The 142,639-nt window shown below is 39.1% G+C and overlaps 10 protein-coding genes and 1 long non-coding RNA gene across 13 annotated transcripts; 4 read left to right on the top strand and 7 right to left on the bottom strand.

Annotated features, from left to right (window-relative positions):
• Positions 1-4,965: 4,965 nt before the first annotated feature.
• Positions 4,966-7,895, bottom strand: LOC147316129 (polymeric immunoglobulin receptor-like). The gene is made up of 8 exons (XM_086259332.1): positions 7,432-7,895; positions 6,915-7,232; positions 6,430-6,723; positions 6,189-6,300; positions 5,951-6,045; positions 5,791-5,825; positions 5,595-5,651; positions 4,966-5,097 (listed from the first exon to the last, which is right to left on the bottom strand). The coding sequence occupies exons 1-8, from the start codon at positions 7,475-7,477 to the stop codon at positions 4,966-4,968; spliced, it is 1,089 nt and encodes a 362-aa protein (XP_086115458.1). The 5' UTR covers positions 7,478-7,895.
• A 9,978-nt stretch (positions 7,896-17,873) lies between these two features.
• Positions 17,874-19,675, bottom strand: LOC147316128 (polymeric immunoglobulin receptor-like). Its single transcript, XM_086260184.1, has 5 exons — positions 19,594-19,675; positions 19,090-19,410; positions 18,635-18,934; positions 18,439-18,499; positions 17,874-17,889 (listed from the first exon to the last, which is right to left on the bottom strand). Exons 1-5 carry the CDS (start codon positions 19,637-19,639, stop codon positions 17,874-17,876), a joined length of 744 nt encoding a protein of 247 aa, XP_086116310.1. The 5' UTR covers positions 19,640-19,675.
• A 6,996-nt stretch (positions 19,676-26,671) lies between these two features.
• LOC147316127 (polymeric immunoglobulin receptor-like) lies at positions 26,672-31,477 on the bottom strand. Of its 2 annotated transcripts, XM_086258101.1 has the most exons (10): positions 31,279-31,477; positions 30,770-31,090; positions 30,316-30,615; positions 30,087-30,147; positions 29,885-29,979; positions 29,730-29,764; positions 29,540-29,596; positions 29,206-29,262; positions 28,981-29,082; positions 26,672-27,404 (listed from the first exon to the last, which is right to left on the bottom strand). In XM_086258101.1, the coding sequence occupies exons 1-9, from the start codon at positions 31,322-31,324 to the stop codon at positions 29,017-29,019; spliced, it is 1,038 nt and encodes a 345-aa protein (XP_086114227.1). In that variant the 5' UTR covers positions 31,325-31,477; the 3' UTR covers positions 26,672-27,404; positions 28,981-29,016. The 2 variants fall into 2 exon arrangements, with proteins under 2 accessions (XP_086114227.1, XP_086114226.1); XM_086258100.1 differs by having other exon boundaries at positions 26,672-29,082; positions 31,279-31,476.
• Positions 31,478-34,224: 2,747 nt separating this feature from the next.
• LOC147316126 (polymeric immunoglobulin receptor-like) lies at positions 34,225-37,977 on the bottom strand. Its single transcript, XM_086260183.1, has 9 exons — positions 37,952-37,977; positions 36,098-36,456; positions 35,579-35,878; positions 35,375-35,444; positions 35,159-35,253; positions 35,025-35,059; positions 34,864-34,920; positions 34,685-34,750; positions 34,225-34,501 (listed from the first exon to the last, which is right to left on the bottom strand). Exons 1-9 carry the CDS (start codon positions 37,975-37,977, stop codon positions 34,448-34,450), a joined length of 1,062 nt encoding a protein of 353 aa, XP_086116309.1. The 3' UTR covers positions 34,225-34,447.
• Positions 37,978-40,717: 2,740 nt separating this feature from the next.
• Positions 40,718-46,310, top strand: polh (polymerase (DNA directed), eta). The gene is made up of 10 exons (XM_086259329.1): positions 40,718-41,039; positions 42,162-42,296; positions 42,481-42,713; positions 42,843-43,021; positions 43,102-43,205; positions 43,299-43,418; positions 43,662-43,785; positions 43,856-43,921; positions 44,057-44,229; positions 44,350-46,310. Exons 1-10 carry the CDS (start codon positions 40,903-40,905, stop codon positions 45,296-45,298), a joined length of 2,220 nt encoding a protein of 739 aa, XP_086115455.1. The 5' UTR covers positions 40,718-40,902; the 3' UTR covers positions 45,299-46,310.
• Positions 46,311-47,005: 695 nt separating this feature from the next.
• On the bottom strand, positions 47,006-58,274 carry gtpbp2a (GTP binding protein 2a). The gene is made up of 12 exons (XM_086259331.1): positions 57,924-58,274; positions 56,923-56,949; positions 56,394-56,578; positions 56,174-56,282; positions 55,886-56,083; positions 55,487-55,661; positions 50,940-51,159; positions 50,677-50,812; positions 50,373-50,431; positions 50,103-50,274; positions 49,762-49,926; positions 47,006-48,977 (listed from the first exon to the last, which is right to left on the bottom strand). The coding sequence occupies exons 1-12, from the start codon at positions 58,116-58,118 to the stop codon at positions 48,816-48,818; spliced, it is 1,803 nt and encodes a 600-aa protein (XP_086115457.1). The 5' UTR covers positions 58,119-58,274; the 3' UTR covers positions 47,006-48,815.
• A 2,457-nt stretch (positions 58,275-60,731) lies between these two features.
• On the top strand, positions 60,732-62,598 carry LOC147316123 (otoraplin-like). The gene is made up of 4 exons (XM_086258098.1): positions 60,732-61,223; positions 61,346-61,485; positions 61,748-61,858; positions 61,968-62,598. The coding sequence occupies exons 1-4, from the start codon at positions 61,055-61,057 to the stop codon at positions 61,989-61,991; spliced, it is 444 nt and encodes a 147-aa protein (XP_086114224.1). The 5' UTR covers positions 60,732-61,054; the 3' UTR covers positions 61,992-62,598.
• Positions 61,394-66,701, bottom strand: LOC147316122 (uncharacterized). Its single transcript, XR_015124328.1, has 4 exons — positions 66,612-66,701; positions 61,754-61,802; positions 61,580-61,635; positions 61,394-61,477 (listed from the first exon to the last, which is right to left on the bottom strand). It is a non-coding gene; the product is annotated as an uncharacterized LOC147316122 (long non-coding RNA).
• An 11,749-nt stretch (positions 66,702-78,450) lies between these two features.
• Positions 78,451-109,483, top strand: pcsk2 (proprotein convertase subtilisin/kexin type 2). Its single transcript, XM_086259328.1, has 12 exons — positions 78,451-79,021; positions 80,851-80,955; positions 85,060-85,173; positions 85,606-85,714; positions 86,409-86,446; positions 94,308-94,384; positions 95,326-95,414; positions 95,977-96,152; positions 100,824-101,039; positions 102,610-102,710; positions 104,044-104,271; positions 108,193-109,483. Exons 1-12 carry the CDS (start codon positions 78,839-78,841, stop codon positions 108,680-108,682), a joined length of 1,926 nt encoding a protein of 641 aa, XP_086115454.1. The 5' UTR covers positions 78,451-78,838; the 3' UTR covers positions 108,683-109,483.
• Positions 109,484-110,434: 951 nt separating this feature from the next.
• bfsp1 (beaded filament structural protein 1) lies at positions 110,435-121,780 on the bottom strand. Of its 2 annotated transcripts, none has more exons than XM_086259326.1 (8): positions 121,268-121,780; positions 120,343-120,403; positions 119,793-119,888; positions 118,053-118,145; positions 114,665-114,832; positions 113,244-113,464; positions 112,200-112,291; positions 110,435-111,987 (listed from the first exon to the last, which is right to left on the bottom strand). In XM_086259326.1, exons 1-8 carry the CDS (start codon positions 121,630-121,632, stop codon positions 110,990-110,992), a joined length of 2,094 nt encoding a protein of 697 aa, XP_086115452.1. In that variant the 5' UTR covers positions 121,633-121,780; the 3' UTR covers positions 110,435-110,989. The 2 variants fall into 2 exon arrangements, with proteins under 2 accessions (XP_086115452.1, XP_086115453.1); XM_086259327.1 differs by having other exon boundaries at positions 114,665-114,778; positions 121,268-121,779.
• A 10,928-nt stretch (positions 121,781-132,708) lies between these two features.
• prokr1b (prokineticin receptor 1b) lies at positions 132,709-140,145 on the top strand. The gene is made up of 2 exons (XM_086258097.1): positions 132,709-133,200; positions 138,680-140,145. The coding sequence occupies exons 1-2, from the start codon at positions 132,734-132,736 to the stop codon at positions 139,383-139,385; spliced, it is 1,173 nt and encodes a 390-aa protein (XP_086114223.1). The 5' UTR covers positions 132,709-132,733; the 3' UTR covers positions 139,386-140,145.
• Positions 140,146-142,639: the final 2,494 nt, after the last annotated feature.

Genomic DNA, 142,639 nt, shown 5'->3' with positions numbered 1-142,639 from the left:
GCGGGCACGCTCTGTTTTGCGTAACTATTTTTAAATCCCGGTAGCTCTGCAACCAAGTAAGCTAGCGCAATAATTTTTTTTGCATATGAAACTGGAGGAGTTGTACTTACATCTTATGCCATCAGCTTGTCCTCGGTCACAGTTTCCTTCCACATATAGCTTTGCAAAAACTGCATAAAAATCACTTGCAGCAACAAAAACATGATATTCCAGAAACACGCTTCGCCGATCCATCAGCTGTTTGTAACACTTCCTACGTCCATCAGCGCGAACTATCACATGACCGCATGACCTGCCCGAAACCGGAAGTGACGTCATTTTGCGGAAATGTAGTTTTTTACGATCGAGGCCTTATGAGCTTGTGTTTTACTTGTTATGTGTTTTAAAAAGTTATGTTTGACTTTATGACTTTCTGTGTCGTTTCTGGGATGCTTAAGACTCATATTGCACTGCTGGAAATAGTTTATTTTGATGCATATGCTGTTATTTTGCAAATTTGCACTATAATATTTATTTTTGTTTTTCCTGCAGTATATAAAAATTGGTGTATTTCAAAAATAAAACTATGAAGACACTCAAAATAAATTTCCTGTGGTGGGAAACTAGTTTGTGTAACTTTTTTGTATTTACAGTTTTGAGGGATAAGCCTCTTAAATTTCTCTAACTAGAAATATATGTTAAAAAAACAAAAACGATTTTCAATTTTTTTGTAGTTTATTGCACTTTTTTGCAATTTATGTAATTACTATGCACCTAATGCAGACATATTATTAAAGTTTGGGCTATAATGGTTGTATTGATGTATAGCAACTTGAAATGCTCCCAAAAATGGCTCCACAGCATGTAAAAATATAATATAAGCTCTGGCGAACTTGGTTCTATGGTAGGTCTTAAAGGGTTAAATGGGTCATTTTAGTCGATATCATAAAAATTGCCCCCCCTGAGATTTTTTTCAGGAGCCGCCACTGCATTCTACCCTGTATCAGATCGATGATTGACAAAAATGGTACAGGCCACAGTAATCACCTATGTTGGACTGCCACAAGAAGGTGAACCGGACGAAGAAGATTTAGTATAGGAACACACACACTCACACATACTGAATGATGCTACAATTGAAAATGTTATAAGCAAGTGATTGTTAGCTGATAATAAAGTAGGATTGAAGTGGTGAAATACGGTAAAAACAGGGAGGAATGTTAGGGAGTTTTTATTGTTTTATTTGCTTATGCTTCAAAAGTTATGTTATACATATTTCACCAGACACAGTTTTCTGTTAAAACAGGAAGCTGACCCTGTGACACTGACAAGAGACCAGCACAGAAATACATATCCGCAGAAGTTGACTTGCATTATATTATTCTTAGAAATTGACCTGCAACACACATACTTTGTGACACACACACACACACAGCTTACACACACAGCTTGCACACCGACAGCATCAGGACCTGCGTAACAGGAAATGTGATTATATTTGCATATTGACGATGTAACCTATAAAAATAAACGAATACTGCAGTTCGGTGTGATTTGCTCTGAGCTTTTCACCCGTGCAGCACGTTAACCTACACAAGTGTCTCATTGTTGTTTATTCACCTGACTGTTTGTTAACTGTAAATCTCTGACATAAGGTCATCTGCTATAAAATCCCAGACCAGGAAAACTGCCTTCACGTTTTTCTGTGTTTTATCCTCAGTTACTTTGACACAAAGGAATCTGCTGTGATGCTTACACCTTTGATAAAGTCTCACAAGTGTCAGTTTTCTTTTTATAGATATAAAAATATCGACATGTACTGATAAGTGATCAGAGTTATAATATTTCTGACTGTCTGAGGCAATATTTCCCCGATTTGAATCGAATCGTGGATCGAATCGATTTGGGACCTTGTGAACCAGAATTGAATCAATTTTTTAAATCAGTGACGATACCCAGCCCTACCTACCCTACCCTACCTACCCTACTTAGAAGCTCCTATCAGCCCCTGCAATCAGTTTATATCTGGGCAAAAAGTGTCATTGACATCAAAAATGTGTTTTTTAAGAGAAATTTAGCCAAGAGGACAGCAGTAATTCTAAGAAATTTAACATCACAGTCCTGTAAACTCGCTTGAAGTGACTAAAAAGGACTGGATTGATGACCATATGGATACAAATAGGCGGAGCCATAAAGATACATTTGTTTAATTTAAACATAACCCCTTCATAAATCTCAACTGCATAGAATAATGCGCTATTTTTTTTTTTTGAAATCAAATACTTTCCTGAAATGTATGGCTTGTTTGTTTTACTGCATTATAGCACATGTACCAGTGACATGTGTCTCAAAAGTACAGGTTTTTATATTGGGAATCATGGAGACATAGATTTTTATTCTGTTACTGAGACTTTGCTGACTGTAGTTATGCTGTAACCCCTGCAACAAGAACAAATAACTTTTTAATGTATGTAATTTATTTTAATGATTATGTTTACTTCAAAAATTCACCATTACATTACTGGATTTACTGACAAATTTATTATAATCTGCTGATGTTAGCCTTTGAAACAGGATGTATTTAAACAACTCATGTGACAGACCTTCAAGTACATTAAAGAGAAAAAGAAAAACAATAAGTAGCCATGCCTGTGTGTGGAAAACTACATGAACCGCTGTCAAGTCTGGCTCTATTTTGAAATGTATGCAAAATCCAACACTTCAAACGTGCCTTGCTACTAGTTCCTTGTGGTCTTATTTTTAGTTACATCAATTTTATAAATTGTTGTAAGTTAGAACCAAGCATCTACATCATTTAGAAGCTAGATAAACAAAGTACAACAAATACAAATGTTGATGTTGATGCTTAGAGCAAAAGGACAGGTCTATGCTTCTTGTTTTAGTTTAACAGACCAAAGAGCAGACACAAAGGGACAAAGAACTTGACTTGAGTGTTAAAGTGAAAACAAGCCTTTATTACAGCTGATTACAAGAAACAAAACAAGGCAACATGAGCCGTAGCGAAAACTAGGGATGGGTATTGATAAGATTTTCACAATCCCGATTCCATTTTCGATTCTGTTTAACGATTTGATTCTTTATCGATTCTTTTTTTTAAAAAAAGGAGAACACTAAGGTCGATTAGCTTAGAACTTTGCTTTATATCTTCTCTTTGAACAAGATAGAAATTTAGGAGTAACATGGCCTTACAAACCCAGCAGTGAGATCTTAAGAGATCCAGCCTATGGCTCTTCAATGGGGTGTCACAGGGTCCCCAGGAAAAAAAACTGTAAATGTAAAGCAATAAAATAAATATTCTTCTGTAGCAATAACAAAGGGTAACATAAATTATTCAGTAGCAATTACACAAGAATATCCAGTAATGTCCCTGCCTACAATTAAACACATTCACTTACTGAAAATCGGGGCATCTGCTGTGGCAAATGGGTGCAAGCCTTTGACCACAAACTTAGACACTGCTCGGTGACATTCGTCTATCCTTGCCTGAAAGGAAACGCTAACGGTAGACTGCAGCGACAACTGCTAGCATCTGAGCCAGCCAGACTCTGTCTCTCTCATCATGGTCACCTAAATGCACAGTAATGGCAGGTTTTGTAATAAGGCAGATCGCGCTAACATAATATGCACTGTTAGTATTATTTACCTGCTGCATTAACGGGAGAGGACGTGCAAACGTTACCGCTGCTGTTGGGTTGAGATTCACGAGTCCGGAGCGGAATTAAAAACACGACATTCATTTAAGGTTATCGTGTGTTTCGTGAGCAAATGCTTTTGCATATTCGTAGTGTTTCCTCCCTTAAATGAAGTATCTACTTTGCAAGTATTGCAAGTTGCCCTGTTGTCATCCGTTCTCGTAAAGCATAACCAAACTTTTGAGCGTTTGAGCCGCCATGTTTCCTGCCAGGTAAATGACGCTCTGCAACGTGGTGACGTCATTCAGGGCGACTGGAATCGATAAAAATGGCAAACAATTCCAAGGAACTGAAACAGTGAGAACCGGTTCTCAACAAGAACCGGGTTTCGATACCCATCCCTAATGAAAACTAAACTAAATCCTAAACTGGGAACACTAGAACAGACTATGAACAACTATGAACATGATTTTGCACTGGGGCATGAGAGGAACTATGACATCAATAAACATGAACTAGAAACGTGAACATGCCCAGAACAAAAAAATCATGAAAAAAACTTGACAAGACGAGATGGGTGGTAACACAGACGATCTGACGAAGACTGAAAGAACACACACAGACTAAAATACACATAGGGAAGTTTAGGGGAAGTGAAAACTGACACAATAGACCATAATAACACCACAGGAGAAGTGTAAACTGAGCACACAGAACATTGAAGCAAGATTTTAAAAAATAAAAAGGAAACATGATGTGATGCAGACATGATACTAACTTGACAGCATGAACCAACAAGGGAGACTAAAACACAAGGGGCGATGACACAAAGAAGGACCTGATGAACAAAGGACTAAACACTGTGCAATTTAGGAGCTTTAAGATAACTAGATGAACTTAACATAAAGGAATGTCAACTCAAATCCTAACTAATAATACCAACAATAAGTACTAAATAAGAAGTAGAATATAAAAAAATCCACTAAACAAAATGAACACAAAATGCAGGGTCAAAGACCCAGCCTGTGACAACAACTTTGATTTTTGAACAACTCAATAGATTTTTTACAAAATCTTTGAAAAGATGAAGAAAATATTTGCTACATAACATGTTGATGGCATCAGATAACACATTACATCATTTGTCTCACAAGGACTCCAGTAACATAGGTACAGAGAAAGTTAAGATTGCATAAATGTTTGAATGTCAAAGCATTTCAGTAGAGATTAGCTAATGTGCTGTATGTAACTTCTGTTTCTTTTCCTTCAGCCTGTTGGGGAATAGAAACAAATCTGACAATTAGGAATAAAAGCAAAGAAAAATGTGACCAAATTAAAAGGAAACAAAGGAAGTGAGAAACGGTGTGTGGTTGGTTTCAGGTCTTTTAATATTTACCCTTTTATTACGCTGTTTCTCAACAACAGAACTATACACGAGTTCCATGTCACTTTCAGCAAATGAACTCTGAAAAATGAAAAGTAGAAACTGAGCACTTTACACTTCTGCTGTGCTTTAAGTAAAAAAAAGAAGAAGCCTACTTGTATTCCTAAGATAAACGTGTATTTGTACCATGTTAGGATTACCTCAGGTGATTTTTCCCACATTTCCATGACTGGAGCAGACTTTTCTGCTACTGTAGCACTCTCACTTTTGTAAGTGCAGGGTGTCAGTGTTGTTGACAAAATATCAGTATTCAAAAAAATTAAAAGAGATAAAGGTTTGACTTATCAGAAGCAAAATACAGCTTTTTTACTCATGATCTAATTTCTTCTGATAGCTGCCGTTGTATTTTTCAAGTTATAAAAACACACAAGAACAGTTTACCCTATGAGGATTGATTTTTCTCAGACATATTAGAAATGAATCTGTAATAGTTTACACATCTAATGTACTGTCAGATGACCGAAATATTTAATGAAAATTCTTAAATTTAATTGCTTGATACTGCTGTAGTTGGTTACCTTGGGTAAACGTTTTTTCTTGGTTCTAACTTCAGAGTATGTTACTTCCTCTCCAACCTGCATTGAAGAACATAACACAAGTAAAACATCAGTAAACTGTCATTATGAAAGTTTGCCCTGTGATGTACTTTTCCTATTTTTTTTTTAGTATCATGTACCAATACCCAGAAGGGGAAAAACAGTCAGTATAACTTACCATTGCTGTGGCTGATGATTCTGCTTTGCTCTGTTCTAGTAAAATAAAACTGCTGTTATTAACTCTGTGTATGATGCAGAATAACTTAAATATTCATTTCATTTTAAAGATTTCCTAGTAAATTTTCCACAGATCTAAATCAAAGTTCAGTGAGACTTACTGTGTCTGAGTATAAACCAGATGAACAGCACCACAATTACGATCACGATCAAAACACTTAGAGGGATGATGAGGATCTTTGGAGGAAATGAAGCTCTGCAACATGCAGTTCAAAAAAAGATAATTTGCTTTATTTAGTCCGTAAAAAAACAAAACAAAATAAAAAATCATTATACAGACTCCCTTAAAAAGTATAGTATTACTAAATGCTGCATATAAAAAAAATAACAAAATCTGACCTGTGTTGTCTATTTTGTACTATTGTAAAATTATTCCATTGCTCCATTGTAGTAAATTTTCCATTTCCATCAACAGTGTGAATAGTAATACCAGTAGTAGTAGGGGTGGTGGCTATAATTCAAAAAAGAACATCATCAGCAGAGTACTGTAACAATGACTGTCTTAATATCTCTTAGAGTACTAACATTTACAATGGATGTGATTCACATACATGTAGAATTTATAATTTGCAGTACTTACTAGTGTTCTCAGTAACAGTTAAATATACTGGTATCTGAATGTCGCCTTCAGCACACCAATACCAGCCACTGTCCTTCGTCCCTAGTCCACTCATGGTCACTGTGAAAACATTTGGTTCGCTAATATGAGCGGTCACTGTTGTTCCATCTATAGATCCAGATGATCCTGTCACACAGTTCCTGCCCAGCCTGCACCACTTCATTTCTCCAGAGTTACTGTGGTGACATCTGATGGTTATGTTTTCTCCAATATATCCTGTAATCCTCTGATGATCCACATAGAGACTGGGAGTACCTTAAGGTAAAATGAATACAAAAATGGAAACAATGGATTAATGATAAAATAATGGGTAATTCTGACTTCATATCGATTCTCATTAGGTTTAAATGACAAATAAAAACACATTCAGTCACTGTTAAAAATATTCTAAGAAAAACTCAAATTTTTTAAGAAAAAAAATTTGGACTATAAAAATAGGCACTTACCATTGGTAACTAACAGCTGAAAATACACTCCATTATCTAGTGCTGTATTCTTCAGTCCACACCAGTAATCAGTGTTTTGATTTGTCAGATGGTTTATAGTCACAGTGAAAATTTGCTCTTTTTTGTCATCAGAGATTAAATATTTTCCTAAAGGGTCTGCTTCATTTGTTTTCACTGCATATTTGCAGGATCTCCAAAAATATCCTTTACACAAGTACTTCACATGGTCTCTGTATTGGTAGTGATAGAAACATGGGATGGAGATAGATTTTCCAGCTTTTACTGAAACTTTACTGACTACAGTTGTGCTGTGAACTCCTGCAAAAAGAACAAAGTGTTTTGATGGTTATGTTTACTTAATACATTCTTTGTTTACTTATCTTGCACAACTATGTTGCACATGTAGAAACATTACAGTATTGTCAAGTATAAAACTGAATAATACAAAACAAAATAAATAACAGTCATTAATTTTTTCATCTGCTGACATTAACCTTTGAAAAATGAGGTCACCAACCTGTTTTCACACTGAAGAGGAAAAGAACGATGAGATGAGCAGCCATGGCTGTGAGTGAGTGGAATTAGACACGGTCAAGTCTGCATCTATTTTTGAATTAATGCAACATGCAAATGCAACAGTCCTTCCTTCCTCCTAATCCCTCTGCTATCAGGTGTTATTTTTTATTTTTTATCTTTTGCTGTAGAGTAGGTATAGAAATTACCATCCACAACATTTAAAAGCTTTTGTCAGTACGGGGACGCACGGATTCGCCCGTGTTGCGTGCTGACTAGACGCGGCAAAGACCTGGCGATGGGTTGGAAAATGCACACAGTTTAATTTAGTAACACCAAGAGCGCAAACCGCGGATTCGGACAGAAATCGGTGTTATCAACGGAGCGGGAACATGACCGGGATGGCAGAATGCAAAGAGACACAGTACTTACGGAACCTACGGTGAAGGAAGGCTGACGATCAGAAGGTATCCGAGCTCCTGACACGAAAGTAACGACGTCTGAGCGAAGAACAGGTGGGTGGATCTTACTTTTAAAGCCAATCTCCGCGGTCTCTCGACCACTACTTGACAACTTTATGGACTGATTTACTTATTGCTACAAGAAAACATTAATATGCATTCCCATAATATTGAATAACACTGACAGTACATGAGTGAAATTTAAAAACAAAAAAAGGTAAACAAGTGCTGTGAGTTCTCATAAATCCTGAAACTAGAGGTCAGGATTATGCATTGATGTTGATGCTTTTGATGCTTCTTTATTTCATTTAAACCAGGCATCGTGTCAATGATGTTAAAGGCAGCCAAACGTAACAAAGAACTGTGCAATAAAGCTGTATGTTTTTAAGAATAAAGCACAAGGGTTTTATAATGTTGTTATATACAGGCGATTAAAATAGGCTACAAGATGATGTGAGCACACAACATGCTGCAGCAGTGAGTGACAAAGAGTCCAATAACATAGATATGGATAAAAAAGCAAATATAGGTTTAGTATTAAAAAAAAAGGTGTGTTGATTAGCTAAAGTGTGTTTCTGTGACCGTTTTTCACCCTGTTGTAGAACATAACAAATATGACAATTGAGAAGGAAAAGCAACAAAAAGGTGATTAAATCACAATGGAAACATGACATACTAGGACAACAAGCAAATGAAGGAAACACAGGACGGAAGAAACAGTTTGATTTGTTTTTACTTCTTTTACTATTTGCCAATTTCATATCTTTTATGATTAAAATATAACTGCACATGCTGTCCACATCACTGACTAAATGACCTGTATGTCAGAATAGAAATTGAATGCTTTACACTTTGAGGCATTTAAAATAGTTTTATTATTCTGCACTTTGGGGGGAAAGTGTGCTGATATTTTTAAATACAAAGACATAGTTGTATTATATTGGGGATAACTGAGAATACTTTAAACCAGTTTATGTTATGTTACTTCCTCTTCCTGTCTCGAATGTGAAAATGTAAATTACAGAAAGCCTGATCTCATCACAACACATCACTAATGACTGTCCTAATATGTCAAATTTTTAATAGTCACACTGAAGGTTTTTTGGTGTTTGTCATCACACATTTTTATAATCATTAGTTTTGTCATCTGCTGGCAGTAGCTTGTGAAACATGAAGTATTTAAATGATTCCTGTGATGACCTTTGAGTACACTGGACCATGTCTATTCAAACATCAAGCATGCTTTCAGAGCGACACCCCTCCCCCACCTGGCTGGATCTGACCACCTCTGCATGTCCCTCACCCCCACCTACACCCCCCCTGCTGAGAAAAACAAAGCCCCAGACAAAGACAATAAAAACCTGGCCTGAAGGAGCCCTTTCTCAACTGCATCTCAACAACTGTATGGGATTTATTCTCCAGCCACAACCTCCAGGAGTACACGGACACTGTACTCTCGTACATCAGGAACTGTGTTGACAATGTCACCGTCAACAAAAGGGTCAGGGTGTTTCCAAATCAAAAACCCTGGATGAATAGCGAAGTGCAATCCCTCCTAAAAAGCCGCAACACTGCCTTCAAGTCAGGGGACAGGGCTGCGTATAGGGTGGCCAGGGCAGACCTGAGTAGAGGCATCAGGAAAGCTAAGGCTGCCTATAGGAGGAGGATTGAAGATCACTTTGCTGACAACGACCCCAGAAAAATGTGGCAGGGGATCAATCACATTACCAACTACAGAAGCAATAACCAGGCAACATCTAGGACTGATGCCTCACTGGCTGAGGATCTAAACCGTTTCTTCGCCCGCTTTGAGACAACGAGGCCCTCAGCTGCCACACCACTTCCACCCGCCCCCAGCACTGGCACACTAACGCTTAGGGAGCACCAAGTGAGGTGTGTTCTAAGGTCAGTGAATCCCAGGAAGGCGGCAGGTCCTGATGGAATACATGGAAAGGTTCTCAGAGCATGTGCTGACGAACTGACCGGAGTCTTCACTAAAATCTTCAACCTTTCCTTGTCATCAAACACCGTCCCGCCCTGCCTCAAAACCTCCACCATCATCCCCATCGCCAAGAAGACAGCTGTGGCCAGCCCAAATGACTACAGGCCTGTTGCACTTACGCCTGTAGTGATGAAGTGCTTTGAGAGACTGGTCTGTCAGCACATCAGGGCCGGTCTGCCTCCCACTCTGGACCCCCACCAATTTGCCTACAGGACAAATCGTTCCACCGAGGACGCTATCACCATAGCGCTCCACACTGCGCTGAGTCACCTGGAGCACCGAGGAAGCTATGTGAGAATGCTCTTTCTGGACTTCAGCTCAGCATTCAATCATATCATCCCGGAGATCCTGGTCCAGAAACTGTCTCACCTGGGACTCTCCAACCCCATCTGCCTCTGGATCAAGGACTTCCTGACAAATAGACCACAGTCTGTCAGACTCGGCCCCCACCGGTCCAGCACCATCACACTCAGCACCGGGTCTCCACAAGGATGTGTTTTGAGTCCCCTCCTGTTTACGCTCTACACATCCGACTGCTCCCCTACCCATCTCTCAAACACCATCATAAAGTTCGCGGATGACACCACAGTGGTTGGACTCATCTCAAGGGGGGATGAGTCGGACTACAGAGATGAGGTCAACAGACTGACTGAGTGGTGTTCAGTTAACAACCTCCAACTGAACACCACGAAAACTAAAGAACTTATCTTGGACTTCAGGAAGGGCAGAGCAGACCCGGCCCCACTTTACATTCACGGGAGCTGTGTGGAGAGGGTACACTCCATAAGGTTTCTGGGCGTGCAGATCTCTGATGACCTCTCCTGGACTGCAAATACTACAGCGGTGGTTAAAAAGGCCCAGCAGCGTCTCCACTTTCTGAGAGTGCTCAGGAGGAACAACCTGGAGGAGAGGCTGCTGGTGACATTTTACAGAGCCACCATAGAGAGCATCCTAACGTACGGCATAACAACATGGTATGCAGGGTGCTCAGCTGCAGACAGGAAAGTACTGCAGAGGGTCATCAACACAGCCCAGAAGATCACTGGCTGCTCTCTGCCCAGCCTGGAGGTCACTGCAAACTCTCGGTACCTCAGCAGAGCTGGCAATATCATCAAGGACCACTCTCACCCCAGCAACCAACTGTTTGAACTATTACCGTCAGGCCGACGGTACAGGTCACATAAAACCAGGACAAACAGATTCAGGGATAGCTTCTTTCCCAGAGCTATCACCGTAGTAAATAAGCACAAAAACAATTGAACCTATTCCATACCGTCACTGTCATTATATTATGCTGCTATTCATACTGTCATTATATTAATGCTGCTATTCTGTATATATTGTACATACTATTGTTTGAGTACTTACGATTGTTTTTTTGTATTTTTTATATTTTACATTTATATTTATTATTGAAACTTGCACCAAGGGAGTGGCACTCCAATTTCGTTGTACTCTGTACAATGACAATAAAGGCTATTCTATTCTATTCTAAAGATGAGCAGAACAGTGAGGTGGGCAGGCATGTTTGTGAGTGAACAGAGAAACACTTGATTCTATTTCCTAATTTAAGTAAAGATGCAACACTTCCGCTTGAGAGCTCTGTTCTCATCTCCTTTTATAGATGTGTGTGGAGAGTAGTGATGGTAAATTTGATTCTTTTTACTGAATCGAGTTTTAATGAGTCACTCACCAAAATGAATCGGGTTTTTTGAGTCATTTGATTCACTGAGTCAGTTGACCAGAGGGTGCAAAAATTTTACATTTTCACTCAAACTTAATTTGTTTCTCTTTTCATGTAAATCCCACTGCTAAGATGAATGATTCAAAAAAAAAAAAACAACAACTATTTTATAGAGCGAAAAAGAGCAAAAACATTTCTAAAATTAAGCAATTTCCTATCAAAATTGCTTAATAAACATTTATTTTGTTTATTTGTATTTTATTAGTATTTTCCTTAAGTGTGTCAAATATATATTTTCTCATCTAAATGTCCACTGAACTGTGAGCCAGGGGGCGGCAATGCGCCTTAACATTGGTTTCCAACCAAGAAGAAGAAGAAGCTGTGAGCCAGGAGGGAGGGGGTGAGTGAGTGATTCGTTCGCTCGCTCTATGATACAGCACAGGAGGGAGGGGGTGAGTGAGTGATTCGTTCGCTCGCTCTATGATACAGCACAGGAGGGAGGGGGTGAGTGAGTGATTCGCTCGCTCGCTCTATGATACAGCACAGGAGGGAGGGGGTGAGTGAGTGAGTGATTCGCTCGCTCGCTCTATGATTCAGCACAGGAGGGAGGGGGTTAGTGAGTGCTGAGTGATTCGCTTACGCTTACGATTCAGCACAGGAGGGAGGGGGTTAGTGAGTGAGTGAGTGATTCGTTCGCTCTATGATTCAGCACAGGAAGGGAGGGGGTGAGTAGATCAAATGTATTGTTAGCATGTTAGCAGAGCGATGCTACTCTGAACCGAGGAGCTATTTTCTTGATGTGAGCTTCTACTCAGGGTTTTTTCTTCCAGTTCAGAGTAGAAATGCTTTTGTCCCCCCCCACAATTGTAATTATAAGCTAGATATATTTCTACTAATGGAATTAGTTTGCTAACAACAACAGGGATGAGTCAGTGAGTCAGTTGGGCTTGTGAATCATGATTCACGAGTCAGTAAAGTGATTCTCGAGTATTGAACGATTCGTTCACGAATCGAACATCACTAGTGGAGAGTGTTCTATGCTCTATGCAAATGCAGGAAGAGGGCCACCTGTATCATGAAGGAGCCCACTCACCCAGCACGCTCACTCTGTGTCCCGCTCCTCTCAGGCAGGAGGCTGAGGAGCTTTAAATGCAAAACTACCAGACTGAGAAACAGCTTTATTTCAGAAGCTGTGAGACTTCTTAATGCATAATGGACAAGAACTGTTATTATAGCTCCTTAATCACTACTGACACTTACTGACATCGTCACCTTATCAATGCTGGTCATTATTCCCTTTTGCTGCTAAAGTATTTATTGCACTCTATTTATTTGTATTACTTTATTACTTGTTATTCGGTTTTATATTGTTATTGTTATTTTATTGTTATTCATTGTTTTCTGTTATTATTTTTGTTTTAATCTGGTTTTTTTAAAATTCTGTTTCTTTTCGCTCAGGAACCGTGTGTACGTAGTTTCGTTCTACCTCATGTAAACATGTGATGCGAATGACAATACAGCTTCCTTGAATCATTGAATCCTTGAACAAATATGGTTATGAAATAATTCAAGCATTTAAAGTGGATCATACAGGTGAGGTATCATCAAAATATACAGCAGACTTACAGTAAAACAGCCACTGTAGGCTTCAAAAATAATAACACAACTCAAAAATATTTCATACATAAGATAGATGGATAATAACACGTATATATAAAATGTTTCTCAGATGTATTATTATTTTTAATAAGTCACATTTGTTTTGAGTTATTGTTAACTGAATATTTTAAAATGTAGGTATTGACTTTTCAAATTTTTGTAATTCTTTTATGATAATTCTTCTTAATAAAAAGAACAAGTAGTCTGACTCACACTAAAATGGATTAATACTCGGGTTTTTCCCCTTACTGTTTCACAAAGTGTTAAAAAGGGAATGTCCACAACTTAGACTTCTTTAATGGAGGATATTTTATTAAAGCAATTTAGCCAGAGAAAAACAAGAACAGAATCAAATAATAATCACCTATTGTGACATCAAATTTACCTTACTGACAACAACCGATCCCCAGCTACACCTTATCATCTTTTCTCTATCTGACTTTTCCACATACATAGTTTAAAACAATAAAATCACTTATTTACATTTTGTTCTCTTCTATGTCATTCTTAACATAAAAAATTCTGTTCCATATGAACAATCCGTCACAGATGAATACTGTATACTTCACATTAGCTCATTCTCACATGAACATCTATTTTCACATAATCTCTCGTTAATTCAAATACAGAGGAATATCATCATTTAAATGATATCGTCTTATTCGATATATATGAAAAACTTATACCTGATGATATTCTGATCAGTATGAAGCAATTAAGCAGAATTAACTGTCAGCAAAATCACATATGAATAATGTTTCTTTGGTGAACGAGTACATCATACTTAATACCATTTCTCTTATTAGGAATCATATATAATATTGAATTGGTGACACATTTCTCTGCTACGGTCGAAGCTGGATCATGTCTATGCACAGAAAATCTAGACATTAACATAATTTTCATTAGTCAACCCTCATTTCTCATTCACCATATCAATTAAACATAACTTAATTATATTTATGATTAAGAAAAAAGATGATTTACTATCACCAAATGCACATACTCAAAAGCTCACAAAACGCTGGATGTTAAGACCTTTTACCGTCTCACAGATGTGATGACAGGTAATCCAGGGAAACATCAATGTCTCTCCATGCCACTTCTCTTGACAATGTTTGTGTTTATGATGTTCATTTATTACACTAAAGCCACTGAACAGAGTTACTGTGGTGGCATCTAATAGTTATGCTTTCTCCAAAATATCCTGTAATTGTCTGATGATCCACATAGAGACTGGTGGTACCTTTAATGAAAATAAACAAATAAATACAAATTAAATCAATTAAGAATAAATAAATACATAAATAAAATCAAAATAAATAGAGTAATAAGTGGAAAATGTATTGAAAAGTCAGTCTTCGCATTTATTCCATATTCTGAAGAAAACGAGCATATTCAGCCTTTAAAAAATAAAAGAAAACTTTGTTTTGTGCTTTGTCATTAAAAAAAATTATAGTTATTTAAAATATTTACAAAAATGAGCACTAACCAGTGGTATTCTTGAAATTAACAATCCTGGGTTAGGGTGAAGCAACAGTCCAAGTAAGTTGAACGCTGTAACACTGAATTAGATGTCAGAGCTTGCAAGGTTTGTCAATAAGTTGAGCATGGACACACACACACATACACACCCTGCCCTTCTTTGCACTGGATAAAGCCTGCCCCCTTGTGTGTGAATCAACATTGAACATTGAATGAGTAGCCAAGCAACATATTAAAAAAAATTCTTTTTATCATTTTCTTTTTATGATATGCATAAATGTACCTATCAGCTAGTGAGTGTGATATTCAATAAAAGTATTAGATTTGTTGAAGTGGATACTGGTTAAAGAAACTGTAACTGTGGAAAAATTCGAGACAACTGTTGTTCTGAGGGTTTGGAGAGATTCTCCCTATGTGGCATAAATATTAGCTCGAGGTCTAAATATTAGTTTTACATACTTGTGTGCAAAAGTTTTGAGTCACTGCTTATTTCTTTGTATTTTGCTTCCAGACTTTTTTTTTTTAAATGATCTTGAGTACTTCAGGCCTTTTGAAGGTCGTTTTAATATTTTCTTTGGATATTGGCTGCTTTTCTTTTTTTTTTTCAAACCAGATGTATCCATAAATCTTTAATGATAAAGAAGACAACATAAATATGAGATTATACATGTGTAAAAATGACAAAAAATCAATTATATAGCCTTCCAGTTTTGTATGCTTTAACAGGTAGTGAGAATAAATTAAGTCTAATTACACATCCATAAAAACAGCTTAGCAATGAATGTCTTATCAATGAATATCATCCCATGTTAGCTTATCTGTAATTATAATACCAGAACTGGTAAATAGTAAATGCTCCATCAGCCACAAATGAAAATTTGAGTTCTTGTTTAAAAACCAAAATTTTAGAGGCGACAGAGAGAACATTCATCATTCTAAAGGAATGAAAAAAGAATGAAACAATCAACTATTTCCCTGCTCATCTATATATTCACATTTTTTCCCTTAAGCATCATCTGTTTACATTAGGTAATGATTTGTTTTCTGAAAAAGCAATGTGACCAATGTACACGAGGACATAAAGACAGTCCATATGATAAAAAAAGAAAAAAAAACTTTAACATAATAAAAGCAGTAAGTTATCAAACGCAAACATGTCAACAAGACGGGACAAAATATTGCAACTATGCACTGGTTTTTGCTGGTGTTCCAACGTTTTTTTTCCACAAAGTTTAGGAATGTGTTTATGGCACACACACAAAACAAACTGAATGGCAGAAAACAATGTCCATAAATCTAAACACACACACAATTACAAGGAAAACAGGAAGTAAATAAAATGGGACAGAGACTTAGCAAGACATGGAAACACAGGAAGGGCTTGGATGAACAGGAAGAAAGGAATTAATCAAGACTAGTTTATCAAAGATAAACTAGTCTTACAACATAATGAACTAAATTAAAGCAAAAACTCTAAACAAGGCAAACAAGACACAAAAAACATGATCCATGAGAAATAAGAAACAAAAATTATACTTAAACCCAAGAAAACTCAGAACCCTGGTCAGAAAAATAGAAACCCATGCCTTGAAGCTCCTGCAAAAGGTTTTTGGTGATGTCAGAGCAGGCTTGGAGTTTTAAGTCAACAAAACATTGATAATACCCTATATCCCTCAGCACTCAGCAATCTTCCTCTGTAACTTTACATGTACTACCAATGCATTGCTGAGATGCTGTGGTTCCAAAATCTTTCCATGTTGCAATAACATAACTTAGAGTTGATTGTGGAAGATTGAGGCGAGAAGAAATTTCACAAACTGACTTGTTGCAACAGTCAGTTACAGTCCTGTTACAATGCCATTACTGGACCAGTTCAGTGAGCTCTTTGGAGAATGCAAATCTTTCGAAAATGGAGGAAAACTGAATGGCTCGGTGATTGATCTGCTGACAGTAAAAGAAAACATTGCAGCATATATCCTGCAAAAACACCAGTAAAAGGTAGATATAAAAATGATAGAAAGGCCAAAAGTTCTAATATTTAAAGATTTCAGTAGTGATTGGCTAATGTGCTGCATGTAACTTCTGTGTCTTTTGCCTCACCCTGAGAACAGAAACAAATATGACGATTAGAAAGAAAAAGCAAAGACCAAGGTGACCAAATTTAAAGCGAATCATGTCTTATGAGGACAATGAGCTAAATTATTTGAAAAGAGAGAAACAGTATGTGGGAAATCGTGTGTGTTTGGTTTCAGGTCTTTTAATATTTACCCTCTTGTTTCTTTATGGTAACAACTGAACAAACAAAAGGAGTGGAAACAGAACACTTTACAGTCGTGTCATTCTTTAAGAAAAAAAAAGTTAAAGTCTGCTCATACTCAAATACAAATGTATAGTTGTAGTATGTTAGGGTTACCTCAGGTGATTTTCTTCTAATCAGAATCAGAATCAGAATACTTTATTGATCCCTGGGGGAAGGCCACAGGCAGGAAAGATTTCCTGTGTCGTTCAGTGGTGCTTTTCGGTAATCTCAGTCTCTCACTGAACGTGCTCCTGTGACTGACCAACATGTCATGGAGTGGGTGGGAGGTGTTATCCAACATTGTCTTTATTTTGGACAACATCCGCCTCTCCGACACCACCTTGAGGGAGTCCAGCTCCATCCCCACAACATCACTGGCCTTACAGATTAGTTTATTGAGTCTGTTGGCATCTGCTACCCTCAGCCTGCTCCCCCAGCATGCAACAGCATAGAGGATCGCACTGGCCACAACAGACTCGTAGAAAATCCTGAGCATTTTCTGGCAGATGTTGAAGGACCTCAGTCGCCTCAAAAAATAGAGACGACTCTGGCCCTTCCTGTAAAGTGCTGTGGTGTTTTTAGCCCAGTCCAGTTTATTGTCAATGTGTACTCCAAGGTATTTATAGTCCTCCACAATGTCAACACTGACCCCCTGGATTGAAACAGGGGTCAAGTGTTTCCTGGTCTTCCTGAAGTCCACGATCAGTTCCTTGGTCTTTGCCACGTTGAGTTGCAGATGATTCTGCTCACAACACGTGACAAAGGAGTCGACCACAGTCCGGTACTCTGTCTCATCATCCCTGCTGATGCATCCAACCACCGCAGAGTCATCTAATGTTTCCCACATTGGCGTATATTACTTCCTGGTCCACCTGTGTAGGATAAACAAAATGTAATTTAGTGAAAGATTGAAAGGTGTCAGCCTGGTTACTCCAAACTCTTTTCATACAGAGCCTTTATAATATGTTTATAATATGGAGATTATCCCAGAGAGTTGAATCTGGACGCTGTGTCCAGATGAACACAAATCAATATAACTTACCATTGCTGTGGCTGATGAGTCTGCTTTTCTCTGCTCTACAAAAAAACAAAGCACCTGTTACAGACTCTATGTTAACAATGCAGAATAAATCCTAATGCAGTTTCAAGATTTTGAAGTAAATATTGTTTGGATTTCAATCAAAGTTTAACAAGACTTACTGTGTCTCAGTATTAACCAGATGAACAACACCACAATTACAATAAAGATCAACACACTCAGACGGATGATGAGGGTCTTGAGGTGAAATGAAGCTCTGCAACATGCAGTTTGAAAACACATAATTTAGTTTAGCATAATAATTATATTCAGCTGTAAAAGATTTTTAGACAAAAGAACAGTTCTGTCGCTAAATCTACTGCAAATATAAAACATATCTGACCTTTGTTGTTTATTTTTTAATGTGGTAACTGTTCCATCTCCAGTACAAGTATGGGCAGTAGCTATAATTCAACAAAACAACAGTCAGTACTAGAGTACTGTAACAATGATTGACCTAATATCTCTGAGAGTACTAACATTTATAAATGGCTGGAATTGATACATGTGCCAAGTTCATAATTACTTGCAGTACTCACTGGTGATTGGTTTCTCAGTAACAGTTAAATATACTGGTATCTGAATGTCCTCTTTTGCACACCAATACCAGCCACTGTCCTCTGACTGTAGTCCACTCATTGTCACTGTGAAAACATTTGGTTCGCTCATATAGGCGGTCACTGTTGTTCCATCTATGGATCCAGATGATCCTGTCACACAGTTCCTGCCCAGCCTGCACCACTTCATTTCTCCAGAGTTACTGTGGTGACATCTGATGGTTATGCTTTCTCCAATGTATCCTGTAATCATCTGATGATCCACATAGAGACTGGGGGTCCCTTCAAGGACAAACATTAAAATAAATAAAGTAATGAGTGGATAGAAGGAAAAAAATTACAGATGTGAAAAACCATTGGCAATTTAGACTTCACGTCTATTTCTATTAACTTTTAATAACAACAACTTTAAAATGTTAACAAAGATGGAACCTCACCACTGGTAACTGACAGTTGAAAATGCTCTCCATAATCCGGTCCATTATTAATCTCCACCACACACCAGTAATCAGTGTTTTTATTTGTCAGATTGTTTATAGTTACAGTAAAAAAAAATTGGTTTTTATCATCAGAGATTGAATATTTTCCTGAAGGGTCTGCTGTGTTTGTTTTTAATACATCGCTGCAGGATCTCCATTTAGATCCTTCACACAAGTACTTCACATGGTTTTTGTATTTGGACTCATAGAGACATGGGATGGAGATAGATTTCCCAGTTTTCACTGATACTTTACTGACTGTAGTTATGCTGTGAACTCCTGCAAAGAAACAAATGCACATTTTAATAGAATAGTTCTGTTGATTTTGTACATGTTTTCAGAATTAAATGTTTTGCTAATAAAATAAAATCTCTATTGCTAGGCTATTACAAATATTTATGCTATTGGAAATTGAAAATCAACAGAGATGCTAAGCAATTTTTAAAAGCCCCTGCCACATACCTGTTAGTCCAGTGATGATATAAATAATCCTGAGACAGAGAGCCATATTGATAAGTGAGCAGACAAAACCGTATAAACTTCCTATTTTTCAACCCTAAGTATGTCACTGCCACTGCAGTTGCAATCACTCTTCCTCCTATGTAAAACACTTCACAAAAGTGAGCTGACAAAGGACCAGCCCCTCCCCTATCTTCACTGTGCGCTTATGCACGTTGTAGGAAAACTTTAGTTTGGAAGAAGTGGCGAAAAGGTGGAGCTTGAAAACTGAGAGAAAACAACAAAAAGTAAGCTAATAATAGTGTGTCAAATTTACTGACTTGTTAGCTGTGGGGCTGTTACCGCATGGTGAACAGTAGTACCAGTAACACCTCGTAACCAGGTCTCATAATGTGGTGGATTTTTGTATGACATGTATACCTATATACACTATATATCTGCATTGAACATATACTGTAACTTTGTATGTAGAGTCTTAGGCACGAGATGTTTTTCCTTGACACGCACCCGCGCACAATAAACGTTTTTCATGCAGCACATTCAAAAACATGTCTCTTAGAAAATAGTAACATGGTAACAGAGATACTGAAAACAACATCATGAAATCACTGTAAAGATTATGTGATCAAGTACACACACACACGAACACACAATATATATTAACCCACACTGGAGTGTTTATCACTATATAAAGCATTTAACCCATATATTTGATGTAGTTAGGTGAAGTATTATACACATGTATATCGTAAGATTATCACAAGAAACTATGCTATTTGCTGTACTAATGTGTGACCTTTGACTATTGTTGTGGAAAATTTAACAATAACCTGCAACACAACCAGTGAGCTTGATTTGAATTGGGTTTAATAAACACATTGCAGTGTGGAGAGAACATCCCAGTGAAACACCAGGACCATCTCTGAATTGTGGCCACCGCCTGTTAGGTATTTTAGTACCATGGTAGCATTTACTGGATATTGTTTTATAGTGACATTATACAGGAAAACTCTGTCATTCAATAAGGCCCCTTTGTTTTAGTTATTTTTCTCTTTGACCCAAGAATTGATGTGTGAGAATCACAGGCTGGTACAAGGTTGAAATACCACAGAGATCACTCCCTCAGCTACATTAGTTTCTTAATCTCTTAGGAGACGCCTGTTGAAGGCCAGATGGTTTGTTTCAGAATTCACTAATGAAAGAACTCTTTATTTTGTGCCTTGAAAATATGTCGCTGAGATAATCACAATTGTAGCTGAACTGATAAACTACACAAAGGATGCTTCTTCACCCAAGGGCAGGAAGACGCTCCCTTATCTTGGTCTGTACTGGTTTAAACTGATAATCTGCTGTCTCATGAATTTTACCCTCTATATAAACTGTTGTACTTGTGAATAAAGTTGAGTCAATTTGGGAAGACAACCTGAAGCAGTCTCTGTTTTCTTGTTCTCCCAAGCTGCTCCCGAGCTCGTACTAACACACTGAATGGCATGCTTGACTGTTGCTTGAGAATATATTTGACTGTGTTACAGACTAAGGGACATTCTCTGCTGATAGGTGAAGGGACATTCTCTGCTGATAGACGTCCACGCCTCGGAGGAAGTCGATCCACGGATTAGGCCCTGGAAACCGTTTCCTTCAATTTTGGTGTCAGAAGTGGGATCCTGACGAAGGTAGACACGTGTCTTTTATTTTATAAGACTGTGTTATGCCTTTCTCAGTGATCCACATAGAAACGGGATACGCTGACGAGGCCTTCTTCAGTGGCCCACATAGTAACAAGTGGGATACACTGAGGAGCCTTCTTTAGTGGCCCACATAGAAACACAGGAAGTTGCCTGTTGTTTTGTAAATTAAAGCAGAAAGGACACAGGAAGTTGCCTGTGGTCATAAAACGAGAAGTTGCTCGTTAAAAAGTGAGAAGTTGCTTACTAAAAAGATAAAATTGCTAGCAAAAAATCAAGTAACCTCAGGTGTGCCACAGCAAAATAAAACTAACTTAAATCCTTCAAGCGTCTAAACCCCTCTGGAAATCACTGACCATGGGTCAGAATAATTCAAAGACCTTAGACGGGTCCGATAAAAAATCAAAATTAACTGTAAAACCAAAAAAAATAAAATATAAAATCACAAATAGCGGACCACCACTTGGGTGGGCCTGATTATAGATATATATTATGTCAACGAATCCCAGGTGTGACTGAATCTCAGCTTATTGAAGAAGTAGAGGAACTAGACCCTAAAAATGACCAAGCAGCCAACACCACCTCGTTTTTGTGGATAAACGATGACAAAATCACAGCCTTTTTTCAAAATCTAAAGAAATTTCTGCTCACAATGTCTAGAGATAAAATCGATTTAAATGCAGTAACCATGTGCAAGCAAAAGCCAGATGAATTTATTCTAGTGTTTATGAAACGTTTCATGCACTGCTGGACTAATGAGGCATGCATGCCTGAAGGTGGAAATGATCAGATTTTCATAACAACATTCTTAAACAATATTCATCCAGAATGTTCACAACTATTGAAGCTGACTGCCACTGATAATCTCTATGACATGAAGATAAAGAACTTTATCACACTTGTCAAAACGAAAGCCGGTGCAGATCTTTTTCCCAACAGCACGAAGGCTAAAAATGTTAGAATGATGTTAAATTTTGATGTTGAAGGCTCAGAGGAAAGTGAGAAAATGATGTATGCAGGGGCCCCGCCCCCTCAACAAGCGCAGCAGGGAGATCTCAGAAGGAGAGATAGGAGTGGAGACGTATGTTTTTACTGTGGAAAAATAGGGCACTGGAGGAGGGAATGCAAATCAGCAGCACGTGGGTCTCAACCACAAAACACAGGACCAGCTCCTGCCACTAGGCGTCAGCAGAGCTCTTCCAGACAAGTTAACTGGCAACGCAGACAGGAATCACATCAAAATAATGGCCCCTTTGCACTTCGGCAGCAACCTTATAATCCACATTTTAATCCCCACCCATATGATAACGAAAGGCTGGACCGACAATAGGGAGGCCCAGGTGAGGATGAGGGACAGTGTGAAGCACTACACACGATGCTGCATTTGCAATTGTCCCGTAACACAGAAAGCTTGCCCATGTTAGATATAGAAATAGGTGAAAAGATTTATTCTTTTTTAGTTGACAGTGGAGCCACTAAAAGTTCACTGTCTGGAAAATTCTATAGTGGGCCTGTTTCCTCTGTGTGCATCAACACCATGGGAATAAACGGAACTCTAGTGCAATGCCCCAAAACTCATTCTCTAAAGACACGCTGGGGCCCAAAACCAGATGAAATTACATATCATCCATTCATAATTATTCCAAACTCGCCTGTGAATCTATTAGGCAGAGATTTAATGGCAAAAATGAACTTGTGTATTTCATTTAACACAAAGGGTGAAATGTTTGCAGATACTGATAACAGCTATGTTTTCTCTGCCCTTTGCACCGACACCATGGAGAAGGAACAGCCTCTGTGTCAGCTGGACGCCTCAGCAGAGAATGAACTCAACATCCTTTTGTCCGGTATTCCACGTCACACACTGTGCCAAAAACGTGTACAAATACCACTACCAGGTAATCCCACATCTGGGAGCCACACTTTTGTTTCTCTCACACTGTTTAACAACATGATAACTGCTCACAGCAGTGAAGATAAAACAGTGGTTTTGTCACATAACTCAGACATAGGTTATGACATTACTGCACCATGTCGACACATAGATCTAACCTACCCCATACACTGTACTATCTCTGCTGTCACATTGCCAGCTGAATATCAGAACATGACATTATGGTCAAGAGGTGAGAATGATGTAGGATTTATTGACTGTACACCTTATCATGCTCAGCTGAAAAACAACAAGCCAGTATATGTCAAGCAATATCCCATTTCCGCTGAAAAAGCCACAGCCTTAGACATCATCATAGGAGATTTATTGACAGCTGGAGTAATAAAGCCCACAGTATCTCCATATAACACTCCTGTCAATCCTGTGCCAAAGCCTAACAAACCTGGCGTATGGCGTTTCACACAAGACTTAAGGCAAATTAATGCAGTCATTATGCCTCTACCTCCTCTTGTCCCAGATGTCCCCAGCATACTGACAGGTATTCCAGCAACAGCCACACATTTTACTGTGGTGGATCGACTTCCTCCGAGGCGTGGACGTCTATCAGCAGAGAATGTACCTTCACCTATCAGCAGAGAATGTCCCTTAGTCTGTAACACAGTCAAATATATTCTCAAGCAACATTCAAGCATGCCATTCAGCGTGTTAGTACGAGCTCGGGAGCAGCTTGGGAGAACAAGAAAACAGAGACTGCTTCAGGTTGTCTTCCCAAATTGACTCAACTTTATTCACAAGTACAACAGTTTATATAGAGGGTAAAATTCATGAGACAGCAGATTATCAGTTTAAACCAGTACAGACCAAGATAAGGGAGCGTCTTCCTGCCCTTGGGTGAAGAAGCATCCTTTGTGTAGTTTATCAGTTCAGCTACAATTGTGATTATCTCAGCGACATATTTTCAAGGCACAAAATAAAGAGTTCTTTCATTAGTGAATTCTGAAACAAACCATCTGGCCTTCAACAGGCGTCTCCTAAGAGATTAAGAAACTAATGTAGCTGAGGGAGTGATCTCTGTGGTATTTCAACCTTGTACCAGCCTGTGATTCTCACACATCAATTCTTGGGTCAAAGAGAAAAATAACTAAAACAAAGGGGCCTTATTGAATGACAGAGTTTTCCTGTATAATGTCACTATAAAACAATATCCAGTAAATGCTACCATGGTACTAAAATACCTAACACCGCCCTTACATCTTATATACGCAGACACAGACACTCTTAAACAAAGAACATTCCACAGCAGATCAATTATTAGCAGATCCTTAACTGTTCAGTGTAAGAAAAGCTCCGACCAACCGTCACCTCATCTGCAACAGGATGTCCAGAGTCCTCAAGAGGAAAATGAGTCTGCTGTGAAGGTGCAATAAAACTTGGGCCCCACTTATGATCACATTCCACATGCAAACAAACTGGTGACAGGAGTACTCTTACTATACTAAAGTGATATAGTTGAAATATGTGATTAATACATGAGAAAAGAAATCTGCCACCACACTATGTTTTGACCTACTGTCAGAAGACAAAGCAAATGGTTAAACTTGGGCTATGTTCACACTGCAGGCGAAAGCGCATCAAATCCGATTTTTTTGACCCTATGCGACCCATATCCGATCATGGTATGACAGTGTGAACGGCACAAATCCGATATTTTCAAATCCGATCTGGGTCACTTTCGTATGTGGTACATATCCGATGTTTCAGAAAGCGACTGCTGTGTGAATGGTCATGTCGCATTAAATCCGTCTTTTACGTCACCGACACAAGACAGACGCCAATTATCAGCGACCGAGACAACATCGCGAACGCTTCCTAGCCATCCGGTGAAACTGCTGGGAAGACAACGTTGGAGAAACGTTAACATTTTATTTGTACATAATCTGCAGATTCTGACAGAAATCTGCAGCTATCCTTTGAAGCACCGCTCCTCTCTAAAACAGCAATAAGGATAATTATTAGGTTATTTACATTATTATGTAAATAACAAAATAACTTAAAGCAAAAATTGGGAAACGTAAAGTCCGAAGTCTTTATATTAAGGGCCATCAGTCAAACAATATTGTTTGCTCTGGGTCTAAACAGAGCGCGTTGTGTGTGACGTCTTCTTTTGCGCATGCGGGCCGCTCTGAGCGTTCACACTAGAGCGCGTTTGCTGTCGCATTTTATTTGTAGTGTGAACGAGCAGACAAAAAAAATCGGATTTGATCAAAAAATCGGAATTGAGCATTAAGACCTGCAGTGTGAACGTAGCCTAAGGGTGCCCCTCTGGGAAATGGCCCTGGCCCATACTTGACCCTGCACCTACTGTTTTTGGCCGCATGGGAAACTTACTCAGCAGCAGGAGGTGGGACTACTGGCACCTTTAAAAGAGGACCTGGGAAAACCCTCTGAGCTTTTTTTACTGCTATCTGTCTGGTGGGGTTGGGTCCAAATCGCTGGTGAAGATAAGGTTATCATGATGGCTTCAAAATTTGCGACCACAACAGTCACAGAAGGCTGCTGCTGGAGCACCAGCTGTAGAGAAGTGAGAAAGAGATGAAGGAAGATGAAATCAAAGAGTAAGAGTATAGATGGAGGAACATAAATAGGATATGAGAGATTCAAGGATTTGGGTTAAATGAATGGCTACTTTGAGCTTGAGCCACTGCTAACAGCTAAAGTGTAATTTTTAATTGTCACATGCTGCAATGCAACTAAGAAATAAATAACAGCAACTGTACCAACCTGATTAAAACCTGTCAAACAAAATGAAATGCATAGATATATGTATCTTCTCCCAAAGTCAAAAACCAACAGACTTAAAAACTCCTTTGTCCCACACGCCATCAGACTGTTTAACTCCTCACTGGAGGGGAGAGGGAGGAGAAACAGGGGGACAAGGGAGGGCGGGAACAACTGAGTTGTAGGTGCTTTTCTACACTGTGCAATATTTGCAATATTTGTTTTTTGTTTTGTCTTTTTTCTTATATTTGACTGTGCAATAATCACTGTGCAATATACTTACTCAAATGAGCAATCCTATATATCCATATTGTATTTTCCGTATCTATATATGTGTATATATGGTGTATTTATGCTTATATCCTTACTCTCATTCCCCTTAATGTATCTGTAACATGCAACTTCTTTCGGTGCTTTGCTACTGGATTTCCCAGAGGAACCCACCCGAGGGATTAATAAAGTTTCATCTAATCTAATCTAATCTAATATGTAGATATATGGCCCACTAGCCATATTGAATTTTTGTCCCCGTCCAGCCCTGAGTCATACGGTAACAAACTGAGGGGACTGCACTTCCAGAAGGGAACATTGCAGACATTGAGGTTAGCTAGGTGGAATCTCACAGGCAAATGGGAACCATGAAGAAGTTACTAGGAAAGCCACAACCACCAAATACCTCCAGAGGGTAAGGCAAGTCTTGAGGACTCAGCTGAATGGGAAGAACAAAATCCTGGGCTATCAACACCTGCACCCTGCCAGTCATCAAATAGCCTGCTGGGTTAATAAGCTGGCCAAAGGAGAAGTTAGATGCCACTGACTCTGTCCTATGCACGGAGGGTTTTAGTCCAAGATGTAGCACCCTGAGACTGTAGGCTAAGTGGAAGGAAGGAGGCTGAGGATTAGTGTGTGTCAGAATCGTGTCCAGGATGAAACAAAGATGCAGTACCAATTTAGTGAGGTCTTTAGAATGACTCATTACACACATATTTATGTTTAAAAAAATTTACATAAAGGCAGACTGCATGCTTAATCTTTCCAAATAGTATATAATTCCACTCTCATTCAACAAAGACAAAATGTTTGATATACACTGAGAGTTCTCACACAACCTGATGATAGAGGTCAGGATTACCCATTATTGTTGATGCTTGCAATGCTTCTTTATTACAAAAAATAACAAAAAAACAAGATTAATGTCAACGATCTTGATAAAAGAGCAAACAGATCAACACTTCTTTGACTCACTTTGCAAATATGCAGGAATATAGTTCTTAAACAGCAGTTAAAAACAAAAAATCATATAACAAGCTGATGAGAGCAGATAACACATTGCAGCACTTATCTGACAAAGACTCCAGTAATACAGGTACACAAAATGCAAAAGGTTATAACATTTAAATATTTCAGTGGAGAGTAGCTAATGTGCTATATGTAACTTCTGTGCCTTTTCCTTCACCCTGTTGAGAAACAAAATTGACAGTTAAGCAACTATAAGAGCTTCGACTCTTCTGGGATGTTCTTTCAACAAGGTTTAAGAGTGTGTTTATAGCAGACAGAAAACTAACTGAATAGCAGGAAACAATCTCCATAAATCTAAACATACAACATACACAACACACACACACACACACACACACACACACACACACACACACACACACACACACACACACACACACACACACACACACACACACAAAGGAACAGGTTATACAAAGCAAAACAGGAAGTGACAAGACAAGACACCCTATACGCCTCAGTTCTCAGCAATCTTGCTCTGTAACTTTACATGTACTGCCAATACATTGTTGAGATTCTGTGGTTCCAAAATGTTTCCAGGTTGCAATAACATAACTTAGAGTTGACTGTGGAAGAAATTTCACAAACTGACTTGTTGCAACAGTCCCATCCTATTACTATACCATTACTGGACCAGTTCAGTGAGCTCTTTGGAGAATGCAAATCTGTAGCCATACTGCATGGCTAGGTGACTGATCTGCTGACAGTAAAAAAAAAAAAACACTGTATCCTGCAAAAACACCAGTAAAAGGTAGATATAAAGAGACAGAAAGGCCAAAAGTTCTAATATTTAAAGATTTCAGTAGTGATTGGCTAATGTGCTGCATGTAACTTCTGTGTCTTTTGCCTCACCCTGAGAACAGAGAACAGAAACAAATATGACAATTAGAAAGAAAAAGCAAAGACCAAGGTGACCAAATTTAAAGCGAATCATGTCTTATGAGGATAATGAGCTAAATTATTTGAAAAGAGAGAAACAGTATGTGAGAAATCGTGTGTGTTGGTTTCAGGTCTTTTAATATTTACCCTCTTGTTTCTTTATGGTAACAACTGAACAAACAAAAGGAGTGGAAACAGAACACTTTACAGTCGTGTCATTCTTTAAGAAAAAAAAGTTAAAGTCTGCTTATACTCAAATACAAATGTATAGTTGTAGTATGTTAGGGTTAGTCAAAGGAGCTTGCAAAGAAAAGCGTCTGGACTTCTTTAAGTTGCTTGAAGACATTTCACCTCTCATCCGAGAAGCTTCTTCAGTTCTAAGGTCAAATGGTGGAGAGTTCCAGTGGGAGTAACCCCCCACAGAGGGACAAAAGAACCCCCTGATGATCCTCTAATCGCCTGAGCCAAGGTGTGAAACTGGGTGTGGGTTCCAATCAGCCAGAGTTTCGGGTGTGTTCATTGTGAAACCTGGCCCCACCTTATCATGCGAATTCCTGAGGTCAGATGGCCCAGGATGTGAGTGGGCGTTAAGGCGTCTGGGAAGGGATCTCAAAACTGGATTATAGATGGCAGAGAGTTGGTGTCGTAAACCCCCGCCTCTGTTCACAGATGATCGCTCACAGTGGACATAGATGGACTCTCCACCATTTGACCTTAGAACTGAAGAAGCTTCTCGGATGAGAGGTGAAACGTCTTCAAGCAACTTAAAGAAGTCCAGACGCTTTTCTTTGCAAGCTCCTTTGACTACGATGACCTGGATGACTGAGAACCTTCACAGACACATGTTAGGGTTACCTCGGGTGATTTTCTTCTAATCAGAATCAGAATACTTTATTGATCCCTGGGGGTAACAACTGAACTGTACATGACTTCCCCATCACTTTCAGGAAGTGACATCTGGGGGAAAACAAAAGGAGTGGAAACAGAACACTTTACAGTCGTGTCATTCTTTAAGAAAAAAAAAGTTAAAGTCTGCTTATACTCAAATACAAATGTATAGTTGTAGTATGTTAGGGTTACCTCGGGTGATTTTCTTCTAATGTTTCCCACATTGGTGTATATTACTTCCTGGTCCACCTGTGTAGGATAAACAAAATGTAATTTAGAGAAAGACTGAAAGGTGTCAGCCTGGTTACTCCAAACTCTTTCCATACAGAGCTTTAAAGGAGAGTTGAATCTGTTCTTCTGGACGTAGAACAGATTAACTTTTTGGATTTCGTTCTATGGATGATTGAGCATGCATGAAGACAATACTGGAAGATTAATTTGATCAATTAGACATTTTACTTTCCAATGTCAGTATATTCACTGAAAATCCTAGACTTGATTTCTTGATAGGACAGCTGTTGTTTACCTTGCCTAAGTGTTTTTTCTTGGGTCTAACTTCAGCGTATGCTACCTCCACTCCGGCCTGCATTGGAAAACAGAAAATAATTAGAACATCTGCAAAACTGTACTTATAAAAGTTTTCCCTATCAATTAATTTAGCTATTCTTGTAGAATCATGTACCAAGCTCACAGAGAAATAAATCAATATAACTCACCATTGCTGTGGCTGATGAGTCTGCTTTTCTCTGCTCTAGAGAAAAAACAAAGCACCTGTTACAGACTCTGTGTTAACAATGCAAAATAGCCAACAATAATGCATAAATTCAAGTAAATACTGTTTGGATTTAAATCAAAGTTTAACAAGACTTACTGTTTCTCAGTATCAACCAGATGAACAACACCACAATTACAATAAAGATCAACACACTCAGAGGGATGATGAGGATCTTGAGGTCAAATGAAGCTCTGCAACATGCAGTTTGAGAACACATAATTAAGTTTAGCATAAAAAGTTTTTAGTCAAAATAACAGTTTTGTCGCTAAATCTACTGCAAATACAAAAGATATCTGACCTTTGTTGTCCATTTTTAAATGTGGTAATTGTTCTATCTCCAGTACAAGTATGGGCAGTAGCTATAATTCAACAAAACAACAGTCAGTACTAGAGTACTGTAACAATGATTGTCCTAATATCTCTGAGAGTACTAAAATTTATAAATGGATGGATTTCATACACGTAACAATGATTGTGCTAATATCTCTTGTGCACATGTCAAGTTCATAATTACTTGCAGTACTCACTGGTGATTGGTTTCTCAGTAACAGTTAAATATACTGGTATCTGAATGTCCTCTTTTGCACACCAATACCAGCCACTGTCCTCTGACTGTAGTCCACTCATTGTCACTGTGAAAACATTTGGTTCGCTCATATAAGCGGTCACTGTTGTTCCATCTATGGATCCAGATGATCCTGTCACACAGTTCCTGCCCAGCCTGCACCACTTCATTTCTCCAGAGTTACTGTGGTGACATCTGATAGTTGTGCTTTCTCCAATGTATCCTGTAATCATCTGATGATCCACATAGAGACTGGGGGTCCCTTCAAGGACAAACATTAAAATAAATAAAGTAATGAGTGGATAGAAGGACAAAAATACAGATTTGAAAAACCATTGGCAATTTAGATTTCACGTCTATTTCTATTAACTTTTAATAACAACCACTTTAAAATGTTAACAAAGATGGAACCTCACCACTGGTAACTGACAGTTGAAAATGCTCTCCATAATCCGGTCCATTATTAATCTCCACCACACACCAGTAATCAGTGTTTTCATTTGTCAGATTGTTTATAGTTACAGTAAAAAAAAATTGGTTTTTATCATCAGAGATTGAATATTTTCCTGAAGGGTCTGCTGTGTTTGTTTTTACTACATCGTTGCAGGATCTCCATTTAGCTCCTTCACACAAGTACTTCACATGGTTTCTGTATTTGGACTCATAGAGACATGGGATGGAGATAGATTTCCCAGTTTTCACTGATACTTCACTGACTGTAGTTATGCTGTGAACTCCTGCAAAGAAACAAATGCACATTTTAATAGAATAGTTCTGTTGATTATCTACATGTTTTCAGAATTAAATGTTTTGCTAATAAAATAAAATCTCTTTTGGTAAGTTATTACAAATTACAAATTAATACTATTGGAAATTGAAAATCAACAGAGATGCTAAGCAATTTTTAAAAGCCCCTGCCACATACCTGTTAGTCCAGTGATGATATAAATAATCCTGAGACAGAGAGCCATATTGATAAGTGAGCAGACAAAATCGTATGAACTGTTGCACTTGAAAACTCCAAGTGCAACACTTCCTATTTTTCAACTCTAAGTATGCCACTGCCACTGCAGTTGCAATCACTCTTCCTCCTATGTAAAACACACGAAAGTGAGCTGACAAAGGACCAGCCCCTCCCCTATCTTCACTGTGCGCTTATGCACGTTGTAGGAAAACTTTAGTTTGGAAGAAGTGGTGAAAAGGTGGAGCTTGAAAACTGAGAGAAAACAACAAAAAGCAAGCTAGTAATAGTGTGTCAAATTTACCGACTTGTTAGCTGTGGGGCTTTAGTACCAGTAACAACTCGTAACCAGGCCTCACAGTCTCAGGAGGCTACTGGTGGAGCACCAGCTGTAGATAAGTGAGGAAGAGACAAAGTAAAATTATAGAGTATAGATGGAGGAACATAAATAGGATATGAGAGATTCAAGGATTTGGGTTAAATAATTGGCTACTTTAACCATGAGCCACTGCTAACAGCTAAAGTGTAGCTTTAAATTTTGACGTTCTGCAATGCAACAAAGAAATAAATAACAGCAATTGTACCAAACTGATTAAAAACTGTCAAACAAAATGAAATGCATAGATATATGTATAATATATAGATATATGGCACACCGGCCATATTGACTTTTTGTCCCCGTCCAGCCCTGAGGGGACTGCACTACCAGAAGGCAACACTGCAGACCTTGAGAATAACTAAGGCTACGTTCACACTGCAGATGAAAGTGCATCATATCTGACTTTTTTGACCCTTTGTGACACATATCCGATCATGGTATGACAGTGTGAACAGTACAAATCCAATATTTTCAAATCCAACCTGGGCCACTTTCGTATGTGGTACTGAATCCGATACATATCTGATGTTTTAGACAGCGACTGCTGTTTGAATGGTCAAGTCGGATTAAATCCGTCTTTTACGTCACTGACACAAGACAGACGCCAATTATCAGCACCGAAGAAGCGCTGGAGAAGCGTCCGAGAAGACATCGTGAACGCTTCCTAGCCATCCCGTGTAGATGTTAGTGAAACTGTTGGGAAGACGCTGGAGAAACGTGAAGATTTTATTTGTACTGTATAATCTGCTGATTCTGACAGAAATCTGCAACTAGCCTTTGAAGCACCGCTCCTCTCTAAAACAGCAATAAGGATAATTATTAGGCCATATGTAAATAACAAAATAATTTTATAACTTAAAGCAAAATTGGAAAATGTAAAGTCTGAAAAAAGTCTTTATATTAAGGGCCATCAGTCAAACAATACTGTTTGGTCTGGGTCTAAACAGAGCGCGTTGTGTGTGACGTCTTCTTTTGCGCATGCGGGCCGCTTTGAGGGTTCACACTAGAGCGTGTTTGCTGTCAAATTTTATTTGTAGTGTGAACAAGCAGACAAAAAATTGAATTTGAGCATTAAGGCCTGCAGCGTGAACGTAGCCTGAGTACGGTGGAATCTCACAGGCAAATGGGAACCATGAAGATGTTACTAAGAAGGCCGCAACCACCAAATACCTCCAGAGTGTAAGTCAAGTCCTGAGGACTCAGCTGAATGGAAAGAACAAATCCTGGGTTATTAATACCTACACCATGCTAGTCGTCAAATACCCTGCTGGGTTAATAAGCTGGGCAAAGGAGAAGTTAGATGCCACTAACTCTGTCCTATGCATGGAGGGTTTTAGTCCCAAATATAGCACCCTCAGACTGTAGGCTAAGTGGAAGGAAAGAGGCTGAGGATGTGTGTGTCAGAACCGTGTCCAGGATGAAACAACAAATATCCATGATTGCATCAGGAAGATGGCCACAACTGTTCTAACTTACAGCTGATTCTGAAATGTCTAGGAAATTTAACAAAGTGACTTGTTGCAGTGGTGGCGTCCTATTACAATACCACTGCAGTACCGATTTAGTGAGCTCTTTAGAATGACTCATTACACACATATTTATGTTTAAAAAATGTACGTAAAGGCAGACTGCATGCTTAATCGTTCCAAATAGTATATCATTCCACTCTCATTCAACAAAGATGATAGAAGTCAGGATTAGCCATTATTGTTGATGCTTGCAATGCTTCTTTATTACAATAAAAAACAAGAATAATGTCACTGATCTCTATAAAAGAGCAAACAGATCAACGCTTCTTTGACTCCCTTTGCAAATATGCAGGAATATACTTTAGGAATAGTTGATTGATTGATTGATTGATTGATTGGTAATTTATTTCAACATGTGAACAATATACAAGTACATTTAGAAAAGAAATAAGAGAGAAAAAAAATACTATACAAATTACATAGAAAAAAACATTCTGATTAATTTACATGTTGAAAGGGAGTGGGAAGAAGTATACACTTATTTAATCCCACCCCTGTCCCATAAATTATCAGTGAATATTTAGTCAGCTTCCTTACTGATATAATTTGTAATAAAAATAGTGAACAGATTTCTGATATACTATATACTATAATATCACATCATGAATTTTTTGTTTGTTTGTTTTTAAATAGAGACATTCACTTAATTTAAATATTTTCCTTTTCTTTATAGATCGAGAAGATCATATTTTTATAACTCTTTTTGAACAGTTTTATGTTTGGACATGGACATATGCTTTAATTCCATATTCAGTTTGTTCCATAGTTTCACTCCTTGAACAGAAACACAAAAGCCTTTTCTTGTAGTACGTATCTTCATTGTTTTGAAGTTACAAAAACCCCTTAAATTATAACTTCCTTCTTTCAAAAAAAACATACTCTGAATATTACCTGGCAGTTCTTTATTTTTTGCTTTGAATAGAATTTGTGCTGTTTGGAATTTCACTATATCGTCAATTTTCAATATTTCAGACTGCAAAAATAGTGAGTTTGTATGTTCCCTATAACCTGCATTGTGGATGATTCGAATTGCTTTCTTTTGAAGAGTAAAAAGTGAATGTAATGTGGTTTTATAGTTATTGCCCCAGACCTCTGCACAATAGCTTAAGTATGGTGAAACCAGTGAACAGTAGAGAATATGAAGTGATGTTCTGTCGAATACCTGTTTTGTTAAACAACAGTTAAACGTGACAAAAAAGTTGCCAAGTTATAATATTTAAATATTTCAGTGGAGAGTAGCTAATGTGCTGTATGTAACTTCTGTGCCTTTTTCTTCACCCTGTTGGAGAACAGAAACAAAAATGACAGTTAGGGGGGGGGGGGGGGGGGGGGGTGGGAGGGGGGGAGCAGAATGTGACCAAATTCCAAGTGACACACAAAATACCAGGACACCAACATTTTAAATGAAGGAAACACAGGAAGTGGGAAACAGGATGCGGTTGCTATCATGTTTAATATTTACCATTTTGATACTTTGATTCTTTATGGTCACAACCGAACTGTATGTATCACCTTCTGTAAATGACCCCTGGGAATGAACAAAAATAGAAAGCCAACACTTTACAGTTCCAACATGCTTTAAAAAAAATGTCTACTTATATTCTTAAATATAAATGTTTAGCTGTGGTATGTTAGGGCTACCTCAGCTGTTTTTCTTCCCACATTTCTTACACTGGCGTATGTCACTTCCTCATCAATCTGTGTAGAATGAGCAAAATGTAATTTACAGAAAGACTTAACGCTGTCAGACTGGTGTCACACAGAACTCTTTGCATATAGACCTGTCACACAGGATCTCTTACCTTTGCTGTGGGAGTTGATTCTGCTTTTCTCAGCTCTAGTAAAAGATAACTGCTGTTACTGACCGTGTAACAATGCACAATATTCAAAACTTTAATTGCATTTTAAATGTTTCAATGATTTCAATAACACTTACTTTGTCTCATTATAAACCAGATAAGAAAAGCTACAATTACAACCACGACCAGCAGGCTCAGAGGAATGATGAGGATCTTTAGGTCAAACGGAACTCTGCAAAATGTATAATTTAGTTTAGCTTAACAAGGATCAATGACATGCATAAAGGAATTTTTGACAGTTTCCCTTACAAGAACAGTTCATTAAATACTGCACATAAAACTGAAAAACAAACCTTTCTTGTTTGTCTTCAAATGTGTGAATTGTTCCATTTCCAGTAACGTGAGCAACAGTAGAGGCAGTGGCTATAATTAAATATACATAAATAATTACTAGAGCACTATGACAATCATTATCCTAATATCTCTTAGAGTACTAACATTTAAAAATGGATAGAATTGATATATATGTGGAGTTTATGATAGCTTGCTGTACTCACTGGTGATTGGTTTCTCAGTAACAGTTAAATATACTGGTATCTGAATGTCCCCTTCAGCACACCAATACCAGCCACTGTCCTCTGACTGTAGTCCACTCATTGTCACTGTGAAAACATTTGGTTCGCTCATATAAGTGGTCACTGTTGTTCCATCTATGGATCCAGATGATCCTGTCACACAGTTCCTGCCCAGCCGGCACCACTTCATTTCTCCAGAGTAACTGTGGTGACATCTGATAGTTGTGCTTTCTCCAATATATCCTGTAATCCTCTGATGATTCACATGGAGACTGGGGGTCCCTTAAAGTTCACAAAAAATACAATACATACAAAAACCCTTCAAAATTCATTGGTAATTCAGACTTAAGATATCTTCTCTTATTGACGTTTAACAACAAATGAGAGCACATTCAGTCTTTTTTAGTAAAATAAAAACATATTTGTGTTTTTTTTTTTGTTAGAAATCGTGACAAGAAATCCTGGAAACAATGTAAAATATGTACAAAGATGTGCACTTACCACTGGTAACTGACAGTTTAAAATATTTTCGATAATCTGCTCCATTATTAATCTCCACCACACACCAGTAGTCAGTGTTTTCATAGGCCAGCTGGTTTATAGTCACAGTGAAAATTTGCTGTTTTTTGTCATCAGAGATTGAATATTTTCCTGAAGGGTCTGCTGTGTTTGTTTTTACTACATCACTGCAGGAGTTCCAATAATATCCTTCACACAAGTACTTCACATGGTATTTGTATTGGGACTCATAGAGACATGGGATGGAGATAGATTTCCCAGTTTTCACTGAGACTTTACTGACTGTAGTTATGCTGTGAACTCCTGCAGAGAACAAATAAAGTATTACATTATTTCGTTTGCTTAAAAGGTTTTTTCTTTTTGGCTTATATTTTGTACATGAACAGAACAAATAAAGCACTTTAGTGGAATAATTCCATTGATCGGCTAGACGCTTTTAAAAATCTTCATTTTTCCTTATTAGATAATGTCTTCAAAAAACTCAATAAAATAAAAACAATTACAAGGCTATTACAAATATATTTTTGTTATTGGAACTTTTATAATCAGCATAAAAATTAATAAACAAGCTAAAGGACTTTAAAAGCCTCCCCCTCATACCTGTTAGTCCAGTCAACATATAAATAATCCTGGCATAGACAGCCATATCGATAAATGAACAGAAAAAACAGTGTGAGTGCCACTTCCTTTTTTTCATCCTTATATGCATCTGTCACTGCCGTTTCTGTTATTCTTCCTCATATGTAAATCAGTAATTTTACATAAGTTGGCTCACAAAATAAAGAGTGTATGTAGTAAACAGTAATACATCCAACATCTGTCAAGCTGGTGGCTTTTCAAAACCCATCATTCTTAGCAACATATAGAAAATTGAAAAAGAAAATAGAACAGAGAAAACTAAAATATAAAAATGTAGTCAAAACAGGAAAGTGAAAGGGTTTCATTGTGCAAATTAAATACTGTTCTACATTGTGCAAGGTCATCTTCTCTGAGCGGGTGTCAGTTCTTTGGTAACGTGAGTGACATTTCTGTGGTTTCTGACAACTTTTCCTGTTACTCTGACTCAGTGTCTGCTAAAGCCACAATGTGCTTCTCAGTGTCAAAATTTAAACCAAACAGTGCAGATGTGATTAAAGTGCACATTCTGAACTTTAATTCATAATCATTAACATACATTTTAGTTCCACCATATATCAATTACAACACTTGCCACCTCATTTTAGGGCACAACAGTGCTTGGGACAAAGTAATGGTAGGTACATGAATGCAGTCATGTTTAATACTTTGTTGCATATCCCTTGCATGCAGTGCCAGCTGTCATAGATGCTCACCACCTTTTTGATGTCTATCTATCAGGTGACTAACCTTTTGGGGCTTGAGAAAGTTTTGTGTTGCCTTAGCAGTAAGTTATCTTGTTGCAGGATGAAGAGTTATTCAATGAGTTTGCAGGCATTTACTGGAACATGAGCAGATGTTTCCATCTTCCTCAGAATTCATTCTGCAACTTCCATCAGCCATCAGCAGTTACATCATCAATGAAGATAAGTTAGTTAATACCTGTAGCAGCCATATATGCCAAAGCCATAAAATACTAAACTATAATGTTACGGGCCCCAGGAATGGTGCCACAGTAACAAAGATGAAATCCCTGCTTGCTTAAGCGATTAAATGCCACTGTAAGTTTACAGTGAATTTACAGCAATATTCAACTGTATTTAAGGCAAACCACACTCTTATCTGGTTGAAATTAAAGTGGATAACTGTACCTGTTCTGAATACTGAAATTGATCAAAAATAAACACACATCTTTTACAGCACACTGAACATGAAACTTACTTCTCTATACCGTGTGCAACTTCCATCTATTTCACAACTCATTAAGAGTCACATATTAAACAGCTTCATACTTTTGCAAAAACCTCAATTATACTTAAGCAATAAAACATGTTTGTATCAAAAACTTTATATAAAATAGTGTGCGGGAGTGCCAACCTTCATAATGAAAAGAAAACAAATCTATACGCATGACCTTCCTGCAAGACAATGCTCTGGGCGTAAACGACCCACAATACCAAAACATTACCGTGACGTTTCTGGTAGCGGCCTGCGCAGCCTGACCCCGCTGTCTCAGACTGACGGAGGTCCACGCGGGGCTGCTCGTACTGTTACAAATACAGTCATGCTTCTTTACAACTTAGCATGGAGATGAAACCTTGCTTCTTTTTTTTTGTGTGTGTCCCGTTTGGATCTTTAGCCATAAGAATTGTTGTCTTAAGGCCAACAAAGAAGCCAAGCGGATTTATTTTACCAAGTGGATCATCATGGCCTTGCCATATTGGTCCATTTGATTGACCTTTATTATAATTATGAATTTATTTTATTTTCAGTTGCTACAAACGGGACAGACATGACTGGGGGATAGGACAGGGAGAAAGAATGAAAGAAAGAGAGGGAGAGAAAGAAAACCAAAGGGGAGAAAAGACGGTGAGAAGGGGGGGAAGAAAGAAAAAAAAAAAAAACCAAACAAAAAGAAACAAAACACCTGGGTCACCTGTATGGAGAAAAAAAACAGAAGAGAAAGCAAACAACAAAGAGCAACATAATAAAAAAAAAAAACGGCACCATCACAATAAACTAGCTAGCAGTAGATATCAGTAGATACTAAATAATAAACGATATTGTGCAGCACGCAAGATAGACAGCGCACAATGTGCTTTGAGGCAGCAGCCAAGAAAGCTGTAGTCCGCGTCTGTGAATACCCGTGTGTACACCTGTGTGCATACCTGTGTGGATCAGCATGCTTGTATTCCAAAGGTTTCTCCATGTAACGATCTGCTAGGGAGTGTGCACAGCCCCGTCCTCCAGGGTATGAAGCAGGTATGGAGGAGATCAAAACTCCAGACATCCAGAGGCCCCCAGAACACAAGAGACCAAGGAAGACCAACAGAGGGGCAGCCGCGCCACTGTCCCAGTAAGAGCTGAGGAGAGTCCCAGATGAGGGCTCACTCAGCAGCCGCGGAGCAGAAGCCAGGGGGAGTTGCAGTGACGCGGCAGCCAGCTGTGCCTGAGTGACCGAGCCCCAGGCCGAGAGGCCGGGGACACCCCACCTCCGAAGTGGCCCGAGCGAGCCCCAGGCTCCAGGCCCCGATAAGCGGCCGCCAAGGAGTGAGCCGGTGTGTACCCGGACGCCCACCCCCAGACACAAAGAACCACCAACGCACCGACACCTGAGGGAGTCCGCCACTGGCAGGGGAAGTGGTGGTGGGTGGAGATAGGCCTCCAAACCTAGGAGGGCCTGAGATGTCCCCGGAGAGGTGGCGTCTGATACCCAACCTGACATATAGACACAGACATACAGGCACACACAGACACAAACATCCATTCCCACCCTCATGCTCTCATATGCACTTACTCCACACTCAACCAACGTGGAGACAGACATAAAGAGACGCTGTACACATGATCACACTCCCCAAGCGTACTCTACGAACTGGGTCTAGGTACCCTTGCCCCTGGAGGGGGGAACTGCACCCAGACCCAGGTGGTGTTACCCTTTTCCCTGCGGTGGGGAGAGGCAGACCGCCCCGACTCCGCAGCAGCAGGGAGGCCCCACACTCCAGACCGCAGTCGGACGGCCAACTTCTCCTCCTAGCCCCCCCGCTCCAGCAGGCTGCAGAGAACGGGGGTGAGAGAAGACTCCAAACCTCCCTCCACCCACTCATTGTAGTGTTGATGCATGTGTGTTCTAAGGTGCATTTAAAACCCAGGAGGGCATGGAGCTACCTGCCAGAGAGCAGCAGGTAAGCGCATAGTCCCTCCTGCTAGCCCTCAATGTCTACGTGTATTCAAAATTGAGAGGTGGGCAACGACGCCAGGGGTGAGGTGTACACCCTGATGGTAATTTGGACTCCGTATATCGTGCCCACCCCCAAGATCCTATATGTATGTGTAATGAGAGTGTGAGTAATGTGAATGTCTAAGTTGTGGGAAGTAGCATTTCAAGTGGGAGAAACGTTTTTTTACTTATCCAATTGACTTTTTCAGTCTCAGGTGACCGCTAGTTTCCCCAACCTTATAAACAGTAGATTTGCATAATGACTGACGAAACGATGTGAGGTCAGTTTCATGCTGTTTTTAATATGCTACTTCAGCTGAAACTGAAGTAGTAATTCGGATGAGTGACGAAAACGTTTCTCCCACAGAACACAATTTACTTTTTGGGATTTTCATTTGGAGTAATCAGGAAATGAAGGCAGATGATCCGATGTGATGGTCACTAAAGGGAGAAGGCGAAAAAGGAAGACTTCAGCTTTTAAAATATTTCAGAATGACACTATTAATATATGGCATTTTCCATATTTTGCAAGTGTCACTAACTATCACCAAATGCCCTTCCACCCTTAATATATTATGGATGCCCTTGTATACAGCCCCACAGTGTTTCTTGTAACTTATACATTGTGTATATAGTGTTTTTATATTGTTGTTTTGAATCTGGTCACTTTCTTGCACCTTTGTGGTCTTGGTAGCTAATTTCGATGTGCAGGCAACTGTAGAATGACATAAGTTCTGGTTTTCTTCAGTGATGACGATATTACCAAGGGACTTCTTCGTCGACTGTTGATGACGTATTTATGTACCCCTCGAAATGCAAAGCGATCGATGTGTATTTTGGCGGTCCGTTCAAGTCCACCGAACTTTCAGTTCTGATGACAGCTGTGAATTAACAGCCCCGCCAAGAAGCGGACACATATCTTAGCACCACCGACAGATTTTCATCGTTAATAATGGAGTACGGGAAGGAGAGGGTGGTGGCGTTGGTAGACATGGACTGCTTTTACGTGCAGGTGGAGCAGAGGCTGAATCCAGCTCTGAGGAATACTCCCTGTGTGGTGGCCCAGTACAAGACGTGGAAAGGAGGCAGGTGAGTTTCTGACACAGAGATACCGTTTTTGTGATCGACGCAATTGAAACACCTAGCCGTGACACAAAACCTGGGTCTGTGGGTGACTTAGGTTCCTAAAGCTAAAGTTACGAAAGTTTTCTTTTTCTGGTGTGCCTTACGTACATCCTGTTCGTATTCGTGTAAATCGAGTTAAAAGGTTGATGAAAAAGCCAAAGGTTGCTCTAGTGGACTGATATCTGGTGACTGTGGAGGTCATTCGAGTGCAGTGAACTCACTGGCATGTTCAAGGAACCAGTTTGAGATGATTTGAGGTTTGTGACGTGGTGTGTTATCCTGCTGGAAGCACCCATCAGAACATGGTTATACTGTAGTCATAAAGGGATGGACATGGTAGGCCGTGCTGTTTAAACGATGCTCAGTTTGTACTAAGGGGCACAAACTCTGCTAAAAAAACCACAACATTACACCACCACCACCAACCTGAATCACATCAGACCAGGCAACACTGTCCTATTAGTCATTTCTTGTCTAATTTTGGTGAGCCCATGTGAACTGTAGCTTTAGTTTCCTGTTTTTTAGCTGACAGAAGTGGCACCTGCTGTGGTCTTACGTGGCTGTAGCCCATCTGCTTCAAGGTTCATCGTTTTTTGTGTTTAAAAATTTTGTTTTTTTTGCATAACTTAGTTGAGTGGTTATTTGAATTTGAGTTCCTGTTGCCTTCCTATCAGCGTGAAGCCATTTTCTTTGACCTCTTAGTTGCACAAGGCACTTTCACCCAGAAAACTGCAGCTTTATTTTCTCTTTTTTCAGACCATTCTCTGTAAACCATATAGTTGGTGTTAGGGGAGAAAATGCCAGTAGAGCAGCAGATTTTGAAATAATGAAATACTCTGTAAAACAGAATGTTGACTAGATTACAGAGAATTTAAACATTCCCCTCTCTCTTTGTAACCCACTGGTGAATTCGTTCCCACGACTGCGTGTGTTCAGTTGCATTGACCATTTGAATTGATGTCTCTGTGTTGGCAACTCACCCGCCCTCATGTCCCACAAATAACCGCTTAGACATCCTTCTAAAATGTTTTCACACTTTATGATTTTTTTTTTTGTGATCTTTGACTAAATGTTATTGTTTCTTAGTATTATAGCTGTGAGCTACGAGGCCAGGGCTCATGGTGTCACCAGGAACATGTGGGTGGATGATGCAAAAAAACTGTGCCCAGACCTCCAGGTGGCACGAGTGCGTGAGTCTCATGGCAAGGCTGACTTGACAAAGTAAGTGCTGCTGCTGATGTACATCCCCAGAGACTTCCTCTTTTTAATTGGATCAACATTAAATCTTTGGATCAACACTCGATCAACATTGTCTTTAATTAAATTTACGATTATTTTTTGAATTGTCTTAAATCCTTATGGCCAAAGCTGTACTGCAAATATCTTCTTTCTGTCCCCTTTGTAGTTACAGAGAGGCGAGTGTGGAGGTGATTGAGGTCATGTCTCGCTTTGCTGTGATTGAGAGAGCTAGCATTGATGAGGCCTACATGGATTTGACTGCTGCTGTCCAGCAGCGACTGAAAAATATGACTGACAAACAAATCGAAACTTCACTCTTGAGAACTACCTACATCCAGGGGTACCCACAAAGTTCACCTGCAGCTGAAGACTCTGCAGAGGACACTGTGTTGGATAAAGGTAGGCTGTAAGCTAACTTCAGTTACCCAATGAGTTGTTTCTGCAGTTGACACAGAAAGCTGTCGAAGAATAACAGCTAAAAAACTCTGGCAGGCTTTATCCTCCTAACAACATCATGTTTGTGCTCAGAGGAACAGCGATCCAGAGGTCTCCAGCAGTGGCTGGAATCTTTAACGTTCCCGTCAGTGGGTGAGCAGAACTCTGCAGAACTGCAGCTAACTGTTGGAGCACTGATTGTTGAGGAAATGAGAGCAGCTGTGGAGAAACACACAGGTTTCAGTTGTTCTGCAGGAATATCACACAATAAGGTAGGATAAACTCCTATTTAATAGTCTCAGACCGGTAACTGTGTTTGCAGAGATAATCATTTACCGCTCACCTTTCCAAGGTATTGGCTAAACTAGCCTGTGGTCTGAACAAGCCCAACAGACAAACTGTTCTTCCTCTGGACTCTGTGACAGAACTTTTCAGCAGTCTCCCCATTGGCAAGATGTAAGTTTAGTTATGTCATCGCTTACATTGACAGAGTGGCAGCAAAAACTTAAAATTAAACCCTGTCCTCTTGTATTATTTATTTCCCTGCAGCCGTAACCTGGGGGGTAAGCTGGGAACTTCAATCACAGAAACTCTGGGAATAGAGAACATGGGCGATCTCACTCGCTTCTCTAAGGCTCAGTTGGAGCAGCACTTTGGAGAAAAAACAGGGTGAGAGAGCCAGAAATGCCTTCAAACACTATCATTTTGATAATGGTGACATAACTTGCTTAAGAAAGTAATCACATGGTGTTATTAAAATAATAACAAGTAGTTTTGCACTTTTAAACTTCCTTAAACATTTCTGAACTTCTGTACTTGAACTTCTGCTTCAGAAAAGAAACTTTGTAATTTTGGAAACCCTTCTGCACTACAGGGACGTTAAACTTTATCCTGCTTCCTTGTTTAATGTAGTCAGTGGCTGTACGACTTGTGCCGGGGGATTGATTTTGAAGCTGTGAAACCAAGACAGCTTCCAAAGTCCATTGGCTGCAGTAAAAACTTTCCTGGGAAGACATCGCTGGCTACTAAAGAGCAGGTAGAGCCAATGTTTCTGTGCTCTTTCAGTGTGTTCCACAAGCATTTTTAAAGTATTTGTATTTGTGCAGGTACAGTACTGGCTTCATCAACTGGCTCTTGAGTTAGAGGAGAGGCTGACCAAGGACAGAGAAGTGGTAAGACACAATACTTGGTTGTGTAATTTAGTTCTTTTCCCTCATTAAACCATATTTTTTTCAGTTGGGTTTCACATTAGTGCCAAATCCCGTAAATGCAACTATTTTCAGCTCAGTTCCTTTAATTTCTTATAGAACGGTCGTGTGGCTAAAATGCTGACAGTTGGTGTACGTCAGCTTGGCGACAAGAGGATGAGCAGCTTCTCTAGATGTTGTGCTTTAGTGCGCTACGAGGCGACCAAAATATCCAGCGACACCTTTGCCATTATCAAGAGTCTGAACACAGCAGGAAACCATCAGGCTGCATGGTAATTAGAACAGGATACTGCAGAGGGTTTAAAGTAATTTGCCAAAGGGATGTTCTGTGATTTTTATTTATTTATTTTTTTAAATTTTTTAATTTAAACTGTCTTCCATCATGTCCCCAGGACTCCACCCCTCAGCATGTTATACCTCTCAGCTAGTAAATTCAGCGATGTTTCATCAGCGGGGGGGATCGCTGGCTTTCTTTCCAGTGATAGCACTTCAACGCAGCCACCCCGTGAACCAAAAAATGTCTCCCCGTGTAAACAAACCGGCTCCATCCAGTCCTTTTTTCAAAAGGCAGTTGAGAAACAAAAACAGAAGGTTAGAAAGGAGGATGATGATGATGATGATGATGAAGAGGATTCTGGTACACACAGCAATGAAGGTCTCCCAGCTTCCTCGTTTCACAATACTTCTGTTTCTGTTAGTCAGTTGAAGTCAGACGCTGTCTGTCCTGCTTCCTCTTTTACACCTGTTTCTCAGTCCAAAATTGGTTCATCCAGCCCCCACCCAGGCATTTCCTCTTTCTTTCACAAGAAGACCATTGAAAAAAGCCTCCAGGTTTCAGGGTCAGCACTGAACAAGCCTGAAAACGGACAAATGCCAGGTCCCGTTGATGAGGAAGACACCAAAGACATTGTTGTTGTGGCATCAGGCTTGGAGTCAAAACTTAGCTCAGAGAATGCATCTCATGAGTCGGCAAGTGAGGAGTTAAGGAATGAACTGGACATTAATGTGGAGTCAAATCACCCTCCTCCCACTGTGGCCAGTGAAGATCTGATGAGCTGTGAACGCTGTGGTCAGGAGGTGTTAGCGTGGGAAATGCCAGAACACAATGACTATCATTTTGCTCTGGACCTCCAGCAGTCCTTCTCTTCAGGCACATCAACCATCACTTCCTCTTCTTCTTCCGGTACCGCTATGAATCCTCTCAGAGCAGCAGCAGCAGACACAGCCCACTCCTCTCGGGGCAAGACTAAAACAAGAGGCCAGTCGGGACCAGCACCAAAAAGACCCCGCTCCCAAAGTGCAAGCACGGGCACTCTGGATTCATTCTTCAAGAAAAACTGAAGATCTAATGCAGAACCGCAGTTTTAAATTAAACTCAAACGTAGTTCTGATTATGTACATTTTAAAAAATGTTTGTTTACAAAGCCATATCCTAAACAGTACATTAAGACTTTTCTGCTTTCAATGTTGAAGTTGGGTGATGATAACAATGTGTATAAAAAAAAATCAAAAAATCTTATTTATTTGATTTATTTAATTTACTTTTTAATGATAAATAAAAAGACAATATTATTAAGAGACATTTTTTTTAAAGCAGAGTGTATTAAAGATTCGTTTTACTCATCCTAGTAACATGCAGTATGCTGTAGTACTTTGACTTATCAGCAGATGACACTAGTTAGTTGAATGTAGAGCAGAAATCCTCACTCGATCAACAGTATGAAGTGTTCTAGTAAGAAAGAGAGAGGGGCACATGATTGTGATTTGTAAGACAAGAAGGTAGTATTTGAAATACTCTTGGTGTCAATGAGTTTTCCAAACACAACTAAGTACATTTACATAGAAGACTCAGATTCACATAGGAAACCACACACCCTTGTGAGCAAGCCTTTTAGGTTTCTATAAGAACAAATGTGACAAAAGTAGCCCTGAACTTGTCATCCTTTATCACAAGGATATTGCTAACTTCACAAATGTAAATTTATATTGCCATGGCCGAGCTCACAGCCTACATCATGGACTGGTACAAGATGAGCTGATAACTCATAAAATAATGTAGCGGAGGGCAGATTGAAATGTTATAAAAGATCAATCAGGTCAATAATGTAGCAGCTCCTCTGGCTCAAAATCCATTACAATTCACAGGTTATTGCCTGTGAAATGACACATCTGACCCGGAGCAGAATTTGGTTGAAGATCTATTAGATGATTATTGTGTCTGAGTTATTGTAAAATCTGAACAATAGCCTCAGAGGAAGGATTATTGTTCAGTATGGACAGATGCCTGACTGTGACATAAGCTCATTGGCCCTTCAGCTGGATGAGCTAATAAGTATCAGCTGGATTAATTGAATTAAAGCAAAGGGTGTGTGTGATTTTGGTGTCACTGTAAAAAACAAAACAAAAAACCCCCAATAAACAAATATTTCCATAATAACTTTTAATGATATTATAATTCAAGCAATGTTTAAGGCTTTGGCTCACAATGGAGGCCATTTCCACTCGTTAAGTCTAATCAACCCAAATCAGGTGAGTAATATAAAGTGTTATAAAAAAAAAAAAGTAAAAACATAAATACACTAAGTGTGTGGTAGTTCATGGTTCTGTGTGTCTGTGGTTGTCCAGGTAGGGAGCTGACGTATAACGTCAGAGGGCCTGTCAGTTGCCAAATTACAGTTTTTGTATTATTGTATTAGAATTTTTTTTCCTGTTGCAGCTTTAATGGCATAAATTACAGACAACCCAATGGCTTGTTCAACCTTTGACATGATTGCCACTCCAAAGAGTGCAATTGCAGCATAAATAGATGAGTCATCCTCTTCATGTTTTCTACAGTGGTGAACTTATTGTCCTGTAGAGCCATTGACAGACCTGAATGGCTAAATTATGCTTGCACTTTCTTGCATCAGCTGGAGAGCAGGATAGGAGGAGCCAAACCAGGGAAAAAAAACTATTGTGAAGGAAGTCATGATCTATTCACATAGGATATATCGTTTAAAACACTGCAATGTCACATTTTACTTTGAAAAAACACTGTTAAACAGCTGCTAAAGTGACAATAAAACTTTTATTCATGTACATCATAATACACGAATTGGATCTGTACATAAATATTGCATTTCACCCAGAAAATGATCAAAATACACGTTGAATTAAAAGGAAAACTGACTTCAAAGGATTTCAAAAGAGTGAAAATAAGCTGGTGTTAAGAAGAAGACTGAAAAATCTTTGAATGAATTGTAAAATCCAGAACTACTACAAATCTATAAAAATCTTCCGAGATGCGGTAAAACAAATTTTAACACCTGAACTCTTTATAAATGCTATAAAATATTTTGGTTGAAATGCATTCTTAGCTTACCTGTCTTTGCTTGCACACACACACACACACACACTGTGCATCAATGATGTCGGTGCAAAAAAACAATACAAACTTTGAATGCGCGTATAAGTCACGTCAACATGCAATAGAAAGACAGATGGTGAGGCCAACAGCAGGCGTGAACAGAGCAGTAATTAACGTTCACTTATTACATTTTTTTCCTCTAAATATCAAAAGTTTTCCAATAGCACCAACTTCATTTTTTTTACTAAGTTATAAAACAATGGGCTGTAATGGAAGGCTTCTTGAATAGGAGTTCCATTAGGCACTATGCTAAACCCCTTCGAGTTTGTGACATCAGTAATTTAAGTGAAGAGTACATCAAGTACCTTTAACATAATTGCTCTTAAATAAAGCTGCATCAGTAGGCAGTTCCACATACTAATGTGTAATCACACGCATCGCTTTGGGAGAATCTGGAGTATCTGTTTTTCATCAGTTCTCCTTTCGACCCAAATTAGCAACAACGTCCCACTGGAGTCGTTCTGTGAAAGTGGAATGCTGTCTAATACAATATCTACACTGACCTGAGTAACTAAAGCACTTGAAAGACAGGCAGCAAGATCATTATCATCTTACCGCCCTATTGTGAGGCAGTACTTGTGAATTAAAGAAAAAATAGTTCTCACTGATAAATGTGACAGTTAAAAAGTGATTGCCAATGTGAGTTATCCTGGCAGACTGACATACAAACTGGGCCATGTTCTAGCTTTTCATACCACACAATGCTCTCCGTTATCTTCATAAAAGTGATGAAACAACAAAGCTCAACGCAAGATAATGAAGCTTCTGACCTGCTCACACAGCAGTTACTATGACAAGGAGATGATTTAAGAGCATATAAAAGTTTGTAATTGTCAGTCAGGCACTTTGCACAGACACTGCGCTGTGAGGCGGTGACACTTGCGCCTTGTGTTACACTGGTGTGAAATCATTCCATACCTGCAACTGTTGAGTTTATAAAAACAGTTACCTGGCACGGGTATATCATCGCTGGCGTTTATACCTCAGTGCAAATACGCATGTGAGCATATTGTTGAAGTATGTATTAACAGTGCATTTAGGTGTAAACTGTGTGAGCAGCACCTCGTTGTAAAGGCCAGAATGCAGTTTTCAAAGTTTCCAAAGCGAACTTTGGTAGATGATGCTTGGTCATTGTGTTGTAGATATGGATGAAAGGTTTCTCATCAGTACCAAGAAAAGCAACACTTTTTAAGCCTCAACAACACAAAGCAGATGGAAAATATCAGCAGGTACTGAAAAGGCTCTAAGGAACAAAATGTAAGAAGGTGACAAAGCTTTGGAACATGGTGAGACAACAGAATCGCGCAAAAAGGCTTTTACTGTGAAGGGAACTTGGCAGCGTGGCCTTTGGAGAAAGCAGGAGGTGGTTTTTAAAGCACTCTGTTTTGAGGTGGGACGGTGTTTGGTTCTGTGGTTGCCTGAAGAATGTTAGGGCTCATCCTCATCTCGTCTTTAGGATGGCTGGTACTCGACGATGGGAAGCAGCTTGGTGACGTGCCCGATACCTTTGGTTACCCCCTCTCTGAAGAGAATCTTTGCTCCCACCTTCAGATATTCTGGATGCTTGATGAACTTGAAGAGAACCACCGCTTTCTCTCCCGTCCTCAGCTCCTCCTGTTGTACAGTGGTGTAGCACGAGAACAGGAATCAAACAAAGGCAGGATTATTAATGAGATAGGTGATCTGGGCCAAATACAGCAGCAGAGGCTTTAGTGGCACTAAATTAGAAATTAACCTGTGGGCTGTTCTTTTAAATGAAAGATGAGTGTTTCTGTGTATATATAATTGCACTTTTAAACTTGCAGATTTAATTTTAAAATCAATCAGTGGAATAGTGACACCAAGATTAAGATTAAAGGGCACACACTCAACAAACAAATAAAATAGCTCTGTAGTGCCAATAGAGTCCTTAAAAAAATCCCAGAAAGGATTTGTTATAATTCTGGATTGTATCAAAATTCTTGGTTTCTCTTGTTTTGAATCACTGCTGTATCATTTCAGAGCAGACACTAAACAGAATAGTTTTTTGGATTCCTGGTTTGAAAGACTGATAATGTGAGAAAACCAAGATACACCTACCCAGAGCCTTTCACATCTTTAAGTACTCTTGTAGCTGGCAATAGATTGCTTGTAGCTAGCAGAAGGAAGTACTTCTGTTGTAAAAGAGAGGAGCAACTGTGCTCACCATGAAAGAAATGGATTATGTTCTACACGACAAATCTGAACACCCATCTGAGGATTTAACTCCATTGGTCACCAGCCATTACACACTGTTAATAAACCACGTAGCCTGTGACAAACATGGATTTATTGATGAGTGTGTCTCCTGCCTTGAAAACACCATTTTTTCACTTTCTCTGTGTTAATGAGAGCATTTTAGCTCAGCGGATGGACCAACCTTGCCATACACTGCTTCCACTGTTGCAGTTTGTCTCACATTGCCAATGTGCACAGTAACCTGGAAGCCCTTGTGGAAGGTCTTGGCATGGAAAAGCAGGACAATCTCAGCCTCAAACATCCAGCAGATGGTAGGATCCATCTCTGGGCTCACCATCACCATGCCCTGTAAGTGGAAAACATATGGATGGTGTACATACATAGTTCAGATTTGTATGAAAATAATGATTTCAAATTCCAAGTTTCTTTTACTGCAATTTACATTAACCAATAGATAGATATATTATACTTTTAATGTGATTAACTAATAAAACACTAATTTAGACAAGCTCTGAGTCTGACCTTGCGCAATAATGAGCGGTCAAAGTTGCCCAGAGCAAGTGTAGCAGCCTGGCCCGCCCTGAGCACCCTGCATGCCGAGCGGTTCCTTTGGATGCTGCCTACGGTCAACTGGTGGAACTGACCCGAGTCTGTGGGCCCTACTACAAGATGATCCCCTTCACGGCAAATACCACTGTAAGACCAGAGAGAATAGCGAGTCAGAGGGATTTCTGGGTTAAAAACAAAGAACCCACTTAACCTGTAATGAAACAATAATTTCAACATACTGACCTGTATAGAGTACCTCCAACCACTGTCCCCACCTCTGGAACTGTGTAGATCTCATCCACCTGCAATGATGCACATGGCTGTCATTCAGATCAAAATAATCTGTGTATTTACACTGTGCATTTGGAAGACAGTAGCTCACAGCCAGAAGATCATTTTGCACGGACAGACAAACTTTATTTCATTTTAATGTTGTGGAGTCTGTAACTTACAATATAAAGCGCCTTAAGGCGACAGTTGCTGGAAACTAACGCTCTATAAATAAAATCGAATTGAATTGAACTGAATTGAATTATTTCAGACTGACCTGAAACTCTGTTAGCTGCTGCATTAGTTCCTCCTGCTCCTTGCTGTTGCTCAGAGGAGGGATGATGTTAAAGAAAACTTTAAGCAAATCTAGACTCTCTCCAGAAACACTGGACAAGGTGAAGATTGGCGTGATGCTGAGAGAGAGTTTCAGGAAAAAATAAAAATGATTACTTTCCAGTTTTTGTTTACAGTATTTATTATAGAAGGAGTGCAAACTTTACTGCATGTTATTAAATGGAAAACTGCACTTGTGTGTCATACCTTGGTGACTGTGCAAACTGCTGTGCTGCTGTGACAGCATCATCTGTACTGCTTACAACCATGGGCACCTTGTTGCAGCCTGGTTGCTTCAAGACACGCTCCAACTGCCGCACTGTGCGCTCAACAGTGGCCCGTGTGCAGAGGTCCACTTTACTGATAACAATGAAGATGGGAACCTTCAGTGCCATGGCAAGGCCAAGATGCTCCCGTGTGGTACCAGCTGGAAAAGAATGAGAAGGAGAGGAAGAAAGAAAGAGGATTTACCTGGGATTTTGCATTGCTTATATCTTGCCTACTACTTGTTCACCAAAAATAGCTTTCACAAGCAAGCAGACAAAGGCAATGTTTATTTAATGTCATGTTTTCAGAAGGGATGAAGTCTTCCTAAACACACGTAAATACTATTGCCTAAGCTAAATCCAACCTATAAACCTCCAACTGTTGACTCGGTAATCCAAATAAGACTTTGCAAGAAATTTAAAAAGATACGCCAATTCAAACAGGGGATTTATTCTTTGTACAAACACAACAGCTGCCCTCTGAGTCTCAAACACCTATTGCTTAGCATAAGAGTGCTTATCTACAAACCCAGACTTAATGCAAATCAAAGACTATATACACGAAGGGTTATATAGCACATACCACAATAAAAGACTTTTATGTCATTAGAGAAACAGTTTGAGGATAGGACTGATTCAAAGTATTCAAACATATACTGTAACTATGTCTCTGATGTTTCCACGAGTGCCAAATAGTAGCTCTTCTAAACAAAGTGACTTCTCATGTTCTCTTAATTTTGGTCTCAAGAAGATTCACATTTCAGAAAAACACAAACTGAGTTTTGAAAAAAAAATTGAGGTGAGGTAAATGTGTCACAGTGCAGTAAAAAGTAAAGCATAACTAAATGATGCAAAAAGATTACTCGCCCTTTGGCTTCTTAGCTTAAAAGTTACAACCCAAGAGAAGCCCTATGCATTACACGGATCCATTACGCTGTTTCATAATTAAAGCTGTAGTTCTTGGGTTGCAGACGGCATGTCCCTTCCTATCTACATTCTTGACCCCATTTTCCCTGCACGTCCTATTTTAGAACAGACACCCACATAAACACAGTAACGCCTACGCTGCATTAATAAGGGTTATTTAAGTATAAACAAATATACACTTAGGAACTTAATTTATCCATGCCCTTTTTATGAAAAAAATGCATTGTACTTTAATGTGTTTTTAATTATTTTGCTAAAAATCAGAAATAAATGTATTATCCTGTTGTTACAAATTATTTAAATTACCTTTATTTTTACTGAGTGTAGTTATTCGTTTGATGCTGACAGTGTTATTAGTTATTTACTCAAAGATAGACAAACCATTGCAGAACAGTGTAAATAAACAAGGAGTACAGATAGGACTTTCTGAAGCATTTAATTATACTCTGACTGTGCCCAATAAACCCTTTAGTATTTTTTAATATTTAATAATCAGTTATGTTTTTGCGTTAGCACTAAAACTAACTGCTTATGAAATTGCAGTATTTCAATTTAATACTGTTTAGAAATAAACAGCCTCGGAAAATAACACAGACTTATTTTGGCATGGAATCAGTCAACTCATATAATCAAAATAAGCTTAAATAGCAGTTCAACCCTGGAAGAAAACACAAATCCCATCAGGGTTGTGTCAGGAAAGGAATCCAACATAAAAACACTGCCAAATCAAACAGGCAGAGCTAACTGCTGTGGCAACCCCTTGTGAATAATAAGAGCAGCTAAAAATATATATTTTTTTAATTGGCTCTGTAATGTCATGGTTTTCATATCGGCCTAAAAGTGAAAGATCTCTTGTTCGCTCCCAGGAAGTGACACAAAGCCCTTTGGGGCTGTGTCGGGAAATCTGGGATAAAATCTACCAAATGAAAAACGCGAAACAACCCCTTGTGAGTAAGGGAGAAGCCAAAAGTACAGCCATGCATTAACAGCAGATGCATATAGCTCATCCAATAACTCCAACCGGATGTGAGCTACAGCACTTAATGACTAACATCTCAAAGGCTCAGGTTTCCTATACAGGCTTTAGTGCCACTTGCGAAACGTAAACAAAACTACAGCTTTCTTAATAATAATATATTACTTTGGTGTATTGCATAGAGGACTGTTTCCAGATGGTCTCTTGCCTTGAGCAAAGGGTTCTTATCTGTGTTCACTGATACACACTGAAATGCTGTGTGTCACAATGGGTGAATGGTCTAAGGGTGTGCCACCTGGTATTGTTGGTGTAAATCCCAAACGGCTTTGTAGTGCAACACTTATTCATATTTATATTTTCAGCTCTAACAGCAAACATAATCAAACAGTATGTTTTCAAATGTAAAACAGAAAGCTGTTTAGGCTGACCAACGAGTCTCGGAGGCTCAGGTTTCCAAGTAGGTCCTTCCTGGATACAAGCTTCCTGCACTCAATGTCAGCTAATGCTATCATGAAAATGTTGGGGTTGAGCACATTATACAATAACACATTACCTATAAATAGAACAAGATGTGAAACATAATACTGAAGTAAGGTTTAGTGATTTCATTTTTACAGAAGAATAAAAATACAGGAAGAACTTGGGTAAAGCTGGACTGTGAAGATCCGATTTGCATCACAACAATATGCAAATCAGCATGTTTCTTTTGCCTCTGGAAGAGTGTAGCACCTGATCAACTTATCTGAATTCTCTTCTTATCTTTGGTTATATGGTAAAAACACATGTCAAGCCTTAACCCCACTGAAAAGGCCAAATGCTTGCAAGATTTGAGAAAACCTCTTGTGACTGTCAAGTGCAATGCTGAAATACACACTAGCTTTGCAAGAGCGCAGCACTATCCCCAGTGGGTCAAAGTACTCTGCCCTGAAATTATGATATCTGAGATATTTTGGGACTTACACTGCCAAGCAAAGATGAAGGTTGGTTTATTGCATAACCTCAGCTATCACATGTCAGCAAAGTGCCAAGCCATAACTGTGCACTACAGTGTGGGGGTATGGTGTACACAAACATGGGCTATCTCTCAACCAGAACAGCAAACTGCATTACTATCTTGCACAACAACAGTTACATTTGAATAGAACTTGGAGAAAATTTAATCGTTCACTTAACCTTGGAGATCCTTAAAAAAGACATCCACCTTGGTCCCTAATGGACATAAATGTCCATTCCCCAAAAAGTGCAATAAAAATCTTATGTATTAATATTTTTTTCCACTTTAAATTGGTCAGTCTTTTAAAACTACTTCTCCCTGAAATATTCATATAAAGTTTTAATTATATTTTCGTTGTTTTAACCCTTTAAATCCCAGTTGTATTACACGAGCGCCCTGTTTTTTTTTAGCCCAAAAAACAAAAAAACTAAATATTTTCCAAAAAAAACATTTGAAGTAATATTTGATTGTTATTATAATTAGGCCTTTAGATGGTCCAAAGATTGGCACCAAAATTCATTTTGACCTGCCATTATTTTTTTTGCAGGAGCACATTAAAAAAAAAAATGCATCCACCTTTAAGCCTATGTCCATTCCCCAAAATGTGCAATAAAAATATTAAATATTAATTTTTTTTTCACTTTAAATTGGTCAGTCTTTTAAAACTACTTCTCCTTGAAATATTCATGTCAAGTTTTAATTACATTTCGCGGATTTTAACCCTTTATATCCCGGTTTCGTCACATGAGCGCACTGCTTTTTTTGCCCCAAAAAACATAAAACTTGAATATTTTCCAAAAAAAACATTTGAGGTAATATTCAATTGTTATTATAATTAGGCCTTTAGATGGACTAAAGATTGGCACCAACATTCATTTCGATCGCCTTTTATTTTTTTTTTCAGGACCAGAAAATGGTCTCCAGGCGGCAAATGCTCCTCCTCTAGGCCGAAATAAGTGCATCTTGCCGGGGTAAGTCGCGACGATTACCGGGGCACGATCACCGGGGACCCCTTTTTCCAGCACACACGCCCGATACCACGTGACAACAAATACGTCATTTCCTGTTGACTAAAAAAAAAAATGCACCCTCTCATGGTCCTAGGGACCAAAAAATGGTCCCGCCCGATCAGCGGGCGAAGCCGCTGCTGCACGCCGGAGATGAGGCTTCATTTCCGGCAGGTCTGTCCAAGCAGCCCGCTGTTTTCCAGCAGAGGTCAAATGTGAAGCAAGGGCGCCACCCGGTGGACAAATAAAAAAATTACAACTCTAAGGCCTGTAGTCCAAAACGAAACCTAAGCTGGAAACCTGACGACCCCTTTGACCGTAATTTTTCTGGCGTGAAAAATAGCGTTTATAATGGGTTTCAATGTGGACATTTTTGTCCAAAGGGACTAAGGTGGATGCATTTCTGTAGCTTAGCCATTTTAGGCTAATTCAATGAATTTACACCACAATTATAAAATATAATTAAAAAGAAAATTCTTTGACAAATTTGGCTATATTCCACTCAACACAGTGAAAATGGTTTAAAATTAAAAATGCAAAAGACAATAAATGTCCCTAAGGACCTCTGAGGGATTAATACTCACCAATTCCAGTATTTGCACTGACCACAAGCATTGCAAAATCTGGACAATAACTGGTGAGGCCAAAGATGGTGGTTTTCAAGTACTTGTGGTGACCCGCCAGATCAATGAATGTGATCATTTTAGAGGCACTCTCACAAATCTCCTCTGCTGTCCGAGACTCGCTGTAATTCACAACCTAAAAAAAGAAAACAAACAAACAAAATTAGCTATCAGTTACTAACATTTCATGCAGATGGAGTAGTTTAATATATATCAGAATAGGAATCTGTAGTAAAACATCCAAAATTGTAAAAATTATGATATAATGGATGTATTTACTTTTTGCTACTTATCACAACTGATGTAAAAGTACATAAATAAGGTGTAATATATATTATTTTATAGAGGACGTTTTCTCACCTCTCCTTTGCTGTTAAAGCCAAGAATCTCAAAGCTAATGCTCGAAGTACGTCCAGTCTGAATCTCATGTAGATGTCTGAAAAGGTTGAGCCTCGCTCTTCCCCGTCCATTGTCCAGCTCACCTTGTGTCAAAACACCCAAAAGAGTGGACTTGCCCGAGTCCACATTGCCCAGTACGGCTACTCGTAGGTCTAAGAACTAAGGAGAAAAACACAACACCAAAATGACTTAAAAATGCCCAAGAATTTAAACATCCAGAGATATCCATGTGCAGGTAGCCACACTAACCTGCTGGTCATCTGGCACTTTGCGAATGAGAACTTCAGCAATCTTACGAGGCACATCAGAGTCACAGTCCACCTCTCGCTCTCTTAAAATTGTGATGTCCGCTCCAACTCTGTCACGAAAAACAAACGTAAGTACAGTTCTTTGTGTTTTGGTAGATGAGGTAAACTACAACAGCAGAATAACTATCAGTCAGTAAACGGAATAAAAATACTGGACTTACTTCTCTGCAAGCCGATGGAGCGTTTTTAGTGAAGCCCTCATTTCCTCCTCTGATAGTCCCACCAGCATGCCATTGTCCTCGACACCTATTTGATAGACAGCTTCACCTCGGCCCTCCTGCAGTCGCCATTTCATTTGTGTTGCTAAGTGCTCAAAGCGGTATTGTGTGGGGTTCACTAGCTTGAGCTATTCAAGAAAAGAAATTACTAATTAGTACTCAACACTATTTTGGACATAAACAAATGATTACTGTAGGACCAAGGCAATAAAAAAGCTCTATATTGACAAGAAGCGGCTGTCCTGATACTACAAATGCTCTAGTAACTAGAGATTAACTTAATCCACAGTGGTGTTATATTTCAATGGAAAGACTGCCCCTATATATTCACACATACTGCATACTGATAAATTTCCAATAACATCCACATCACAAGAATTGATCCATATATAAATCAGTTTTATGGTGTTATGTAAAGCATTTTAGCTCTGTGAACAAAACAAAGATTTTGCGTCACAGCTAATTTGCTTACCTTGTACTCTATATTTCCCTCTTCAGCCTAAGAGACAGGGAGTAAAACAAAGAGAGACAGAAAAGAAACAACAGCTGTAAAACTGTAAGGAAGACAACAGACTATTGATTTGTTTAAAGAGAAAAAGAAAAGCAGTTTGACTGAATGTGCAGTCAGTGTTCTCTATGAATAGGCAGTCACTGAGAGCTATACAAACAGGCTAACCGCTTGCTTAGCCTTACACAGCGACTTAATATGTTATTACACATTACATACACATGCTTAAAAGTCAAAATCAATACATTTAAGGTAAACCAAGTCGCGAAAATATCTGTCATGTAATCACTTATGACAGGGGACCTAGTTATATTCAGTGATCAGCTGACAGCAATTTTATACTGGGCAGCTTATGATCAGTAAAGGTTAAAGAACAGTTTAGGATTAAGTGTCACGTTTAAAAAACGCAGCTGGTGGGTAATGACAACACACGGAGGTCACTGTACAATAAATAAATAAATAAATACATGTAAAAAAAAAAAAGTTTTGTGTAGTAACACAGTCCTTGGCTGAGTGAATGTCAGACACTCACAGTATCACTATCTAGAGGTCGGCTGGCTGAGCTATGCACCCGCCCCCTATTTACAAACACAGCTGATCTTCTTTTGCTAGCTAGCAAAATACTTGCATTTTTTTAATCAAAAAACTTTCAATTAACATACGTTAGGCCTATTTCTGCAAAACTACTGTAAATAGAAAGTCGTAAGCCAACAGCAAACGCAAAACTTCTACGCTTGAAATGGTACCATTCATTTTCTTTGTACCGACTAGCTACGTGTCACTGCAGGTTCAAAGACAAGTCAATAGTGGGGAAGCTAACCCTCAAAACAGGAAATACAATGACAAACCTACGAGTAGCGTTACAACAGACAAAAATCCATTTGCTTACTCTTAGTGACAGGCTTTCCAGTGCCCGGGAAATATTAACTCGAAATAGCTAATTGTGCGCGTATTTTTAGCCTTACCTCTGGAGGTAGATACGGGGTGTTATTGCTTGGTTTGAAGTTGCGGGATAATCGAGCTTTTGCTTTCTTGTTCTTTGCAGAGGATTTTTTGGGGGCTACCCCATAGCCATTCGCAGGCTTGCCGCTGGACACACCACCAGATCCAGAGCTGTGTCCGTTTCCTGAGCCAAATAACTCCGATACCCGCGCATCCATCGGCTACTTTGGGACCTAACTTGTTAGCTTACAACTACTTAGAAAGATTCTGACGCTATATAAATAATATATACCTCGGGCCAGGCATTGGGGTGGTTGTAATTACCCCGATAATGGCAGTGTGCAGCCCCCAAAATAAAAAATAAAGCAATACCCTCCCCCCAAACTCCGCGAACTGAACAATAACAGCACCGGCCGAGACTACGGCTTTGAGTTTACAGTATGCCTACGTCACAGCCAAATGCCAATGGTGCGTTTGTTTTAAATAACTGCGTAGCGCGAGGGAGAGGTTCATTTTGTTTTCCTATTTACTCATATTGCATGTCAGTTTAAACCCCACCCGCCTACATCTAGATGTAAACATACTCGGTTTTCAGTGGTTTGCATCAGATGAAGGAAATAAGTGCGTAATGTCCAGCTTGTTTACAAAGTTGATGACATCTAAAATATGTCACCAGTTTAATTATAAGGAATGTGACCTGCATGCCAACGCCCTTGAGGCTTTATTACCTCAGGTTTTGTATCTGTATGGTATTTCTGGGAAGATTCAACTTCATTATTTCAGCTGCTAAGAAAGACTTATAATTACTAACAATTATCATCTAGCCAGGTAAACTGAAAGTGGTTTGTTGAATTGATATCCAGCAAGCAGCGAAAAGAAACTGAGGGAATTGTAAAATGGTGTGATTTCTTGACCATAAGTTAGACAAGATGTGTTGAAAATACAGCTCTTATATATAAAATCTTCGGGATCCCGAGAACACAGTGGGTGAAAGGACAACATTGAACTTTTCAAATAGATTACTATTTGAAAAATTAAACTTGATTGGGCATTGTTATATTTGCAATCGAACTATATTTCAACCAGAACCTCATGACCGTCAAGCACATTTACCTTCAACGTTGTAAGGTATTTACATTTAGGTATTTATTTATGTATTTACATATTAAATTAGTGATTTTGTCATCTTGTACTGCTAAGATTAAGGGATTTATTTCTTTACACGTCACGTCATATACGCAAGGTTTTTCAATTCAAGTCTGGATATAAGCTGTTTCACAGACAGTTAAAATCAATGTAAAATCGGGTACCCAATTTTACACAATATTTAGTAATTTTGTTTGACCTATATTTTTTGCAGCCGCTTTAGCGACACCCAAAGGAAGTGATGTGTAAGCTAAACATTTTACAAACTCGATATGAATCACAATGCTGTGCAAAAGTCTTGTCACCCTTTGTTTCTTTATATTTTGCTAGTAAAGTGGGAACTAGGTGCAGGCTTTTATTGAAATGTGTGCAAACATAAATGCAAACAGAGTTTGCAAGGTAAAAAAACAAACTTTATAAGTCTAACCAGCTTGAAAGTCATTATTTGTATGGCCGCTTTATTCTTCAGCATGATGATGAGCTCTGTCTTAGGAAGGTTTCTTGCAGTTTCTTTAAGTAGTCTTCTGAAATAGTTCCCCAGGACATTATAAGCTCTTCTTTTGGTTGTTGGCTGCCTTTCATTCTCTTCGCTATCAAAATGATCCCACACTGCTTCAGTAGGTCAATCCATGACTGATACGCTGATGTGTTTGTATCCAGGCATTTTCAGTGTGTTTTGGATCGTTGCCAAAATTAAGCAATTGCAAATCCCACACTACAGAAATGGCATTGCATGGTGGATCTGATAGTACTTTTCTACAATCATACTTGCAACAATTTTAAGAAGACACTAACACAACTGCTGCTGTGTTTCACAGAGGGCTGTAGGCACTCACTGTTGTACGTCTAACCTGACCTCCCTTTTACATATTGATGATGATCTTGTGTAATATGGCATACTTCAGCGTTTTCTAACTGTTTCCCTTTCTTAAGCATGCAAGCATGCTTCCCTTTTAAGCAGCCACACTTCCACTGAGATAATTGATGATTAAGCTTCAGTGAACAGTAGATGGATCAACTGAAGGCCCAGATATACATCTAAGCTCCCGTGTCAAGTCTCTGGTGGATCTTTTTCTGTTTATTAAGAGCATGATTTTCATTTGCTATAGACAGGTTTGTAGGCTGCTTCTTGTTTTGTCCCCCACTTGTCCAATTTCAAATGTTTTAATGGACACACTGCACACTTTGCCGAGATACAGCAAGATTTTAGCTAATAGCGCCTTTGGAATTGCCTTATTGGTGCAAAAATACTATTTTATACCTGTCAAACTGTGTTATCTTGTGCATTATTCTGGAATTCAGTTAAAGACATGGGAACAATAGATGTGTTTTGGCAACAGGCAGCTAAAAGGATACAATTTAAAATAGATTATTTGCGAAGTTGTCTGTTATGTGTAGACTCAACACTGGTTGATTCTATGAGTTAAGTAAACATGTTTTGCTTCAGTGATTCATAGGTCGGTCAGTGAAAGTAGTCAGGTGCAAAGAGTGGACAGAAAATGAGTCAGCAGCCAGTGTTCAAAGAAAACCTTTGAAAGGCCTACAAAGAAAACTAAAGAACTAGTCCTCAAGACAACTTAAAAAATTACAACAAAGTCTGGCTTCTTGGAGGCAAAAGGGATGAGTGGTAGCATAAGACTTTTGAACAGTACTTTATTTGCATATTTATTGAAGATGGTTTATGGTCAAATCGATTTGATAAATCTGAAAGCTGGTTGACTGTAAAGAAATAGCATTTAAAGGCCTTTACTGCTTACGAATGTGTTTTTTTATAGAGTGTAACACTTACAGTTTACAGCAAACTTTCTTTCTGCAAAGAGGCTGAGAATTGAGAAAAGTCAGCCAACTCCCCTGATGGAAATGAATACTTACAGAGTGTGGAATTTCTGAGACTCGACACTGATTGGCTAGTCGATGTGTGATGAAGGGGCTCAGCCCATTCTGTCCTGGCTGAGAGAAGTGTTTGTGATTTTTATAGTCTTAAGTTCCATCAAACATCTGCATTCACATGCGGACGTACACACACTCACAACAGTCGCTTGTTCTTGGTCTTTTGGCGAGGATGGGTTATCCACGGGTGATTCTGTTGTGTGTGGGACTGCTCCACCAGACCACGAGGGCTGTCCATATGGATAAACTAGCAGACCAGAAGATTTGCGGAGATGCAGAGTGCTCATGTAAGTCTGAGCATTAAAAACAGAAGCATAGCAGAGCATGCAGGATGCAGCACGTTTCAAAATCAACAGTAGATGCTTATGTTTCGCATTCTTCTTTTGTATTTTTTCCTGTGCTGTATTAGATGTTCTCTCCATGGCCACAGTCTTGGATTACTTCATATCTCCTGACTGCCGATTTCTCAACCTCAGAAAGGGTCAGGTGGTTTATGTGTACTCCAAACTCATTGCAGCAGAGGGCGCTGGAGTCTTCTGGTCTGGAAGCGTATGTGCAGATTTTGTACACTGTTTAATGGCACTGTACACTTGAGTTGTGAAAGACAGAAGATGTGCAACAGCTGTGGTAAACAAACACAAACCTTCTGGCTTTTCTGACAAGAAAAGACATTTGGTTGCATATCAGAGTCCACCGTATCTGAAACGAGCAGGCTTTTCATTATGTCAAGTTTTGTAAGAAAGGTTATGCATAATACATATAGAGTGTGGTGCATGCTAATTTGCTGGAGTTATATTATTTTTGCTGGCAGATTTACAGTGAGCGGTACGTGGACCAGATGGGCATCATTGGATACTTCCCTGCAACTGTGGTGAAGGAGACACAGAGGTTTACAGAAAACACAGTTAAGATCCAAACAACTGTTAGTACATTGAATTCTTTTATGCAACATTTTTTTTTAAATGAATGAATACTTTTTTTCCCCCATTCCATGTTAGGAAGTAGAACCTGATGTTTTGCTTGTCTTTCAGGACATGGACTTCTACTGCGATTAAGGGGCTGAAACCTCTTCCTTGTCAACTCTTTCTGTTAGTAACTCTGGCATTTATAAAGGACAAAGTATGCAGACATTAACTCAATGAGTCTTTTTGTCTATATTATTCCAACATTTTGATTATATAAATATATAAAAGTTAAAGAAATGAATTTTCCAGACACCTTTTTTATGATTTTTCTTGACTAGTAATTGCAATTATATTGTACTTGTCTTTGTTACACATCTAGAAACTGGCTTGGAGCTGCTTATGCTGAGAAATAGCTGCTGTGAAAATGATTAAATTCGTTTTCTAAAGCTTACAGTCTTTTTTTTTATTGGAGTCAAGGTTTCTTGGTAGTGTTATCAGAGACATCTTATAAAATCCTGACTTTTCATTCATTCTACTATGTTCTACTCCACTATGTTCTCAAAAGAAATGTCATCTAATAGAATTAATTTTTAAAAAAGTAATTTAAAAAAAAGTATCATGACTGGTGTGAAGAGCTCAGGACAGAAGGCCTAAATTCAGATTCTATTTTACATTTTTATTCATCCTATAGAGAAAAAATGTAAGTATCCAAAGATGTTATATGTGACAAAAATACATAAAACACTATTTAAAGTATTTTTGTTGTTGTTGTTTTTATCAGGGTATTCTTATTTTACCAGCATTTGAGACAACATGACAGCATGTTTTGATGGAGCAGCAGAAACACAGTGGTAATTTTCAAATAAATGAATGCATTTTCAAAAAATGCACCTGCTTTACTAAAGGCTCTGTTAGATGTTTCATGGTGATTTGGAAAAATACCCAGGTCAGACATCCTTAAAAGCTCACAAAGGCTGCTTATTGCCCTTTCACATTTTATGACTGTTGTCGCTTTTCCAAAAAAAAAAAAAAAAAAGAATAGTGCCACGTTTTTTTATACAAAATAAAAATGCTAAAATGCCCAAATGTTACGATGTATGAAATGAGTGCACGTTGTCTTCCAGTCTGTCTCTCTGCCTGCACTCACCCACCCTCCCACACGCCCACGCAGTTTCTAAAGATCTGTCATGATTAAACATGGCCTGGCATATTGTCGCTGTTAAGACTCTTTCCAAAGGATGATTTAAATCTCCTTTTGATTGGTTTTGAATCATCAGTCTTTTTTTTTTATTTCTGCGTCACAGTACCCACCCAGATAAAGTGCTGAATATAACATCTCAATCAAATCTTTCTTTGACGTTTCCAACTGTGGATTATCAAAGTTAGACATTTCATTTTGATAAAGGAAGACTCTATGATTTAGTTCATGCATTTCAGAGCTGCCATTTAGTGTCTCTGCCATCTCAAGAAGTCTCTCACATCACTACTGAATGCACAGATTTTTTTGATACTACTGCAAAATTGTGCATTTTCATCTTGTTTATTTCTGTTTGACTGGAGGCATTCTTTAGTAAGCTTTACAAGTTTAGGAAATAGGGCTGTCACATACATAATCGATTTAACCCATCACCTGCTCAGCCCAGATCAATATTAACCTGCTTTATATGTGCCACCAGTGAATGTCACTCAGAAAAAAACATGCCTGGGGCAAGGGTCTGATAGAGCAAGAGAAGAGAAGAGAAGAGAAGAGAAGAGAAGAGAAGAGAAGAGTGAAACATTTCCTGAAGGAAAACAACATCTGTTTTAATACGTGTTCATATTTGAATGAAATTCTAATCATTGCACAGCATCCACAGAGGAAGTGGATGATGAATGTGAATGTGATTGTTATTAACAATTGACCTAAAGAGGAGAAAAACTCTGCCCTTTTTCAGCTGATTGCCAATTGAAGTTGCGAGAGTATTTGTGTAAGCCTATGCAAAACCACAAAATTCACAAATCACGGCAAGTTCAGTCAGTCTTCTGTCAGACAGCTGTAGCTTTAGGGTGTCACCATGGTGACAGGCAGTGAAACTGTGACACAAGAGATTGATGTATGTGCATGTTTGTGTGTTTCTTCTGTGTGAGCTAAAGGAGCAGCTGGCAAACGCAAGAAACACTTTTTTCCTCCTTCCACCTTGTATCCCACCCACACCTCTGCGGTCAGCGGCATAGTGCCCCGTGGAGTTTGGAAATCAACAACCTCGGGGCTGGCTGTGACATTTAAGACGTGATATGCATCTTCCTTTAGAATTTTCCAAAGTTGCCATGGCCAAAAAATGCTTTGCTTGCCTATGTGATCCAATTGGTGGCGATACATTTAAAAAACAAAAACAAAGAAATAATAAGAAAGAAAGAAAAAGATAAAAATAGTATATACCGTTCCACGCCTTTGAAACAGGAGTCGTGAGTTCGACTCCCAACCAGGGCGTTTGTATCCAGTAAGGGTCCCCGAGCTAGACCCCCCATGCTAACCAAGCCTACCTCGGATATGAGCTAAGTGGAAGGAAGGATGCTGGGGGGCTAGTGAGTATCAGTACCACGGACCAGGAGGAGACAATGAACATCCACAAGTACATCAAGAAGATGGCCGCAACCAAGTACAAGCTCCATAGAGGCAGGGGTGTACCACACCAGGCAAGATCCCAGGTGCATGCTGTGTAAAGATGCCGCTGAGACAATTCAGCACATTGCAGCACATAAGTGCATGATGCTCGCAGGCAGGGCATAGATGGAACGTCATAACCAAATTGCCAGCAGAATATCTGTGCCAAGTATGGCCTGGAAGTCCCGAGGTCAAAATGGGAGACATCCGATGGTCGAGAATGACCGAGCTAAGATCCTGGGACTTCCAGATACAGACGGCTAACCAACCGGAAATAGTAGTAGTGGAAAAGCAAAGGAAAACGGCTGTAGTGATAGATGTAGTGATACCTAATGACTGCAACATCAGGAAGAAGGAACAGGAGAAGCTAGAGAAGTACCAAGGGCTCAGAAAAGAGCTCGCGTGGTCCCACTGGTAATCAGAGCACTCGGTGCAGTAACCCCCCAAGCTAGGCGAGTGGCTCCAGCAGATCCCAGGAATAGCAGCCAAGATCTCTGTTCAGAAGAGCGCAGTTCTAGGAACAGCAAAGATACCGCACAGGACCCTCAAGCTCCTAGACCTCTGGTAGAGGACCCAAGCTTGAAGGACAACAGGGACAAGAGGGGATTTTTTTTTTAAATAAATGTATATCTAAAATATAAATATATATATTTTAGATTATATAAATATAATCTAAAAAAACTGCATAATTGACATCAAATGAAAACTAATGAAAAGTAAGAGGAGAGGAGAAGAACAGCTGAAGCAAATACCTGCTGTGCAGTCCTCGTACACAGGATGACCCATCCTCACTTTTTCTAATGGAAACAGCTCAATTTGCTTCAACTGTTGCTTTTATATATTTTTTCCAGTGGAAAAAGGGTTATTTCTTGGTCAGGAAAAGGATAGAGAGAACACCAATTTCCCGAACACTAAAGCCATGGTACTCAGTGTGCCCAGTAGTAACATTATATACAGCCCTCAAGTATGTATGACATTTAATAATGTCATACAGAAGTACAGAAAGAGACCAATCAGCATCTATCTTTAGTTTAAACTTTTTTACCCATAATAGCATGCCAAACCATTCTAACAATGACAAACACAGCCAGTGTTAGGGAGCAACCTCTGTAATGGTTACACACACACACACACACACACACACACACACACACACACACACACACACACACACACACACACACACACACACACACACACACACACACACCATCCCCTGAACAGACACTTGACAAAAACTACCCAAAAGTGCTTGACGTGTGCATTTTCCTTGTGCAGTCATTGAGAAAATCTCACTCTGTCATCAAAACTTTGATAACTTGTGCATTTGTGTGATGGAAGATTCTCTCCGGTTATGTGTGCATACACGACTAGGGGCAGCATTTGACTTAATCAGTAGTGTCTTCAAGGTGCTTGAAAAATAGGCTTTGTCTGCACTAATTTTCTTCAAGGATGTCAGAAAATGCCAGCTCACTGCTTGTTTCAACCAGTCAATCAATCAGTCGGCACGAATCAATCACTGCTTTAGCCTGAGGATGTATGGTGGCCTTCTTGCTTTAATTTACTCTAGATTTCAAAGTGCATTTGTCATCCATGTTTTGTGTCAAAAAAATGCGTGCACATCAGCAGGCCATGCCAAGTGTATTGCTGCTGTATTTCAAGGATAAGTCATAATAGAAGTGAGAAGAAAGTGCAGCTTCAATAATATTATTTTTCTCTTATTGTATTTATCTATCTTACATTCTTGCTCTCTTAGAGTGTGTGTGTCTGTGTTATGTCTGACTCATATAATTACACCAGCTAGTGTAATTCCCCCCAATTCTCTGTCAAGCAATGACACGAAGAACCCAGTGATTTCATTTCTTGTTCAACCCTCCAAATAGCTCAGGAGTCAGTTGTATCTACTGTTTGATATTTACTGTTATATTCTGGTAGGCATTTGAAAACCTGTATTCATGGATAAAAGGGGGGCAGCTGAGATATAGAGTGAAATAAGTTGCGCTTTTCCAGTGAAATTAATACCTGTACCCCCTCAGTGAACTTGGTTAATATCTCATAGGAAGTGTGAGTTTGGTAAAGAGAAGGTGAGCTGCCAAAAAGAGTTTCTGTTATTTCAGTTTCCTTACCTTGGCCGCCTACATTTATGTCACACCTGAACAAACCCAACTCCACAGGTCAGCCTTCTCCAACCGAGAGGGCTAACTTCCTTCCATTACTTCCCACCTCTATTTTGCCTGTCACTGTGGTTACCAGAAAGGTTACCACAGTGACAGAGAAAGGTTACTGTGTGTTTGTGCATGACAGCGGGTGTTTGGAAGCTTAGCAGTGTACAGCAGGACCTTCATGATTCAAGAAATTAGTTATATACAGCAGTTAACCTTAACTGTTCGGCCAGTGAAGTTCTTGTAGGTCAAAAGGTCAAGACAGGAAATGAACGTGAACATGAGGAAATTGGCAGCATTAACCTGTAATATTTTGTTTTACAAATTAGAGAGGTATTATTCTGAAACAGCTCTAACAAATTAGTAGTAGATGTGCTAGAAGATACATACATAATTGAAGACCAGCAATTGTAGTGTTCCAAAAGGTGGAAATACATCATCCAAACATCAGCTCCTATAATTAGTATTTTGCAGCGTTTAATTGTCGACAATGATAAAAAAAATCTAAATTCTTGCGAATAGCGCTAACAGATAATCACCATGACTGAATGAAGCATGCAGAAATCTGTTGTAAGCCAGTCCACTTAAGCATAATGTATATATCTCATTAGCAGCTTACATTAATAGTGCTTTCTTTTCTGAACAGACCTTGGTGAACGCTGGCTTTGCATGTTTTTCTGCAACAGCTCAAAGACTGAATATTTTAAGATCTGACCTCTTTTCGTCATGTTTGCACACAAAGAATCATCTGATGAAATCTACCTAGGTTGTGAGTATGATCATGTTACATGCAAACATGGGTTTTAGTAAGCTTTAAATGTGCAAGCTAAAAGAATTTAAGCTGTCAGACCAAATTTCCTGTTTCATTTTGTTAAATAATTGCAGTGTTCGCAGATACCTCATACATAAATAATACATTTTCTTGCACCACCACAAAGAATAAACTAAACCCAGTTCAGCATGTTTGCATGATATTAGCAAGACTCTGTAATTTCCTTTATTACTAGACATTAGAGTAGAGGAAAGCTTCCATCAGTGATCTTGTACATGCTGACTTCAAATATATTTGGTAAGGGTTTTTTTTTGTTGCTCAGGCTTCTGAGCTATGAATAGACTGTCATGACAACCAATTACCCATTACAAAAGCAGCAAGGCTAAGTAAGGCAATTAAGTGGTGAAAAAAAATTGTTTGTTGCATGTGTTTCTGCTTGCAAAAGTGTCTGAAGGCAGCAAAATACTCTTGTGTGGAGTTTTACAGAGGAAAGAAAATCGAAATATTTTCTTATGCAATACTTTTTTGTAAAAATTGTACTTTCACAGTAACAATCCCACAACAATATTGTTTTATTAAACAACAGGAAACATTAATGTAATTATACAGTAATATTTTACAGGGAATGTGATTTGTTATGCAGAAGAAGAAGTAGTATGCTGTTAATAGTGATTGTTAACTAAACATTAATGGAAAACCTAAAATGATTAAAATAAACGAATGCTCTAATGAACTGAATTTAACAGCAATAAACAGATATACAGTGAGGCATATGTCATTCTTTCAAGCTAAAAGCTGTGCTATCAGTTCAGAGTAAATATATAGAGTTGGACTTTTAATAGCAGCTCTCATTTCCAGCGCTGAATCTTGATGTGTCATTGTGTCTGCATGCTGCATTAGGCTGTGGTTCATCTATTAGGCTTCATCCTGTTTCTTTCAAGTTCCATATCTCAGTGTTACAGCCACCCAGAGGTTGTTGCCACAGAATGACATGACTGACAGAGATTACAAAAAAATAGCTGTAATATAACTTTGCATAATGGGGAAACGGTTATGCACTGCTCCATTTCACGATGTCAAATCATACCAAGCAGTGATGGTGGTGGTGCGGGGGGGGGGGGGGGGGGGGGGGGGGGGGGCTTGAGCGCGTGCAAGGGCATACATTTGTGGTGTTATGTGAGGGGTTATCTACGTCACCACATGACACCTGAAAGGTTCTTGGTATTAAGTGACAAGCAAATGTCAGGATACACTGTGTCAGAGGCAAATTTCGTTCTGCTTTATATAAACCACCTGCCTTTAAGCCTTTACAGGTAGGCAGGCTGTCCTAGAGAGCCTGCAGGCAGTTTATAGACAAACCAGGTTTGTTAAGCTTAATGGTCCTTGTATTGATTTGCTGGGCTATCCTCACAAATTGCAGGGGTGGAATGAACAATGAGATTCTCATTGAGGATCTCTAAATGCATTTCTCTTTGTAGTTTTATTGACCCTCCTGGAGCAGCAAGTGCAGTGTTTATTTACACACTTTGCTCACAGCCTGTTTTTAGAATGACATGATGGATATGTGAAGAAGGTGTTCAAGGAAGCAATACACATCATCCACAGTCGACTGGCTACAAACAGCTTTTGATAATAAAAAGAATATTAAGTGGCTATGGTTATTTAAGTTGGGAAGTGAAAGTGTGAAAATACCATTCGAATGAATTACCTTTACCCGATTAAATAAATTAGTCTAGACTGAATAAATTAATCAGCCCAGAGGAGGATGATAATTAGCTGCCTTGACTTCAGAGCCAGTACACAGAATGGCAGCCTTATCGGTTAGCTCCTGGAAACTCAGTGGAGTTACTGGACTACAAAGGAGTCTGTGGCCATTGCTAATCCCAGGCTGGATCAAACAATGCAGCTTTTCACAATTGTGCTAAGAGTCTGCCAAAAGGTGTCAAACCCCATGTTTCCATGAGCGTGGCTATAGCTAACGTGTACTCTGTTTACACATAAAGCACATAATCGTAATGAGCCTTTGCAGCTTGGCGACGTGGAAAAAAAAATTGTATTCACATGCACAATGCTCAGCAACACATTTTTTTTTCCACACATAAACTTTGCCCTCAGTACCTAATGCGTAAAAGGGATGTTGCCTGCAAGTTTACAGGCAGATTCCTGGAAATGTTTACTCTTACACCCTTTTGTGTTATTAAAGAATAATTTCAAGATTTTGAGAACTGGTAAAAAGCTAAAGCACATGATTAGCCTTTAATTGCTTGTGGTTGTAGCTATGTTTACTCTGTGCCCTGTGTGGACTATGAAAAATATCCACATTGTTTGCTTTCTTAATGGACTATACTCTTTGGCTGTGCGTGTAGGACAGTACTGGAAAGGGGCTTGGAAACCTCTGAGATACCATTACCATTAGCCCTAATGTCCTTTTAAAATGGAAAGAGCATCAGAGCCCACACACAGAGACTGCTGTGTATGTTGTTTGAGTGATACAAACTCTTTGTCATGATATCCTGCCAAGGTCACCAGGCCTGTCCCCTTCCTGTAGTCACAGACACATTAGAAATTAGCCACTGAGGCAACTGGCATACTGCAGGAGCTGATTAGGAAATGTTGAGCATTTTACATTCATTTCCAATATTTGCTGGGTTTGTTTAGCTATTTTTAGCTTCATTCAGGTATATTATAGTGTCCGTAACCGAAGGTTGACCTCTCTTGGTATTTTTACCACTTTCTAGAGACTCATTGTTTTTTGGAGACATATGTATACTCAGGGAATGAGTGTTTTTGGTGGTTCAAAGGTCAAAGTGTTTCTGCAGGCTTTTTAAAAAGGCATGCAATGTCACTGTCAAATACCACAGCTCGACTAAAGCTAATAATTGCTGACACCTTCAATTGGAGGTGGCTGATTTCTGTGATGACTTAATGAGCGCATGAAAGGAAATGGGAAAGTTGGCAGTGCTATGAGTAGGTGAGGACTAGGTCCAGCTCAGAAGGCTTGATTAGTAAAAATCAACTTTGAGGTAATATTTTCCACAGTGTTCAATCAAAATCATCAGCAGCAAATGGTGTTTGAATCTGGCATGTTGGGGGCACGCAGCATGATACACTACTAATGGCAATTAAACTGCTGTAGTCATAACATCAACATAATTTCTGAATGCATGCTGAGCATGAATGCTTGTCACAGTGATGAGAATGACTTATCCTCAAACTTACTGTAAACTATAAAGCACCCACTGGTATCATTTAGCTGATTGCTGTTGTGCTTTTGACAAATCATCTCATTATGTGTCACTGAACAGTTTCTCGCAAATGAGACTGGCATGAAATACAATGCCAGCAATGTAGTATACTTTTCTACCTAAAACTGCTGATCTGACATTACTGCAGTGGCAACAGCAAAAATGACTGCAGTTTAAAGGCATCACTTTGTTTTCAAATAGCAGCAAAGCAGGGAACCAGACCTTTGGAGGGAGTGTGTGAGCAGACAGGAAAATTATTGCTTGAATCAAATTCAGATATCCCAGTAACAAATGTGTCACAGTAGTTTAAGAAGAAGAAGAAAATCAACCCAAATGATTGATGTAATGTGGACACAACTTGGTAATTTAAAGTAAGAAAACACTGTTGTCTTAATATTTTCAGGCAAATTGTAAAAGATGCCATTTCCTTCAGAGTAAAAGTGAGTTTGTTAATTAATCAAATCAGATTTAATGTTTTTTTTCAGCCCTCAGCCCTCTCTCCAAGTGATTCATCCCTAACGCTAATTTGCATGTCCTTTATTCCCTCCTAGGTGGCGCCTTCATTAGGAAGCACACCTCAAAATAAGTAATACACAGAGGGAAATAATTATTGTGATTATGCATAATCTTTGCTCGCACAGTTGTTTTTCTTTTCCAATTAAACTAAATTTATATTCAGAACACACTCTGAATATCATAGCAGGTGGCTGCTCTTGCCTCACCTTCACTGGTGTTTGTGAAGAAAGCTGCGTGAGAACCGCATTGCTACAGGCTACAATGGTGTATTGTTTTTGCCAGTTTCTGAGAAAGCAATACATCTTTGATAATATAGGGCATTTTCCCCCTTTTGATACTAAGCCTTTGTACAAGCCCAGTGAGTTCATGTTATTTCTGGGTTTACAGAAAAGTCTGGCTAAAGAGAAGAAATTATAGAGGCAAGGTATGTCGTATGACTAACACAGATAAACAGACAATGGCACAGCCACTAAAAAAATATAATAATGGGGATAAATCAGATTAAATTAATGAATGTAACTTAAGGGCAATCAATTACTATTATATTTACACACTCGTAATCATAGTCAGAGTTAAGCCAGAGTTTTAGCTTTATGGTATGCTTGTTAATGGACTGTTAATTATAATGCATTGTATCTTGAGACGGCACTTTTTTGATTGGATAATAAATTTACCTATAGTGAAAAACACAAAGAGTGCTCAGATGTCAGGCATCGATTTAGATTCAATCTACAATGATGCTAGAGACCAAAACCAAATTGTGTGATGTTTAATAAAGCATCAGTCATTTCAAGTAAAGACATTCAGCTCAAATGTATGCTTATAAATGACTTGCAATACATTCAAAATAATTTGCTTTGTACATTTGTACATTATTTATAACAATAATAACCTCCAACTTTGTTTTTGTAAGTTTGTCACAAAAGAGAGTGAAGAGGAACACAATACAACACAGTCAGCACAGCACTGCTCCCTTACTGAGAAGAGGATGCTACAGCAGGTAGCTGTGATTTGGCTGATCTGCTACACCCGGGGGATTTGTGTCTCCAAGTCATATAACAATGTAGATTTTTTTTTTGTGTGTGTGTGTGTACGGAATATGATCAGCTGGCCTGTTCTGCTATTTATTCACTGCTCTTTGTGGATTTAACCAACGCAATTCAAAGATCTAAGCAGATGTTATGCAAGCTGTACTGACACTGTGAATATAAAGCTTGTATAAAAGGTAGAAGTCAGTGAGTGAATTTATTCTGCGTCATCTTAAATAAAAAATAATGTCTGCTGCCTTTGATGTAACCTAGTAACAATACCCGAGGTGTAACCAGTCCAAAGTTCATCACTGTAAAGGCTATATTAAACTGCTTGATATGTTTGTGCAATCTTTGAATTGCTTCAGTAATTACTTGAGTTAGTTTTACAAGATGTTTCACAAAAACCAAAACATAATGTAGAGATTCAATATCTGATTTTAAAACTCTAAAATTATTTAGCACATCACATGTAAGATTTACATTTTCAGACTATTAAATTCCATGTGCTGAATAGTCATTACTGACTGTTAAGCAACTTTGCATCTGCACCATGAACACATTACAGAAATGAGAAGAAAAATCTGTGCGATGAGACTATAAGCAGTCTGTGGGACGTCATTATTTTGTTATTAGTGAGCTAGTATCTCACTGCTGTCACTGGAAGCGATGACAGGCTGTAGCTCAGGAAAAATGAACTCATTCACTAGTAATATGCAGTAACCTGCCTATGAGATTTAATTACTCATTAACCAAAAGTGCCCTAATCATTCTGTTTAGCCCCTGATCTTAGGGCACTTTGCTACTGTCACAAAAACGCACAAGGTGTTCCATTAATTTAGTTGAAACCATGAAAAATGCTAATGATAACATAGTTTGACAGGCATAAAATAAATGTTGTGCACCAAGAAGGTGACTTCCAAAGAGCTATTAGCGAAAAACTTGGCATATTTCAGCATGGTCTGCAGAGTCTTGTTAAAACATCCAAGAAAACTGGACAAGTGGAGCGCAAAAGTAAAAGTGGCAGGCTTAGAAATCTATCTACAACAGATGAACAGTATCTAAAAGCTATGTCCTAAAGAAATATGAAAAAGTATCCAGCAAAGACTTGACACAGAACACGAGACATGACAACAGGTCTTAAAGCGTGATGAATCCAGATTTAACATTTTTGGGGTGAAATTGTCATTAATATGTACAACAGTGAATGTATCTCAGCTGTACCTCAGTGAAACATGGTGGAATCTCTGTCATGGTTTGGGGCTACATTTCAGCCATTTTATTGTTGGAGATTTTTTTAATCACTCAGATTTTGATTCACCATTCAACAACATATAAAAGTGTTGTGCTCTAAAAGTAGTTATAAAACTTACATTTTCTGAATCGTTGGGAAAATCTCTAAATACTATTCTTATTTAATTGTGTTTTATTTTTGGACACATTTCTAGTTAATTTTTGTAGTTCACTAGCTCCAGGAGGTCAGAGTTCAGATGAGTGATGTCATCAGTAAGCGCAGAAAAAAAGGGAAAAAAAACAGTGTCTGAGACGTGAAAGCAATGTTTTGCTGATGATGCGCTATGCTGCCTGTAAACTCCAAACCTGAACTGAGGAGAATAAAGTTGCAAAAAGTTAGAATGGAGTCATGTCTCTCTGAGGGTGCAACAAAAGCTACCATCTAGTTGGCATTTTTCAGCATGGTAATGATCCTAAATACACTCCTGATGCAGCAAAAGAGTGCCTGGACAGACAAAACACACAATAGCCTCCCCAAAGCTATTACGACTTAAAGAAATAATAAGAAAGCTTAAACGTGGTCATACCAAATATTGACTTTCAAGTTCATTAAACTTTACAAACTCTGTTTTTGCCGTATACACTGTATTTCCATGTATATTTAACGTTTGTAAAGGAATAGTTGAAAGTTCTCCTTTTCCCTGTATTCCTGGTATTTAATTGACTACATTTTCAGGAGATACTTGGAAAAATTGTGCACTAAGTGTAATGGGGAGAATAAAAAACAGACTTATTCTTTTCATCTGCTTGAGAAATAAATCGATTTGCTCGCAAAATCACAATCGGCAGCTGGCCAATACATCAATCGAAAAAGTGCCGATATTTTAGCAGTGGAAAACATGTGCACAACATAGTATATTTTCAATACAACCAAAACGGATATAGTGAGTTTTTACTCCAGTCAGTTTACATCATATTGCTGCATATTAAACACAAGTAGAATGTGGCTCACCTACACTTATATTGATAGATGTATTACAGTATTTCATGGTTTATATTATTAGCTCAAGGCTAAACAGAAGCACAGGCAGGAATATCAATAGCACTATATTAGCTAGCGCCCCACAGAGAGAAAAATCAAAACATCACAGCAGTGTAGCTTTGGACTTTTCATATGAAAGCTGTGGGCTGTGGTAACTTGAATTACCTGTTTCCCCAAGGATAGAACGGGCTTTCCTGAGACTCCCTCAGACCTACTGAGGGGATGTAAACAGCACTTACAATGAAACATGACAAGTTCAGTAACTTTGATGTGGGGGAGGAAATGTTAAATGATACAGTGTTTTGCAGGAAGAATAGAGAGAGTGATGACTTCAGTTTAATCTTCCTCGGTGCTGAGCTGAGTGGTCCATGACAAATCAGGCTGGTGTTTGCACCTGAGCTGGCCATGTGCTGTCTGCCTCATAGCACATTAAGACTAACATATAATCCCTCTTCTTGCAGCTCCCTGTTAACCTCTTCTCCAGCTGCTCCGATGGAATATAATAGATCTGGTCAATACAGTTTTACATCCTTGTATTCATGTCTCGAGTCTGTAAAATGAACTATTCTCAATTTTTAGAGCAATGAGATCTGCCAAAAATCCCATTTTACATATGTCAACTTATGCATCATTTAAATTTGGTTTGCACGATGCCTGAACCGCAGTCAAAGCCAAACTGAATGATCTAAAGGAAGAGACAGTAAAGTAATGATCACTTGCAACCTCCGTGAAATCATGAAAGACCAGTGTTGTCTGAATTTTGATGTCTGCCTACCCAGGTCTACCCATAAAGGCCGTCATCTTATGTCACAGGGGCAGATCGACATGCAGTAGCTGCTTATATCTTAAGTAGAGTGGAACAGAGAAACATACAGAAGGAGACAGAAGAGAAAGCGAACAAAACCATCAAATATGAGGCTGCTGAAACTATCTGCAATCATTGTGAGTATAGCAACCATAACCCACAACACGCTCAGAGACATCCCATCCCACAACACTAGCCAGCACTGCCGAAGCTTTAGAGGATTGCCTCTGAAATGACAGCTTAACTACTGAGGGAGATAAGACAAGCTTCTGTCATTTCTATCATTGCCTCGCTCTCCATGTGGCTCCTAACATATGTGGCACTAACAAAGAGAACTGCAATATATTAATGTTTTGCTTTGCAGGTTTCCCAAAAAAAAATAGACACACTTGCTCTCTCACTGAATGTTTAATTTCTAGAGTGTGGGCTCAACATTTAAATAAGTCACAGGGAATGCATTTTCTCTATAGTCTTAAAATATTTATGATTTCTGCGCACAAAATATATTAAGAAACTGGAATCAGATGTAAATGTCTTGGTTGTTTCAGTGTTTATTTGATTTTATCTTTGGAAACACAATATAAAGTTCAGCGTGAAATATCAATAGTGTTTTTTTTTCTTGTCTGGTTGAAAGGTTGGTAAAGGCTGCAGAGGCTTTGTTGTGGTTTAGCAATCAGTGGGTTTCATTGTGTGTGTGTGTGTGAGTGTTTGATTATCTGCCGTTTATCACCTTGTAGCTGTCAGTCTAATCTCTCTACCTCTTGCCCAAACTCTGACAGGCACCCTGCTTTCTCTACAGCCTTGGGCAAATATGAAAAATTAAAGAGCCATGATTCTCAGCACCTCCTCCAACACTACTGCAGATACACATCAATGCCTTTTAACAACTCCATTTATGTAATGCCATCTCTGCAAAGCCAGTTTTTTAATAGATGGTTGTCCAGTTGTAAATTAAATTCCACTGTAACTTATCCTGTATCCAAAGGTTGCCAGAGGTTGAGCTCTATAATTAACTTATGACAGTACATGCTTGTGGAAACAAAACTTTCCAGTGCTGAACATCAGCAATATTTCAACTTTAAAATGCTATTGTTATAATATGTTTCATAGAACAACCACTGCAGTGAGATGTGGAGAATTGGATCAATTAAAATTGAATGGATAACAAATTTCTACTTCATGAGTTAACAAGCAAACTTGAGTTAAGAGGATGCCTTCCTTAATATGAGCTAAAACATGTTTCTTCAAATGATTCATTAATTTATTTCACATTTTCTCAGGATTTCATGCACTTACTCGAAACCTCTAAAAATCTGACTTTATTCATCCACCCACAAGCTACAAACAGATCTCTTATATACACACTGTTATAAAACTCAAGGGAAATTCAAAAGAATCATTTGGGAGATGCAGAGCTGCACAGCAAGCAGTTCCAGCAATCTCAGATAAAGAGCATGATGTAAATGCATTGTATTTATGTATTATTATAAAAGTATCCTTATATATATTATTAATTTTAACATTAAATTAAAATTAAAACCCTCATTTATTGTGTAACTTTATATTGATTGTGAGAGGTGAGCAGTTTGTACTACTTGCATTTCAAAGAATTTTTTTTCTTTCTGTAATAACTGCAGATAGAGGTGTAATGTCAGCATCACTTCAGACAGTGAGAAGATTTTCAACATCCTGCTGATGTCCACGTCTCTCACAAAACTGTTACTGAGCTGCCAAAAACAATCAAGGTTGCTCTTTAAAAGCAGAAGATGCTACAGCACGTCAGGCACATAGGGAGGCAGGCGGGCCAGGATACAGTCCATGTGAGTCAGCAGTCAAAACATACATGTGGATCACTCATGTGGCCCCAGCAGGGAAGAAATTTTTACTGATGCTGAAGAGAAGGGCTTGCCCAAGCTAAATAAATAATCACTGGGCTACAGAATAGCAGGAGTGTAGGAGGATGTCCGCATGGTGCATGGAAACAGTGATTAGTAAAGCAGATCCACTTATAGAAAATCCACCTTCATTATTTTCTAGACATCTAACTGATCCCCGTGCTATCATTCTCCCTCGTCACGCCTTTCAGATTAATTTAATGTGAACATTATACCAGACAGTATGCCATTATATAAGTACATTAGTATATTTCAAACAAGTACATACAGAGTTAACAGAGAGGAACATTTTAAATACAAAATGAGGTTTTGCATATTTTGTATGGCTGTTCTAATTATGTTCCACAAATATTTGATTTAATGATGCTGCCTCTTGACATTTACTGACATTTGGTGGGGGAGGAAATGATTTGCACAAGAGTATTTTTGTAATTATGATATTTTGCTTATTACTGGACACTGAGGAATGCAAAAATGGTACCGCTCTCAATCCGTTGCTCATGTTCAAAAATGCATGAAAAGTTGCATTAAAGGAAAATTTGCTGAATTTGAAACTGGCTCATGAATGAAGGGGGCTCTGGGGGCATTTTTATTCAGCAATTGCAATGAGTGCTTCTCACTATTGAGTCCTTGTGGCTGAACTGAAAAGACTATAGCATTAACAACAGATAACTGCGCAGCAATAAGCACTCATGATGCTCTTTGGTGAATGTTGTCTGTGTAAAGGAAATTAGTAGCATCACAGCAAGCAACCATTTCCCCATCTTGCTGTACTTTCTCATTCATGCAGACCACCCTCATATCACCTCCCAGCAGCCCTGTATGCCCACCTTCTAGTTTACAGCAGCAAGAAAGCAGGAGGACAGGGAGTCCTTTAATGAGCTACCTTTGTACCAGCACTCCTTTCGCTGCTACATGCTGCTCACCTCCAAATGACCAATTATAGTCCAGTGGGACTATGCTTTCATTCCACTCCACAGAAACGGTCAGGTTGATCATTGCACATATATAGGGTAAAACAAGAGAACTTCAGCCTTAGAAATATATTGAAGAATCATGTCATAAAAATCTTTCTGTAGGACTTCTATAGAAAGCTGTATTTAAAGGTCGCTATATGTCACATGAGTTTTCAGCGGTCCCCCCCCCCCCCCCCCAGTTGGATGGCCAGCCCCAGACAGCCTACCCATCAATAGAATTTCCATCAACTCTGAGGACGATAGGAGGAATTCTCCAAGGTGCTGAAAAGTGCCCTCGAGCGCATCCGGGGGAGGAAACGACGGGACACACCCGCCGAGGCCATTGGTACAACGTCACGCGCAGAAACTACCCGAGCTAGGAAGGTAGATGAATAACAGATGAGAGGAGGAAGAGATGGAGGAGGAGAGCTAGAAAGCTGAGGATGCAGGTTTGGTCCACAACCGCCCCAACTCGAAGCACACGGTAAGAGCGGGTACACCTCGGTGAAATCCAACTTCCAGTGCCACCATCAGCTGACGACGAGGAGATGCGTTCGCAAAAGCGTTGATTCGACACCTTTACATCCCGCTGTTCTTCCTCCTGTTCCTCCTCTTCGCTTCTCTGACGTGGAGCATCCCATACACTGATTTTACTCTGACGGGCAAGCAGACAAGGCATACTGACACAAGCCAGACACGATGCTTGGATCGCCCCGATATGGGACAGCCTTGGGATTTACAGTGCTGCTGAACGCGCTGCTGCTTGCGACGCAGGCTGCAGAAGGAGTCTTAACGGACCATTTTCTGGTTCAGTTGCATGAGGACGCACAGGATGAAGCGCACCAAGTTGCAACACAACATGGGTTCCAGAGTGCCCGAAAGGTAGGGATGCTCTGATTAAAAAAGCATCACGCAATCCTGGCAGCAACTGTTTTTCTTTTTCTTTTCTTTCTTTCTTAAGTAAACCGACCAATTGATAAACGAATAAATATTATTAAATGAAAATGTCAGCGCGAAATATTTCTGGTTGTTTAGTAACGTTTGTGGTCATTCTCGCTCTTTTAAAACAATCAGACATATTGCACGTAGTGAAACTATCCAGTAGAGGAGACATTGAGAAGCTTCTTCTGGTTTTCTTCTGGTTTGACTTCACTGCACTTTTTCTTGACTTGATGACGTCATTCTCACTGAACGCAGGCCATGTTTATTAGGTTTGCCACCGGCCCGTGGGCTAAATTCTATTTCAAAAACGCATCAAATTTCAGTGTCCTGCAAAAGGAAGATGCACCTGGAGCCATCTGTGAAAGATGCTGTCGAAGAAGAGACAAAACATTTCATGAACAAAACATCACACGAAGTTCTGGTTTGATATAATCCTCACAGTTTTGGACACCCCCTCCCCTTTTTTTAATGCTTCACATCAAAAAACAGCAAATTTACTTGGATACCTTGTTGGATGCCCTCTTTGTCAGAGACTGACATAGAAAAACACATTTTCCAATAAAATATAAAACACCTCTTTATTATTTGTCTTTTGCAGAGCACATAGTGTATTCACATTCATGGCCCTCCTTTGTCTCACCTGAGACAAATCAGATAGCTCGACAAATTTCGGATGCCTTTCAACATGTCAGAAGACTTAACAAGGCGTTTATGGCAGACTGATAGAAATAATTCCCCAGCAGTGTGTGTTCCTTGTCACATGTCAAAATAAATGTGTGGGTGAAATTGGCTGGAGCCTTAGTCAGTGAGGCGTAGCAGTGAACGGAGGGGTGTCTGCACAGCTCTGAATGAGGATGTGTGTTTTTTCTCCTCTCACCTCCACAGTAATAATAATAATAAAGAAAAGTGTTTGATTTGTATCTCATCATCATAATCTGATAACATCCTTGTGGTAGTTGTGCAGCATTGCTATTTCTGCTATGGCTTGCTCGCTTTCTTGTAGGCAATAGATCATCCCCTCCGTCTACTGCCTCCCAGGTTATGTAATCTGCAGCTATATTTGTCTTAATGGGATATGCGCCATTAAACAATGTCTGTGTTGTTTGAATTCTCTTCTTTTGTAGCTTAATTAACTAGACTGGGATACAGACAGGGGACACACATACAAATGTAAGCCTAAAGAGTGGCAAAAGAAAGACAGCAAAACAGATCTGTGATCAGCCAATGTAAAGCAATGATAATGATACTGCTACTGCTACTACTCTTAATCATCGCCACTATAATAATAACACATATTGTAATACTATGAGAACATTTCAATCTGACAAGAATGTTCAAATAAAAGCGCATTGGCAGATAAGGAGAATCTTTTGAGAAGTGTTACATTTTCACATTAGATCTGACAGCCGCATCTGAAACCATTTATTTTGAGGATTGACCTGTGCCCTGACTGTTACTAAAGCATAAGGGGGTCTTTAATCTGTGCACAGTGCTGGAGGGAACGCTCTGGATGATGCATCTCATTTCCCTCCCCATGTGACTTATTATGGTTGATTCCAATGCTGTTCTCCAGGCTTAACCGTCTGTGAAAGCCAGGGAGTCAGTGCCCTTGTTTCCATCTGGAAGATAACCTGCTATCCTCTTTCCTTTATGAACTATTGTATTTTGATTTGTCATTCACACTTTATGATTGCTGCCTCAACCCTCCCATCTGTATTTCTGCCCCTGATCCATTTCCCTGTCTTGTACTTCTTTTCTTTTCTTTCCAGCTTCCCTTCGGAGAAGGGCTCTTTCACCTCTACCCTCAGGATACTTCGAAGAGGCGGAGCAAACGCAGTGCCCGTAGGAGACAGCAGCTCCAAAAAGACAAAAGGGTAAGAATGCATATGACAATGAAACAATATACTGTGTATACATGTGTCTTTTTTCTATATGTAAAAAGTCCTGAATAAGAGATTTAACTTAAGCAGTGCTTGTTACAAAAAAGCAAGGTGCAGGTTCCAAGAAACATTCTAAATAAAGACAATACATAGATATAAACTCTCACAAGGACGGGATTTCACAAACCACTTGGCAAACAGCAGGCTAAAGAAATTCTAAGAAATGAAATAAACTACTACACAATCACCCTCATTTCATCAAACTGAAACTTCCAATGAGCTACTGAAGCAAAATCCTTTGGCTCCACATCTAGTTTAGTGCTTTATTGTGTATATAGTCATAGCAGTTTTACCACCAGTTCTCAATGAGAAATTGCAGTCCTTACGCAACTACAGGGTAATTATGCAGTAACACTATGATAAGCTGTGGCTCAGCCTAAGATTAACTGGTCGTCGTCCTGACTTTTTTTTCTGTTTATTTTTCAGAAAAAAAAAAAAAAAAACAACTTGTTTTTCCCATCAGAGCCAAATAGAATGCAAGCAATTCCAAACCCAGCACTAAATAACATGCTAAAACGTAATACTCTTGTTTTTGGACGTTATTTTAGATTTTATTTTTCATAATGTTGCAGTGAATCTAATTCCTTGTTTTATTTCATTTTTGTATTTTATGATTAGCATTTTCCTCAGAAACATTTTGATTGCACACAATAATAAACAGGGCCATTTCTTGGATTAGTCGGCGCTTCAGTGGTTCTGCATTTGCAGTAGTAAAAGCTGAGCTATATTAATGAGAAAAAGTGGCTTTTTTTTTCTTCTGACATCTGCTTTTCTAATGAAAATATACTTTCTTACAAAGTCTGGTGATGTTTATGTTGCACTTGGTTAAGTATGTAATCATTAATTTGGGATCTTAAATGTTTGGATTGGGTAATAAGTCGTGCAATGATCGATTTCCACATACAGTTTGTTACCTCTTGACAAACAATAGCTGTAAGTAAACATTATTCTCATTTTCAAGTAATCTTCTTATTGTTTGGGTTAATATTTAATAAGTCTACCCATTTACCACAATTTTTCCGCTCATAAGGCCTTACACACGTAAAGCAATGCCTTTTTTGGGGATTGCTTTGTAGCTAATGGCCTATGACAACCTCAAAGTAGAGATTAGTTTTGACCTGACTCGCCCACTTTGGGTTGCCAGTGGTTATTTCCCCTGTCACTGCTACAAGTCGCCCACTTCCACTGATGTTTTAATCTCAATTAACTGCTACTTGTCCTGTAAGACAAAGTCTCACAATAATATTTATTTTTTGTCTGACCAACTGTCCAATACCCCAAAATATAATCAGTTTACAGTAATGAAGAAAAGTATCAACTCTTACATTTATGGCAGTAAATATTTGCCCTTTTTGCTTGAAAAATAATTCAATCAATTATGAAGCAAGTGTAAATTATGGTAATCTCATGACAATCATGACACTGGACTCACTCACAAATTGTTTCAGCTGTTTTTTCTTATATAAAAACCACGTATGCGCCGCATCTTGAAGCTCAGTACTGTTGTGTGCTGAGCTGTGTGTGTTCAGCTCTGTCCACTGTTGGATGCAGTGAAAGTGGAGGTCCTGCTGCAGACAATCAACTAACCTCTCTAATTGCGTTTGTGAGAGGTGCTAATGAAAATAAATGCGAGCCACTCTGACGAGCTAATTCTGCAAATGGAAGTGAGACAGCACGAACATGGGCAGGTCTACATTCCAGGTTTTAATCAGCTGCTTGACATGCTCACGTGTGACACCAAGGCTTTTGCTTTCTTTGGATTTCCAGAACCTATGAGGTCAACAAGTCTGATTTTATATTCTGTGTTTATAATTTTGACGTATCTTTCTGTCATTTCCCAACCTACAGTAATATCTCTCAGCTCTGTGAACATAAAAGAAAGATCTAATTGGTGGAAATTGTATTCCACAGCCCTAAATAAAGAAGCATTGTATTTAGTAGATATTATATTCTGTTAAACCTCTTTTTACCTGTAACTGAGTCATTAAACACTCATTTAACATGCAGTCTAATTGAGTAGCAGTATTGATGGAACTGGGTGGTGTCCCAAGAACCCTGTTATTCCTCAGATTCTATTAGTGGAGCGTGTTGACCCACTTCCGACCCAAATAATCTACTTGTATCTCTCCTTTGCATTTCTCTCTGTGCATACCTGTCTATACTTCCCTGCTTTTTCCCAGTTTATCCACTGATCCGTCCATCCATAATTCCTGAAATACACTTTTTTTAATGAGACATAGATAATATAATATAGCCTTTTAATAGAGATTAAAAGGCTATATTAAAAAGTGGGAATGGAACAAAGGTGGAATGTAGAACATTAAAAAAAATGTTGTGAGTGAGCAGCATCCCCTGACCCCGAAAGATGCACGCATGGAAAAGCCAGGAGGGAAATGAGGGCAGTGAGAAAGGAGACAGCCAGCACTGCTCTTTGATTTGGAGTGAACTGAAGCATTGTGAGCAGGCAGTGGCAAAGGCGGAGAGTGATGGCAGTGCATGAGCACTGTTTGATGTTGTGAGTGGGCAGTATGACATGCTGTCTCAAGGGAAATACCAACTCTCCTGCCAAGTAAAGGAATAAACTGCTGATGGATGGAAAGAAGACGAGGAAATGCCAGGATAATATAGATATTGCCGCTAGCCGCTCTGAATATGAATGCAATTTTGTGAAAACAAAAGTAATATAAGGCTAAAACAGCGATCTTACTTTAAGCAAGAGATCTTACTTTACAGAGTTAGTTTCTGTTTAGCTGATTTGTGTGCTTATTTACAGTTTCTTTGCCTCATGATTGTGTAGGGTATACCATAACAGGAGAGCCAGCTGAATAGGCTTTGGCCATTTTAGAAGGACACATTTAAGTGCTGCTCCGCTCTCTTATCTTTGCGGGTAAACACGCCAGACAATGCCTGTTTCTTTGTGACACACTAGAGGGAATTTGTGAAGGGTAAACATAAGAGGAACATTTAGCTGGAGACCTCTTTTGAAAATGAAGCTTTGAAATTGTGAAAAACACATTTAGTTTCTCACGTACAACCGCACAGAGAAATAGAGAGAATCAGAAACTGACCCAAAACCTTCAAATGAAATCATTGTCCATATGACCTTCAAGACAAGCAGAGTGTTGGCAATAAATTTCAAATTGAGAGCTTCTCTTCAGGCTTGGTTTAGCCAGTGCCAGACTCTAAAAGATTAAGTGGCTTGTTGTTCCTTTGCCTCTACTTCACATATTCAGCTTTTCCAAATGACTGAATATGGGTACAGTATTTTAGAGAGAGAGAGAGAGAGAGAGAGAGAAAAGTTAAACTGTCACAGGAGATGGGGTGCAGTTCCCAATTAGAATGACTAAATTGATAGGTTATTATTACTCCTGTCCTCAGTTGCTGACAGAGATGATGGCAGCGGAATAATGGGAGTGTTTTCTTAGCTCTATGATTTGAAGTGTGAGCAGAAATTAAATACAACATCGCTATCAAAGACAACCAGTCATTTTCATGCCAACCACCAGCTAATCAAGCAACTACATTTCATCCCAATCATTTATTTGTTCTGTCCTATGTTATCTTTCTGAGCTCGATAATGGTTATTGTGGCAGCATTCAGTAAGCATTTGTAATCCAAATCAGAGCTGTTCATCTGCTGAGATTTCTTTGATGATTCAGAGAAACACAAGCGTGTTTGCGAGTGTAATTGCTGTGGCTTTTGAGCATACTGACAAGGTGAGTTTGGGAGCCCCCGGCTCCAGCTGCAGCCACTCTTATTAGGAGAAAAAAAATAGCCTCTTTCATTTAGGTGATGTTCTGCCTTCACGGTACAGTAGAGCACAGCTGGGTTTTGTGATTTCCTGTGCACAGAGCAATCCCAGGCAACATCTCAAGCGTCATATCAAGCAGAATCTTATTGCTTCTGTGCTCCAGCATAAACACACCTGGGTTTCATTTGGCTCTTTGTATGATTCTTTTCAAAATGTGCGTGAGATCATTGTTGATTTTAAACTGACATTGACCTGACTTTTTTTTCTTTTTTCCCTTTCCCCCGCAGGTGAAGAATGTCATGGAACAGGAGGGATTCAGTCGTCAGAAGCGAGGCTACAGAAATATCAACGATATTGAAGTTAACATGAGTGACCCTCTATTCACCAAGCAGTGGTATCTGGTGAGTAATAAGCCAGCTAGCTGTCTGCGTGAAGCCTGACCTTTAGCACCAGCCCACATTTTTTCCACCTTAATTACTCAGAGACCGACCATATTCCCTACCGCCTTCTGTATGAACATTGTTATTCTTTGTTAAATTAGCCTGGCAAATATCATGCCATCTCATCTCTGCATTCATGTTGCCTAGTTTCCCCTCGTTTACATTAACCGGTGAGCATGAATTTGATGCTGTAACAAGCTCGCTTTCATTCATCTGGCATGTCAGATGAATCTGCTGACATTTACTTCCCCTTCCTTTCAAAATCACCCTCAAGCAGTCCTTATCCATAACATCCTGCACATACACACATTCTGCATGTTGACTAATTTCCTAATGGTGGCTCACCTGGGTGCCATGAGTCATGGACGTTCTCCATATTGTCTGAGTGATTAGATAAACACAGGCCAGGCAGACGGGACCCCTGGGCTGGATCTTAATGTGGCTGAAGCTTGGCAACTGGGCTACACAGGCAAAGGAGTTACCATCGCAATCATGGATGACGGTGAGTATAAAATCCTTAATTTATAACCAGGAGCACTGTCTGGAAGCACTTAATCACACCTCCAAATATCCATCGAGCCGATTTATTTGTATATGTTGAACTTAATAAAGAATGTATCTTGGTTCTGATTAATTTGTCTCCCTGTTTGAGGGGACTCACAGCATGAAATCAGGATTTACTGACCAGGTTTTCAAACAGCCGCATGTCATTGTGCAATAAAAAAAACCAGAAACCTCTTTCTCCTTTAGTATGCATGCTGTTTTTTTTTATACACACAAAGAAGCATTTAATCATTTTTGTATATATTGAATATTACCATTACAACTGTTGAATCCAAGCTGACAGGCTCAATTTTCTAGTTTAAAGTCCAAAGATACAACTGCATTTGATTTCATTATATTTGAGACGCTGGGCCCTGTGATTGTGGAATATTAATTTTAGAGATTGTTAACATGTAATTTTTTTCTTTTCCCAGTTCGTTAATCATCTAAATTGAATTGCGCAATTTGAGTCATTTGCAAATTTGTGAAAAGTTGTGTCAGAATAATATCATTCATCATTATCCTCATTATCAAGCATTCAGAATATAATAAAGCAAAAAGGAAACCATGATATAAAAATGGCAAGATATTTTGCTATCCTCTGTGATGCATGCTATATGACTCAATATTAATTAAAAAAAGTCCCATTTCAGGTATTGACTATCTACATCCAGACCTGGCATCAAATTATGTGAGTACATACATTTTCTTTTAATGTCATACTTTCCTTCATTTGCGTAAAGTGCTGTTAATAAACAAAGCAGGAGTTTAGGTCGAGGATTTCATGGGCTTCGTGTGGTTTGTCATTGCCAGTGACAGGTGCTTTCCAAGTTGCCTTCATGGCTGCTGAGTCTCCTTGTGTTCCCGGAGGACGCAGAGGCAGGCAGACGGCCAGCCAAGCTGTTTAATGTTAATGCACACTGCACTGTAGCAGGCACAATGGCAGGCCGATCTGTCACAAGCAGAGATAATGCCAGGGTAGTTGGTGCTGCATAATGTGATGCTCTATCTCCAGAATACTGATAAAACCTTAAAGGACAAGAGGGATTGCTAAATGGAACACGGCCTTGAAGGTTCAGTCTGATTACACTATAACTTGTGCAGTTTCATCAGTGTGTCTGCATTGTGGTGTCTTCTTCAATCTAGGGATGAACAAATGCAAACCTTCTAAAGAAACTCTAATGCTTTGTTGAGTTCAAAATCCTCCTACTTGAAAACTGATGTTTATGGTATTTTAGGCTTTTATCTAAAAATGCCAAGAGTTTTGGCTCTTTTTTCAGCTGTTTGCTTATGTTTTGTTTCCAGGAGATTATCCTGATGCAAAGGGCTTTCTGTTTGTACTTGTCTGCTGTAGCTATTGCTCATTAAATGTGGCTTGTTTTTTCCCCCTGTCATGCATGTATCCATTTTTGCCTGCCTTTGCATGTCTTGCCTGTGAACAGAGATGAGCTGTGGCCCAAAAATAACACAGCCTCAGCTGTGTTGATGCGGGAGCATCCTCCGCTGGATTGATGGATCATGCTGTGCATAGATCCAAAGTGTGTGTCTGTGTGCGTGGCACTGTGTATGTAATCCTGTGGTGCTATTGTTGTTGTGCTTTTTTATAGACCTAGACATACCTAGAAAACCCCCCCGAAACAAAACAAAGAAAACATTAAAAACCATTTTGAGTTGATCTCGAGTCGTTACTTTGAATTGATTATGTGGTAGAGCTGCTTTGAGGAGACAAATGTCAGCTCTTGCAAGGGTTTTAGGCTGCTTGTTTTTCAAGATCATAATGCTACAGTTTACGAGATACATTTTGATATGACAAATAAAAAGCGAGGCTGTGTTTTATTTGCAAGGGCAAGAGTAATAGTGCTTCACAAGATTCACAAAAACACACATCTCACAATTCAAGTCTTTCACTATATTCTAACAAGTTCTATATATTGTTTTTACTACCATCAAAAAAATTAAAGAACTGAATATAAAATAATAGTAGTAAAAATCACAGGCAAAATAACAGACATTGAATCTGATTTAATTCCTACAGATGAGAATGGAGTTGATCTTTCTTTGTATCTCAGCACGCAGACAATCTGCATGGGCCTTGTAGTTATAGTAAAATGTTGAAAACAGGACCCAATGGTGTTGGTGACCCTTGCAAGCCTGGAATGAAAAGTTCATTTTATTTCGCTTTTTTCAATTTCTAAATAACAATGACATAATTGCCTGAATAAACTGACTGTGTGATTTGAGCTTGATTGCCTAAAATACCAACTCTCACCCCTTACAAATGAAACAAAATGGTTTGGTCCACCCCATACCAGGACTGCCCTTTGCAGCACTGATAATATTTTATTTATTCTACCTTGGGGACCGTGAGCCACTGTATCCACACAGAAAAGAAAGCAAGAAGAGGGAGAGAAAGCAAACAAAAGGACATCGCCTGTTAACAAAGGTTAGCATAGCTCACGTAGAAGGTTAAGTATTGTTCAGTTATCAGCAGTTGTTAAAAACAGTGAATTATAGTCGAAATTAACCAGCACAACAGCCAGAAAGAGTGAAGTAGTAACAGGTCCCTCTCCAAAAGGATGCACAAGATGTGACAAAAGGTGAAGTCCCATAGCTGCAATGAAGAGCTGTTTCAGCTGAAAGCTTAGCACTAAGCTTTACTGTATGTTGGACCAGCTGTTCTGAGCTGCCAGGTATTTTGAGGAAGCCTTTGTATTCCAGGCTGATGAAACAGTATGCTAAAATACCACAGTGACACTTCACTATATTTAGCATGGTTCTAATGAAACAGCATGAGGCAGCAGATAACTGAAACAATTTTTCAAAAGTGGATACATACATGAGAGTTTTTTCGCTTCTTCCTCTGCAGCCATTAGTTTGAAAAGTCCCATGAGCCGGGTGAAATTTAGGAATGTTGCAGTTGGGCAGTCATTCCCTTCCTAGGAAACAACTGCTTCACTACAAAGATTCAACCACTGGATAAATTTCAGCATTTAACTTTTGATTTATCTGCATTCTACCATAGGAAAACCAAGTTAATTCAAACATGGCCCATTTATCCCCCTGAAGTTCAGTGAAATTCGTGTATTTAATGCATGAAGACTTCTTTACCCATGGCTCAGCTCTTCTATGTCTTGTCATCAATTTATTATTGTTATTATCATTGTTATTAACAGGGTAACACTAACACCGATAGACAGATAACTACATCACACCAGCAGCCACTTTAGAACCACCAGTTAACCTGGTAAGCCCGTCTTTGGACAGACTCAAACACAGAACCTTCTTACTGTGAGGTGACCGGTAGCTCTGTGCTGATACACTGATATAACTAATCTAACTACATTACGTATAGTATTTAATGCTGTCAGTTAGTGTTCTCTTTGTTCTATCCTCTCCTGGTTTATATAATGCCCTTCTACTCTCACGTAACACTCAAATCCTTTTTTACACTGCAAACTGGATCCACAGACACAATTTCAACACTCACAGACACGTGAGCCCACATGGATGTCTCAGGAGATATGTGGGGTTCAAAGGTCTAAATAACTAATGACTCTGACTTCTAAATTCAACTTCTATATTGTTGAATGTCTGTGGTTGTAAAAGCATTTTAGAATCTTTTAGATTCTTTATACTGAAAATGACAATCATCTTGGTTTTCAAATGACTAATGAGCTTTCTCAAGAAAGTAATCATAAGAGTATAAATACTGATTTTGGCACTTGTATCCACCTGTAAATGATTTCTCTATAATGTTAAGTAATCGGCTGCACTGCGTGTTGAATGAGTGGCGTGCCATGAAACAACCAAGGCATTTTGAAGAAGCCAGTGTGTTTCAGGCTGATGAGATGGCATTTTAAAATACCACAGTGATGCCGCTTGTTAATTTAGTTTGTTACTTATATGGGCATGGATGCGTTTCTTTAGCTTTTGCTACTTCAAATCAAACGGCACACAAACACTCTTGTGCGTACACTCTTGCAAATGTTTTCATGTATCGCTAAATTATCAGATATGCAAAGATATGCCATGTATGAGATCTCTAACTTTTGTGTTTGATAACATTTAAGGATAATTTAATTATTTACAATTATTATGGTGTTTCTAGGGGTGTGACCTTAGCACCAAAAAGGTTGAAATCTGCATAAGACTGTAAACAGATTAAGACACTAATAGTATTTTGAGACATAAGGGTTGAAATGTGAGCGGATTTCAAACTGTGCTGATTCATGGACATATTCTAGATTTTTATTAAATGAAAATGTAATTACTGGCTGATTTCAGTGACCACTACAGATTGCTGTGTATGGTTGTCAGAGCAATTTTCTTTCTTTTTTTTTTAGTCAAAAGTTGCATGAGCGATATGGCACAAGAAAGAGACTGCTTATTTATAGGGGCCATAGTTCTGAGACAAGTGCATGCAACTTGAGCAATGGTGTTATTTGTTATTCGCTTTAGAGGATATAACATTTGTCTTTTCTCTTTTAAATTGAACTTTGTGAAAGGTTGTAATATTGAGTTTTAGGTCCTTTCTGAGGAATGTCATGTTGTTTTCTGTAATGGAGAGATGTCTTCACAAAGACTTTTTAAAAGATTTTAAAGGGAATTATGTGGCCTAAGATTATGTCCACTAAAACTGAGAATAGGCAGTGTAAACTCCCTGAAATTGGTTGGGACCTTGTACTATAGTTAAAGTGTTTTGCCAAGGGCTTCCAAGAAATCGTGCATTAACTTTCCTACATTATAAATTTGCTTATCAGCACTAGTGGCCTGTTGAAATCTGTCCTGATAACATGATAAATGGTTCTGGGAGAGATACATAAGAAAGTTTTGTCTGAGTTTCCCCCTTCATCACCAACATACCTCAGGAAATAAAACAAATTTTAACTACTTAGAGCAATTTCTCAGGGGTCCCACTAATATGTCGTATTACACTGACTTGGTCCAGTCATTCCCATGTTGGGCCGGACAAAACAACATGATTTGTAAAATAAGGAGAGGGTTAGATTAACATCTTTAAGCTCTTCTTAAATGTTTTCAGTATTTTCAGTACTTTTACCACTTCAGGTTAAAAAGTTAAAAGTAGTGTTTAAATAAAGCCATAGTAAAATTTAAAGGTGAAATATCTCTTTGACAGGATATCTTAAAAAGGCTTAGTGTAAATGTGGCAAGAGCCCTGCCCGGATACATCTTCTCCTTTTGGCCCGATAAGCCAAAAAGCTGACAGAAATATGGAGTAAACGAAGTTGTACAGTTGTACAGTTGCACAACCTTACTTTGCAGCTGTCAATTGAGTGAATGAGCTGTTAACTCGTGTGATCTAATTCTTACTATAGCTGACTCTAGAAAAAAAAAATACTTGCCTCACTACCACATGAGCATGGATGGATGACAAGTTTGCTTCATTGTTCACTTAAGTACCATAAGCTCATGTGACAGTGAACAGCTAGTGGTTGCTGGGGAAAGCTGACGAGGCTGAGGCTCGGCAGAATCCATTATTCCGACTGTTGCTGTGCACAGGACAGCAGAGAAAGAGTAGAGCCTGATTGATAGCAGAAGAAGAGCTTGAGAAGCACAGAAAGTCATTCATCGACAGGCTTGGTGTCATTTATTACTAGGGCTCAGGACTTTTCACTTCATTTAATAAAAGACAACAAGGACACACTTCTGCGTCTGACGTGGACTCAAAATCTATTAGGGAACGGCATGTTCTAGTTTCAAATGTTTCTGCTCTGAGTATTAACATTTAAAGACAAAACTTTAGATTTCTAACTTTGCTTTTGTTGAGCCATATGTTATATGTAATTTTTGTGTGGCATCATACCTACTTAGAGCACGAAAAGAGGAAACCAAATGTCACAAATACTTTAGGTAACTTTCACCTTTCTGTTTATTACCCCTTCTCTTTAAACAATTACATAGTTATGAAGTGATCTCCATCACGTAACCCTAGTGGCTCTAAGTATTTGTACTGTCCTCTAGTTGTCTGCTCCACATTGTGATAATTACAGTGTTTCTCCATTGGGTCACTAAGCTATTGTCGTTTTTCTTCTTCCATTGTTGCTGACTGAGTCATCTCCTCCAAATGCCAGCCTACACAGCTCACAATCTGCAGCATGGAAACAGCCTCCAAGAATGATCTGATGTATTTGGGTCTGTAGCTAATGAACAGTGCTGTGTTTTCTCCGTGACCACACAAAGCGGCATGTTATAGGGACTAAATACACAGCTCAAAACAGGATGCACTCCAAGTGACAAGAGTGACAAGTAAAGGAGAGACTTCACCTGCTGCAATAAGTCAATAGGTCATTTTGTATTAAAGTAAGAACAAGTGTAGTGTTTACCCGAGGATGTCTTACTGTGTGTGAATATCTTCCAGACATGGTTATTCTGATAATTCTGTTGACTGGGTTACTATCTGTCAGCGGATGTGTGTCTGTCTCCTGCATTTTCTTTCTCTTGCTTTTCCGTTGCTGTTTGCTCTGATCATATTACTTTTGGCCATGTGGAATTAAATGTTGGCAGTGATTTGGCCATTACTTTCTCAGTTTGAAATCCCCACTGTGACCACACATTACTTTAGTATTGCCGCAGATTAAATATTGGTAGTTAAGTGTTGCATGAAGGTGTTCAAATGAGTTTTAATGTATAAACCATACTGTAAGTTTATTAGGATAAGCTAGCTAAATCTAATACAGTCGAATACAATTCTGCACTACAATAAATCATGTCTTTATGAAGGTTAGACAATAATGTTCAATGCTGATGTAAGCTTTTCTATGCTGCTCTAAGGTATTGTGCAAAAGTCTCGAGCCGCCACTCATTTCTTTATATTTTGCTTCCAAAGAACCAGGCCAGACTTTTTAAAGTGATCTAGGCCAACAGTTCTCCAGGCTTTCTAAAGGTCTTTCAGTGTTTTTCTTTGGACATTGACTGCTTCTTTACTGAGTCTTATCTTTTTAATTTCAGAGGAATTGTTTTTTTTTTTGTTTATTTGTTTTAGCCACTTAGCACTGACCTATCAATCTTTCAAACATAAAAAGGCATATATCTTAAAGGATGAATCAGTATTGTCTAGATAACATTTGTTCTATGGTGACAACTTGGCAAAGAACCAATTTGTTCCAATTTTCTTAGCTGAATCTGTGAAAAATGTCAAAGATAACACAGTTTGACTTGCATGAAATATATTTTTTTCAGTAAGGTGAAAAAAAATAGCTATTAAATGAAAACCTAGGCAAGTCTTGGCATAGTGTGCAGTGTGTCCTTAAGAAGAATTGAAGAAACTGGACAAGCGGAGGACAAAAGAGGAAGTACTAGGCTTAAAAAACTACTACAGTTGAACAGTATTTGAAAGTCATGTACTCAAAAATAGGAAAACAAACAAAAGACCTGCCAGAAGACCTGAGAGATGCATCTGTCATTTCAGTTGATTCATCGACTTTTTTCTGAAGTCTTAACAGAAATGATCTCAATAAAAGTGTGGCTGTCAAGGACTGAGTCATTCTTCAGGTAGGGAAACAGGTTGAGGTATGCCAAATTACACAAGAACTGGCAGGTATGAACTGAATGATAAATCCATCTTTGATTCAAATATCAGTATGTATGAAAGAGGTCAGGTAAAACAGTGAGAGTTGAAGTCATCTGTGAAACATAGTGGTGGGTCTGGTATAGTTTAAGGTGGCATTTCAGGCACTGGTGTTGGAAATCTTTTCACAATTGTGGAAATTATGATCACGGAAAAGTATTTTGGTCCAACACACCATGCTGTAGCATGTCTGGAAATACTCTAATTGGCAATGACTGCATTGTTCAGCATGGCAATGAGGTCAAATATAAAAGCATAAAAGATAGAAAAACACATAATGGACACTATCATTCATGGACTGGCCTCCCCAGAGCCTGGACCTCAGCATTGTAGCAGTGTGATCATCTTGACACGCAATGGAGGAAAACTCAACCAACACAAAAAGAAAAGCTTTGAATGCCCTTCAAGAAACTCAGAGAGTTATTTCTGAAGACAACTTTAAAGAATTCCCAGAAAACCTAAGAGAGTTCAAGCTGTGTAAATAAAGGTGGTCAGACCAAATAATGACTATTGTCTTATATATTCTGTTTTCATGTATGATTGCAAATGCTCCAAAAGACTACTTCACCTATTTTCCATTTTCCATGCAACATATAAAGGAATGTGCAAAGAAATTGTTTTTTTTGTTTTGTTTTGTTTTTTAACAAAAACAATATCAGACTAGATGTAGCCTGCCTTCACTGCTGCTTCATGCTGTAGTTTTGGCAAAAAAAAAGTGAATGAAAACATTTCTAAAAATGCCTAAATCTTCCCTGAGCTGCAGGTTGGGTGGCTAGATTTACCTGATTAGCTTCCGCACTAGCAAGCTTAGAATTCAAAATCACCCCTGACCGGTGCATAAGGATGACAGAACAGACTGTGATAAGGTCAGCACTTGACTGTGAAATGCTCTGCCCTGTCGTCTCTCCTGCTGTTTTTCTGTCTCTATGTTGTTTTCGTAAATGCATCCATTCGGTCCTTTCAGAATGCCGATGCCAGCTATGACTTCAGCAGCAATGACCCGTTCCCATTTCCGCGCTACACAGATGACTGGTTTAACAGGTAAAGCTCGCCCAGACATTGCCTATTTCTATATACACATACTCAGTGTGTTTTTGTGTGCACGTGTGTGCTCTCCCTAGAGTCTGGCAGCTCTCTTCTATTGATTTTCTCTCCACATAGTTCCATTAAGACATAATGGTGTGGTATAAACAGAGCTGTTGTCCAACACAAGAGAATAGAAAACACAATGGCTATTTTTAGCTTCTCACTTGGAGGAGATAAGGTGGATAAAGGCGGACAACCACAAGTCTAGTCTCCTCTCAGGGACAAGTGTTCATGGTGGTGACCTTCTGTCTGATAACGTCTTATCTGCCTCCCAATCACACCAGGGGATCCACTACCACTACAACACATATGGAGCAAAGGAGCAAAGAGAACTATATTCTTTCTCTATCTCTCCTTCTGTACCTCCATCTGCTCAGCTATATCTACATATGTGCAAGTGTCTGTTACATAGAGAAGCGGGTATTTGGGTCTGGTACTGAAGCAGTTGCTGACTGCCGGGCAATACTTGCTGGTTAATCGGCTGGTTGTTATAAATAGCTGCCTGTCTGTAGCAAAGCATGCTGGGAAAGAAGGGTTGACTGCAGTGTCCCTGTGGGGAGTAACGGGATGGAGACATAGACACGCATCACATGACGAACACAAAACGCTGATATGTGCAGTCGTACTCAGACTCATATAAATGCTCTGAAAATGGATGGAAATGTTGCTTTTCCTCAGGCAGATCCATTCTGTTAATTATAATAGATTTATGGCTAAATCTACCCATGCTGTTATCAATATCCTCATTCTAGACACACACAAAGGCAACAATGACAAGGGGTACAATGAATGTGTGAATGCTTAGCTCAGACCTAAACCACAATATATCATTTTCAAATGTATGTAAATGAATGCAAATCATTTTAAGCGCTTTCTTTGCTTTCCGCTGTCACAAGTCACGGCACAAGATGTGCTGGAGAGGTTTCTGCGGCAGCCAACAACAACATCTGTGGTGTGGGAGTCGCCTATAACTCCAAGGTGGCAGGTGTGTGTTATAATAAGCTTGCAGTTTCAACAGAGGAATAACAATGAGGGGACAGCAATGTTAAACACGATGATGGTGATGTGGTGAAAGCTGGGAGGGTGATTCAGCAAGGGAGATACTAAATGCTTCACCTATAAAATATACTGTAGGGCATTATGGAAGAGTAGAGTTACATTGCTGAAACATGTTAAAATGGTATTTCTCTACTCACAGAAGTAGGAAGATTTAGATTCAACTGAAAAACAGGACAAGAGTCCAGTTTTTGTTTCATTTTGATTTTGATTTTGATTTTTTCGCTTTTTGAGTAACAAATTAGAAATAAGAAAATCAGTACTGACAGCTTGATTTATGTTCTGCTACAAAGCTAACATAAAGATTTGCTTTAAACATTGTTTAGGGTTTACATGCATGAATGCATCATACTTTTTGCACACTATGGATATGCAAAACCTATGCTTTCTTTAATTAGCAAGTAAATTAGTAACTTATACTTACTTTTTGGTATCAACTTGACGGCATCTGTTTGTACCACAAAACTGGAGTCAGACTTTTACTCTTTCAGGTATCAGAATGCTGGACCAGCCATTTATGACTGACATCATTGAGGCATCATCCATCAGTCACATGCCCCAGATTATTGACATCTACAGTGCTAGCTGGGGACCAACTGATGATGGCAAGACAGTGGATGGACCCAGAGAGCTCACATTGCAGGCTATGGCAGACGGCGTGAACAAGGTAAAGGCGCACCTTCACCTTGTGCTGTGAGCTTTAACCTGTGATGGAAATTTATCTTTAAATCTCTTGAATGAAATCTTCATTTTTTTAGTGCCGCCCCCTGTGAAGGTTTTACTCACCCTTGAAGTGGCACTAACAAGTACACAGGGTCTTTTATTACACCAGCTGTAGGGTTTTGAGAAATTGAGTAAAGTCACCTGTTCAAAACTGTAAATGGGTTGTGGTTACCATAAGATTTTCTTTTCATTTTGTTTTTAATTTAATGTTTCAATTAGTTTCTAGAGTATGATTTCATATTCTTTTTATTGTGTTTAGTTTTATTACATTTTCTTTTTTATTACTATTCTTCTAGAATGAGGTGATTTGTCAGGTGCTTATGTTTTACATGTTCATAAGAGACATTAGAATACAAATATATTTAATTACCTTTAATTGACTCACTATCATGTAGGTAGTCTAAAGACTCAATACACACCTTGTTCAACAAAATGCTGTATGATTTGTTTTTGTTTTATCTCAGATTTGTGAGTGCACTTATTTCTGTTTTTAAGTTTAATATTTATTTTATTTCCATTAATTAAAATGTTTAGCGTTTAGTTTTTAATCTAGTTTTAGTCAAAGTCAAAGCATTTGCATGTACGTAACAATCCCAATTACTCTCAAATATACTTTGTGTTTTGTGCCAGTTATCAAATGTAGGCAAATGTAGTTAAACAAGTGCAACTGTGGACAATCTATCGCTCAACTTTAATATGACAGCATTGTACTTATGAGCATTTTAGCAAAGCTTAAAGCATGTAGATTACAATGCAGACTCATAGAGGCCTCACACTCTTTGTCATGTTTTGCTTGAGTGATGCTCATGAGCCAAATTACTCTTTGCGGATGGTGAGGCACAAGTAACTACTATACTAACGCAAAGATGAAAAGGTGATACCTTCAGGGTACCATGCGCTCTACAGTACACTGATGCTGAACTACAGCCAGTGTAGATCAGTGTAGATTTTTTCACTCATCCAAGTGACTTCTTCAGTCTCAGCTGACTGCAGATTTCTCCAACCCTTATGAACAGCACATTTGCATAGTGACTGAAACTAAGACCACTGACTAACAATGGGCCGTGTGGTCAGTTTCCTGATTATTAATATACAAACTGTCAACGACCATTGATCAGTGGCCATGAGTACCATTCACACAAAGTTGGGGAATGGCTGCAATCAAAGCATTGGAAGATGGTGAAAGATGAACCCTTCGGCCCCCTAAAGGGATGGTCTTCCCTCCTTGACTCAAACCAGCATTCCTCCCTGTCCAGGATGCCTTTCTCCAGTTAAACATACAGTGGGGCAAAAAAGTATTTAGTCAGCCACCGATTGTGCAAGTTCCCCCACCTAAAATGATGACAGAGGTCAGTAATTTGCACCAGAGGTACACTTCAACTGTGAGAGACAGAATGTGAAAAAAAAATCCATGAATCCACATGGTAGGATTTGTAAAGAATTTATTCGTAAATCAGGGTGGAAAATAAGTATTTGGTCAATAACAAAAATACAACTCAATACTTTGTAACATAACCTTTGTTGGCAATAACAGAGGTCAAACGTTTACTATAGGTCTTTACCAGGTTTGCACACACAGTAGCTGGTATTTTGGCCCATTCCTCCATGCAGATCTTCTCGAGAGCAGTGATGTTTTGGGGCTGTCGCCGAGCAACACGGACTTTCAACTCCCGCCACAGATTTTCTATGGGGTTGAGGTCTGGAGACTGGCTAGGCCACTCCAGGACTTTCAAATGCTTCTTACGGAGCCACTCCTTTGTTGCCCGGGCGGTGTGTTTTGGATCATTGTCATGTTGGAAGACCCAGCCTCGTTTCATCTTCAAAGTTCTCACTGATGGAAGGAGGTTTTGGCTCAAAATCTCACGATACATGGCCCCATTCATTCTGTCCTTAACACGGATCAGTCGTCCTGTCCCCTTGGCAGAAAAACAGCCCCATAGCATGATGTTTCCACCCCCATGCTTCACAGTAGGTATGGTGTTCTTGGGATGCAACTCAGTATTCTTCTTCCTCCAAACACGACGAGTTGAGTTTATACCAAAAAGGTCTACTTTGGTTTCATCTGACCACATGACATTCTCCCAATCCTCTGCTGTATCATCCATGTGCTCTCTGGCAAACTTCAGACGGGCCTGGACATGCACTGGCTTCAGCAGCGGAACACGTCTGGCACTGCGGGATTTGATTCCCTGCCGTTGTAGTGTGTTACTGATGGTGACCTTTGTTACTTTGGTCCCAGCTCTCTGCAGGTCATTCACCAGGTCCCCCCGTGTGGTTCTGGGATCTTTGCTCACCGTTCTCATGATCATTCTGACCCCACGGGATGAGATCTTGCGTGGAGCCCCAGATCGAGGGAGATTATCAGTGGTCTTGTATGTCTTCCATTTTCTGATGATTGCTCCCACAGTTGATTTTTTCACACCAAGCTGCTTGCCTATTGTAGATTCACTCTTCCCAGTCTGGTGCAGGTCTACAATACTTTTCCTGGTGTCCTTCGAAAGCTCTTTGGTCTTGGCCATGGCGGAGTTTGGAGTCTGACTGTTTGCGGCTGTGGACAGGTGTCTTTTATACAGATGATGAGTTCAAACAGGTGCCATTCATACAGGTAACGAGTGGGGGACAGAAAAGCTTCTTACAGAAGACGTTACAGGTCTGTGAGAGCCAGAGATTTTCCTTGTTTGAGGTGACCAAATACTTATTTTCCACCCTAATTTACGAATACATTCTTTACAAATCCTACCATGTGGATTCATGGATTTTTTTTCACATTCTGTCTCTCACAGTTGAAGTGTACCTCTGGTGCAAATTACTGACCTCTGTCATCATTTTAAGTGGGGAAACTTGCACAATCGGTGGCTGACTAAATACTTTTTTGCCCCACTGTAATCACCTTTCTGGGATTTCCTTACTGGATGACTGAGCATGCATGAACACACTCCATATTCACTTCCTAGAGACTTACTCTAACCTAACATCTACTACTAACCATTACTCTGACCTTGAAAATAAATAATTTTTCAATTTAGGGCCAGACAACATCAGCAGTGTCTGGACCAAACACACACACAAACACTCACACAGCTGTCATGCTAGTAGTGCCACTGCCAGTTGCTTGCCTGATTAATCATCATGTAGCCAGGTGTGGGTTGGTCTGAAATGACCCTGTCGTAGGCAGGGTAGGTGAGCGGGAGCAAAGCTCACTGTAATGTCTGATCATGTAAACACAACTAATCAAGCAGCCACTCTGCGATCTGCCACTTAGATTCTAATGATCACTTATGTAAGCTATTGTGTAGGCTGAACATGATGTGCATTGTGCACAAAGGGAAACATTTAAAATTAAGAAGCACGTTATTTCATATTAACAGCTGAATAAGGCAGCATGGCTTTAATGGAATTAAATACACTGGGTGCTGTTCCAAATGAAAGCACTTTGTTTGGATAGTGCAGGAGACAGATTGCAGAAGGCCTAAACATAGGTGTGCTCAACAACACTCAAACCTCTTTTTGCATTTCAAATAAAAAGAGATAAATAAGCATCATGAAAGGTAGGACATGGCACTCCTCCTCCACTTGATCCTTTGTTCTGTGGGGAAATGGTCGGCCTTTTGTAGAACAGGTGCAGCATTTGGTGAGGAGGATGCTCTCTGCGTGGAGCCACAGTCAGTTGTTTCATGTTTCAAGGCACTCTATCGGTAACAAAGATGTCATTTTACTGTGTTTAAATTTGCAGAATGAGGTGTAGAAAAAAAGACAAAAAAAATGCTGTCATTTTACCTTCCTCGACTGTAGCAATGCCAATTTACATGCTGTAATGGAAAAATAAGAGACAGGACAAAACAGGCTTGTGTGCCTGTGTGAGTTGCCAGTTCTGGTACACAATAGAAATTTCACTGAATTCTTTTGAGTGCTTTCTTTTTTCTTGTTGCTATCATTTGTGCAATCACAAAGTTTTTCATCAATGGCATTGTGTCTTTTTTAATATTACGACCTTCTGATGAGATCTGCCTGCTTTGCATGCTTACAGGCACAGAATATCACAATAAAATTTATTTAGCTCTAGAAATCAATTTATTTTAATACCAGTGGGCTGGACAGCGTGGGCCAGTGGAGTTTATGTGTTTTGCTTAAATGCTATCCTCTGTGTCGATCCTTTAATAATGTAAGATTGTTCATTGACTCCCTGCCAGTTTTCCCCAGATCCTTCTTTCTACTTCACGAAATAATAAAGAAGACAAATAATTAAACAAATTAAAAAAAAAACACCTGCCAAAAGACAGCAGAGTTTTGCCAGCTTTCAGTGGGCAGTGGGTGATTAAGCAGTTTCTTCTAAAGAGCATGCCCGAAGTGACTAAAAGAAATGATTCCAAATAGGAAACCACCACCTGTGACAAGGGAGGTCTGACTGGCCTGTTGTCAGTGAGTAATTGAGAAATATACACAGGAGTCCTGTTATTCAATCATTTAAAGTTCTAAGCAAAGTATCACGCATTGATATGCATCATAAACTCTCAGATTTCCAATTTTCATTTCACCCAAATGAATTCCAGCGAAAAAGACAAGAACTGTGACACACTTTCATTTCACTGGGATCATGATGATAATGTTGTTTTAGGGGCGCGGAGGGAAAGGCAGCATCTATGTCTGGGCCTCAGGAGATGGTGGTAGCTATGATGACTGTAACTGCGATGGTTATGCCTCAAGTATGTGGACAATCTCCATCAACTCTGCCATCAACGATGGGCGCACTGCTCTGTATGACGAGAGCTGCTCATCCACCCTGGCATCTACATTCAGTAATGGACGGAAGAGGAACCCAGAGGCTGGAGTGGTGAGTGTGCTTGTGTTTTATTTGATCTCAGTGTGCAACACAGTTCTGAAAGAAGAAACAACCTCAAATGTTTGCCGTAATGTCTATCAAATGTTTTGATAGTTCAGGGTCCCTGATCTTTTTCCATTCAAAGATGACTCAAGGCTTGTTTGTGATGTTAAATGCCTTTAAACGATGGCTCTTCTGATTCATAGATGGAACTGTAAATAGCTTTTCAATTCGCCCTGCAGTCAGAAGATACTATGAATGTAACTTATGAAGCTGTCAGTTTCTGATGGAAGAATTGCTCCTCATTGTGACGTACAGCCCAGCATTTAATTGCATAATGGATGTCTGTGTGTTTGTGTGAGTGTGTGTAAGTACAGCTGGCTCAAGCCTATCTGCACATTTACGTGAAGAACAAATACATGACATCTTGGGTTGTTTTAGGATAATCCCAGGATAATAATATATAATAATAATTGCTCTTCTGTCTTCGTATGCACATAAATTGATCAACATCCTATATAACATGCTTGTGAATGAAGCATGCAAAGGCAGCATAAGCGATTATGCAAATCACCTTTGGCTGTTGACAAAGTCATGGATCTTCCCAAGGGTTTCCCCTCTAATTAATGTCAGTCTGTTATCATTTCTAATTAAGCACAAATTAAAATTGAAATCACTGTTTATCCAGAGACATAAACATTTTCTCAATGTGTGTGCACAGCTATTCAGCCAAAGCACCCTGGTCATGCACATCTCTCTATGTCTTTTCATATTTGTGCAGAAACATAATAAAAAGGTTGTTTTGTATCTTGTGCACTCTCACTAACATAATTATAATATATGCAAAGACAATGAAAACACGTTAAATAAAGGATTTCATTGAAAATAGTATAAATACAACATGTCAAGTGCAAAAAATTGAATGCATGAATGTATATATTCTTTTAAAACTTTGTGCTTGTTTTTAATTTGATGCGAGCAATATGGTTCCAAATAGGACAACAGCATGTTTGCCCATGGCTTGCATCACGTGTCACTCTGTAAGTGGGAACCGAGGAGACCAGCCGTTGTAATTTTTCCCATTTTTGGCTTGACGTTTGCTTTTTAAATTTCGTAATGGCTCAGTAACAGGTCTGGAGTTGTGGCTTTCAGACGTCTTGCTAAGCACATGCACAACTGTGTCTATTTCAGACAAAATCACTGTTATTTCATACAATTTTTTTGTCCTTGTTCCCCGTGTCCACAACATTTATTTGTATTTCACAAAGTCCTTTAAAGAAATTCTGTACCGTATATGAAGAAATATTGGATTTTCTTTATGCATATTGAGTTATCTGATTTAATACAACAATTGTTATAACATATTACTGACTTACTATAATGAAATTTTGATTATAACGTTACATCTTTTTGCATATTTGCAACAATGGCAAAATCAACTACACAAAATAAAGATTAAAATTACTTTGATATATATAATTTTTTCACTTGTACTTGAAGAGTGCCTTCTAAAAACAAATTTAAACAATAAAAAATGTTGATTGATTCTACGTATAAAGTTGCCTTTTTGTGATTATTTTAGGCTACTACAGATCTGTACGGGAACTGCACACTGCGTCACTCGGGAACCTCAGCAGCAGCACCAGAGGCAGCTGGTGTCTTTGCTCTGGCTCTTGAGGCTAAGTATGTACTCTACTGGTCCTTTCAAAGTGCTATAATAATTGCGATTATTGATTTAGACAGACTGTCTGTATAAAAACATAATTAGGTTTCCTTATTCAACTTCACTCTGCTGGAGAAAGTGATAATCACAAGGTATAATTTTAACCATTAGATCTGGACAATCTTCAGTTTGTTTTTAAGTACAACCTCGAGCTTTTGTGTATTTCTGAAGTAATGGCTTTAACGTCCTCTGTCTGTGTGCATCTAAACTCCTTGAGAGCACAAATAATCTCTCCACTTTTCACAGAGTTGCTTATTTATCACAACTGTGAAAAGGAAAAACTGCACTCACTCTAACGCCCACAGAGCACAGACTCAATGTATGTTTGTACCAACGGCACAAATAACCCTGGATCAATGCTCTTTATACCTTAGTGCAAGGCTAAAAGAAATTCAGTTCATTTTCTTTTAAGAGGTCTCAGTACTTTCCCATATATGTCAGATGATACCAAAAAAAACCAAACAAATAAAACAACACTTATTATCTTAGCTTGCTGAAAATATTTCTGTCTGGAGGCTAATCTTTGCAATCTATGGATTCCATTCTTGATGTGTCATACTAAATCTGTCAATCATGCCATTTACACTCCATTACAAGATAGAATTCACTTTATGAGTTTCATTAGTTCTAAAGAAAAGGATCCTTGTGGATCAGAAAGTAATTGAAAACATTTACACTTAAGCAAACCCACCCACACATTATTATGAAACCTGGAGAATTACAGCTTCTATAATCCTCGAGGGGAGACGTTTCCTTTTCTCAGATGCTTCATTTCTCACGTTAAAGGGTGACAAGATTCTCTTGCCTTTAACTAACACCAGATAGTGAAGTTGAGTAAAGAAATGGTGTTTGCTTTGCACACACAATAATGATGTTGCTGTTGGGAGGAGCGGATGCTCACCCTGTCCGGCAGCAAATAACCCACGAGCCTTTTTACTGCCCAAACACACTTGAATCGTGCAGCAGCAGGAGTCAGTGAGTCAGCCAGAACAAAGCTGTCACTACACACAGCCAATATAATGGAGGGAGACACAGACAAAAGCAACCTTCTGCCTCCAAGCATAGACTCTATGATGTTTTAGATAATTGAATTAATTTTAGCAAACCCACGAATCAGAAATGTTTACAAATGTAACATTTGTTTTCTTTTGCTTTTACTACTTGTAACTAAGCTTTCCGTGTTTTTCTAGTTAGCCCTACCACAGCTAACCTACAATGCTGTCTCTTCTCTGTCACTCTTTTTTTTCCCCCCTTGCCTTTGTCATATGTGCACTCATGACTGTCAATCCACAGCCCTAACCTGACATGGAGAGACATGCAGCACCTGTCAGTCCTAACTTCTAAGAGAAACCAGCTCCATGACGAAGTTCACCAGTGGCGAAGGAATGGCGTGGGACTCGAGTTCAATCACCTTTTTGGCTATGGCGTGCTGGATGCTGGTGGCATGGTGAAAATGGCAAAGGAATGGAAAACTGTGCCTGAGCGTTTTCATTGTGTAGCTGGATCCATTCAGGAAGTCCAGTGAGTCACATTTCTACTTATTCTGCATTTTCTTGTGCCCCAAATGCTGCATATTACATATGTACGCTGTATAGTCCACGATCTCAAACTGCTTTTTTACCCAAAAGTTTAAAAGTGAAACCCTGCTGAGTGCAAAAGACACACTCAAATAATTACTGGGTAATCCCAGTATGGCCCAATTCAATAAAACATTGCAAAGGGAGTGTCTACTTCATGATGCTGTAATGTTTGGATTGGGTCATCAGTCTCTGCTGGTCTTGAACCTCTAAAAGATCAACATTGAATACCCTGGTAGAGGAGGAATTACATTTCTAAATTTCATCTTAAATTAAACATCTAAAGTGGTCATATAGATTTGAGCATTTTGTCTAGTGTTGTCTTGTTTTGATTGATAGTGACAGTTTTGCTAATTTTACTTCCCTGGGATGTTTGACCTTCATCGCGAAGAATAACGTATGTGCTCAGTTTACCAGATGACTAATTTATCTGTTAAAGGGAAGTGACTGAGTGCACATCATGAAGTCTGCACTTACCAGAAGGATTTTGTGTCAATACAACTACAGATAGGGGACAAAATAAAGGAAAAGCCTGCAATCGCCTACGGAGAAAGGTGATATGGTGGTTCTCTAAAGCCGTGAGGGTGAGGGGTAGGGGAACTGCTGGCATGGTTTGGGTCCAGATGTGTCATATGTGCGAAGCTTTCCTACAAATCAATACAAAGTTGCTATGGATGATAATTATATTTATCCTATGATGGAACACCTCTGTTCTGCTGGGAGTGGTCTCTTCCAGGATGTCAATACTCCAAACCATAGGATACAAGCAGTCACTGAATGTTTGAGTATGGCAATAATATGAAGTACACAGTGAACTATATCACAACCTAAGCGAGATTTTAACCTGATGTCTAAGGTAACGTTCTACTCCACCACCATTAAAACAACTGCTTTGATCCTTGTCTCCAGGAGATTCCACGAGACCTTTAAAATTTTGTTGGTTTTCCTTTAATTTGCTAATGTTACCATTACTATTGTTGTTTCCCAGTGTGCACTCACAAGAAATCTATGTCTACAAAATGTCTGGGGAGCATCTTTAGCAACAGAATTACTAAAGCACAGAAGGGAATATGTAACATGCTTAAAACTGCATGCCTGTTACAAGTAACCTTTATGAGTCATATGTCTGAGTGCGTAATCAAGTTGTGGCTACATCAGGAGTTGGCGGGAAGGAGGCAATATAGTTTTTTGGATGGGATTCCTTTAAAATGACTATATCATTCTAAGCATGATGCATTTCTCACATGAAATAATGTTAACTACATCAGTTCGAGCTCTGGCAGCTTCAGTCTCTGCCCTCATATTTCACAGATGCAGCTGTAGTTAATGCGTCCTCCCTCTCGTCTTATCCTCACTACATTAGTACATTACCTTTCCCTGTATTTTGTCCATCTACAGCCTTGCTTTCACTTCACTGTGCTTCCAATCTCCATCTCTGTCTTAATTCCTTCCTCTGATTCCCCTGTCCCCACCACTGCACCAGTCACAAGGGTTCTGGTATCCATTCATCTGTCATATCGTAAGGCTTTGAGCTTAAGTGTGCGATGCCTGGTGGTTTCCTCCATCCCTCTTATTTGCTCTAATTAGAGCAACACAAGTAGGCTTGGAGTTCCCTGGAAATGCCATCAATCCTGGCGGAGGTGTACATTTGTGTAGATGTGTGTGACCTAAAGTAATGCTTTAACATGTATTGTGAAAGTGTCAGTGTGTGGGTGAAGATAAAAAGCTGAGTGAATGCAGTCCGTCTTTGTATTTTCTTCCACCATCAACACCCACAGTACCTTATTTCGGTCTCTAATCAGAGCTTCACAGACGATTCAGTCACGACAACATGGTGTGAAAATGTTCCTTTGTGTGCTTGTGTGTGTCTGTGTGTCTGTGTGTCCCTCCCCTGAGTTCAGTGACAGATAAAAAAAAAGAGCATGGTACAGCTTTTATTGCATCCCTGGAGAGACCACATGCAAATGGTGGAAAGAACCTGCTCTCTTATACAGAGTGCTGGTGACTTTACACTGGATATTTAAGCTTCCAGTGCAAAAAACAAAACAAAACCCCCAAACAAAAAATAACCTATTTTTTACACAGAGATGAAAAAGGTTTTCATATCTCAGGGAAAAATGAGTAGCGGGTGATGTTCATAGGTAAGAAGCTCCAAAAGAAACCTCTCTCTTCTTTTGAGTGGTGTATTGAAAGCTATACTGGCTGTGCCATATTTTTCATCAGTTCACTGTTTCCAAAGCAGCACTGCAGGGTTTTTGCTGCCTCTATTGTGGTAGAGCTATAATTACAACAAGCCCACCTCTGATGATATTGTATCAGCGGAGAAAAGCAATAAACACTAACATCGCCATTCTAGCAAACACACTCTCAGCACTGATCTGATAGCTGCTCGGGCTCGCTGCAGCTTACTTTGCTGGAGGAGAACTTCTCATTATCAGTGGAGCTGGCACACAGTGCCACGCTGTGTGGCAGGTTTGTTTTTAATCTCCACTGGTCCTGCCCTTCAGAGGCATCTCTGTCCCTGCTCCACGGCCGACTGCTGTAATTATTCTTGCATGTTAACTGATAGGCACAATGCAGCTGCTGCATACAAGATCCCCTTTTTAGGTTCATATGCACACGCTGTAATAAAAAAATAAATCACGAGTTAACTCCCCAAGAATAATGCTTTTAAAAATGAAGATGCCAAGAAAAGCTGTTGTAGTACATCCAGACATTAACTACATGTTTTTAAAGAAGTGTTTCTTCTTTACAGTATGGGCTTTTTACATATAACACTTCTAATGTTGATGGAGAAAAAACAAAGCTCTTATATTTGGCTATGTCAAATTTCTTATCACAGGGTGTAACTTGTTGTGCAGTACTGCGCTACGAGCTGTTCTGTTTTTCTGGGAATAGCAATTTACTTAATCAGCTCACCACTGCACTCACCTCGCTGTGCTCTGCATAGCGCCCTATTAATCATTTTTCAAACTGAATGCTGTTCCATGCGTCTCTCTCTCTCAGTTTCTGTGTTTCTTCTCTGCTTCCCTCTCTTCACCCCCTAAACCAGGCCCATTTCCCACTGCTGTGATGTGGCCTTAGCCTCTAATAATGTTATTAAGCCTCTTCACAGCCTTTGGCCACCACCCCTACCCTGCTGTGTTCCCACTCTTTCTTCCCATCACCCAGGGAATTATAAAAGTATGTCTTACCAACCAAAAAGCGACAACACTTGAGAAACCAGCTATCATAGCAAACAGCAAATCTCATGATGAGCCTAGAAATCAGTAGAAATTTTGATCATATGCAATAATAGACGTCTATTAGAATAAAAGCACTGTGTGAGACTTGTAGTAAAAAGGTGCTATGCAACTACCAGTCAATTTAGCAAATAGGGAACACCTGTGAAATTACTGAGTAAGAAGAAATTATGACATCTGTGCTCTAACTGGTTACTTCTAGAATATCATGTATGTGGTCTTTTAGTGTTGACCAAAGAGCATATTATTCTCACTGCAACAAAAAAAGTACAGAGTAAATTAATCAGACATGACAGTCATGAATGCTTTTGTGCAATGAGGGAACAAGAAAAAAAGGCGCTTCCTTTTTTTGCCAGGGTTGGCTGGTTCTATTGAAAAAATAGGTCAGGTGCTGTATTTACTGGAACATTAAAATAAGAGCAGGTAAAAGGTAGCGGTTCTTTCACCTGTTCTCTCACGATTACATTCAGGGATTCCCAGTGCCATTGTCCAGGGCCATATAATACTTACTACACATACTACATGGTCTTGTTTCATCATTCTCTTTCATAGCTGTTATGTTACTTTGCTATGTTTCTCTAACATGTAGTTTTCATTTCTCCAATCTGATTCTTCTTCCCCAGTAAAATCCAGTCTGGTAACAAGCTGGTGCTGGCCATAACCACTGAAGCCTGTCAGGGAAAGGACAACTTTGTCCGCTACCTGGAGCATGTTCAGACTGTAGTCACTGTCAATGCCAGCCGCCGTGGTGACCTCAACATCAACATGACCTCACCAATGGGCACAAAATCCATACTGTTGAGCCGAAGGCCCCGTGATGATGACTCCAAGGTGGGCTTTGACAAGTGGCCCTTCATGACCACGCATACCTGGGGAGAGGACCCCCGTGGGACCTGGGTCCTTGAGGTGGGCTTTCAGGGTGACGAGCCACAGCGAGGGGTCCTGAAGGAGTGGACTCTCATGCTGCACGGAACACAAAGTGCCCCTTATATAGACCAGATAGTACGTGATTATCAGTCCAAACTGGCCATGTCCAAAAAGGAGGAGCTGGAGGAGGAGCTGGATGAGGCTGTAGAGAGAAGTCTGAAGAGTTTGCTCAGTAAAAACAACTAGAATCCCATCTGCATGTTGCCAGCTCACCTATCACCTATCTTCCTTCTGCAGTCTCGCTCTGTCCTTCTCTAAAATTTCACTGCATCTCTTAAGTTCTCCTAAGTCCCTTGTTATCCTCCCTTTGGTCTACCTCCGTTCCTCTCCTGTCTCTGATTTTTGTTATCAGATGTTAAAATTAGCCCCTTCGATGAATGTTTCTTGTAATCCAGTCATGATAAAAGTGTAACCTTCAATAATCTATTCTATAGAGAGAAAACAAACTATATCACTTGGGTTTTTACACTCTACAGAACTGTACATAAAGCAAACACAAGCCACTCTTTCATGCTCTTGCTTTAACTGCCCTACACCTCTCTTCTGCCAAATGTTGTACAGTTTGTGACTGTAAATGATTTTCTGTGCCATTCTACTTAAAGTTTAATATCTTGCAAACAGAGCAGTGCTATTTCTTTCTGTTTATATTTTTGTGACATGCACTGTTTATATAAACATGGAAAGAATGTGTAATTCATTTTGCAGCCTGTAGTCATCAGTTCATATTTCATAATCTTTGATGGACTATAATAAATCTATTCAGCTGTTTATTAAAGCACTTGAGTGATTTGAAATACAGTGAATGCATGTAGAAAACCAGCCATTCTCGGTTACATGATGCTGCCTGTGCTCCACTAAAACTGGAGCACAGGCAGGATCACCGTGGGATAGCAGTCACCCTACTGTAAAACACATTAACAAGTGAAATCGTCTAATCTTTCCCAGGCTTCTTTCATTCTGTATTGTGCTGTTCAATAAACAGAATAACCCCCCTAAAAGGCTCCTTGCCTAGGTACTATAGACACTTCCTTTATTTATAGAAGCAAAATGTAGCACCAATAAATCACTGTCATATAAATTATTTACAGCCTATTGACTGTAAATATTTAAAACAAAGAGGCTTCACTCAGTAAATAAAGTGTTTTCTGGACATATGTTTTAGGATGTAAATAAGGATTGTCTAAAGAGAGCTAAAACACTTACTTTCCTACAAAACAAACTCTTTCAGGATGAAAAACGAGCAGCAGCAAAGAGCAGAAAGTTAGCAATTGTCTGAACTAGCTACCCAGATGCAACCCGAACTAAAAGCAATGTGAATATCAGATATGCATTCATCAGGCTGCCTCATAATCCAAAATGAATGCTAATGCCTGTGCTAATTTCACTGTGCAGTTCGGTATGTAAGTAAGCAACTGTTGCTCTTAAAATCTAATGTCAGTAAACTGCTTTTACAGCTTACTTCCACTTCCTCTGTTGGGCAGAAATTTAAATCAGTGTTCATGTATGAGGAGAGAATGTGGAAAAAGACCATTACTAGCATGGAGACTTTTAATTATCTCAGCCATTATTCAATCTTACTCAAATAAGTTAGCACAATTAATAGCAGTAATCCAAGTAATATATACATTTTTATAAAGTGAGATTTCAGACTAATCTGTTCAAATACGTCTTAGAAATCTTCTCTGAAGTGTTTTACATACTCTGTATCATATTTGTCTCCTACAATTGTCTTACATTATGAACAAGGTAAGGTCACATTAAAAAAAATCCTATTATTCTTTTTTCTGCAGCCTTTGCAGTAAGACCTTCTAAGCCATTTGTAAATGTTCAAAGGCACCTACAATGTCCAGTAAAAAAGACTTTTATCATATATTAATAGAACGTATAAGGTGCTTGCTACATGTTGGTTATGTGAAGGCAAACACAACAATGTATCAATTGATGTTTGGGTCTTTTTTTATTATTAAATATATCAAAGCAAATTAATACACAGCAAAATTGTGCTGAGGGCAGGCAGTGGCATCCAATTGAACAATTGAGCTAAAAAGGGGAAGGTCAGAGTTCTAAGACATAGTTCAAAAAGGGTGGCCCAGCTTTTTGTTTTCAGTTTTTTGTGTTTTTTCTCTCTTTTTATAGGTGGCGCTTTGTTTTTTTCATTGTTCCAAGTTTTCAGACAGTAAAGGACTCAGCATGAGTATGGGTGAATATCTCGAACAACAACAGCAGTACTTATGGAACCAGCAAAACATATTCTGGACGCAAGACCAGAGACTGCAAGCAAATGGAAGAGCAATGTTTATCAAAGCAGGAATGTCTAGTTGCTCTTTATGTGTGGATGGTCTCCCTAAGAGACAAGAACATTAGAGTTAAAACAGTAGTTTTAGAAACAGTGGTGGTTATGAAGTCCGAGTGTATCAATATTATCTTCCAGCTAGAGAACCTGTCTCATGTAGGGTCCTGGTTTTCTGACCCTTTATGTCAGGTGACATGGTTTCAATGTTTCTTCTTGCTGGACTTCTCAATCATGGTCTCCACCACCACGGAAGTTTCCTCATAACCTTTCATCTTGCGGTCATTGGAGAACTTTTCCACAGACTCCACAACCTCCACCTTCTCGTAAGTCATGGCATCTGGAGTAAAGCTAGTCGAGCTGGTGCTGGTGCTAGTGCTGGAACTTGAACTGGAGCTGGTGCTGGCACCACGAGGTGCAGGCTTTGGAGTGGGCCCGCTTGGGCCGTTGTCATCCCTAGTTTTCTTGGGATGTTTAGCACCTGGGGTGGGATCTTTGGGGCCAGAGCTTGGGCCAGAGGGTGGAGATACTGGTCTTGGCTCCTTTGAGTGAGGTTGAGGCTCTCTATTGTTGTTTTTACCTTTTTCTCCATTATCCTTTTGTATTCCACCCTTTTTATCCTCCTTTCCTTCTCCTCCAGAGGTGGGCACGGTTGGACTGAGAGGCCTAGGATCTATCATGGGTTGAGGAGGTGGAGGGGATGGTGTGTCACGCCCATAAGGTTCATAGGGAGCCATCATTCCATCTCTGATAGTAACAAAGATGTGGCCAGCTGATGGTGTGGAGGTGTAGAAGCAGGGATCTAGGTAGCTTCCGTCACCGGTGACAAGCACATAACGACCCTTGGTGTAGAAATCAGCGATTGGTTCAGGCTTCTTGTATTTCCTCATTCTTTCTCTGACAATGTTACAGAGAGTGTCAAAGGCTTTGCTAATCTGAGCTCCATCTGGAACATCCTGTGGAGACACTCCACTGAAAGCAGGTCTCTGCTCTTCTCTCTTCACCCCCTCCTCTTGCACCTCCTCAGACTTGACCCCCTTCGTTTCTTCATTTGGACCCTCTCCACTGGCTCTGTTTTCTTCCTCCTGGCCACTATCCATCACATCTTTTGGGGTCAGATCCTTCTTCTTCAGGCCCTTCTTAACCATTATCTTCTGTCGTGGCTTGATACTGGTGATCTCCTGAATAGCCTGTGTGATATCTAGACGCAAATGAGGTTTAGGTCAACTAGATATAAATAAATAAAATTAAAAAAATGTATACACCAGCACTATTAAATCTTTGTACATTCTAAATATTATAAGGACATTGCTTTTGTTAGACATAATCTTTAAGGACACATGTTGGTGTCTCAACTATAACGACTGCGACTGAAACTAGCTGTTATCTGTTTTGTGTTCTTGGTGATCTTACCTCTCCCTCTGCTTGATGCAGTAGATCTGGGAGTGTAGCGGTAATTAGGGGTAAGCAGGGTAATGGGAGTGCCAATTATTGCTGAATTCAACCTACAGGAAAGGGAGCAGTAAATTGTTACACAGTGATGTTCTGAACAGTTTTCCTGTGCAGAGGAACCTGATCATTCATATGATTCAAAGTATGAAATAACACATAACACATAAAATGACCTAAATATAGGCAATCTTACATGAAAACAAAAAGCCTTGAGCTGGTAAGGAAGGACACATTTGTTGTCACACGGTGCCATCTGTTGGTGGATTGTGCAGAGAAAATAAACCTACTGAGTGTCACAAGGAGCAAATCTAACCTCCTTCGACGCCTTAGGCCAAGTGACCAAAGGTCTTTCAAGAAAGTGACCCTGGAAGTTATGCTGGCAGTTTTGGCTTTAAGTGTCAAAAAAGCCACAAAGGTGATACATAAAAATACTTGTCCAATTACAAATTACCCATGACAGTATTAATGTTTTACATTTTGAAGTTTTTACACACAATTAAAAGGATGTTTTGCAAGAGGTACATCAAATTTGTCTTGTTTTGAATGTGTTCTATTTTTTCTTTTCTTTTTCCCATCACTTCTCAGCCTGTTAATAAAAACAGCTCCATTGCCAAAGGCTTTCTCATAGAGGGCTCTCTGATTGTTTCTCTCTATTATTGTAGGGTCCTAAGAGAGATCATATTTACAGAAGTGTGCACTGCCTGAATCTATGCTGATCTCAGAAAATTAATTTATTTTTTAAAATTTATTATTATTTTTTTAAATTACATTTATTTTAGCAGCTGCAAGACTATGCTCACGCTGACTGTGTGATTAAACCTTTTTAGCCATGTGATAATTTGTTCATTTAAATGAATTTATTGCTCTGTATCAGATTTACTGGGCACCAGCAGTATGTGACATTCTTGTTAGTGATCACTCAGTGAAGTGAGCAACTAATGTTCTCATTCAGGTGTGTGCGAGTGTGTCTTTAGGTGTAATAGAAGCAAAGTGGTGTTAGCTTACCTGTTATCTTCATTCTCAATGATCCTCTTGTACCTCTCCAGCTCATTCTCAAGGGATGTCTGATACATTGCCAGGTGGCGACATTCGTTGGTGTACTTCTCCAAGGACCTCTCAGTTTCCTCAATCTCTTTCCGCAGAGATTCGATTTTCTCATTGTACATTTGGATCTCATCGTCATAGCTCTCCTGGGTGTTTTTGATGGCTTGCTCCAACATTGTACTCTGATAGAATAGAAAGAGGCAGAGAAGAATAGACAAGGGTGATTTCAAGGAGAAATTCACGTTATTAGCGGTAATGCAATGTGTCTAAGAAATATTGAGAATGAACTAAATGCCACTGTATGCATCTTTATTATACCTGCAGGATCAAATAGACAGGTATGTAAAGTGCATAACGAAAGCTGACTGAAGATTGTTATTTGTGCATATAGCAGAGGTTTTATATCAAAAGCAACGCAGCCAGATGAAAGAACGTGCTTTGAAATCAGTGCAGACAATATATTTATTTTTGAGTTATCTGTGCTATTGAAATAAAGCACTGCTGTGTTTCTCTTTCATGAAAGGACACACTACTTTGACAAAAACTCTACCTTTTAGCTTATTAATCTTCCATAGCAGGGCCGTTGCTGACACCTACTGGCACATTTGCGGCATCTTTTGCTGTGACATAATGACGCTGTTAGGTGAAAACCTATTTAAAGGGAACCTGTAACCTCCATTTCAAGCTTCGTGTTTCAACTTTTGAATTTTACTAGAATAGCTTTAAAGGATCCTTATTTCTCAGTCCAGGATTTTGCACTTAGAGCGAGAGTTGTATGTATATCTAAGGATGTCCACTGATATGGATATCTTACAGATCCAAGTGTAGAAAAAAAAAGACTGAAACACAATTTATAGAACAGTGGATTGATATATATATACTGAAAAATGCAAACTATTGTAAATAAATTGTATAACAGCCCACTCTATGCATTAGAATGGAAAGGATTGATTAATTAGACAAGGAAATACATACGCAGCACAAAAGCACACAAAATGCAGCTTTTCAAATGTGCAAAGATATCAGAATAAATTCTGATTTTGGAATTTTGGTCTGAGAAAAATCAAATAATGAGCAGTGTGATATTGTAGTCTTTCAGATGTGTATTTTGCAACTGAATAATGTTTGCAGAATTAGACCAAATGAATCATCAGTTAACTCTAAAAGTGAGCTTAGTTACAGCAGCCACTGGGAGTTTGGACTGGTCTTTGTGGAATATAGTTTTCCTCTAATAAAAACACTCTTGGCTCCTTTGAGAAATCCTTTTGTGTGCTTCTATAAATATCAGCTTGGCAATAAAAAAAAAGAGCAAAGGAAATAAAAGAAAAAAGAAAAAACATGATGTAATTAAGGCGAAACCTCCTGTTGTCATGGTGACCCACCTCAGTCTGTACTCGCTGTTTCTGGGCCTGCAGCTGGCAGAGGGCACTCTTGTATTCCTCCAGCTGACTCTGTAGCACTGGTACTTTTTTTTGGGCCAACAGCTTCTCCTGCTCCTTCACACATGGAGCACAAATCAGTGAAGACATGCAGACAAATGCAGTCTGTCTCTACAAAATGAAGGTAATACCACACATACTTAGCCAGCAGTAAGGTCTCTCTTCCCGAAGTAAGGAATTTTCAATGAATTTTGTGGCTTTTTATGTTAATTTGAAATGCATTCCTTTTAGATCTAACAGTTTGTAATTTTCAATACTTACTGGCTTTTCTGCTGTTGTCGTTGAAAGTGACATTATTAACATTTGTACATTTTTTTCCAATCCATACTTGAAACGTATCATCAGCTACTGCAGTAAAAGTCTGTACTACTCTGACAATCTCTAATACGTACGGCTGTTCTGCTGTCAATAAAAGGTTAAGCTAAGAGGACGTTTCTGAAATTTACACTTTTTAGGTCATCTTAAACTAAAGGCTGCAAGTAGAAATAAAGATAAATTGGGATCTGATAAATGTTCATAGTTACTCACATTACATTCATGGCAAGGCATTCAAACAGCTGGCAGGTCAGTTAGTCAAATACAGTATACAGAGATCAGCTTGGCTCACAATGTGCCCAGAATGGGGTTTTTTTTTAAATCTTGCCTGAAAGATAGAGACAGTCACATCTGCATCACTGAAGTCACAAGCTGGTGTGCTTCTCTGTCCTTTAAAAGGCATCCATTTATAAGACTGAAATAGCTTAATTGTTATTATATAGCTTAAAGGTTTAGAGAAATACGTTTATTTCATTTTTTCCATTCAAAACAACTAAAAAGAAACCAAGAAACATACAAAACACTTCACATGTACTTTAAACTAATTACTGCTACCAATAAATATTATTAATTTTACTTTTCCTTTATTTTTTCACGAGCAGCACTTGTCTCCTTGTGTACGACCGACAAACCTTACTAGACATAAAAGACGGTCTTTCTTATAACTTTCCGGAGTTCAAGTTTTGCAACACGGACGCTCCGTTTGCAGACCCCCCATTCATCTCACCTGAGACGCCTTTGTTCTCTGGCCCTGGAGGCCGCAAACGCCGACGCAGAGGGAGAAGATCTGGCGTTCTGGTTCGACTGAGACGGCGCACTAACAGACCACCATTACCCAGTTTATTACTGGCTAATGTGCAGTCTCTGGAGAACAAGCTGTGCGAGCTTCGGGCACGGATCTCATTCCAGCGAGAGATGCGGGACTGCTGCGTGATCTGCCTCACAGAAACCTGGCTATCGGACAAGGTACCGGACTCCGCAATACAACTACTGGGGTTCTCAGGGAGGAGGTCAGCGCCCTGACCCACTGGTGTCAAGACAACCATCTCACCCTCAACGTCGCAAAGACAAAGGAGTTGATAGTGGACTTCCGGAGGTGCAGAGAAGTACACACCCCCATCACCATCAACGGCGCTGCTGTGGAGAGAGTGAGCAGCTTCCGGTTCCTTGGCGTACACCTGGCTGAGGATCTTACGTGGTCAGTACACACAAACAAAACAGTGAAGAAGGCGCAGCAGCGCCTCTTCTTTCTCAGGAGACTGAAAAGATTCGGCATGAGCCCCCGCATCCTCAGGACCTTCTATCACTGCGCCATTGAGAGCATCCTCACTGGATGCATCACCACCTGGTATGGCAACAGCACCGCCTACAACTGCAAAGCTCTCCAGCGAGTAGTGCGGTGCTCTGAACGGATAATTGGAGGTGAGCTTCCCTCCCTCCAAGACATCTACAGGAAGCGCTGCCTGAGGAAAGCGGGGAGGATCATCAAGGACTCCAGTCACCCCAGCCATAAACTGTTCAGACTGCTTCCATCAGGAAGGAGGTTCTGCAGCATCCGGTCCCGTACCAGCAGACTGAGAGACAGCTTTTTCCATCAGGCCATCAGACTGCTGAACACGTCATAGACACCTCAGCTTCACTACTGGAACTTCAACATTATGCACTCCACACTGTATATAAATGCCACTTGTTTTGCACATATTCAACTCTGTATATTTTATATATTTTATTATTATTATTATTATTATTATTATTTTTTGTTTTTTACTATTTAATTTGTAAAAATGTGTATACACACACACACACACACACACACACACACACACAGGAAAATATTTAGTATACACATCCAGAAATGCATATTGTACATATATTTATTAGTTTCAGGTTGGCCATTCTTGTATTTTGCTCGTTTGTGTTGTTGTGTTTGCACATCTCTGTTGCTTGTGAAGCTCGCACACAAGAATTTCACTCGCATGTGCTGTGCCAGTGTGCCTGCACATGTGATGTGACAATAAAAGTGATTTGATTTGATTTGATTTAAAGTTTTGTTGAGGAGATGTGATGTCTCACAATTTTCTCAAAAAATGGCCATGCAAATATTTCTCTGAAAAGACATGCTTTGAGTTCTAGAGCTCAAGATGACATGAAAGACAACATAAATACAATGTGACATATTAAAGTCTTACTGGGCAAACTGGTAGTTTCAGTAATCTGCAGTATACCCCAAAGAATACCCTCATTTATCTTTTTCAGAAGAAAGAATACCCCCATTTCAACCCAGTTAAATATAATAGACTAGACTAGAGTGTAGAATAAAATAAAACACCCCTTTATTGTCATTGTACATGTGCAACAAAATTATATCTAGCAATTCAAAGTGGTCTGTCAATTCCAAAGGCCACACAGTTTCCATTTTCATCAGCAATCAGTGTCCTCCTTTGTCTTTTGTGGAAACATCTGGAACTGCCACACATGCACAAGTCATGCCCACTTGCTTACACTTTATTTTCCACTGGATGTCAGCTCAGCACAGCAGAGCCAAGAGTTGTGGCTCTTTGTTAGTACCCGCAGAGACTTAATCCAACCAATTAAACAATTTCTGCATTTAGAGTCAACATGCCTCTGAGAAATGTTTATATAAATAAATCTCCAATTTGCCACACAAACGCTTGTCACTGTGGCGCCGCTACTAGAAAATTAGCATGCACAGCCGTTCTTCACAGCATTTGCTTCATTATGTGCCCTGACACTCTCATACTGCAGGCCTGTCAATGTGTCTGGATGGCACTGTGACTGTCTCTCTCCTGTGCTTTCTGCACATGCACTCACACACGTATACAAAAACAGATGCAGTCACAGGCAACCAATTGGACAGAGAAGCCAGTAACCTCATCAACCCCAGACATGTAGCCGGGGCTGGCACACATGCAAACACCATCTTCTCCCCCAGGGAGGGCCATGCACACTCACACACACACACACACACACACAATGACAGCATTAGTGACCTCACCTCGGAGATGCCAACTGACACATTGGGAACAAGGGGGAGCGTCTGGTTGATTTGCTTTAAAATGTTTACATAGGTTTGGATCTCTGCGAGGTTCTATGGAGAGAAAGACAATATAAAAGGAAAGTTTTAGTAAGAAAACTCTGCAAAAGTAGAATGAAAATAAAAATAATAAATCTGTAACTCTTCCACTTTGTAGACTAAAATCTTCAGCTAACAAACCTTTCTCTTTTCTTTATCACAATCTATTGAAAATCAGCTGAAAATGAAATATTTGATAAAAGGCTTTCATTTAGCTGAAATGTATTTATAAATGGCACAACATTTACTTCGAGCATGGCCGAGACTTTCTGTCCAAATCCTTTTGTAATAGGCTGAGCTCAGAGTCTTTCCACAAGGATACTTCAAAGCTCGAGACCACAAGCCCAATATTCATGTGAGAGGACTCACTGACAGTAGTGCCCATTGATCTGCTCATGATCTCAGTATTGCAGAGTCATGTATTAATTCATTACCAAACACGCCGCTGGGTGAAAGTAAAAAGGAGAGAAAATGCTTAGGCATGAAATTCTGTGCAAAGTATGCTGTTTTGTTTTGTTTCAGTGTTTTTGCACCCATTGTTTTGGACCTTCTAGCTATTGCTACATCACAAAAGAGGGTCTATTTTTATTTTTTCTATGTGCTTTGCAGTCATATGATGAGCATTTTCTGAGCAATACTTTCCGCGCTCACATCACCGACAGTAAATTCACAAATCCCCAGGAACATCATAATATATCCACTGGCAATAATTTCAAGGATTTGAGTCACAACAAAGAGTTGCAGCCTGAGGTGGGCTGCCTGGTCAAAAGGAACAGGACTGAGTGGGGAATAGGCAATAAATCGAGACCAAAAAAACTCTCTTGAGTTTATTTATGTTGTCAAAAAACAATTTCAAGATGCCAGAGCGTAATTAAACACTGAAAGGGGGTTATTATATGAGCGCTCTTTGTTTGTAGTTGATAAAAAAAATTGTGTTTTATAGAGTTTTAACCATTTTAATCGATGTTTTAAAGACACATGGCATAAACAAGCAGAGCATTTTTAGAGAAACCTCTAATCCACGTCATTACAGCATTTGCTTATTTTCCCTTTAAATTTGCATAATTTGTTACTGCAAATTAGTTTTGAAGGAAACTTAATGCACAAAGCACAACAATGACTTTGCCTTTTTTCTACGTTTTCTTTTTTTCAGCAGTATAATATCTGCTGATAGCAACTAAAGTATTGGCATTGCTAATTATGAACCCTAAACACGAGTTAGGCAATGATAATCTCGTGTAAATATGCAGAAAAAAGTCCATGTTATTCTAGTAATGTTTAATAAAGTAGTGCTTTTGCAGACTACATTTAGCCTCAGGAGAATCTGGTGCGCTGTAAATCTTTCAAGTAGCAATAATAGTATTCAATCAAGAAAAGATATTGCCATGTATATAAAAAAGGAGATAAATATGAAATAGAATATAGTAATCTCGGTGACTTAGGCAAACATGCTTCGTTGCTATGTCGCTATGATGGCTGTTAATACTATTCACTGCCAGGATAGAAGTCAGATCTCAGTGAGCTCTTACTGCCTTCTTGCTGAGAATACTTCATGTATGATTAAATAAGATCTTAAGAGGATTAGTAGTTAGCAAAGCTCAATAAGTAATTTCCTTTTTTTGGTTTAGGTTAACTTTGATCATTTCCCATTAGAGTACTGACCTTCTTGTGTCTGTCTCTGGTGGAACTGATGTCATCCTGCAGAAACTGAGACTGGATCTGGTACTCCAGGTTTCTCAGCAGAGCGCTGTCAGCCTCCTGCAGGTAAAGAGACCCAAGAGAGGAAAAAATAATTGAGTGCCACAATGTTATTTTTTTTTCTTTAACAAAAACATCAGTGGCAGACTGCATTCAAATAACAATGAAGAAAATTCTCTACTGTCCCACAAAGTGTCATAGTGGTAGCGCTCTGGTATTTTCAATCTAAATGAATTATATCTGATCCTTTATACTGATTTTTTTTTTTTCAGATGAAATATCTTTTCATTGTGGTTCTGCTTTTCGTCAATTTTTAAAATACAGAAGAATGCATTGGAAAAAAGGCAAACTTTAATTTTTCCAAAATATCATCAGCGAAGGTTTTTATATTTTTACTTACACATGCTCCACACTTAAATGTTAGAGAGTAACAGTGCACATTTACTGAAACGCAGTCATAAATGTCCTTTTGTAGGGGTGCTTAAACAAACATAGCTTTAACTATAGATATTACCTTGTTTAACTGTTCCAGTGTGCCTCGAAGCTGCTCCTGATAATCACATTCATTTCTGTATCTGAATGACAAAAGAACTCATTTATGTGTTCATATAAAGCCAGAGTGCAGTGATTACACTATATACCACCACATTATTTATATATAATGCCCTGCTGACATGGTAAGCTCACAGTGAGAAGGGATAGCTGAACAAACTCTGTTGTATTTGTAATGTGTCATAGTAAAAAAATCCCGATTATACATGCTGAAATCCACCTGCCTTTATCTGCTAATTCAACCAAAGCTGGTTAATGTTATTCTTAACTGATCAATAATGCAGCAAGACTGCCTGCAGATAAATGATTACAAGGCCTTTCTAGACAGTTCCAATTAATCAACTGATTCACCTTATTTACAAAAGAAATATCTCGCTCTCTCCCTCCCCCTTGTTTTCCTAATAGTATACTGGAGCCATGGATATACTTCGGGCTTTACTTCACAAACATTTGAGACTTTTCCTTATGACCCTGGAGTGGATAAGCATTAGAAAATGGGTGGATGGATATTTGCTTGTGTTGCTTTTTTGTTATGGGTAAAAGAAAAAAAGTATATAAAAGTATATAATCTGATTCCTTTATACAGTTCGCGGCATTATCACAATTTAATGTCTAACATTGTGTTTTATAATTACTAGTGACACAGTATAGCACATATGATTTAAACCATTTATAACAAATTTTCCTGACTGCCGTATTCCAATTCTTGCTTATAGAATAGGATCATTTGAAGGCTTTTTTTAATTGTCATCATCATCTTAGTATTGGGTTCATTAGCATTTTAATGACATTTCTATAGTAACGACATTTTTCTCATTACTCCATATCTGAGGAAGAAGTTTGACTCCTTACGCACATAAAACACCAGCCACTACCCACTCTCTTACTTGTTGGTATATTCATCCAGCATGCGGCAAGCATCCTTCAGCTCCCGCTGCAGCTTGGCATGGTCGGAGAACAGCTCTCGAATGCGCTGCCTGTTGACTTCAATCTGCTCTGTGAAGGCTTCCTCCAAGCCGCTGGCCTCTTCCATTCGCTGCAGTGTCTCCAGCTGCTTGCGGAACACGGCATTGCGCTGCTCTAAGACTCTTGCCCTGTTGATGTACCGGGCAAAACGGCTGTTGAGCTCCTGGAGGCTCTCCCAGCCCTGGATGGCTGAGATACCTGCAGATTCTTCAGCATCATCCTCAAAGATATCCGAGCGCTCATACTTTTCCTTGTGCACCTCATGCCGGTAGCTTGTCTTAAACATGATGGCAAGCTTCTCTCCCGTGGGCTGGTGGTATTCCCGGAGTGCTTGGTCCACCTTAGCACCTTTAATGTGTGAAAACTTGGTTGCTCACCCTTGGCTGTCTCATGCTAGACTGAGCGCTGCACAGTAGTGGCTGATGGCGAAATAGCCCCCCAAACCACCCTCTGGCTGTTGCCATGCATGCTTTGATCCTGGGGGCTTCCAGAGATTATTGTTGCCTTTGTGGCAGAAAGTAGAAAAGCAATACTGTTGATGACAAAGCAAAACCACAAAGAAAACACAAATGGCCAGCCCACGAAAGCACTGGGATGTCACATACCATTGTTTTGGTTCTTAGTCAGCTGCTTTCTAGATCCCTGGCAGCGTGGATATTGGCACACCACAGGACACAGGGGAAATTTCATGTAGTGCAGTTTGTGGGAGGTGTGGAGAACAATTCCTGCCGAAAGTGGCTACTTGTTGATACTCATTCTGCTTATGTTTATATTTACAAGTTGGTATTGATTCTGTTTTTGTTTATAACCTCAAAGGTATTGCACAACAAATGTATTAACATTCACGCAATTACAGCAGCCATGTGAGTAGATACAGAGATATCCAGTATAGTCAATTGTTCAAAGTCAAAGTCAAATTTATTTATATAGCACATTTAAAACAACAAATGTTGACCAAGGTGCTGTACACTTAAGATAATCAAAAGATATAAAAACATACACAGACATGATAAAAGTTAAGAAAAAGAATCATAAAATTAAAAGATTTGAGTAAGAAGTAAGATAAATAAAAGTAATGCAAACTTATTCTGATTTAAAAGTCATGGAGTAAAAGTGGGTTTTCAGACAGGTTTAAAAGTGTCCAATGTTGGTGAGGTCCTGATGTGAAGGGGAAGTTTGTTCCGCAATTTAGGAGCAGCAAAGGCCCGATCTCCTCTGTGCTTAAATCTGGACCTCGGGACAGGCAGGAGCAATTGATCCGCAGACCTCAGTGATCTTGCAGGAGTAATTGGCCTTTATTTGTATAACACTTTACTTAGTCCCTAAGGACCCCAAAGTGCTTTACACTACATTCAGTCATTCACCCATTCACGCACACATTCACACATTGGTGATGGCAAGCTACATTGGAGTGTACCAATTTAAAAGATCAGAAAGGTATGAGGGTGCTAACCCGTGCAACGCCTTAAAAATAAATAATAAAATCTTAAAATTAATTCTAAAACTAACTGGCAGCCAGTGTAATGATGCCAGTATGGGGGATATGTGGCCTCGCTTGCATGTGCCAGTTAGTAATCATGATGCAGATGGCTAATTGATGACAGACTAACTTCAGAGTGAAGACTATTACAGTAGTCGAGGCGAGATGAAATGAAGCCATGGATAGCTCTTTCAAAGTCTCTAAAATAGAGAAATGGCTTCACTTTAGCAAGTAGCCAAAGGTTAAGGAAACTGGTCTTGATTACAGCATTAATCTGTTTGTCAAACGTTAGATTAGAGTCAAAAATCACTCCTAGGTTCCTCGCAAAAGGTTGTTAATAATGGGTTTTTATTAATTTCCAATAGAAGCAATAAATACAAGAACCATGACATAACTGAAATAAGTCCTGACCTAACCACATACAACTTTTCTTTTAATGTTGTACTTGCACATTGTGTTATTTGTTTTAACTTCAAATCAAATTGCAGAGCTCAGTCAAGTGAAAAGCAAAGTAGAATCTCTGTGTTTTGCTGAAAAGATGGCTCTGAAGCAGAAACATGACAATTTGCTATTAATGAAATGAAAGCCCCTGTCCGCTTTAAAATTAGATTCTTTCTCATGCACTTATTGTGATATTTAGCAGAGCTTTTTATGTCCAACTTGTAAGTTGTAAGTTGTACTTCGCCAGTGAACCACAATTGTAAAATTACAGCAGTGCAAACTGTGCATTTCATTGTCACTGAAACATGCATGTGTTAATTTGGTAATGTGGAAAATGTTGGTTGTTTTTATATTTGATTCTAATCTGCTGCTAAGTTTGTTTTAATTAAAGTGCCGCAATTGCAAACACACCCCAAGAATTCTTATTCGTTCAGTATAATTTCACTATGATCTGCTGACAAACTAAAGTGATTTCCATGTCTCTGTTAGGCTATGAGACGGTAACATTTAATGTTTAAATGCGTGCAGTTTAAACTTTCAGAGCTCTAATGTGCATCCATTGTGGCAGAAATAAACAGCAGCACTGAGAATGCACTCAGCAATAAAATAACTCAAATTAAAATGTTTATTTTGCCTCTCTGTGCGCTAAATCCCCAAATTAATAATTTTTCGACAGTATTATTTCCTGTCTTATTTGCAACAGTGTTGCAAATGGTCTTTATAGACTTTTATCGCCATTTTACCATTGTGATGTGATAATGTCTCTAGTGGAGTAGGCGACGCTCAAAAGCATCACATTGTGCACAAGATGAGTCATATGAGGCATGAATCCCCCCCCTTCATCTGAATACACACACAGAGATACACACAGAAAGCCTGGCTTAACAGAGAACGCTGAAAACTATGATACCTGATATATAGAGTCTCTCCAGGAAAATTCTTCCAAGGTTTTAGTAATACAAATTAAAGTCTCTTTATTACTCTTTCCTGTATCTTCACTCTTCTATTCACACATATTGTCACACAGTATGTGTGACAATATATGTCACACAGAGAATTTAGATTTGGGTACATGGAAATTGCTTGTGGAGTCCCCTAAGGGTCAGTAGTGGGCCCCCAGTAGTGTGCCCCAGTCTATTTTATATATATGTATATATGTACATATATACATATATATATTTTGTATACTTGTATACATATGATCCAAATAAATGATCAACCAATCAATCACTCAATCTCTTATAATAATTAATATTAATTACATAAATTATTATTATAAATTCTTTTTCACCAAAATGTTGAGGAAACGTTTAATTTCCCATACACGACATCCAGTAATAGTCCCAGGGGTAAAGGCTGCTCAAGCATATTTGAGTTTTTAAAGCATTATCAAAACCTCGTAAAGACTGTGCAAAATATTTGTTCTGGAGATGTAGATTACGAGGTAATTCAGTTTTGTCCCCAAATAATCTGGAAAATTAATAATTTAATTGAATTCGTTTTTGTGTCATATCTGCTCTTTTTAGAAATGAATGGCAGAGCTAAGAGCTTACTGAGCGGATAAATCAATATATTAACGTATGAATTCACAAGACTGATGATTTTGTGATGCAGTTCTCCCGTTCCATATTTGCAGCAACAATGGTTGCCTTTTGTTATATTTTTTATATTCTTTATGTGTCTCTAACACCTGTGTCTCATATTGTCTCTGGCAGTAGCAGGTGGCACTCAATTGATCCATTTTGACCAAAAAACAAGTCAAATGAAGCAGAAAATTCATCATTTTTGCCTCAAGCAGAAAGTCTAGGCAGAAAGACAGTTGATAATCACTGTTGTGATACCTATTATCACCAGTGGTTATTTTTTGGCTTCACCTTTGTTGTTGTTTCATTTCACCTTTACTTCATAGTACACCATGCTGGCATCAGTATGTAAATTTCAGCCATGTGCTTAGGATCACCATCCTGCTGAAAGGTACAACTCTAGCTATAAAGACAGCGTTATTTTATTCTCAAACACAATGCAGAAAATTGTCCAGTCTCTTGTAATAACCTTAACAAACATATGCTTACAACAAGCATATGCCAAGCACTCTGGAAGCTTCCATGTAGCTGAGAGGTTTAGGCTGAGAGTAACCTCAACCAAAGACTAAAGTCTGAAAACTTCAGCCACCATATTTCACACTTGCTGTGAGTTCTCCTGGGAAGCAGTCTTTAGTCAACCATGTCTACTGCTATTATAAGCAAGCAATAAAAGGATTCAGATGTCCAGAATAAATGTTTCTTGAAGGCATAGTGTTTGCTTTTATGTTCACTCGAACACATTAGTTTTCCTCTGGCTTTCTTTCGGAAAGCAGAAGCTTTGCCGGGCACATTTCTCTTGGAAGTTAAATTTGTGCAATTTGTGCTGCAAGAAATACTTGCAGTGTTCTTAGAGATTTATTGTTTGCATCAAATGATTGACAATAGGGTGACTTATTTCAATATTTTCCACTCCCTTTGACTCCAGGGGTTTTATTTCACTGATTACAATTTGACATGATAAACATGACTACAGTATGTCGGTTTTATGTATGATCTGTTTTAGTATTCCATCTTTATCTGTAGGCAGCGTTTCAAAGAAATGTTTTTTTTTTAAAGCAATTTCCTTTTTATTTATTTTTTTTACATTACATCACTACATAAGATAAGATAAGATAAGATAGATAACATAGATAAGATAACCTTTATTAGTCCCACACGTGGGAAATTTGTTTTGTCACAGCAGGAAGTGGACAGTGCAAAAGTTATATAGCAAAAATTAGAATATAATAAGAATAAATACAGTACACAACTGTACAGAATAGAATAAAATAAAATACTATATACAGTAGAATAAAATAGAATAAAATATACAATGGGATAAAAATAGAATACAAATTCTATATACAACTGAGTAAAAATACAACTTTGTCAGAAAAGAATATTGCACTTAGTTTTATTGCACATGTGTGGGTTTGTGTGTGTTTGATCAGTTGAAGTTTTTGTTGTAGAGTCTGACAGCAGTAGGGAGGAAAGACCTGCGAAATCTCTCCGTCCCACACCGTGGGTGCCGCAGCCTGCCACTAAAGAAGCTGCTCAGTGCTGTCAGAGTCTGCTGCATGGGGTGGGAGATGTTGTCCAACAGGGATGACAACTTAGCCACCATTCTCCTGTCACTCATCACCTCCACTGGGTCCAGAGGGCATCCTAGAACAGAGCTGGCCCTGCGGATCAGCCTGTTCAGTCTCTTCCTGTTCCCAGCAGAGATGCTGCCACCCCAGCAGACCACACCATAAAAGATGGCTGAGGCCACAACAGAGTCATAGAAGGTCTTCAGGAGTGGGCCCTCCACTCCAAAAGATCTGAGTCTCCGCAGCAGGTACAGCCTGCTCTGCCCTTTCCTGTAGAGGGCGTCTGAATTATGAGACCAGTCCAGTTTGTTGTTCAGATGAACACCAAGGTACCTGTAGCTGTCCACAGCCTCAGTGTCCATACCTTGGATGTTCAGTGGTTGCAGTGGAGGATGTTTGTGCCTGCAAAAGTCTACCACCAGCTCCTTGGTTTTACTGGCGTTGATCTGGAGGTAGTTCAGCTGGCACCAGTCCACAAAGTCTTGTGTCAGTTCTCTGTACTCCTTGTCGTCCCCATCAGTGATGAGGCCGACTATTGCAGAGTCATCAGAGAACTTCTGCAGGAAGCACTGGGTGGAGTTGTGGGAGAAGTCTGCAGTGTAGATGGTGAAAAGGAATGGAGCCAGAACCGTTCCCTGTGGGGCCCCCGTACTGCAGACGACCCTGTCCGACACACAGCCCTGAGTTCTCACATACTGTGGTCGGTCGGTGAGGTAGTCCAAAATCCAGGTAGTGAGGTGATGGTCCACTCCAGAGTTCTCCAGCTTGTCCTTCAGGACTGTGGGAAGAATAGTGTTGAAGGCACTGGTGAAATCAAAGAACACGATTCTCATAGTGCTCCCAGTGGTCTCCAGGTGAGCGAGGGAATGACGCACGAGGTGAATGACGGCATCATCCGCACCAATGCCAGGCTGGTAGGCAAACTGAAGTGGGTCCAATGATGAGCTCACCAGGTGCCGAAGCTGAGCCAGGACCAGCTGCTCCAGGGTCTTCATCAGGGTCTTCATACATAATGTAGAAAAGACCATTGCATATGTCAACATATAAATATATATATATATATATATATATATTTTTTTTTTTTTTCTCTTTCAAACAAAAGTCACTGAGATTAGATTGTGAAATTGTCTTTTCCACATACTGAACTGTAGCACTACAACAAATGTTCACTGACATTAACCCTTTAGAGCCGGTCGGAGCGGGCATGCTCTGTTTTGCGTAACTATTTTTAAATCCCGGTAGCTCTGCAACCACGTAAGCTAGCGCAGTAATTTTTTTTGCATATGAAACCGGAGGAGTTGTACTTACATCTTATGCCATCAGCTTGTCCTAGGTCACATTCCTTCCACATATAGCTTTGCAAAAACTGCATAAAAAGCACTTGCAGCAACAAAAACATAATATTCCAGAAACACGCTTTGCCGATCCGATCAGCTGTTCATAACACTTCCTACATTGGAATAGACGTCAGCGTGGCCTTTTGCATGTCCGCCATTACCTGCCTGAAACCGGAAGTGACGTCATTTTCGCGGAAATGTAGTTTTTTTTTACCATCAGGGCCTCAGGGCCTATACTGGTGTTTTTAAAAGTTATGTTTGACTTTATGACTTTCTGTGTCTTTTCTGGGATGCTTAAAACTCAAATTGCACTGCTGGAAATAGTTTATTTTGATGCATATGCTGCTTTTTTGTAAATTTGCACTATAATATTTATTTTCGTTTTTCCTGCAGTATATAAAAATTGGTGTATTTCAAAAATAAAACTATGAAGACACTCAAAATAAATTTCCTGTGGTAGGAAACTATTTTGTGCAACTTTTTTGTATTTACAGTTTTGAGGGATAAGCCTCTTAAAATTCTCTAACTAGAAATATATGTTAAAAAAGCAAAAACGATTTTCAATTTTTTTGTAGTTTATTGCACTTTTTTGCAATTTATGTAATTACTATGCACTTAATGAATACATATTATTAAAATCTGGGCTATAATTGTTGTATTGATGTATAGCAACTTGAAATGCTCCCAAAAATGGCTCCACAGCATGTAAAAATATAATATAAGCTCTGGCGGACTTGGTTCTATGGTAGGTCTTAAAGGGTTAAAGGGCACCCTAACATGTTGCCTGTTAAACAAAGCTCATTTAGACCTCATTTAGAAAGTTTGTTTCTTTCCTACAATCAGCATTGTAAGAGGGACTCCTACTAGCAGATCAATACAATCTGTTTCCTGCATAAGCAAAGAAAGACAACTGGACATCTAATAACTTGTTTACACACAACTTCACACATAGAGATAATGAATGACTGAGAAGGAAACAGAAAACTACCTATGCCAGGCCAACGAAGGGACTTGTAAATGTGTTCCGTTGTCCTTGACAGAACCAACATTTTTAACAAACAGCTTCTGTTCCAATTCAAAACCCCTGAAATATATTTATATGGATTCTGATTCATTTGCTGTTTATTCCCTGAAAACACTGTAACCAATAAAGATTATTTCCAATCCGTCCACCTACATGCAGAAACCACAGATTAAAGGTCTTGTGCATATTATTCATGGCTGAGGAGAGAAAAGCAGGTTCTCCTTGTTCTCTTTTCTATCTATTTTCTCTGGTTACGAGAAGCAATAAATCTGGGGCCTGGGTGAGATTATAGAGCTGCCCTTAGCTGGAAATGAAAGCTTGGTGTTTATCCTGCTGGTCAAGCCTCCTGGGTTACACAGCAAGGCAGAGCAAGTGGCTAATATTTAGAGGGTAATAAAAACTAATAGGAACATGCAAAGACAGTTCTTTCATCTCAGGTGAACAGGAGTGTAGATATAGTGTTGTTCAAAAAAAGAAAAGTCTATAACAGGAGTAGGTGTCTGCTGTTTCACTTGTGTCTTTGTTATCCATTCTTAGGTTTAAAATGCACTTGTAGTTGCCAACTGGCTACGCTCAGTGGGAGAGGATACCAAAAGGCATTTTGAGGCTACGGAAATATGATTGTCAGAGGTATTGTAAGCAACAGCAGCCTTGAGCCTTAAAAGTCAACAGTGCTGCTGTCTGCGTGTATTCATCTGAGTTCAGGATGGCTGATCACAGACAAACAGTGCTCAAAGTATTGTTTGTCTGTTTGTGTGTTTGTGTTTGTGTCTGGTTTCCCAAACTGTACCAAGTTGTTATTGTCAATAGTAAACATGTGATTGAATGCAAAACATGAATTGTGTTTGTAGGTGTGTGTGCGTGCGTGTGTGTGTGTGTACAACTGCACAGAAGAAGGCAGAGTTGCATCAGTCAAATAGCGGAATAGTGTGTTCAGTGAACGTTTTCAGGTATTGACATTCTACAAAGCAGATCATACATAGAATTAATCAGAAACGTCATACAGTCTAATCAGACTGTTTATATAAGGTTCGAATCATATTTATAGCTTCTCTCGACCCCTCAAAAAATTTGACAACACTACAAGTGAAACACGGTCTTTAACACAAGCAGCAAAGCAATAACACAAAACCAAAACGTGCTGCTATTACAGATACCCTGACTCATTTGCATACTTGTTAATGAATAGACCAATCAGAATATTTCAAAAGTGCTTTCAGTGAATTTTTCTAGGTTCTGCTATATCACAAAGACAATACCATGCATCAGAATAATGGTGGGATTTGTGAACATTTAATGAGCAATGCTAACTGCCAGAACACTAGAGTTGTCTAATTCTTGGAGTTAAGAGATAAGCAACATTAATTTTTCTTCCATTCTGTATGGAAGTTTTTTGGTCCTGCACTGAATACCTACAGAGCCTTCACCATAATGGGAAGCATCATAGAGTTTATTTGTGCTTGTGTATGATTTGTGCATTGTGCTGCCATCACAAGTAAATCTGAACTAATCATTATAGACTATGAGCTATTTAATCTTGAACAATTTACTTTTACTGAAATGCAGAAAAGAAAAATTTATACTGGACCAGCTGTGTGGATGAAAGAACTATGGAAATGAGAACACAGCATAGCTCTACACTGGAAGAATACTAGGTATTGCATAAGCATTCTGAGAAAGACAGACAATGGCAGCTTATTACATTTTATGGAGCAACTTAGTATTAACCAATATATTGTGATATACTACTATAAGGTTAGAAGTGAAGCAGCTATTTTAAATCAAGCTTTAAATTTACACTGTTGCAAGTAAGACCCAGCGAGTGGTGCACAGCATAAATTTGCAATATGTTGTTGAAAAACTGACAAAAAAAAAGGCTGTAGGCTAGTCTTTAGCTAAACTTTAGGTTAGCTGAATTTAAATCCTTTCTGCAAAGCAAAGCATTATTGTTTTATTTTCTGGAATCCCTTCTTTTCTCTGTTCTTCCTCTATATTACAATACATGCAAATTAAAATGCAGCTTGCAACAATGTCATAAATTGGTGATGTGATTTGAAGATAAGTAGACATGATGTCACCACACCCGAGACTTGGGAAAGAACATGTTCATAACCAAATAAATAAATATATAAATTTGCTGTGGGTTAGAAGTGTCAAAGGTGGTGGGCTTTGCTTTCAAAAGGTCAGCATAGGGTCAAAGCCAAACTCTGAGCAGAAAACCACATAGCTACTCTCTTTATCTAATATAATGGCTCTGTTCTGTGTGGTGTCACTGACTTGCGTGCCTAAAACCCTGCCAGCCAGAAAAGAAAAAGAAAAGGAAGAAGAATAAACTGTTGCATAAAACCAATCTTGCACCAAATTAACTAATTAACTGGTATCCACCCTAGAGCAGCAGCACCAGAAAAGGAAAGTCATACTGGATGTGTATGTAGCAACTGTTTGCAGACAAGTTCACTACAATTATTTTTCCAACTTACTAAATATGCATGAGCTAACCCTTCCTCCCACGGGAGGAAAATCACGCATTTTGAGTGAGATTGAGTGAGATTCAGTCGGGAGTTAATCATCTGTATAAACCACAGTGTGGCGCGATGAACAACACAACACACAAAAGGTGAAGGGACTCTCTGTTCTGTATGGTGTGATGCCTAAAGCCTCACCGTATCTATTTTCTTTTTTAACCATTTAGTCTTATATTAAATGTTAGCTTAGCTAAACATCCTATCTATGCCAAGCTGCGCATTTATGGACGTCTATTAAGCTGGTAAACTTTCAGGTATAATTCACACATACATACACTGACACCCACCCCCTTTTTTCACTCCACCCGAAAGACGAGTGTGGTTTCCTCACTGCGCCTCCTCGTCAGATTTATCACTTGGAGCTGAGGAGAACCAGACGCAACTTTTCCTTGTGAAGAAGTGCCGAAGGACAGAGAAGCAGTCGTCACATCAGCACGCACAGTTTAATCAGTGAGCAGCAAAGCTGAGACCTTGCGTCTCCACCGGCTGGATTGTCCGTTAACAACCACTTTCAGCTTGCGCTCACACCTCACTAAGAGCGGGTAATTAAACTTTGTTTATTTATTCTTTTATCCTAAACTTTAAAAACACGGAACATTTATCAATGTTTGCTGGTAAGTGCCTGAAATATTATTTCAATTTCACGCTGAATTTCATCTATATATTTCTGCTTTTTTCGGGGGGGGGTCTCTTTTTTTCCCAATGACAGCAATAAGTAACGCTCCTATGAATTGATTTGCATGGTTCTTATTAGAAAAAAATTTTCATTCTACTTTTTTGTATCATTCTCCCTGCTTTCTCTCACATTATATTGTGCGCTGTTTTGGGTCAGTCGGGTTAATTGCATTGCACTAGCTTATCACTACAAATCCGTTTTTATCCTGTTAAAATGTGCCCTTTTTCCTGCGATGGGTTGCCATATTTAGTGTTTCTTACCTCATGTGCAGGGGCATTAAAGTGATAAATTTTGCAAGAAATAAAGGGCACTGTCATCAGGATCAGCCTTGTCTGTTATGTTGGTTTGCAGTAAAGTGACAAGGTCCTAATAAATTACATAAAATCACCGACTAGATGTCTTTACCCACACACATATTCATCAGGAAAAAATCAAAGACATGTCACACTTGCCAACACGATTAAGCTGAAACATTGCGATCATGTAATTTGTTGTGATCATATCTTGTTGCCATGAATGTGACCCTGCATGAGTAATGCTGAGTTGGGAAATGTCTTTTCCAGGTGAAGATGTCCTTTTGTTTCCAAAGAAGACGCAGCATGCTGAAATACTTTATCTTCACGCAAACATCTTAGCTCTGGAATGCATTATGTACCACAAAGTATGAACATTTAATACCTAATTTATTGGATCAAGTTGTTCTCAATTTAAAAACCAAACAAACCCAAAGAAAGAAGGATTTTCTGCTAAGATATGGGGGAGTCAAATATCAGCCTCGTGGTAGAACCTTCTAGAGAGATGCAGGAAAATGTCAGAGAAGGCAAGCTGGATCATTACATGGACAACTATGACATGGACTATGGCATCCCTCCAGATGAGATCCCCGATACCACACAGGGTCAAGCCTTCTTTGTTGCCACCATTGTTATCGGTGTGGTCCTTGTCTGCATCATGCTTGTTTGTGGATTGGGAAACTTCATATTCATTGCCACACTGACAAGATACAAAAAACTCAGAAATCTAACCAACCTGCTCATTGCTAATTTGGCCATCTCCGACTTCATTGTGGCAGTCGTTTGTTGCCCATTCTTGGTGGACTACTACGTGGTTAAGCAGCTTTCCTGGGATCATGGATTGGTGCTCTGTGCCTCTGTGAACTATCTCCGTACTGTGTCACTCTACGTGTCGACAAACGCATTGCTTGCCATTGCAGTTGACAGGTGAGTTTCTCAATCTTTTCATTTGTCTGTATGTCTGTGAGTGAGTCTGCATGGGTGTGCAATTAGATTCAGTTCTTTTTATTTGAAAAAAATATTTCATTTTTGTGTATAAAGTGTATAGAGATTATATAACTTGAAAAACTTTGAAAACTGTACACTGCTTTATTCAGCTGTAATGGGATATATGAAAACTCTGTGCAATTCTTTGTCTTTGTCTTTTGAACTTGAGGTCTTTACTTCACTTGAAAACAACATAGTATGTTTCTCTGAGTGATAGAGCCAAGAGGTTATGATGAGTGTTTGAATGCAGAGGTATCAACCCAAAAGAAAAATACAGATATGCTTAATAACAAAAAATGAGAGTCTTTATTGGGCTGTTTAAAGAAGTCTGCAAGCATAATCCAACAGGGAAAAAGCATAAATACAAAAACAAGGATCAGTAAGTTGCCTGAATCACACCAGTTGGTCCCTATTTGGAAGAGTAGCAGGTTTACTTTGAGCTCCTTGCAAATGACCAAGCTTCTCACCCTATATCTAAGGTAGAGTCAGCCACCCTTCACAGGAAGCATTTTTTTAGTTTTGCAACTGTGATCTTTTTCTTCCATTCACTAACCACAGCAAGTGACTATGGGTGATGGTGGAAATGTGGATGGACAGTTAATATACAGCTTTGCTTTCATGTTCTCTTCATTATCACAGACAAGTACAGCATCTACATTACTTCAGATGCTGCACCAATACATGTCTCATTCCCCTGCTCTCTCCTTTCTTCATTCTTGAACAAGGCCTCACGATACTTGAACTTCACTTTGGGCAGCAACTCATTCCCAACATGGAGTGGGCATGCAGCCTTTTTCTGCCAGAAAACCATGTCCTCAGATTTGGAGGTATTAGCTAGTTTAGTTTCACTTCTCAACCACCTCAATGTAAGCTGCAGGCCATCATTTGATGAAGCCAACAGAAAGACATAATTTGCAAAAGGCAGATATGAGATTCTAAGACTACCAAATCTGGCCATGTGAATCAGGTAGTCAAAGGCAGAGGCTTGGTCTCATCCCCAGTTGTTGAAACAGGTTCTTGGGATATGGAATGTTATTGCTGTGGTGGGGAAGTAACCTGAGCTAGTGATTGAGGTGTTACCACCGATATATTGCCATGCTTGCCTCAATGAGCAGCTTGGGTTCTGGAGCTAGTCTCCTGCAGAGAAGCTGAACTCTGGAGCTGTCCAGAGTGGGGAGGGCAATGAGCCAAGCCAGTATACTTATATCCCACCCTGCTCAGTGCAGTATTCCTCAGAGTTGCTTTCTTCTGCCTTTGGACAGGGGAACAGATCCCAGCTTTTGTTTGTGCTCACAAATCAAATGGCAGTTCAGAGACCTTGGCCATCTTGGAGCTCATAGGTGGGAGATCTTTATCTCATCTGTTGCAGAGGTGGGAAATCTTCACCTCTGGCAGAACTTGGGCAGCATTCTGATGTAGGCTAGGGACACTGTCTCAATGAATCATGTTCTGCTCCTCCACTGCAAGGAATTGTGGCTGTTGCTTCCTAGTGGCAATTCTCAAACCAAATTATGTGTCACGGCGAGTGAGAAGAGCCGTGTGGAAGAAATGAAGGAGGATCCAAGCGCAGGCAGTCGTGAAGGTGTGAAGGTGGTTTATTGAATAAATGGCAAAGGAAAAATGGCAAATGAAGACAAACTAAACTATACTGGAAAACAACTGAACTACAGCGCAGAAACCAGAACACGAACAAGAAGGAGGGCGAGCAGAGGCAGACAATGGTAGACAGCAGGGAACACATGGATGAAACATGGTGAATACACAGACGGACCAGCACCTACAATGACAGAGGACACGACTTAAATACACACAGAAAAACACAGGGGAATTACACACAGGTGGTGGACACAGCTGGGAATAATCAACAAGACAAGACAGAGGTAAAACTGGACACACTCACATGAGACGCAGACCTTCACAATAAAACAGGAAACGAGAACACTACACCAAGACGCAGACCTGACACTGAGAGACAGACAGACAGAGAATGACACATGGAACCTGAACTAAACTAAACGTGAGATACAACCGAGAACAAATCCTTAACATGAATAAACAGAAACATAGAATTCTAATAATAATCATCATTATAATGATAATACTCATAGCGCCCAAAACCACAACAATCATCCAAAAATAAACTAACAATCAAAACTCAAAATACTGGGTCGAAACTGACCCAGAACTGTGACATTATGGAAGGAACTGTCAAGTTGAAGTAATGATCCTATTAAGTTTGGTTCGCTTGTTTAGCCCTTAAGGCAAAAGGAACACACATCTGGCATTTGCTGAAGAACTGTGGGAGGTGTTTGGAGAGGTCATGGTTTGGTCAGGCCTTTGGTTGGCTTCAAAATGATTCTGTCAAACCATCAGACAAGTCAGAACCCAGTTTCCTTTAGGATCTGGACATTGCGGGGGTACCCTGGTTGCCTCTGCAACATCAGGTAGATGGTGGGTTTCCACTTCAGGGGAATCACGTGCTTCAGACTTCCTGAGAAACACTTTGACCTCCTACAGGAGAGCAAAGTCCAACTGCTGGATTTAAGAGGAACAATGTTGTTCCCTCCCTAGCCATTAAACAGTAGACCACCCATTTTTGAAGGAACACAGAAGTTTGCTTAGCCAGTCTATATGTGTTTTTTAGATCTGAAGAAGGCGTTCAGTGAGTATGTGTGTCATGTGGGTTGTGCTTTGACGGTATCAGGCATGTTGTTGCATGCTATTTGGTTCTTGACCAAACTGACAATTTGGTTAACATTATCAGATTGTCAGACCACCAAAATAAATGTCACAAAAAGCATATTGATAATTTTTCCCTGCGCACCAGGCATAGCGGAATTGACTCAGTATGTGCCCAGTATGCCTTTTTTGCTCTCTTCTGACCACTACTCATGCTAGGGTCATCTAGGTCGGAATTCTCTCCAGGACACAGGTCAGATTGACTACTTCTTCTTTTCAAATATTTATCCATTGCTATTGCTGCTTGTCTCACTCAAAGCATGGCTATTATTTAATTTCTTCTTCCTCTTCTTCTGTTTTACTGGCAGTTTGCAAACCATTTAATTAGAGCAGGTAGTTGTACTGCCCTCTAGTGGAAGAGAATGTAATTGTTCTGCCCGTTACTCAGGCCGGATGCAGCAGGTGTAACCAGATAATCTTCCACGGCACACCTATGTGCAGAGGTTGGGAAACACTGCTCTATATAGTATAGTCTTGTACCTTTGTGCAAAAGTTAACCATGGCTCAGATTTATTTTCAAGTGTTAGTACATTGTCAATAAGGAAAAAATATTTGTTCACTCTATCACTAGTGCTTTAAAGAGCACATTAGTAACATTGGTTAATTCATTTTTGACTGCTCATTATCTGAAGAAGCTCAGTATAAACAGATCCACTTAATATTCTGTTTAGCATGCAGCAGGTAGATATTCTGCTATGATGAATCTTTTTCATGTCCATCTCCATCTGTCCTACTGATATTATCTATTCAGTTTTCTGGCACATCATATGCATGCTATACTACAGCATACAAATGAAATGAGCAGGAAATACTTACATATCAAACATTCAACATTGGCTCAGCAGAAAGGTCATCCTACTAAAAAATGCATTTCAAAACATGAACATTTTTGACTAGTAGTCAAGTAGATCAGTCTCTCACTAGCAGTACTTTATCTTAAAGTAGATATCAATAGTATTTTCAGATAGCAATATATCTTCCTTGCATCATCAGCAGATGCCGTAAGTGACTAACTGGTGAACATAATAAAATATTTGGCAATGAAGGCACGAGATATGTTACATAGCAGCTGGAAAATTTTTAAGTAAAAAACAGGAGCCGTGCTTAAAGAAACTCAATATTCATCTTACTGGTATGATGATAAACTTGTTTCTAAATAATTGATAATTCTCATCCCTATAACATCTGAAAAATGATGTATATTAACTTCAGAGATATTTGTAACTCTCCACGGTCCCAAAAGGGCCATCTTTAAGTTAAATATAAGGTATTTGGTAAATGTTAGGTAAAGACCGTCTTCAAATGTAAAAAAGAATAACATGAAACATGGCAAGTGAGCATATCAGCAATATTATATTTGGTGAGTAAATAGGAAAGGACAAAAAAACCTCTCTGGAGGATGCAAAGTGTAGCCATTTCTGTCCCCTTCAGACTTATATGCTTGAGGGGCTTTTAAGAATACGCTATTAGGCCACAGGTGCAATCATTGTGAGTGCTCAATTAAACAGAAGCTGTTTAAAAGCCTTTTTTTATAGCAGATAATGAATTTGACGTGTGGGAAAGCACAGGTGTAAGAAATAAAAAATAATGACGAATGAATTTCATTTAGCTGCTTTTATTTCAGGGTTGCATTGTGGTGACTGTAGCTCATGACGTAGAGCAGGGCACCTACTAATCAGAAGGTTGTTGGTTTGATAACTGGCAGCTTAAGTCTGTTTGCCAAAGTATCACTGAGCAACATACTGAACCCCAAGTTGCTTTCCGATGTGTTCGTCAGAGTATGAATGTGTGTGGCTGTTAGATAGAAAGCATTTAGGTGTCCTGAATGGGTGAATGAGGCATGTTGTATGAAGTGGTCAAACAGGAAAGTGCCGTATAGGGACCGTTCCATTTGTGGTCCCTCAGTAGGTCAGAACACAACAGAACCATACTAAATGTCTCTTATTTTGTCGTATCAGAACAGCTGCAGTGAAAAGGTTTTTTTTTTTTCCATTTTCAGGTTAAAAAGGCCCTTGGAAATAACACAAACAGACACACACAAAATTTACCCATCCTTAAAACTATTGCAATATGATTACATACTTTAATTGGTGGTTGGCCTAAGGGAAGCTGGTGGCTCTGTTAAAGCCGTGGGGCCATATTGCCATCATGGTTTTTATCTACTTTTCCACTATGAGGGAAGGATCGCCGTTAATCAATACAAAGTTTCCCTGAAATCACCTTTAATGTATGATGCAACATTTCTGTGATGTAATAGTGGTCACCATACTGATAATGCTCTCGTTCACATCGGGGACAAGGGGTAGCATAATTTTTGGGTCTTCATCATCTGTTTGATGTAAAACCAGGGCTGTCATACATCAATATATAAGCATTTTTTATTTAAATGTGTAAATATTAAACTTTTAGCTGTGCCTAGAGGAATAATTATAATATAAATTATTTTTAAAAAGTAATTATTTGTAGCAATAAACATTTTACTGCCTCTGTCTTCCTTTACATATGGATATACATATTTCTTTTATCTGTGTTTCCATACTAAAATGACTTCTGCCAATATAATTTTATATTTTCATACAATTTTAGATATAATTCTTTGTAACTATGACACTTCCATAACACTCAGATTGCTAAATATGCTGTTTAATATTGCATAACAGTTGTCTTGTTTTTCTTCCAGGTATATGGCCATAGTCCATCCTCTGAGGCCTCGTATGAAGTACCAAACTGCCTACTGTCTGATAACAGGAGTCTGGATTGTTCCCATTCTGATATCAATTCCCTCTGCCTATTTTGCCTCTGAGACCATGTACCCTCATGGAGGCGCCACCTCAAACACTCACAAAGTCTTTTGTGCCCAAATATGGCCTGTGGACCAGCAAGTGTACTACCAGTCATATTTCCTGTTTGTCTTTGCTGTGGAATTTGTTGGCCCTGTGATTGCCATGGCAATGTGTTATGCCCGAATTTCCCGCGAGCTGTGGTTCAAAAATGTCCCAGGTTTTCAGACAGAGCAAATACGGAAGAGGCTGCGCTGTCGCCGTAAGACAGTGATGGTCCTGATCGGAATCTTGACCGCATACATCCTGTGCTGGGCACCGTATTTTGGATTCACCATTCTGAGAGACTTCCACCCGACACTTATCTCCCGCCAGAAGAACTCACTGGTGGCTTTTTACATTATTGAGTGTATTGCCATGAGCAATAGCATGATAAATACCTTCTGTTTTGTTAGTGTCAAGAACAACACAGTTAAGTACCTGAAGAAGATTGTACTGTTGCGCTGGAAGTCAACTTATACCCCTAGTAAGACTGTCGAGGAGATGGATGTGAGAACTTTCTCCTTGCCAGTAACAGAGGAAATTGAATGCATTCACCTAAGGTGAAGAGAAAAATTGTCAAACTAAATATTACTGACATTTGGGTCTCTGTAGTAGACTGCTGAGATTTGGACATCAAATCTTGTGCTCAGATTATGGAAACTGTCCAAGCTTCACGAACCGCACGGAACCACTGAACTGACTACTGGGCCATTAGGCAGTTCCATATATATTCCAAATACCTACAGTATTTCTGCATTATGAGAATGTGATCGTTGTGCTGTTCATACTGTGGGTATTAACTGTGCATTGTAGATTATTGTCTCATCTGTATACACTATATTACACTGAAAACATGTGAATAATAGCTGCTGCTGCCCTAACTGGCCCATCCAAAATGCTTATCTTGGTATTACTTGTATAAGTTCTGAACAAAATCAAATAAGTGTTGACACCAATTTTAAAATACCAAATACCATTTTTACTGTGTGTATATATATATATGTGTGTGTGTGTGTGTGTATAAGTGCACATTTTATAAATTCCATGAAATTACAAATTCCATGCCATTTAAGTATATCTAAGTATTGAACATTGAGCAAAGTTAATTTTAACAACTGAATAACCCAACAAAGACATATTTCCATGTCTGCTGAGTGTAAAGATACATTCTTTTCATCATTTCCGCTACAACAATGAATATATTGCATGCTTATTTGTAGAACAGTACATGTTATATTTCCTGATGGTAATAAACTATAAGAAACTGGAAACAAAGGCTATTTTTGTTTACCATGCTGCATTTTTTTCTATGTGTCCCTCAGTTGCCTGTGCTATTATTGAATGTATTCTTTATCACAGCGAAAGTTTTAAATATTAAAGATTGGAATACTTCACAGCTTGTTTTCATTTATAGACATAGAAGCAGTGAGGGGCTAAAAGACAATATCTTCCTTGGCAGCCTTCCAGCATCCAAGTAAATTTGTTTGATAGAGAATAAAGTTTAGTGAGATTTATTTTTGGTCATGTTGGTAACCACCACACTGACGCACAAGGGCTATAATGAATACTTAATGTGCTATTCCTCCAACTGTGAGAGTGAGACAAAGTACAAACCTTATACTCCCGTATATTTTCTGAGTTGGTATAAATAATGCATATGGGTACTTTTATCGGTCCTGTGGGTATGTAGAGATGTACAGTGAATGATACCAAGAAGAGCTGAAAAGTGTGAAATAGCCAGCACGGCTCCTTAAAAATTACATTTCCATGTAGCTAAATGTTATGTTATTATTTAAGTTTGTGACATTTAACAACAATAAGTGATTGATGTGTATTTGCTATTTTTGGCCTTTCTTTTCTACTGACATTTCTTGTAAAGGAAACAATCTGATATTAGATGGGGTGGAACTCGTCACCCTGGTATCCCTACTGTCTGTACATAAAAGATGGATGTAGCCTCTGTGATTTAACTCACTGCTTTGTGAAGTCATGCTTTGAAGGCTGGATTTGAGCATTTTTGCTGTTGGCATCTTGGATTTTTGTAGTAAATGTCACATTAGAATCTGATTGAGAAATCTGAGGATAATGTACACTCAAAGGGTAGTGACTTGTCAATCAAGATAACCATATCCTAAAGCATACCATGCTTTTTTTCTAAATAGACTTTATTTAAAAAGCTATCAGACTTTACAAAATTAAAGTATTATGTTAAATAAGAGTTGAAACAAGTGACTATAACCCAAAACACAGGAAAGTATCTGCTGATGTCATAAAAGAAAAACGTGGCATTGTGAAGTTATTTCTTTGAACTATGCTTTTTCACTCATTTTCCACCCAGTTCTTGAACCTGACCATTCTCAGGAATAAGTTCTTACTAGCAGCCTGTGTTAAAAACACATCATTTTCTCCCATTTCATTAGTAGAATATATGAAAAATAACAAAGATAACAAAGATAAAGAGTTTGACAGACATGAAATACTATTTTTAGAAGAAGGTCCCATTAAGTGACCACTCAGGATATCTCAGCATGGTGTGCAGTGTCCCTAAAAAATTGAGAAAAACAGACAAGTGGAGGACAATAGAAGAGGTGGGCGATCTAAAAATGACTATCTACAGCAGAGGGAGAGCCACTAAAAGCCACGACCTTAAGAAAAAGAAAAAAACAACAAAGACCAGACTAAGATCTGAGAGATGCATCTGACTCTTCAATTGATACATATACTGCTCACCAGAAACAGACAGTGGATGTTCTGTCATGGTTTGGAACTGTTTTTCACCCAGTGGTTGGGGAGCTTGTCAAAACTGATGGAATTACAAACACAGAAAGTGCCATCAGCTACTGATCCACCATGCAATACCTTTTTTAAAGCTTCTGAAAGGCAAAGGCTTAATTTTAGTATAACAATGATATGACACATGGAGCCAGTGCAGTAAAAGCATGCCTAGATAGACAAACACACAATATAGTCTCCCCCAGAGCTTTGACCTCAACATTATTGGAGTAGTGTGTGATCATCTTGACAGAGAACAGAACAAAAGTCAGCATCCAAAGAAGTCATTCAGTAAGCTCAGAGAATTATTTCTGAAGACTTCTTAAAGAAATGATAAGAAAGCTTGCCTGAGCCAATTTAGGTAATATTGAAGAATCAAGTGGCCATTTTCAATGCTGATTTTCAAGCTTGTTTGAATTGTACAGATTCTGTTTTTGTCTTTTTTTTAGATGTCTTTGCACATTTCAATAAATTTTCCTTTCCCCTATTTTCCTAGCAAAATATGAAGAAATTAGTAGTCACTCAAAACTGCTGCATAGTGCTGTATACACATTCAGCCAGAAAAATCTTTTTCATACTGGTCATTACAAAGAACAGAAGTCTAAGGCATATCAACATTAGTTTCACCTTTCAGGCCTATGGGTGTTTTACATACAACCTAAACAAATAGTCGTGCTGCCTGGACCTATTATAACTATAGGACATATTTAATGTTTTCTGGCATTTCCATAATGGCATTTGTCCTACTTTATTACATACTGGGCACAGTACCTCTTGCACCTACAAGGATTTGTCAATATAAACCTGATTCCCAAGTTAATATTGACAAAGGTCGGTTGGCCACCTAACCTTGTATCCGTTGTCACCATCAGCAATGCACCTGGAAAAATGGCCGCTGATTAAAAGGCTTTTTAAATGTTGATAATGTCTGTGTCAAAATCACTGTGGTCACAAGAGCCACTCTATATGGGCAATTTCAGCTAAACATTACAAGGACAGTTAATCATTAAAGGATTTGCTCTTCTAAATAGCAAGCTATCTTTATA

The sequence above is a fragment of the Aulonocara sp. 'chitande type north' Nkhata Bay genome, linkage group LG13, assembly GCF_057382095.1.
Source record: "Aulonocara sp. 'chitande type north' Nkhata Bay isolate Kocher_YH1m ecotype deep benthic linkage group LG13, A_spYH_male_GT1.1, whole genome shotgun sequence".
In the NCBI taxonomy this organism is placed as follows: Eukaryota; Metazoa; Chordata; class Actinopteri; order Cichliformes; family Cichlidae; genus Aulonocara; species Aulonocara sp. 'chitande type north' Nkhata Bay.
Note: the sequence above shows the minus strand (reverse complement) of the source record. Positions and strands in the feature narration are given on the sequence as shown.

Excerpts from the sequence above, each read along its gene's own strand:
- LOC147316129 (XM_086259332.1), bottom strand. The coding sequence starts at position 7,477 with ATGGCTGCTCATCTCATCGTTCTTTTCCTCTTCAGTGTGAAAACAG. Across the intron at positions 7,233-7,431 it reads CCTCTTCAGTGTGAAAACAG|GAGTTCACAGCACAACTGTA; the intron begins GTTGGTGACCTC and ends TTCTTTTTGCAG. Across the intron at positions 5,826-5,950 it reads CTGGTTTATACTCAGACACA|AACAGAGCAAAGCAGAATCA; the intron begins GTAAGTCTCACT and ends TTATTTTACTAG.
- LOC147316128 (XM_086260184.1), bottom strand. The coding sequence starts at position 19,639 with ATGGCTCTCTGTCTCAGGATTATTTATATCATCACTGGACTAACAG. Across the intron at positions 19,411-19,593 it reads TATCATCACTGGACTAACAG|GAGTTCACAGCATAACTACA; the intron begins GTATGTGGCAGG and ends GTTTCTTTGCAG. Across the intron at positions 18,500-18,634 it reads TACTGAGAAACCAATCACCA|CTACTGCCCATACTTGTACT; the intron begins GTGAGTACTGCA and ends GTTGAATTATAG.
- LOC147316127 (XM_086258101.1), bottom strand. The coding sequence starts at position 31,324 with ATGGCTCTCTGTCTCAGGATTATTTATATCATCACTGGACTAACAG. Across the intron at positions 31,091-31,278 it reads TATCATCACTGGACTAACAG|GAGTTCACAGCATAACTACA; the intron begins GTATGTGGCAGG and ends GTTTCTTTGCAG. Across the intron at positions 29,597-29,729 it reads ACTCATCAGCCACAGCAATG|GCCGGAGTGGAGGTAGCATA; the intron begins GTGAGTTATATT and ends TTTCCAATGCAG.
- LOC147316126 (XM_086260183.1), bottom strand. The coding sequence starts at position 37,977 with ATGGAAGTTGCACACGGTATAGAGAA. Across the intron at positions 35,254-35,374 it reads TTTGAAGACAAACAAGAAAG|AGTTCCGTTTGACCTAAAGA; the intron begins GTTTGTTTTTCA and ends TACATTTTGCAG. Across the intron at positions 34,751-34,863 it reads TGGGAAGAAAAACAGCTGAG|GGGTCATTTACAGAAGGTGA; the intron begins GTAGCCCTAACA and ends GTTCATTCCCAG.
- polh (XM_086259329.1), top strand. The coding sequence starts at position 40,903 with ATGGAGTACGGGAAGGAGAGGGTGGTGGCGTTGGTAGACATGGACTGC. Across the intron at positions 41,040-42,161 it reads AAGACGTGGAAAGGAGGCAG|TATTATAGCTGTGAGCTACG; the intron begins GTGAGTTTCTGA and ends ATTGTTTCTTAG. Across the intron at positions 42,714-42,842 it reads GGACACTGTGTTGGATAAAG|AGGAACAGCGATCCAGAGGT; the intron begins GTAGGCTGTAAG and ends GTTTGTGCTCAG.
- gtpbp2a (XM_086259331.1), bottom strand. The coding sequence starts at position 58,118 with ATGGATGCGCGGGTATCGGAGTTATTTGGCTCAGGAAACGGACACAGC. Across the intron at positions 56,950-57,923 it reads CCCCGTATCTACCTCCAGAG|GCTGAAGAGGGAAATATAGA; the intron begins GTAAGGCTAAAA and ends CCTGTCTCTTAG. Across the intron at positions 56,084-56,173 it reads AAGTGCCAGATGACCAGCAG|TTCTTAGACCTACGAGTAGC; the intron begins GTTAGTGTGGCT and ends TTTTCTCCTTAG.
- LOC147316123 (XM_086258098.1), top strand. The coding sequence starts at position 61,055 with ATGCGGACGTACACACACTCACAACAGTCGCTTGTTCTTGGTCTTTTG. Across the intron at positions 61,224-61,345 it reads CGGAGATGCAGAGTGCTCAT|ATGTTCTCTCCATGGCCACA; the intron begins GTAAGTCTGAGC and ends GTGCTGTATTAG. Across the intron at positions 61,859-61,967 it reads CAGTTAAGATCCAAACAACT|GACATGGACTTCTACTGCGA; the intron begins GTTAGTACATTG and ends CTTGTCTTTCAG.
- pcsk2 (XM_086259328.1), top strand. The coding sequence starts at position 78,839 with ATGCTTGGATCGCCCCGATATGGGACAGCCTTGGGATTTACAGTGCTG. Across the intron at positions 86,447-94,307 it reads CAGACCTGGCATCAAATTAT|AATGCCGATGCCAGCTATGA; the intron begins GTGAGTACATAC and ends CGGTCCTTTCAG. Across the intron at positions 95,415-95,976 it reads CTATAACTCCAAGGTGGCAG|GTATCAGAATGCTGGACCAG; the intron begins GTGTGTGTTATA and ends TTACTCTTTCAG.
- bfsp1 (XM_086259326.1), bottom strand. The coding sequence starts at position 121,632 with ATGTTTAAGACAAGCTACCGGCATGAGGTGCACAAGGAAAAGTATGAG. Across the intron at positions 118,146-119,792 it reads CCAGAGACAGACACAAGAAG|AACCTCGCAGAGATCCAAAC; the intron begins GTCAGTACTCTA and ends TTCTCTCCATAG. Across the intron at positions 112,292-113,243 it reads ATTGAGAATGAAGATAACAG|GTTGAATTCAGCAATAATTG; the intron begins GTAAGCTAACAC and ends CCTTTCCTGTAG.
- prokr1b (XM_086258097.1), top strand. The coding sequence starts at position 132,734 with ATGGGGGAGTCAAATATCAGCCTCGTGGTAGAACCTTCTAGAGAGATG. Across the intron at positions 133,201-138,679 it reads CTTGCCATTGCAGTTGACAG|GTATATGGCCATAGTCCATC; the intron begins GTGAGTTTCTCA and ends TTTTTCTTCCAG.